The 125,297-nt window shown below is 39.0% G+C and overlaps 1 protein-coding gene across 1 annotated transcript; it reads right to left on the bottom strand.

The window, feature by feature from the left end:
• Positions 1–58,286: 58,286 nt before the first annotated feature.
• DNAJC10 (DnaJ heat shock protein family (Hsp40) member C10) lies at positions 58,287–105,100 on the bottom strand. Its single transcript, XM_056111824.1, has 23 exons — positions 104,941–105,100; positions 103,254–103,602; positions 100,583–100,748; positions 98,793–98,843; positions 95,300–95,382; positions 94,811–94,942; positions 94,234–94,327; positions 92,859–92,936; positions 91,121–91,164; positions 89,876–90,013; positions 86,703–86,792; positions 84,881–84,994; positions 80,967–81,081; positions 77,720–77,847; positions 77,155–77,271; positions 73,672–73,773; positions 71,217–71,372; positions 70,318–70,451; positions 67,550–67,603; positions 67,197–67,344; positions 63,113–63,232; positions 61,594–61,698; positions 58,287–60,276 (listed from the first exon to the last, which is right to left on the bottom strand). Exons 2-23 carry the CDS (start codon positions 103,455–103,457, stop codon positions 60,265–60,267), a joined length of 2,385 nt encoding a protein of 794 aa, XP_055967799.1. The 5' UTR covers positions 103,458–103,602; positions 104,941–105,100; the 3' UTR covers positions 58,287–60,264.
• Positions 105,101–125,297: the final 20,197 nt, after the last annotated feature.

The following is a 125,297-nucleotide window of genomic DNA, read 5'->3' as shown; positions in this document are numbered from 1 at the left end:
AATTGTTCCCAGTGTCCCACCTGCTACCTCCACCCCACCACACTCCCTGCCTCTGTGGCAGTTACAATCTTTCTTACTCTCTCTCTACTTTTGGGCATTATAATTTGCATTACAGATACTAAGAGGTCATCGTGTTTGTTCCTTGATCTACTTTTAGCACTTATCTTCCATCCTGGGCGATCCCTTCAATCATCTTTTACTTGTTCCTTCTCCGTCCCAACTGCCTTTTCCCTCAGCATGTAGGGCCAGCTTCCAAACCATGGTGTGATCCTCCTGGCCCTTATCTCTACTGTCCTTAGGTATTAGTCTCATATTATGCTATTTTATATTCCACAAATGAGTACAGTCACTCTATGTCTATCTTTCTCTTTCTCAATAATTTCACTTAGCATGATACTCTCCATGTCCATCCACTTATATGCAAATTTCAGATTTCATCTCTTCTAATAGCTGCATAGTATTCCATTGTGTAGATGTACCAGAGTTTCTTTAACCAGTCATCTGTTGAAGAAACAATCATCTGTCCTCAGGCACTTGGGTTTTTTCCAGATTCTGGCTATTGTAAACCGTGCCACAATAAACATACAGGTGCAGATATCATTTCTATTGTATTTTTTTTTATTTTCGCATCTCTGGGATATATTCCTAGGAATGGCATTGTTGGGTCATATGGAAGCTTAATTTATAGTTTTTGGAGGAATCTCATTATTGTTTTCCAAAAACATTGGACCAATCAGCATTCCCACCAATAATGAATGAGAGTCCCTTTCTCCCCCAATCCTCACCAGCACTGGTTGTTCTTGTTCTTATTGATGTGTGTCAGTTTCTGTGGTGTAAGATGATACCTCATTGTTGTTTTGATTTGCATCTTCCTGATGATTATTAATGTAGAGCATTTTTTCATGTGCATTTTGGCTATTTGAATTTCTTTTTTATGGAAGTTACTGTTCCTTTCTTCTCCCCTTTTTTTTTCTTTTTTGGTCACACCTGGCGATGCACAGGGGTTACTCCTGGCTCTGCACTCAGGAATCACTCCTGACTGTGCTCAGGGGACCATATGGGATGCTGGGAATCGAACCCGGGTCGGCCGCCTGCAAGGCAAATGCCCTACCCACTGTGCTGTCACTCCAGCCCCTCTTCTCCCCGTTTGTTGATGGGGTTAGAGGGTTTTTTTTGTAAAGTTCTACCAGTGTCTTATATATCCTGGATATTAAGCCCCTCTCTGATGGGTATTGGGTCAATATTTTTTCCCATTTCGTGGGCTCTTTCTATATTTTGTTCACTGTTTCTTTTGAGGTGCAGAAGCTTCTTAGTTTAATGTAGTCCCATTTGTTTATATTTGTTTCCGCTTGCTTGGTCAGTGGTGTTTCATCCTTAAAGATGCCTTTAGCTTCAATGTCATGGAGTGTTCTGCCTTAAATGTGACATTTTACAACTATTTAAGCTTGCTGATTCTTATCTTTTAACTGGTTCTTCTTTCCATAATAGGATATAACCTCTAAACAGAATTGCCCAATTACAAAATTTTCTACACCAGTACAGTATTTTCATTAAAAAGACATTGAGAAGTGTCAGGAGATGAGGGTGCTTGCCAGGCATGCAGCCCTTCTACGTTCAGTTCTCAGCACCACCCTGAACATCATAGGGTGCAGCCTGGGAGGCCTCCAGCTGTCCATGAGTGCGGCCCTGTGGCTGCCCAACACCACGAGAGTGGCCTGCTTAACACTGGCACTGTAGGTCCAAGGGAGATCATATCCTGGTATTGCTGTGCTGATCTGATGGTGTGGCTGGCAAAGAATTGTCAGTGGAATTCCCAGACCACCTGAATACTGCTTGGGAGGGCACCTGTAGACATTGATTGGGCTAGATTAGTGGCTTAACATGCATTCCTTGCATTGGTGGGGTAGACAATTTAATCCCTGTTGGTGGGGTAGACAATCCAATCCCTGGAGTCTACATCCCTCTGGCCTGATCTAAGTAGATTTGCTGTTTGTGATTTTCTGCAGGTACTGAAGATATATGGATGTGAGCACAATAACAAAGCAGGTGCTACCCCTGGCTAGCACTGCATCCCAAAAACCATGTTAGCACCATGACTAGGAAGTGTGACCCTTGTGAGAACATGTTTGAGAACTACAGCAGTCCCCAGTGAGCACTGCAACCAAAAGTGGTGAAGTGAAACCCCAACAACAATCCCAGTGTGCACTTGACATGCAGGCAATCATTGCAACATCACCAACAACTACAAAAGAAAGGGAGGGAGTGTAATGAGGAATAAAATAAATAAAAGGATGTTGGCATTTCAATATAAGTATTGCCTACAATCAAAGGGTTAGAGTAATCTCATGAGAGTTATATCAAAATATCTAGAAAGGCATTTATTCATATCATCATGGACATGATTTCTTCTGTATGCATTTGCCAATGCTGACATCACTTAAAAGTTTCTATAAAAGTAGGATTAGGGAGGTAGATGTGATTTTGCATCATTTAATTCTGCCTGATTATGTAGAAATGAATCAGATATAGGAAATCTGCGTACTGTCTTAATTCATCAGACTTTAACTGTGTGATCAGAGTTAGTTTACATTTTCTAGTGGTCTGGGAAAAACATACGTCTGCCGCACATCATTACAATCAATGAAAAGATCAGGCTCATGAAGCTTGTGTGAAATGTGGGCAACATAGTGTTTGCTTGTGGATGAAGACATTGACCTCAGGAGATTTCGTTTAGGAGATATCCCCAGAATTATGTTCATGTTTTTGCCAATAAGCAAGCATTCTAATCTTTTTTTCATTTTTTATAATTTTATTTATTGAATCACCATGAGAGCAGTTACAAAGCTTTCAGGTTTAAGTCTCGGTCATACAATGAAACACCCGTACCTTCATCAGTGCCCATTCTCCACCACCAAAAGCCCCAGTATACCCCCAGCCCACACCCTCCCCTTACCTGTGGGGCAGATGATTTTTACATTATTCTCTCTACTTTGATTACATTCAATATTTTGACACCAGACCCACCATTATTATTTGGGATTTTACCCCAACACTCAGATTTGCTGAAAAGGCAACAGTAGAAAATTTGTTTTCTATTGCTGGTTATGAATAACATATGATGTCATATGGCTGCAATAGTGGCTGCACGATTTTGAAATTCCGAAATTTTAACACTTAAATCTGGAGGGATTTCTGCCAAAGCCTGCTAGGTTCCGAGATTTGTTCCTGAGTCTCTGGGATCATGGCCATTAAGCAGCTTGGTCAGGAGCCAGAAAGGTCATTCATGGGTGGCGACTCGGGGTCTCGTTGGGATGAGGAGGTAAGGGCTGCCTCCACATCCATCCTATGAAGCCCTACGTGTCTCATCACTGAGGGCCCAAACCTGATTGTCCAATGGCCTCTGGAGGATGGCAGCCACCAAGCTGTCTAGGGGGGAGTAGGTCAGCACCCTTTTCCCCCTGGGGTGGCCTGGCAACAGTAACCTACTGTGGGTCTGGACACATTTCTGCCAAAAGCCACTGGGTTCTGAGATTTATTTCTGAGTCTCTGGGATCATGGCCATTAAGCAGCTTGATCAGGAGCCAGAGAGGCCATTCGTGAGTGGCAACTCAGGGTCTCGTTGGGACAGGGAGGAAAGGGCCAGATCCACCCTCATCCCATGAGGCCCCGTGTGTCTTTTCACTGCGGGTCCAAACCTGATTGTCCAGTGGCTTCTGGAGGATGGCAGCCACTGGTTCGCCAGGGGGAACAGGCCAAGGCACAAAACCTATTGCCACTTCGGTTGGTCCAGGGCTGGTAACCTATTGCAGGGACCGAATGCATTTCTGCCAAAAGCTACTGGGTTTCAAGATTTGTTTCTGAATCGCTGGGATCTTGGCCATTAAACGGCTTGATCAGGAGCCAGAGAGGCTGTTTGTGGGTGGTGACTTGGGGTCTCGTTGTGATGGAGATGGAAGGGCCAGCTCCACCCCCACCCCATGAGGCCCCACATGTCTTGTCACTGCGGGCCCAAACCTGACTGTCCAATGGCCTCTGGCGGATGGCAGCCACCGAGCCATCAAGGGCAAGCAGGTGGAGGGACAACACCCTTTCCCCCCTGGGGTGGTCTGGCAACAGTAGCCTACTGCAGGGACCAGACACATTTCTGCCAAAAGCCACTGGGTTTAGAGATTTGTTTCTGAGTCTCTGGGATCACGGTGATTAAACGGCTTGATCAGGAGCCAGGTAGGTTATTCGTGGGCAGCGACTCGGGGTTTTGTTGGGGTGAGGAGGAAAAACCCTCATCCCGTGAGCCCACATGTATCCCCACTGAGGGCCCAAACCTGACTGTCCAGTGGCCTCTGGAGGATGACTGAGCCACTGAGCCACCTACGGGAGCAAGTGAAGGGAAAACAAAATTGCTGTTTCCCCCCTGAAGTGACCTGGCGACAGTAACCTACTGCATGGTCCGGATGCATTTCTGCCAAAAACTGCTGGGTTTCAAGATTTGTTTCTGAGTCTCTGGGATCATGTTCATTAAGCAGCTTGATCAGGAGCCAGAGAGGCCATTCGTGGGCAGTTACTCGGGGTCTCGTTGGGACGGGGAGGAAAGGGCTGGCTTCACCCCCATCCCATGAGGCCCCACGTGTCTTGTCACTGCAGGCCCAAACCTGACTGTCCAGTGGCATCTGGAGGATGGCAGCCACCGGGCCGCCAGGGGGAACAGGCCAAGGCACGAAACCTATTCCCACTTGGGGTGGCCTGGTGCTGGTAACCTACTGCAGGGTCTGGACGCATTTTTGCCAAAAGCCATTGGGTTTTGAGATTTGTTTCTGAGTCTCTGGGATCACGGCCATTAAGCAGTTCAATCAGGAACCAAAGAGGTCATGCCTCCATTATGTAACTGAGCCTGAGGTGGTTTGTGGGTGTGTCTCCCACATACCTAACTTTTGGCCGTTTACTTTCTTGGTAAGCTTTGCTCCAAGTTTTTGGGGTCTGGCCAAAAGCACAGCAGCAATTTTGGGGTATCTGGAAGTCTGAAGGAGCCATCAGGCTGCTGATGGACTTGCCTCACAGGTACAGATTGACCTGCTGGTGGCACCATACCCCCTATGTTCTAATCTTCTAAGTGTAACTGGCAGTTCAAAAAATATCAATTATAATAATCTGGTGGTTTAAAATTCTGACAAGTTCATATTTCTATGTGATATCTAATCTGTAGCATTAAAGAACTTCAGAGTCATTAAATATTTACTCTCTTCTAAAATAGCAGAACAATTTGTTATGCTGCTCTTCCAACATTTTCTGTTAGTAACATAGATTAATAGACATATTCAATAGCTGCAAATGTAACAAAAATGCCATTCTTAACTCCTTGATTAATTAGGGTTTAAGTAATACATATTTATTGAAATAACGTTACATTCTGCAAGGAGATGGTTGGTTTGAAAAGTGAATTTTCTAAGGAATGACATCTGTAGCTATGAAACACAAAGTATTCCAGAGTCAAATCAGATTCTGCTTCACATGAAATTCCTCATAAACAATTTTGTGTGATTTCATTTCTATTTATTTCTGAAATGATTTCTTGCTTTTTTTGGGGGGGCGGGGGCTTGGGTCTCACCCAGCAGTGCTCAGGGCTTACTTCTGGCTTTGTGCTCAGGACTATGCCTGAAGTTGCTTGGGGGACTATATGCCATGCCAGGGTCAGGCAAATGCAAGTTAAGTCCCTTATCTACACTGCTTCCCTGATTTTTTGAAAAATAGTCATATAGAAATTTTCCTATCTTTAGTGGACTTCTGCTTTCCACTACTCTTGCACACGAATTCCTCAAGTACTTATTCTGAAATTCAGCAATATTTGAGAAGTCTAATCTGGGAATGCAGGTGAAGAGAAAGGTAGCAGAAAATGGTGTGTACCAGTAAGACCTTAGGGTTGAAAAGAAAACATTTAGAGTTTGCTCAACAATAAAGCATTGTCACTGTAGCATTGTCCTCCCATTGTTCACTGATTTGCTTGAGTGGGCACCAGTAACATCTCCCTTGTGATACTTATTGTTACTGTTTTTGGCATATCAGGAGCTTGCCAGGCTCTGCTGTGTGGGTGGGATACTGTGGTAGCTTGCTGTGCTCTCCGAGAGGCAGAGAGGAATCAAACCCGGGTTGGCTGCATGCAAGGCAAACACCCTTCTGGCTGTGTTATCGCTCCAGCCCAATAAAGTGTTAAACCATAAAAAATAGTTCAAAATCCTGGTAAAATAAAAACATTTTACAGAATAGTAGGAAAGGAGGTAACTTTGATGGGAAGATTCTGATGAAATGAGAGGACTCTAATTGTTTTGTAGAATTTAGGGTATGTATGCTCCGCAGGGAGGTAGCAAGGCAACCTCCTGGTGATTATCTTGTGGGGCCTCTGCCTCTATCCCACATTTTCTCTAGCCATTCTATCATAGTGACATCTAAAGTAGAACCTGAGCCATGGGAAATAAGTGATACTACCTGGGAAGTTGGCTCCTCCAGGCATGAATTTTGAATAAGGACCCATGAGAGCCTGACAGTTGTCTGTGCTGGTGTTTCAGTCTTGCAGTCAAACTCTAGAGGGGCAGCGTTTGTTACCTGTGCCTTCCAAAGGGGACCCGCAACTGGCGTGACATGATCCAGGCAGCACGAGAATCTCCCTGCAAAATTTCCCCTTGTGCTTCCAGAGCCAGGCACCACCCCAGAAGTTTCCCCCAGTGTGCCCTGAGAGCATACATACCCATACATACTCTGTTTTGCTGAATTCTCACTGTGTTGTATCCCTCCGTGCTTGGGACCTACCACAGGCAACCAAACACAACAGTGTGCTCGTGGCTGCCTGAAATATCACTGCTGACTGCACTGTCCACAAAATGTCATTACAGGATACTTATTTTGGCTAAGAAGGGGTCACTTTTTATTCAAAGAAAACCTGAATGGTTATGAGGCACTGATGAAAACAGAATGAAAATAGCTCATTTGTGACTTTCCACAAAATAATTTTTAATTTGGAAACACTGGCAAGACTTTCTGATGTTCCTTAGTATATAAACAAACAAGATAAATACATTGTTATTAATTATACCCATTTTGTATTTTAGAAATTTGTGTTGTGTTCTATTTGGGTTAACCCTGCCTAGAGCCTGCAGCTGCTTTGGCATGCTAATTGAATTGTCAACAATAAATTGTACTGGGAAGGAGGCATTTTAAGCTGCCATTGAAGCCACAAAACCCTTGCTTAAAGGCTTGTTGTTTCTCTCAACTATGCATGAAAAGCAATTAAGAAAAGTCTCTGTAACTGTAGTCTGCTAAATCAAGGATAAACTGTACGTTGGAACTAACAAAAGATCCACAAAACACTTGCAAATCTCAAGGCCAAACTGTGTGAAACGGAGCTTGTAAGACTGTGTGGTCCAATTAATGGAAAAACACAAAACTAAAAGTTAAATTGCCCTGTTGCCTTTTGCCCTATAAACTGTAACTTGCCTTAAGCATAAGAACCCCAGCTGAATGCTTATTTTATCAGGGCAGAAACAATACACAAGATATGAACCAGCCTAATAAATTACCCAATCCTGGGCCAACCATAATGCTATGAATATATAGTTAATGAATCCATACCTTTTTGTTGCTTCTAATCATTATAGTTAAATGTTATTAAATTCACATACACGATGGTACAAAAGACCTATACCAACATGAGTTCCATTTGATACCTGTGGAAATTAAGGTGATTATTAAAAAAATGAAATAAATTCAAGATTTTATTTGCTGGCAAGTAGATGAGACATATAGTAAAATAAATCTTAGTAACCAGTTTAAAATGATATGCATTCATTCTTTTGTTACAATTTTGACATATTTTGTCATTTATAATTATTTATAAACAGTTAATCTTCAAACAACATTTTGTCTTTATATATTACTGAAGTAATCTCTGGGATAAAATACCTGAGACTTCTTTTACCCCTAGAGCCATTCTCCAGTAGTAGAGTGTGTTTAAGAATATTATCCACATTAATCAAGAAAATACCCTGGAAAATGGCCCAAAGAATCTGGAGACATTTAAAATTGCCAGTCAACATTAAGAGATTTCAAAATGGCTTGCTTTTTAAGCCCGTGTTCTCTCTTGAACACTTATCTCACAAGCTGTCTTGATGATTCTTTGCTTACCTGTTTCCACTCTGAAGATGCCTGTGTTCTCTCTTCTCACATCTAAGTTTCAATAAAAACTACCTTGCTTCACTAAAATTAAAAAAAAATTTTCAAAAATACTGAAAACCAAAGCATGAAACCTGTTGAAAAGATAATAGTTTAAATTAGAAAACTTTTTTAACATTTTAAACTTACATCTAAAAGTTGAAAATAAATAGAGCTGGATAGATACCTCATTAGGCTCTGCAGGCAGAAGACCCTGTTGAATTCCTAGCTTGTATCCCCAGCTTGAATCCTACCTCAAGACCTCCTGAACATCTCTGGGTGTGACCTCCAAGCACAGAGCCCTGAATGCAGTAACCCCTTAATGCAGCTGGGTGTGGACAAGGAAGGATGGAAGGGAGGGAGGAAGGGGGAAAGGAAGGGGGGGAGGAAGGGGGGAAGGAAGGAAGGAAGGAAGGAAGGAAGGAAGGGAGGGAGGGAGGGAGGGAGAAAAAAGAAAGAAAGGAAGGAAGGAAGGAAGGAAGGAAGGAAGGAAGGAAGGAAGGAAGGAAGGAAGGAAGGAAGGAAAAGAGATTGACAGTCTTCAGAAAACATTTGGAAATTTGGGGAGTTGCATTGGGCTGTGCTCAGGGTTTTACTTCTGGCTGTGATCAGAGGAACCATACATATATGATGACAGGAACTAAACCCAGGTTGGCCACATGCAAGACTAGCTCCTTAACTGCTGTACTGTCTCTCTAGCCCTGGCATTCTTATATTTATATGTTGGTTACATAACCAACACATATAGAAACTTTAAAATGCTGATTGAAGTTTTAAAATGAACTCAACTATCAATAACTTTGTAAGTCGTAGTACTTTAATTAAAAAATAGAAGTATAAGAAAAGAAAGTTAATTCTCTCCCAGCAGACTGTAAATGTTAGGAGAGCAGGTCCTTTAACACATATGCATGGCTCTTGCACATCACGCAAAAACTGAGAGAATGTTTACTAAACCAATAAATTTATGTGTAAATCCCTTTGGTAAAAAAATAAATAAATATTTATAGAAGACTAGAATTTGTGGGAAGTATTTATAAATATACCTATTAGAAGTAAAAATATTTTTATCAGTGTATTTTCAATTCCAATTGGTTTGTTATTTTTTTTTAATTTTTTTTATTTTTAGTGAAACACCATGAGGTACAGTTGTAGATTTACAATTTTTTTGTGCTTGGGTTTCGATTATACAATGATCAAATACCCATCCCTCCACCAGTGCCCATTTTCCACCACCATGGATAATATCCCTCCCACCCCCATCCCTCCCACCTCACCCTGCCTCTGTTATTTTTTAAAGATCATAATACAACATTATAGTAATTTAATTCTTTGTGGATTAACTTGTTATGTCAAATATGGATCAGAACAGCCTTTACTGTGAACAACTGTATTATTTGTCCTGGCAAATAAAAAGCAGCTGTAGGAAGATGAGGTTTTTGTTTGCCTGTTTGTTTTTGGGTCATACCCAGAAGTCCTCAGGGCTTACACCTGGCTCTTGTGCTCAGGGATCACTCTTGGTGACCATACGGGGTAGCAGGGATTGAAACTGATTGGCAGGGTGCAAGGCAAGAACCCTACACACTGTACTATTGTTCCAGCTCTGGCCCTTACTTTTGTGTCTTTATTTTTAGTAAATAAGAATCTGTTCTAGAAAATGTCTCCTATAGCTAATCTTTTTTTTCTATTATTATTTGTGTTTTAGGACACATCTGGCAGTGCCCAGAGCTTACTTCTGTCTCTGTGCTCAGGAATCACTCCTGGCATTGCTCAGGGAACCATAGGGGATGCTGTGGAATAAAACTGAGTTGGCAAGCACCCCACCCACTGTTCTATCTCCCTGGCCGGCTTGTTTTTTTTCTTACAATTCTCATGCAAAAAACTATTTAAGTTAAAGTTTAAATTATACAAAAAGTTATACAACATATTGGTTCCAATTCTGTGAGTTATGTGTATGGATTCCACATTTCTTTCTCATAATAAAACTATTCTAACCCATATTGCCGTTCCCAAAGAATGGGTAAACATGCAGTTAATAAAATTGTATCACACTTACTCACATTCAGAGCACTTTTTTTTGGCTTTTTGGGTCACACCCGGCGATGCTCAGGGGTTACTCCTGGCTCTACATTCAGGAATGACTCCTGACAGTGCTCAGGGGACCATATGGGATGCAAGGGATCGAACCCAGGTTGGCTGCATGCAAGGCAAACGCCCTCTCCACTGGGCTACCTCCACGGCGCCTGCTTTTGTCTCTAAATGATTCCAGTAAAATTTGTTGACTAAAATTGGTCAAATTTGTAAATTTGTAAAATTGGTAAAGTGGTAAAATTCAGAGATAGGAAAAGCCTTTATTTTTTTATTTGCTCTTTTCAGTTCCACTTCATTGTTAGAAAAATCCTCCAGGAAGACTTTCCAGTTTTCAGAACATCTACTCTGAAATTATAGCCCCTGTTGATCAATAAGAAGCAGCTGTAAAGCTCAGGGGGATCAAATGAGTTTCCAAACAATGCCTATAGTAGAATCTAGGGTTGTTTTGTAATCTTGGAATAAAGCTTTTTGGGCATTGTATACATTACGAAACTCCTGTATGTACTCCTAAAATGATTCAGACACCAAATGGAAAGTTAGCAAAAGGAGAGAGTACTAGTCAGCACAGGACGTTGCCCTAACGCTTGCAGTCAATGGAAGCCCTGTTGAAGGCCATGCTGACATTTCTCCAATTTCAGTATTCTGTGTAAATAAAATATTGTCAGCTGGGGTCAATTATTTGATTTCCTCATGTAACTTGAGAAACATGTAATCACTGTTGGTATGGTAAAAATTGATCAAGTGTGACATCCTATATCATTTACTGATTGCTATAGCTTTTTAGATACCAATTCTGAAAGAAATAGCCACTGATTAGTCTAGGACTCTAGATTTAAAGTAAAAGTTAGGCCAATTTTTATATTTCCAATTTTAGTTTTATGTCACATGATGAAGCAATGTCTAAAAAACTCTGTGTTCCTTTACTTAAATACATTAGCTATTTAAATGTTTTGCTTAATAGTGCTTAATGTCTTGCTTAATAGTGCAAGAAATAATTATGATTGCAGTTTGAATCAATAAAGCTGAACTCAGCAGTATATATTGATTGTGGTTACATAAAAGTGTGAAATTAAAATAATGCCAGGACACAAAAACATTTTTTGAGGGGGGGGTTTCCATTCTTATCAAAGCAATGTATTGATTTAAAAAAGCACAATTGGTAAGATAGCACAGCGGGTAGGGCGTTCGCCTTACAAGCGGCCAACATGGCCGACCCGAGTTCGATTCCTCCACCCCTCTCGGAGAGCCCGGCAAGCTACCGAGAGTATTCGATATGCCAGACACAGTAACAACAAAGTCTCCAATGGAGACGTTACTGGACCCACTCGAGCAAATCGACGATCAATGCAATATTGAAAGATGTTGATTTTTAGCAAAACTGCCAGAAACTTTTATAATATTATTATAATGTAATGTTACTTCAACTGAAACCTTAAAAAGACCCAAACCCAAATAAACAGAAAATAGAGTTAGCATTCTGCAGGTAATTGGAGAAAATGCAGAAGAAAAATGATGTATTAGAAGCATCAAAAATTGTAAATAACCAAAACAAAAGAAAAACAGTGCAAAGTAGAGGTTTCTGAGAGCTCAGATATTTACTTTTACAATCTGACTAAGAAATAAATTCCCATGAATACATGTCTTTGGTTGACTTTTCCTGAACTGCAGTTTAGCAATTGATCCTGGAGTAACCAGATAACACTGGATTTGGGGCTGATTTTATGTTTAGGTGAAAAATCAGAGGATTTATACAACCAACACGAAAATATTGAACCTTAAAAGTATTGATCAACCTGTAACTTTCTTAAACCACTTTGAATTGCATAATTCATATTATTACTTACATTGAAAGAAAATCCCTAAATCAACTGTGAAATGTAAATGAAGGTGGTGGATTGAACCAGAAAAGGTAAAGATCTGTGTGATTGTGTTATTTTTCATCTAAATTAAAATTCACTAGTGAATATTCAAAACCTCATCTCATTTCCACTTAGAAAATTGCAATTGGTTCTTTTTCCATTGTCTATTTTGGTCCTTATTTAAAAAGAAAAAAAAGGTGGAAAATCGTCTGATGAGGTGGCATAATGCTTAAATCCACACTCGGTCTCTAACTTTTCTCCCCCCAGGCTTCAGTCTACAAAGCCTCTAACACTTGCTGTTATTTTTAAAAAGCTGAGTAAAAGATTCCTTTGTCAGAAGACATGAGCAGAATTGTAGTTGTGTTCCAAAGGATTGGGAGTGAGAAGAGGCCATAAGGAAGCCAATTTTTGGAAGCATTAACCTAAAGGGTTGCTAAATTTGCTGAGGAGGAAGGCCTCCAGCCAGCCGCGGAGGAACCACAAGCTCTTGTTGCCAGTCTTGGTGTCCATGAGGCTTGGAATAGTCCCTCTTACCTCAGGAAGCTCTACCACATTTGCTCAGAAATTCTAAAGGTACTTTATTACATTATTGAAATGACTTTAAATATATATGTATATGTGTGTGTGTGTGTGTGTGTGTGTGTGTGTGTGTATGGTCCTTCTCTCAAGTTTATGTCTACTTTAGAATTAAAGTCATAAAGACAACGAAAGATTTCAGACTCCAAGCAGGAAACCAGCCCTAACCCCTTCATTCCCTTTGCCATCCATGTCTCACAGAAAAATAAAAACCCCGTTTCCCTGCTGAATTCTTATTTGGTAATGCTACAGGGTCAGCCCCTAGCTGAATGTCTAGGTAAAACTACCTGGACACGCTGAGCCTTATCCTAGTAAAGCTGCAACTCGTTTCGTGCTGGGACCCTGAAGTGGAGACTGGTGAAGGCCCTCAGGTGGTCCTGATAGATGGTGGAGGTACCAGGAGAATCTTGCACAGCGGTTTCTGGTAGAGACCGGGGCTGGAGCGCTTATCAAAAACACCCGGATGGCGTGCGAACCCAGCACGCAGGGCTCTCCACTCGTGGCATCTCTGTTGGCCTGGGCCTGGACAGAGCGCTTGGGAGGAAATCCGGGAAGAATTTTCATTTCCTGTAAGTTCCAGTGCTGTGGTTGCTATTCCCAGGCTGGGCCACACTTCGAGAAGCACTTCTGTGAATCGTTCTGCATAGCCTGAGGTCCTGTCACTGCTGAACACTTAAGTATTGTTCATTGTGGAGTTTTTAAAGGGGGTGGTGGCTGCGGGTTTAGAGTCAGTGTCACAAGGGGAGAAAGAAAAAGTAATTGAAGGGGAAAAAAAAGTTAAGGTGAGGATTTAATGGAAACTGTAAAGGGGACTCATTGATAAGTATAGGCCCCGCCTGGAAACCTTCCCAGCAAACTTTGGGAACACTAGTGGAAGCTGTACTGGAAGAGGATGGACGGGAAACTTCAAAGTTTGATGCTGGGCTTCTCAATCTTTTCCTCTGTGTATCAGGACCTGCGAGGAAAGGGCAATTGTTATGTTGCTTGTCATGGCTCACTCTGCCTGAACAGCCTTTCTTGCGCTTTTGTAAGCCTTACCCCTCCTCCCCCCTTTGTTTTTTCTTCATTATTTCTAGGAGCACGAAAACAGTCTAATTTCAAGACCTCCCTAAAGAAATGAGAATCAGAATCTGTAAAGACTCCAAGGACAAGGTATTGCTTGAGTCTAAGACTGTGTTCAAGCAATGATGGGGAAGGAGGGAAAGCAGAACAATTTCTCCAGTGGTTCCTGTTTCCGATAGGTCAAAAGAAGTTCTGAGGTGTCAGTGTTTCCCTTCAGGTAGAGCTGGGTAAGAGTGAAGAATCAAGGAAGACTCTCATAGGCAGGGGGCCTCAGAATCCCTAGGATGGAGGGGCTCTGACTGGTATCAGATTTGGGTAGAGAGGAGGAGGCATGCATACAGGTGGCTTTCATCACCGTGCCCACCATAAAACTCAATTACCACAAAATTCTAATACCTCATTTATTCCAAAGTTCTTGCTAGATATTGAGAGCTCTACAAATTCAACAGAAGGGGCAAGGAATGTAGTGAGTGAAAGTGCTGAATGAAAGAACGCTGCGTGTATGAGGCTCTGGGTTTGATCTCCACCCTTAAAAAAATGATAAAACAACTTTCCCTATCAATGTTCATCTACATTAATAGATGTGGGTATCATTGAGATGGAATAGAATTCAAATTTTATTTTACACAAAGCACAGGAGATTCATTATTTCCTGGACACAGAATTGATTTTCATACTTACGGTACATGATTTTAATATAATTTCAATTTCATAAATATAAATATAAAAACACTTTGGAAGGGCACCTCAACAAAAACATGGAAACCCAGTTGGTCTGAGAGTCAGAAAACCTGAAATCTAGTTCTCATTATTTTGGTAACTGGTAACATGTGTGAGTTAACTCCAAGCTTTCAAGTTTTACAGTTTTACAAAATCAGTAAGGTCAACACTAACTTATAAATATCCTATGAGACATATAAGAATCTGATGTTAAGTGCTTGTTGACATCTAATCTTCAAAATATAAAATGCAGTTTTTACTTCTTGTCTGTCTTCAACTCAGAGTCAAATTAGGTGAACTAAGGCTTATTTCTTTGGTTGAGGTTTGAGATCATTAGGTTTTAGAAAAGCACAAAGGAATCAGTAGAGCCTTGTGCTCCAGCTCAGAGGAGTGTACAGGACAAAGGTTAGGATGGTTGTTTTGGTAAACAAGAAGTTTGGCAGTATTAGAACAGCAATGCAGAGGAGTTCAGCGACTCTTCTGTTTCTTTCATGGAGGCAGAAATCCTTTTCAACAGCAGGCCTCATTTCTGTTTCTTCTATTCTACTTGAGTCTGATTAGAGACTGGCAAAGTAGGACAACTACAAATAAAATTCTGGCACCAACCTAATGTGAAAATTAAACATGTTCGGGTCTGACAGTTCAGTCCCCACTGCAGTTCCCTAGACCAAATAGTATATAATTCCGTGTGTGTTTATTTGCCACTATTGTTTTGGATTTGATCACAGCTAGCAGTGTGTTACTGGTGGTGCTCAGGGAACCGTGTATGCTGTTCAGTATTTAACTGGGGTCAGCGTCATGTAAGGCAGAGATCTTTATACTATATCTCTCCGGCCTCTTGATTTGCTACCTTTTTTTTTTTTAATGTAGGAGTACTGCTACTTATTCAGCTATTGATTAAGCTGATTTAACTGGGCATGAACTCCATAGTACTTTTTTTAAAAAAATTTTTTAATTGGATATCCATGAGATAGAAGATTACAAAACTGTTCATAATTGGGTTTCAATCATACAATGATCCACCCATCCATCCAGCAGTGTACATTTCCCACCACCAATGTACCCTGTTTCCCCACCACGATCCACCAACCCCCCCCCCCCCATCCCCTATCCCCAGCCTCCCTCTATGGGAGGCACTTTCCTTTTTTGCCCTATCTTTTCTTTTCCTCTTAGGCATTTTGGTATGCATACACAGGTGCTACAAGGTCATGCTGTCTGTTCAGGCATTCAGTATTTTTATCGGGATGGTAAGGCTGGAGTAGCTTTTCAATTGGGTGGCAGCTACGGGGTGTAGATGTGACTGCCAAGCCTTCTGGAAATACAGGGAGGTGGGGGTGGGGTAACACAACCAAATCCGAGAAAGCCTGGAGATTTCAGTCACAAAACCCACATACCAAAATTTTCAGCAGGTTATATCTTGGTGATGTTTGTCCTGAGACGGTGGAGTCGGCGGGGGGGGGGGGGGGGGGGGGTATGGCAACGATTTTGGATTGTGGAAGCAAGCAGTGCTGGGGGGGGCTCTGTTTGGGCGGGCACAGGCCAACTCCCTCCCCCGCCCCCCGATTTACCCTCAGTCTGTTCAGCCATGCGTGGTTCCAAGGTTAACTGGCTTTTTGCTCTTTCAAGATTTACCTATGGGTCTCTGAAGCAAGGCCAATAAATGAGCTCGTATAGCTGAGCTGGTTTGGTTTGTGGTTTGTGGGCATGGCTACCACATACCTAATTTTTGGAGGTGGTTTGTGGGCATGGCTACCACATACCTAATTTTTGGCCATTAATTTCTTGGCAAAGTAGGTCCCAAGTTGTTGGGGTCTAAAGTCACAGGGGCAATTTTGAGGTGTCAGGAAGCATGAAGGCACCATCAGGCTGCTGATGCTCTCGTGGTGGCACCATACCCCCTTGCTATTGTTTTTTGAAGAATTTTATATATTCATGAGTGAGATTTGGTTTTATTTTTTTAAATGTTTTGTTTAATTTTAATATTTTGGTAATATTGGCTAATAGAGCAAATTAGAAATTCTCTTTACTTTTACCTCCTGAAAAATGCTGTAGAGTATTAGTACAATTATTTGTCTTTATATGCTTTGTAGACAGCACCAGTGAACTAATATGGGCCCATGAGTTTTGCTTTTTGAGGTATTTACCACTGATTCAACTTTTAACATAGATATGGACTTACTTAATTTGCTCTTATTCTTGTGTTGAAGTTTTCTTGTTTTGTGGGTGGGTTTGGATCAAAGCATTGTATTAGGGTCTTCGGAGGAAGATTGAAAGCCGATGTCCTTGGCCTGCTGGGATCTTTGCATCAGTGCAGCTACAGAAAAAGCCTTGTGTTGAGTTTTAACAGAATGTGTATTTCAAGGACGATTTACTTCATTCCCATACAAATTTATGGGCATAGTATCATTTATTATCTAAGATTCACTGGATCTGTATTAGTGTTAGATCTGTTATATTAACATATCTTCTATTATTTCTTAGTTAACTTGCCAGAATTTTATCTTTATTTTAAAAATCAGATTACAAAATTTCTAAATATTTGAATTTTTTTGATTTGTACTCTAAGTTTGCTTTAACTTCTCAGATTTAATTATTTCTCTTTCTATCTTAGGAAGGCAGATAATTAGTGATTATTTTAAAATATTTTCTATAAAACATTTTCATTGCTGGAAATTTCCCTGTAAACATTGCTTTTTGGCAGAATCTGACAAATTTTGATAAGTTGTGCTTGCACTTTCATGTAGTTCACAAATATTTGACTTTTAAAGTTTGATACATGAGTTTGAGAGTGTATTTTTAAATTTCCATGTAATGCAGGATTTTACTATTATTTTTCTGTTTCTGATTTCTAGCTAAATTTCATTATATGATATTGTTTTCTGGGTCACACCCCGCAGTTTTCAGGGCTTACTTCTGTGCTCAGGGGTCACTCCTAGCAGAGCTGGGGGACGACATGGGGTGCTGGGGATCTAACCTGGGAAGTTTACTTGAAAGGCAAGTACCCTACTCACTGTACTATTGCGTTGGCTTCAAATTTAGTGGTTTTAACTGAGCATTTAAATATTCTATTTTATCTCAGAATATTCACTGTCACTGTCCTCCTGTTGTTCATCGATTTGCTCAAGCTGGCCCAGTAACGTCTCCATTGTGAGACTTGTTACTGTGTTTGGCATATCAAATATGTCACAGGTAGCTTGCCAGGCTTGCAGTGTGGGCGAGATACTCTCGGTAGCTTGCCGGGCTCTCTGAGAGGGGCAAAGGAATCGAACTCGGGTTGGCAGTGTTGGCCGCATGCAAGGCAAACGCCCTACCCGCTGTGCTATCGCTCCAGCCCTCAGAATATTAGTTATACTTATTTTGATAATTTATCAGAAAAATTGGGGGGTCATACCAGCTGTACTCAGGATTTACTTCAGACTCTCTGCTCAGGGATCACTCCTAGTGCTGCTTGGAGGATTATGTGGGGTGCCTGGGATTGACCCCAGGTTAGTAGTGTGAAAGGCAAGACCTTATTTGCTGCACTATCTCTCTGTACCTCTAAAAAATTTTTACTTACCACATCTATATGTGTATAGGATTCACTGCACCTACTGTCAAAGTTCCAGTGCCATTCTACCTAAAAAATTCATTCTATCCATTATCCACACCCCACACCCCTTTCTCTTATAACTTTCAGAGTTTATAATGAATCTATGGGTTAGTTTTGCTGTTTTTCTTTTTGCTATCATTTTGGATTTGATTCTTCAAATTCCACGTATGACTGTATTCTGTAACTGCCTTTGACTTTCTTACTTTACTTAAGGGAATCACCTCATGTTCCATTCATTCTGTCCCAAACAACACAATTTGATCTTTCTTAAATGGCAGATTGGTAACCCAATATGTGCTATAGCTTCTTTGTCTCTTGAGCATTTAGTTTAATGCTGTATTCTGGTTATTGTGAATGCTGCTGCTATAAACAGGGATGCAAACTTCCTTTCAAATTAGTTTTTTTCATATTCTTCAAATAAATGCCTAGGTATAGTTAGTATTTCTAGATTATATTGTATTTTCATTGTTTACCTTATAGGGACCACCCCCGGGTGATTTTGGGTGGCCCAGGGTCATGTCTTGTGGTGCTTGACCCAGGAGTGCGGGTCTGACCATTTCGGGATCAGGCCTGGTGGGAAGTTGCTCCTGAAGGGACCTTAGGGTTATATACGGGGATCCAGATAGTTCTCCAGAGGGCTGCACTAATTTATAGAATTACTTTCTGCTTGCCATCTATCTCATCCCCAGCTTCCACTTTCTTTCCAGCAGCTGCTTTTTCTGGGTATCATAGTTCTTATTTGCAATTACATAGTAATAAGTGGTGCTAAGCATTTTTTTCATGTATCTCTGTGCCATATGTCTTTATTGGGGGAAATATATAGTTATTTTGTTTATTTTTTATGGGGTTGTTTGCTTTTATTGTTCTCAAGTCATGTGAGCTCTTCATACATTTATTTTTAAAATTTTTTTAAATTTTATTTTATCTTTATAAAGTTGTTCACAATATTTGATTACATTTAATATTCGACAGGGCTGGAGCGATAGCACAGTGGGCAGAGCATTTGCCTCGTAAGTGGCCGATCCGGGTTCGATTCCTCCATCCCTCTCACAGAGCCTGGCAAGCTATCAAGAGTATCCCGCCCCCACAGCAGAGCCTGGCAAGCTCCCCATGGCGTATTTGATATGCCAAAAACAGTAATAACAAGTCTCACAATGGAGAAGTTTCTGATGCCCACTCGAACAAATTGATGAACAACAGGAGGACAGTGCTACAGTGCTAATATTTGAGCACCAATCCTACCACCATAACACCTTGCCACCACCAAATTTCTGATGTTTCCATCTCAAACCCCAAATTCTGCCCTCAAAGCAGAACTGAAATAATTTATTTTGTATTGCTTGTTATGAATAATTGCTAAAAGTTACTCAAAAAAGGTTTCTTGTTCATCGATTTGCTCGAGTGGGCACCAGTACGTCTCTATTGTGAGACTTGCTGTTACTGTGTTTGGCATATTGAATACGTCACGGGTAGCTTGCTAGGCTTTGCCCTGTGGGTGCTAAACTCTTGGTAGCTTGCTGGGCTCTCCAAGAGGGGTGGACAAATTGAACTGAGGTTGGCCCAGGTCTGCTATGTGAAGGAGAATGCCCTACCCGCTGTGTTATTGCTCCAGATATATATATTTATATATGTGTGTGTATGTGTGTATGTATATATATATTATCCACAAGGATTGGTTGTCTTCTTCTATAAACCCCATCAAATGTGGTGTGGTACTCTTGGTATCTTAGTGGTGTAAAGTATGAGATGTTGGCTGTGCCGTTCAGGGGTAGGCTCACTCATGGATGAGGCTCATCCAAGCATGTGAAGAGCAGCTATGAGCATGGCGGTGATTGAGGTCTGGAGGTCTTCAGCTGCTGGAGCTGAGTCTTTTGGAGTGGGGAGGGGCCTTACCTACCTCTCTCCGGGGTGCCCTGAATGAAACAGCCTGGCGCAGGGTCTGGAGGCATGTCTATAGCGAATCATTCTGTTGGTCTCTTCTGAGAAATTTATTGTTGAGTCTTTGGATCATGCCTGTTGATGAGCTTATATGGTGCTGGAGGTGGCTTGTGACTACCAAGTTGATGGAAGTAAGGGGAGAGATGGGGTTAAAATATTTTAGATATTGATTCCTTGCCTGATATATGATCTGCATATAGCAAGTATAATTATCTTTTATTTTCTATAGGAAAGATGTCCTCTTCTCCAGATCATTCTAAATATTTTAATAGTTAATATTCTTTGATGTGAAAACAATATACCTCAGGGTATGTGTGTGTATGTGTGTGTGTGTGTTTTTAACTTGCACCATGTTCTCTGAACTTCCTAGGTCTGTGGTTTGGTGGTTGACATTACTTTAGGAAAAATTATCAGTCATACAAAAAATGTTTTTCTGTTCATTTTTATATTTATTTTTGATCTGGTATTCCCATTACTTGTATGTTACATCTTTGGTATTTATCCAACAGATCTTGAATATTCATTTTTTTCTTCCGCTGATTTTTTTTAGTTTTGGAAGTTTCCATTGCTATATTCTTAAGCTCAGAGGTTTTTCCTTCAGTTATCTACTTATAAACTCATCTTAAATGACTTTAGCTATTTACAAGCCTGTCAAAGACAGGTTGCAAAATTTTTGATTTCTAGCGTTTCACTTTAGTTCTTAGAACTTCCATCTCTCTTCTTACATTCCTGTATTTGTATGCTATCTACTTTATCCATTGGTACCCTTAATAATTTAAGCATAATTATTTTAATTCCCTGGTGTGATCATTTCTCGACCACTACCCATCACTGAATCTGATTCTGAAGCTTTATCTATTCAAACTATGTACTTTGACAATTACTATACTTTAAATTTTTCTTTTTGCTTTTGGGCCACACCTGGCAGTGCTCGGTGGTTCCTACTGGCTTTGAACTCTAGAATCACTCCTGGTTGGTTTGGAGACTGTATGGATGCTGGGGGTTGAATCCGAACAGCCACGTGCAAGGCAATTGCCCAACCTGCTGCTGGACTATCTCTCTGGCCCTAATTTTTCTTGTGAGTCAGATATGATTTCTCTTGATAATTAGATATGTGATGAGCCCTTCAGCAATGTGTTTTAAGGGTTGTATATGTGAATGAGCTATGATCTGTATTTCTCTGCTTAAGTCACAGCACAGCTGTTGCTTAGGACTTTGCTTCACAAGTTTTCCAATTGCCTTGCCTCACTGTCAGGTGTGACAGAATGTCAATAGTGTGTTGGAGTTGGATATTTCCCTTCCCTCAATTACACACTGATAAACCTCAACACTTTAGATTGTAGTTCAATTGTCTTGTGAAGGAGAACACGAGTGTCCTGCCTTGTTTCAAAATGGCTCCTTTCCTTCCCTACCGATAACAGAAACATAAGGTTTTTCTCTGACATTTACAGTGATATTTACATTACTTAGAGCCCCAGGAAGCAAATGTCTTTAAGAGTGTGAGAAGAGCACACAGCCGTACAGAGAGAAGAAGAACCACATAGAGGGCTGGCTCCACAGCTCCCAGAGAAGGCACCAGGTTCCGAAAAGAGCCGAGATCACCAGGAAGTCCCAGATGGGGTAGGTGCCGCATCCCGCCTCCCCCAGATGGAACCCCGGTGACCAGAAGCCTCTACAAGCATAGCTCAAGTATGCAGGAACTAGGACTTTTCCTCCAAACCGCGTGGCCGCATAAGCGGTAAGTGAGATCTCTGTATATACAAAGTGATCAATGGGAAGTAAATCATCCAACGTTTCTTCCTGAAAATCAGAGTTAAGTTTGGAGCACGGCCACAGCCCCAGAAGCACAAGGACTTAATGCAGAACCCAGTAGCTTGGAGCAGAAAAGTGAACGGACTATGCATTAATCCAGGCCATCATGTCTGCCCAGAGGGGAAAGGGTGTTGCTCCCTTCCACCCTCCTCCCTCTGGAAAGAAAGATGGCGGCCGCCTGGGAGCCTTGTGGACAGCAGGTATGAGCCGGGGGGTGTGGGGATGACTAAAACCTCATGGGAAGGGGGGCGTTCCAGTCCGTCCTTCACGCCCCACCAAGGCCACCAGTTGCCCCCCACGAGCGGCTCTCCAGCACGGCCACAGCCCCAGAAGCACAAGGACTTAATGCAGAACCCAGCAGCTTGGAGCAGAAAAGTGAACGGACTATGCATTAATCCAGGCCATCATGTCTGCCCGGAGGGGAAAGGGTGTTGCCCCATTCGCCCTCTCCTCTCTGGAAAGAAGATGGCGGCCACATGGGTGCCTTGTAGAGAGCAGGTGTGAGCCGGGAGTGTGGGGGCGACTAAAACCTCATGGGAAGGGGGGCATTCCGGTCCTTCCTTCACGCCCTACCGAGGCCACCAGTTGCCCCCCACGAGCAGCTCTCCAGCACGGCCACGACTCCAGAGCACAGAAACCAATCTCTTAATTATCTGACTCTCAGTAGAAATACTTCCAGGGTTAATTAGCAAAATAGCGGAAATCCAAAACCAACATTTAATTCTTGAACCCAGTTGTAGAAAGCGAATCACTTCACAATGCTTTCTCAGCATGTCTGATTTGGGGGGAGGGGGTAAACTCTAAATAATAGTGGTGCATCTTTTATTGAAACAATGAATCTAATCAAAGCCGATAGAGTGTCAACTAGAATTCATCTGCCTCGCAGGCATTGGGAGGGGTGGGGGGGTGGGGTTTTATTGGGGTTCTTCGTGGTAAAATATAAGTATTGGTAAAGGGAAAGGTGTTTGATATTTGCATGACTGAGACCTAAACCTGAAAGCTTTGTAACTTTTCCCACAGTGATTCAATAAATAAATAAATTATTTAAAAAAAAAGTGTGAGGAGCCTCCATTTTGGGATTCTCTAGAATTTTTCTCTCAGATTTGTTTTATTTTTTTTAATTAATTAATTTATTTATTGAATCACTGTGGGAAAGGTTACAAAGCTTTCAGGTTTAGGTCTCAGTCATGCAAATATCAAACACATTTCCCTTTACCAATAATTTTTTTACCATGAAGAACCCCAATAAAACCCCACCCCTACCCCTCCCAGTCCCTGTGAGGCAGATGAATTCTAGTTAACACTCTATCTGCTTTGATTAGATTCATTGTTTCAGTAAAAGATTCACCACTATTATTTAGAGTTTACCCCCCCAAATCAGACATGCTGAAAAAGCATTGTGAAGTGATTTGCTTTCTACAGCTGGGTTCAAGAATTAAATGTTGGTTTTGGATTTCTGCTATTTTACTTATTGACCCTGGAAGTATTTCTACTGAAAGTCAGATAGTTAAGAAATTGGTTTCTGTGCTCTGGAGTCGTGGCCGTGCTGGAGAGCCGCTCGCGGGGGGCAACTGGTGACCTCGGTAGGGCATGAAGGACGGACCAGAATGCCCCCTTTCCCATGAGGTTTTAGTCGCCCCCACACCCCCGGCTCATACCTGCTGTCCACAAGGCTCCCATGCGGCCACCATCCTTCTTTGCAGAGAAGAGAGGGCGAATGGGGCAATACCCTTTCCCCTCTGGCAGACTTGATGGCCTGGATTAACGCATAGTTCGTTCACTTTTCTGCTCCAAGCTGCCGGGTTCTGCATTGAGTCCTTGTGCTTCTGGGGCCGTGGCTGTGCTGGAGAGCCGCTCGTGGGGGGCAACTGGTGACCTCGGTATGGTGTGAAGGACGGACCGGAACGCCCCCCTTCCCATGAGGTTTTAGTCGCCCCCACAGCCCCAGCTCATACCTGCTGTCCACAGGGCTCCCATGCAGCCGCCATCTTTCTTTCCAGAGAAGAGAGGGCGAATGGGGCAACACCCTTTCCCCTCTGGGCAGGCATGATGGCCTGGATTAATGCATAGTCCATTCACTTTTCTGCTCCAAGCTGCTGGGTTCTGCATTAAGTCCTTGTGCTTCTGGGGCTGTGGCCGTGCTGGAGAGCCGCTTGTGTGGGGCAACTGGTGACCTCGGTAGGGCGTGAAGGACGGACTGGAATGCCCACCTTCCCATGAGGTTTTAGTCGCCCCCACACCCCCGGCTCATACCTGCTGTCCACAAGGCTCCCATGCGGCTGCCATCCTTCTTTCCAGAGAAGAGAGGGCGACTGGGGCAACACCCTTTCCCCTCCAGACAGACATGATGGCCTGGATTAACGCATAGTCCATTCACTTTTCTGCTCCAAGCTGCCGGGTTCTGCATTAAGTCCTTGTGCTTCTGGGGCCGTGGCTGTGCTGGAGAGCCGCGCGCGGGGGGCAACTGGTGACCTCGGTAGGGTGTGAAGGACGGACCGGAACGCCCCCCTTCCCATGAGGTTTTAGTCGCCCCCACACCCCCGGCTCATACCTGCTGTCCACAAGGCTCCCATGTGGCCACCATCTTTCTTTCCAGAGAGGAGAGGGCGACTGGGGCAACACCCTTTCCCCTCCAGACAGACATGATGGCCTGGATTAATGCATAGTCCATTCACTTTTCTGCTCCAAGCTGCTGGGTTCTGCATTAAGTCCTTGTGTTTCTGGGGCTGTGGCCGTGCTCCAAACTTAACTCTGATTTTCAGGGAGAAATGCTGGGTGGTTTACTTCCCATGGATCACTTTGTATATAGAGAGATGTCGCGTGGCCGCATAAGCGGCCGCATGGTTTGGAGGAAAAGTCCTAGTTCCCGCATACTCGAGCTGTGCTTGTAGAGGCTTCTGGTCACCGGGGTTCCATCTGGGGGAGGCGGGATGCGGTACCTACCCCGATGATCTCGGCTCTTTTTGGAACCTGTTTTTTTTTTTTTCCTTCGGGAGCTGTGGATCCCCGTCCTCCATGTGACCCTTCTCTTTGGCTGTATGCTGTAAAGATGGCGCTGGGGGGCGGGCTGTGGGCATGACTTCCGGAATCAGGTTACCTGGGAGTTGTAGTTCTGGCAGATTTGAGGAAAAGTCCTAGTTCCCGCATACTCGAGCTGTGCTTGTAGAGGCTTCTGGTCACCGGGCTTCCATCTGGGGGAGGCGGGATGCGGCACCTACCCCATCTGGGACTTCCCGATGATCTCGGCTCTTGTTGGAACCTGTTTTTTTTTTTTCTTCGGGAGCTGTGGATCCCCGCCCTCCATGTGGCCCTTCTCTTTGACTGTATCTTCTCTCAGATTTGTACACATTTAACAGGATTTTGTTCTCTACTCAATACTGATTCTCACCAGAGTTTCTACATCAGTAAGTTTTGATTGTCTGTAATTATTTGTCATTCTTTTATTTTGGTGGCAGTCCTGTGACTTCATTTTTCTCATGAGCCTGAAAATCTTTATTTGTAATGATGTTTGTAGAGCACTATTAGGTTCACAGCAAGATTGAGGGAAGATAGAAATTTCCCACATGCTTCCTGCTCCTATACAAGCATAATCTCCCTGTTATCAATATCACAACCAAAGGGATTCAAAGTTATAATTGATAATCCTATATTTACATCACGATCACTATCATTCTGTTGTTTGTTGATTGCCTGGAGTAGGTACCAGTAACGTCTCCTCCTTCCTAGCCCTGAGATTTTTTTTTAAATTTTTATTAGTGAGACACCATGAGGTACAGTTGTAGACTTACAAATTTTTGTGCTTGGGTTTCAATTATACAATGATCAAATATCCATCCCTACACCAGTGCCCATTTCCCACCACCATGGATCCCAGTATCCCTCCCACACCCCATCCCCCCCAGCCCACCCTGCCTCTATGGAAGGGCATTCCCTTTTGTTCTCTCTCTCCTGTTGTGGTTTGCAAAAGAGGCAATGGGTGGCAATCATGTTTGGTCTATAGTCTACTTTCAGCATGCTTCTCCCATCCTGGGAGGATCCTCCCAACACCCTTTATTTGGTGCTCCCTTCTCTATCTGAGCTTCCTTTTCCCCTAGCATATGTGGCTGGCCTTCAAGCCATGGAGTAAAATTCCTGGTACTAATCTTGGCCATTCTTGGGTGTTAGTCTCTATTTTGTTACTTTATGTTCCCCAGATGAATGCAATCTTTCTATGTCTATCCCTTTCTTTCTGAGTCATTTCGCTTAACATGATACTTTCCATGTAGTACCACTTGTATGTAAATTTCATGACTTCCTCTTTTCTAACAGCTACATAGTATTCCATTGTGTAAATGTACCAAAGTTTCTTTAACCAGTCTTCTGTTCTCGGGCACTCAGGTTTATTCCAGATTCTGGCTATTGTAAAGAGGGCTGCAATGAACAAACAAGTGCAGATGTGACTTCGACTATACTTTTTTGCCTCTCTGGGATATATCCTAGCCCTGAGATTTTTAAAGAGCCTTATTCAATGCTCTTTCAAGCAGAGTCTCCTGCCCCTGTGCCTGGCTGTCTTTACCAGGGCCCCTTGGAGGGAGGCGGGTTGAGTTTCCCTCTCCCCCCACTCCCCGCCCCCCAGCAGAGCCCCAGCAGCTGAAGACCTCCAGAACCAGCGACAGCCATGCTGAGACCACTCTCCACACGTCTGGACAAGCCTCATGCATGAAGGCATGCGGGTCCCAGGACTGAGATCTCCAAGCCAGCTCAGATTGGGACTGGGCTTTCTCCACCCAGATACCCCATCTTCCAGTAGGTAGGCGTCATACCCACCAGCTGCCGCCAGTGCCAAGTTGGTCCCATCAACGGCCAGGACGCAGAGACTATAAAACCCAGCTCCCGGAAATGTGCAGCCACATTTGAGGCCGCACCACATCTTATAATCTCATTTTTCCTTCTTGAGAACCCGGCAGGCTACTGAAAGTGTCCTGCCCGCACAGCAGAGTCTGGCAAACTTCCGGTATTGTACTCAATATGCCAAATACCAGTAACAATGATGGGTCTCATATTTACATAACCATAGTTTATGCTTGATTTTACTCTTGGTGATGCATATGCATGAATTTGGATGGATATAAGGCATATATCTACCATTACAATATCATACAGACTACTATCACTGCACAACAAATTGTATGTTCTATTTGTTCACTTCTGACCTTTACTTGTTTGCTTTCTAGTTTCTTCAGATATTTTGTTAGGTAGGCAAGTTCTAAGTTTCTAATATACCTAACTGAAAATTGTTTGGCATAAATTAGCTTTGAAAATTAAGGGTATGCGTAAGAGATTTTTAAAAGCTCTCAGTAGGTTTGGGGCTTAATGAAGGCTTTTCTTAAGTCTACTGAAAGTTTTACTTTTGAAATATATGATATAGCCAAGGATTCAGATAAGAATACGATTCATATTGGTAACACAGTAATCCTGTTTCATTGGTAAATTCTCTATTATTTTAGCTTAGCATTATTCACATCTTAACATGGATTTCCAGACTTAATTATTATTATTATTTTTTTTGCTTTTTGGGTCATACCTGGCGATGCTCAGGGGTTACTCCTGGCTCATGCACTCAGGAATTGCTCCTGGCGGTGCTCAGGGGACCATATGGGGTGCTGGGAATCGAACCTGTGTCGGTCATGTTGGCTGCGTGCAGGGCAAATGCCCTATCTACTGTGCTATCACTCCAGCCCCTCCTGACTTAATTTTAAAGCAATACTTTTGAGTCTAAAATATAGACTAACACTAACATGCTTAAATATAGCAATCCCAAGGTGCAGATTTCCTAGAACTACACTGGAATAATAGACCAATTTACGTTTCCCATTATTTGACAACTAGCTGCTGAGTCCAGCCCTAGGTGAATAGGTCTGAAGCAGGAACACCTCAATGACTAAGAAGAGACAGAAATAAGAGAAAAAAAGCATAGGGCCAGGGGGCTGACCTCATAGATTGAGAGTCCCATTTGAGCCCCAACTTTCCTCCACCTACAATACTTAGTGCTTAGAACCAGTGATCATCTGAAGAATAATAGTATTCCTTGATCAAATGCCGATCTTAATTTATCCAGGCCAGATTTTCACACAACAAAGGGCCTTAGTTTATGGGAATGAGAAAGCCCTCTTTTGTAATGGGCTTTCTCAAGCAGAGATTCTTCCTGAAGAAAGAGCAGAGTGAAGTAATAGGACTCCCGCACTTGTAACACTTGCACCTCAGGCACCAGCACCAGAAGGTCTTAGAAGCCCCATTAACCTCCTATCCTATTCTTTTCCTTTATCTACCTTTAACCCTTCATCCCCAACATCTAGCCTTTTATACACAACCTAAAAATTGTATGTAGAGAGCTTGAGGCATCAGTGTCCTGTGCATGTAAAACATGTAGTCCTAACCCCTGTGCAATTATTGATGTTTTTGTATGCCATTTAAAGTGAATGGCATTACCATAATGTCTGACAAATATTTTTAAATGTTTATTTGTTTTTTTTTGTGGGGAGGGGAGCAAGGCTCAGGTGTTACTTCAGGCTCTGCACTTCTGCTAATGCTCGAGGGACCATATGGGATGCTGGGGATCGAACCCGGGTCAGTTAGTGCAAGGCACTTACCCTCCCCACTATGCACTATGGCTCCAAACCTTAAAAAATATTTATTTTGTTATTAGCACTTCAGTGCTGGGTTTAGTGTGGTGATGTTGTATCCCTAGAACATAAATATTTTAACTCTTGTAAACTAGCTATTTTAATACATTAAAAATATTTTAGAACCTTGTCAGCCAGCAGTTAAAAACATCATTTTTATTGTTAATATTAAGTAAAAAAATGACTATGGTTATTATGAAGAAATCTTTCCATGAGATACACATCAAAATAGTTAATCCCCAGTATTTGTTGATTAGTATTTATAAATTTTTTTATTAAAATGTATTTATAACCCCAAACCAGTACTTATGGTGCTCACCCTGTTTCCCCTGGGAGTAATGGCTCACTATCTGCTAATTCAGTGTCTGTGACTTTATGGAACATAATTATCCAGAAAAAAAAGAGAGTCATCTGTATTTACTGAGAGGTGATGAAATAGCTGGGGTTTGTTCAAAAATAATTGAGGGAGGCACAGGGAATTGGGTCAGGGCATAGATGAATCACACATTGAGAGTGAGTTGAAAATTGGCAAAGCTGCAATATGGAGACCTGGGGCTCATTAAACAGTTTTATCTATTGTTGCATGTTTGGCATTTTCCATCACAAAAAGTTGTTAAAAAAGTTTACTTTAAGTCATTTAGACAGTCTTCCATATATGTTTATGAACTAATTTGAATCAAATTTGGTTTTTTTTTTTCGAAGGGGGTGGAGGTGGGACATACCTGGTGGTGCTTCGGGATAGCATTCCTGGCTCTGTGCTCAGAAATGATCCCTGGCAGTGTTTGGGGGACTATATTCCAGTTCAGTGGATTCAAACCTGCATCTGCTGCATGCAAGGCAAACATCTTAACCCTGTGCTATCTCTCCAGTCCTTTAGATAAAATTTATATCCTCTATTATTGTATTTCCTTCATAAATGCATACCCATTCTACTCCTGACATTAAAATAAAATAGTACAAAGTTAATACATAGTCTTAGGGCTCTGTAATGAGCATAACTGAATCTCAAAACTCAGAAAAAGATCAATAAGTTCCATCTTAGAGGATTCCCCCTACCTCTCTACTACTGTCAACACATCAAACAAGTAGGCTGCTGCCAGGTTGTTTACTTAAACACTTCTCCTTCCTGCCTCACAGACTTTGTGTTCTTCCCTCCTGGTACAAGTTAACCCTTATGCACCAAGTCCAGCAAGGATGAACTGAGACTGTTAGCAAGGAGATATTTTAATTTCCTGTTGACCTTCAAACGAGAGTATAGGGGATCTCAAGATTGATCTTGTTAGATGAAGAATGTAAAGACTCATCAATAAGCTTAGCTCACTGAGAGGGAGGGATGGATTACCACTCTGTTTTTTCTTAATAAAAAAAGAAAAACAGCAAGAACTGAAATAAGCAGGAGAAAAATACCGAGAAAATATAATTGTATCTTGTACTTTTCCTAATGTTTTTTGCCTGTGGAGCTCAAAATATTCTCTAAACTTTAACTCAGAAATCAGTAGCTCCAAGGTACTGACAGGAAAAACATTACCTTCGTCTGAAAGATGAGATTAAGCAGGACAGGGAGTTCTCAGAGCCAAGATTAGGACTCAGACCTCTTCAGCAACCAGTAAAGTTGACTACAGTCACCCATGCTTTGCCTTGTCTGGTGATTTTCCTTCCTCTTGTGATTTATTCCTTCAACACTGGCCTCTTGTGCTTTCCCTTTCTTAGGGAGGCCCTATATGATCCCACTACCTAAATCCTCTCCCTGAATTCCAACCTCTCCAAGTTCAGTTTCTACTCTTTGCATTACAGTTCCTTTATTCTCTTATCAGCTATCACACTGCTTATCCCCAATTTCCCTTCATTAGGATATTGCATGAAGGGACATGGTATTATTGAATGTCCATTGCCTATGAGCCCATAAAGGGTGCTGGGTAAATATTTGTTGACTAATTTCCCGCCTTTGTTAAAATCTTCTTTTTCTTTTCTTTTTCTTTTTGTTTTAGACTTAAGGTGGCTGATAAATCTTATTATAAGACATAGTCTGGGGAAGAAAAACTTGTATTTTAGCCACAGGAGCAAAACTGTAATATATAACAACTAAGTTCAGAGAAACTAATTTTGAACAACAGGAAAACTCCTGATAATCTCTAACCAAGGCCAGCTTTCTGAACAGCTGTCATCAGAGATAGAGAGGGAAGAAAAGTGGGTGAAATGAAGACTTTTCTGTAAAAGGGAGAGAAAAATACATCCACTCTTGTGAAGCTGACTGCCCAGCAGCAGTGCTGTTTAAATCATAAAGAAATAAAACACAGGATTTTGTTACCTGAAATATATTCAGTATCAGGAGTAAAGTCTTCATTGTCTTTAAGACTCTTTTCTTTCTCTTTCTTGGAGGGAGGTATCTGACTTGTATTTTATCAGAATTAATGTTCTCTCATAGCCCCAAGGAAAGTAACCTTGTAGGATTTAGCCAAGCAATCAGGCAGATGCTTCTTTAAAGGTCTAGGGCCTCGTGTAAGCAAAGAGAAAATAGAGAATCCCTTTCCTTCATGATTGGCTATTAAAGTTTCCTACAGTCTCCTGATGGCAATCTTAAGCAGTTGTGTGTAATAAAGAGTGAACCCTTTATCACAGAAAACCATAGTCTAAGCAAACTGCAAAAGGAAGGCCATCAGCTCACGAAGAGACTTCTAGTAGCGTCTGAAAGAAATTGGTGCCAGATTAAAGTATATTTACATAATAACTCATATTGTCACTATTGAGTGTTTATTTTCATAAGAAGCCATATCTATACATACATATATATCTTATAATTTGTTCTCAGTAGCCAAGCAGTACAGTTATTCATTTTTGCAGCCTTTCAACCTGTCTTGTTCCAGGCAGAATTTAAGGTGGCTTACATATACTGGAATGATTGAAAAAAGAACATGTTAACAACTTGTAAAAGAGAATTAATATAAAGAAACTTAAGAGTAGGATAGGTGAGAAAAGAATAGCTAGAGCCATAAACCTGGCATTGAGTGGCCTCAAGCAGTGATAACAGCAAAAGGATGTTGAGACACAGACATTTGTCATGTAATAGCACTGTTCTTTGTTTGTGCAAAACTGGACTTATTCAGTCCTGACGACTATTTCACAGGAGTGGACGTATTTTTCTCTCCCTTTTACAGATGAGGTGACTGAGGCTTGGAGGAATGACCGAGACCAGACAAACAGGAAGTGGCAGAGTTCTGGGACTCAGATCCAGGCACCCAGACTGGACTCTGCTTCGCTGACTCAACAATGAAGCTAGAAATAAGGTTAATGCACAAAGTAGAAATTGTAAGGTCTTGCAGTCCTGCTAGAGACCGACCACAAATTTACCTCTCAGATTTTTGGCAGACAAAATCGTGAAGGAAAAACGATCAGTTACATGATTCACAGTGTTTAGGAGATAAAAACAAGCCAGTTGCTCAAGAGTAGCATAATTATTTCTGGTTGGGAGACCAGAAAGAAAATTCTCTTGTAAATCCTCACAAAGAAGTCTCTATGTAATGAAGGGGACCCTCTGCTCTAGTAGGGCTGACACATTTTTCACAGGACCGTTTCTTATAACATCCTTCACTGTGTCATAATGTATAACCAACAGCAAAGCCAAATTCAGTCAAAGGAGGTTCAGCAGGGCTAGGAATTTCAAAAGATGTGGTCAGGTTTGTGGATCCCTCTGGCCTGGCTTAGTTTAGAAAAAACATTTTAGGCTATTTAGAGTGAAGAATGGGCTGTGGATCCTGAAAGCTACTATCCATAATTATTATTTCAATTGAGCTTCTGTAGGACTGAGTGGGAGCGAGTTTGAGACTATTTCCTGACAGGGCTGACTCCTCTATGCTATTGTTTAAGGATGGCATTTAGCAGTCTGTTGGGAGCAATGGGGAGACAGGTTTTTGGGTGGAAATAGAGGAACTAAATGTCTATTGTTAGAGTAGATGGTTATCCAGTCTGTATAGGACAATATTCAGTGCTGGGAGATGCTGGGGGTCAAAATATATGGTTCCCTGTGATCCATCAGGATTGATCTGAGTGCCACTGGAGGTCATCGCCATTGTGTGTGTGTGTGTGTGTGTGTGTGTGTGCATGTGTGTGTATTATATACAAAATGACTTCATAGTGAACAAAAGATTTCTTTGCAGAGAATTTCATCTGAAAATTTTAAAGTATTTGCAAATTTATAATATCTGGTGATTTTACATCTCCAATGAACTCTTATGATATTTAAACTTAAAAAAACTGAAGTAATCACTATATAAATATGATTTTTAAAATAGCATAAGTGTTTAACCCAAAAGTACTCATTATTTTTACCAGTTATCTATAAAAATAGGATAGAAACATCACTTGTCTTTTTATTTTTATGTATGACCTTCACTCGTTTTTAATATTTCACATTTCTTGCCATTCTTCTTTCTTTCTATGTATGTACATATGCATAGACAGGTTCAATTAAAAATATTCAGAGTAGTTTGCATGCATAATTACATCTTTAGCTTTACAGTTTTCAGTATAGATTTTCTAGGAACAAGTTGTATATTTCTTCATATATCTACAGTGTTACCATAAAGTTCAGGGAAGAACATTGGTTTAAAGGTTTGCCTAATCACTAACTCATAGTACCATTGTCCTAATAATGTCCTTTCGATTATTTGTTCTTTCAGTGCAAGCTCCTGTTCAGATTGAAGTATTGCATTTGCTGTTACTCTTAACAGTTTTTTAAACTGGAAATAATTACCCAGACTTTAGGTATCACAATGTTAATACTACTTTTCAATTTCTTTTTGGTCTCCCAAGCAGCACTCAGTGAACCGAAGGGCCCACTGGCCGGATGGTTCAGTGCATGGAGCTCAGTGATATGGTGCTGCTTAGCAGTGCAGGGGGCCTCCAGGGCTACACCTAGGGGTGTTCACATAGTACTTGGGATCAAACTCAGTTCCCCGTGCATGCAAGGCAAGTACCCTGAACCACTGAGATTTCCCCCCATTCCCAATTGCCATACATAAATTGTATACAGTTCACTTACACTATTTGCTTAATCTTGAACTATGAATACCTACTTCCAAAGGTCCGTTGTAATTGCTTTAGTTACCACTAGCACAGTGGTAGGGCATTTGCCTTGTGCACAGCCAGCCTGGCCGAGCCCGGTTCAATTCCTCCACCCCTCTTGGAGAGTCTGGCAAGTTACCGAGAGTATTCAATATGCCAAACACAGTAACAAGAAGTCTCACAATGGAGACGTTACTGGGCCTGCTCGAGCAAATCGATGAACAACGGGAGGACAGTGTTTTTTTTTTTTTTTTTTTTTTAGCTACCACTATTTTTTCCATTTCCAAACCAGAGATTCAAGGTTAACATATATTATGAGTCTTATATAAGTGGAAATATGTATAAAGCACATACTACATTTATATAAGTGGAAATATGTAGAAAGCACATACTACATTTGGGGTGATTGTTGTTGTTGTTATTTTTGGATTATACCTTGGGTGCTTACACCTGACCCAGTGCTCATCATCAGCAGAGATGACTCCTGGCAGAGCTCGGAGGATCATATGTGGTGATGGGGATCAAATTGGGGTGAGCTGTGTTCAAGGTAAATGCCTTACCCCTTATCTCTTCAGCCCTAATGTTGGATATCTTTCATGTTTATCTCTCACCTATATATCTTCTTTGGTGAGGAGTATTTAAATTTTTTTCTTATTTATACTGAGTTTTGTTTTTAAAAAATAGGTCTCCTTGGGTTTTCAGTGGTTTTCCAAAAATTAGATGTAGATTATGTATGCCCAGTAGGAATACCATACATAATAATCAGTTCTAAGAAGCGTTGTATTTGGATGTACTTTATTCTCTGCTCACTTTAAGCAAAGAATAGCTCAGTCTTTCTATTGCAGAGTTACTCTTTCCTCTCTCTTGCAACTAATAAGCAATTTGTTGAAAGAGATTTTGAGATCATGGAAATGTGTCTGCTTTTCATCAAATTTTCCCTGGACTTAGTTTCTCTTGATGATTACTTCCTTGATCAATTTTTGAGTATTGCTGCAAAGTGTTGGTGCTATGACTTCAGCATTTTTGTATTTATCGGTTTACATTCTCTTATAAGGAAACACCTGCTTGATTACTCTCATCTCTAAGACATTTTCTCTTCCTATTATCAGCAGGAGTTGTGAATTACTCTATTGATAATGGGTCACAATTCATTTCCAACTTTATATTGGCTGATGTAACAATTTATTTTTGTTTGGTTTTTGTGCTAGCTGTGCTCAGGGTCTATTCCTGGCTTTGTGTTCAGGGGTTACTTCTGGCTTAAATTAGTCATTTTCTGCAAGTGGGAATTAACCTTAGAAACTAAGAATTTTTATATTATATGTGCTTTTTCCATTATTGTGTAATTCTTCTAGATTTTTTAATTAGAGCTGGAATACCTCTGTCTCTCTTGATATGTCTCTATTAACATCTTTCTCTGTCTAAATAATTCTTTCTTTATCTTTGTATCTTTGTGTGTGTGTGTGTGTGTGTGTGTGTGTTTGTGTGTCTTCGTCTTCTTTATGTTATCAGTGAACTGGAAATATTTAAGTACTTCTAGTATGAATGGTTTCAAGCTACTGTTATGAACTGGTTAATTGCAAATTTGGAATGAAAGTCACTGTTTGCTCTTCTGAGTCGATGGGAGTTACTCCAGCATGCTCTCCCTACATCCTCTTCATCCTTCCATCTTTATGCCACCTACTCACATCTCTAGTTCCAATTCAAGCTATATAGCACAAGCTATACAATTATTGACTTCACTCATTCTGTATTTTAATCTCTCTTCTTCCATGAGAATCCTGGCTTTCCAAAATATTAACATAAACTCATTTGCAAAGAACATAAAAAGAGTAGTCTGAGAAGTTTTTACATCCATAGCAGCTCTGAAACAAACCTATTAAAAGTGGTTCAAAATTTATTTGCATCACTGTTTATTTTTCATTTATTTAGGATTTTTGGCCACACCCAGCAATCCTCAGTGCTTACTCCTAGCTCTGTGCTCAGGGATCACTCCTAAAAAAATTACGGAACCATATGAGGGCCTGGGGATCAAACCCAGGTTGGCGGTGTGCAAGGCAAACAAACACCCTCCCTGTTGTACTATTGCTTTGGCCACAAGCATTTGTTTTTAGTCTTTTAATTCTCTTTCCCTTTCCTTTTCGTTGTTGTTTTTGTGCTGACTGTTGGTTGTGGTGTTGCACACCTACTTGCTGGGGGTTGCATTCTTTAAGTGTATGCTCACATACACTTGGTCAAGATGAGATCAGATTCTTTTGTTGTGGAATAGGGGCTCCCAAAAGGCGGTACCACTGGGATGGCCTTCAGTGCCAAAGATTAAACTTCCAATTTAACGCCTGCAAAGCAAGTGCTTAGACTACTGAGTTATCCTCAGCTGTCTCTGGAATACAATTTTTAAATCCCATTTTTTCCCTTTTAGTTAAAATTATGCTCTTCTTTTTACATAAAGCAGAGGCAATTGCTTTTTCCCCTCTGCAATTTTTTTTTCTTTTTGGGTCACACCCAGCGGTGCTCAGGGGCCGCTCCTGGCTCATGCACTCAGGAATTACTCCTGGCGGTGCTCAGGGGACCATATGGGATGCTGGGAATCGAACCCAGGTCGTCCATGTTGGCTGTGTGCAAGGCATATACCCTACCCGCTGTGCTATTGCTCAGCCCCTCCCCTCTGCAATTTGAAGATTTCTATTTAAACTTTGTGGGCTTAAAACTTATTTATTTGGGTCTTGAGACATGCCTAACTGTGCTTAAGGCTTACTCCTAGCTCTGTGTTCAGGGATCACTTCTGGAAGTGTTCAGGAGACCACCATACCCTCTCTCCAGCCTCTAATTTATTTCATGAACATTTAAAACATGGTGTAAAAGCAGAAAAAAAGTAAAACTTAGAGAAGTGCTACTCTCATCTCTGTCCCTCCACTTCATTCTGTCACATTTCTATAAGAGGGCTCTAGTTCCATTAATTTTTAAAAATTTATCCTTCCTATATTTCATTTTGCAAAAATAAGCAGACACATGTATATTTTTTCATTCTTTCTTAGACTGAGTACCGTTCTACAGATATGTTTGGTATTGCTCTAGTTAAAAATATATTTTAGATACGACTACATTTCACCTTATATAGATTTCTCTCTTTAAATCCTTTCCACAATTACCTATAACTCTATTGAATACATATGTCATACTTAAAGAAAACCAATTTTCTCTTCTTGTACATTTAGGTTACTTACAGTATTTTGCAGTATTTCCCTCTTGGAGAGCCCGGCAAGCTATCGAGAGTATCCATACGGTAGAGCCTGGCAAGCTACCTGTTATGTACTCAATATGCCAAAAACAGTAACAATGACGATCCTCATTCCCCTGTTCCTGAAAGATCCCCCATATATGCCATCAGGCTACACTAGCATGTGACAGGGACGAATGGAGATGCTACTGGCGCCTGCTCGAGCAAATCGATGAACAACAGGATGACAGTGATACAGTGATACAGAGATAATTTTTTGCAATGATAAAATACTGCACCCATGACACTTTGTGCATATTAATTTTCATATTGTTGTAGTGCCTCCAGTGAAGATTTCCTAGAAGTAGGGTTGCTAGGTAAAAGATAAACGGAGAAGTTGGTTTGTGACAACCAGTTCTTTTTAAATCTTTCTTTTGTTTTAAAAAATACATTTGCTTAGACTTTGGCATGTGATTTTCTATTGCAAAATTGAAAATATAACACACTTATATCTTACTCCTTCTTTCCAGTTTAATTTTATTATTGCTCTCCTGGAGTGACTTTGAGAAAGAAACTTTAGTTCACATGATTTCCCTTAATCTACACCCAAAAGCAGCACAACTAGTCTGCTTGTAAGGTCAGTTTATCTTCAACACAAGGCTATTGATTGACCTTGACTATGAAGAATGACCTTCTGGTGTCCCAGAGTTGCTGTTGATAGTTTATCTTCTGTGCTGGTAAACTCTTCATCTTCAAGCGCCTTCATTTTCTTGTCCATCTGCTGTGGCAAGGTCACACACAGTTCAGACCCCAGGCTGGATCTGAAATTGTCTGATCTCATAGTATTTTAAAATGTTTTAAGTAAGGTTGCAGAACTAGTACAGGAGTTAAGACTCCTGCTTTCCATTTAACTGACTCAGGTCTGATCCTTGGTACTACTAGGAGCGACCCTTGAGCAGAGAGCCAAGAGATTAAACCCTGAGCATTGCTGGTGTTGACCCCTGCATCCAACAATGTTTTAAGTATTATCAAAATTTAATTTTTTTTGTAAAAATCCAAGCTCTGGCTTTTCTTGGTTATCTGAATTTTAACGGGAAGTCAAGTGATCAAGAACTTCAAAGTATTTCAGGCGACCTGCTACTAAATATAAAACATTAAATAACCCATTATATTTTTCTTTTATCCACTATATTTAATACTGCAATCACCCCCCTGCTGCCTCCTCATTCCTAACCCTTGACAACCATCTTTTTATTTATTCTCTAACATTGTATTCACTTACTTTAAGTGTTTATTGTTCATCTCTCCCTGCTATAATAATTACCGAGGTCTTAAAATTTGTATCATTAAACAATCATGAATGCTTAAAACTAAGGTTAGCATGGTTTAAGTGCCCCAAAAATCTTTTTGAGGATCATAGAGATAGTACAATTGTTAGGGCGCATGTCTTGCATGTGGCTGGCCTGGGCTCAATCTCTGACACCACATGGTTACCCGAGGATTGCCAGGTACAGCCCTAAAATCCCTGAGCACCACCAGGGTGACATAGTTAACTCATACACTGTAGGGCCTAAGCAGTGCTGCATCCTCAGGCTTTTATTGAACTGCAAGGGCAGTTGGCTCAATACTGCCGAGGAGGACCTCAGGCCTTCTCACTGCTTGGAGACCTTCCCAAATTGTGGTGTTGTAGTTTTGTTTTGGAACTTACACCTGGCTGTGCTCAGGGCTTATTCCTGGCTCTATACTCAGGGATCACTACTGATGGGATTTTGGGGAACTGACTGTAATGTCCTACCTGCTGTACTATTTCTCCAGCTCCTCTCCACCAGTTTTTTTAAGTTGTTGATTACATGGGTCCATGTAGTACTAATATAGATAGCTCATAAATTATTTGTCTTCAGGCTGGCTAAAGGGAAGATGTCAAAGAGGATCATAGTGCTGTTCCATTAGTGGAACAGCTGTCCCTAAGACTTAGTCACTTTGAGGTTACAGACTTGGAATTTACTAAGAAACTGGCAAGCATTTCAGATGGACTCCTATAAACTGATGGACCTGTAATTTGTGGAATGCAAAGAAGCAGTCCTTAAACTATCTGAATTGGTAGCAGCTCTAATGAAAATATTTGGGGGAAATTGAGATTTCCATATTAAACTTTTATATTAAATTTTGGACTTAAACATTTTGTTCCACAACCCCTAAAACAATCTTACAAAATAACCAACTGTCCTAGTATAATTTTAATTAGGTAAATTCTGATGAAAATAATGAAAGATTATCACATAATTTATTTATACACACTTGCAAGGACTGCTTATAAATGGATTTGTGCACCTGTTGTCTTTTGGTTTTCAAATATTCATTAAATGCTGAGTCCTGAACTAATATGTGAATCAACTGATCTACACTGTTTATGTAATATTATTCAGGAGAATAGACAAGTAGATAGGTCTTAACTTACAAGGTGAGTCTTAGGTTTCAAATATTCTGGTTCTGTAAAATATTGCTTAGAATCTAATTTAAAATTCATTTTTGAAGTATACAGTATCTATTCAGTATATGCTTAAAATTTAATTTAGACCTGAAATGTTGAAATGTAAGATGGGCTTCTGACTTTTAAGCCTTTATTTTCTACTCATGCTGCAATTCATTAAAACATGATACTAAAAAAAAACCAATGTATATTTTGACTGAATTACTACTTTGAAGTATTTTGTCCACATTACATTTGGATGCCTCAAAACATTGCATGCAGTTTGGATGCCTGAGTTATGAATTTGATTAATTGAAAAGAAAAGATAGCTAGCATAAAGAAGTCTATGGGAGACAGATTTCTTTAGTCAGTGAAAATCTGAAATCAGTTTGAAGAGCATTTTTAAAATGAGAACATGGAATTGAGGCAAGTTTTACTATTTTGCCAACAAAACATAACCATCATTTATATCCCCCTAGCTTTATATTGTCACATACCAACTTTTAGTTGAGTTACCCTTTTAAGGTCATATATATTTTAATTTCACCTAACGACTTTATTTGATGTTAATTTGCTAAAAAATAGTAATAAAAATGCTATGTATAAATGATCACCTGAATATTTTTCTCCCCTAAATTATAACTCTTAAAGCAGAGAAGGTTTTATGTTAAGATTTATTCACACCAAGGCATACCAGCTTTTGTTGCCAACTAGTTTTGATGGAGACTGAAAACTAGGCTCTAGAATTTCTTTAATTGGAGAATTACTGCTTGGATCCAAATTTTATGGCTTGATCCCATAATGGATGAATTGGCCTGCTTAGAAGGGAACACATTTCATGGAGGTATTTATTCAGTGAATTAATATAGTGTCTCTTTTTTTGCCAAATGAAGAACTTTAAAATATTTACTTGAAAATAAGTCACAGGGTTTAAATACCAGAACAGAGAACAAGGGAACAGAGAGTAAAAGATAGAATTAAAGAAGAGAATACAGTTACTTGAAAAGAGAATAAAGCAAAGACAAAATTCAAAGGAAAAAAATAATCAACTTTCAGTTGTAACTGATATAGTGAACCATTAAGATTATTTAATTTTGGTGCTGAGAGGCATAATTATTTCTTGTAATTTAAAGAAGGAGGGAAACATACTTTATTGGGTGATGATTTTTTTTTACATTTTATAAGATATATAAACATACATTAGTATTCAATTTTGTAAGACTAAAGTATTTATTTTTCAGATTTCTCAAGTTTTTAAGTAGAACATTATAAAAAAAACTAAACAAATAAGCTTTTTTACTTAGCATCCTATGATATTTCAGCAAACCTATGAAGGCTATACCTATAAAACTAATTTCTTTAGCTTTCAGCGACCGATTTTGTTAGGTCATCAACATCGCATGGAATTATTGGAAAATAAGACTGGGCTCAATAAAATCTTACACTTTTTTTTATAACAAATATTTAACAAATACTAAGTTAAATGATTGTTTTTGAGAGATACTTTTAGAAAATGAGAAACCGATGTGAAGTAAAGAAGTTAGCACAGGGGCTGCGGAGATAGCTCTGATGGCTGGAGCACGTGCCTTGCTTGCCAGAGACCACGGTTTGATCCCCAGCATTCATGGTTCCCCAGCTACTACAAGGAGTGACCCCTAAGCACTGTGCTGGGAGTAGTCATTGAGCATCACCTGAAAACCCCAAAATTTCATTTAAGGTTTCACAAAGAAAGATAAGGTTTGAATTAATGATTTTTGTTTTTTAAATTTAGGAACTATGATTTACAATGTTTGAATAACAGAGTTTCTGTTAAATAGTGCTCTGGCTCCACACCCAGCACAAATGAATGTCCCTCCACTAAAGCTTCCTCCTATCCTCTAGACACTGTAAACTTTAAAAGTAATTTGGCTCATGTAGTTGTAATAAAGGTAATGCTTCTGATTTTAATATTAAAAGTTACCTCACCTCGTAGCAAAGTGCCCAGTCTCTCTTACCGGAGACCTTATATTATTTCTAGTTCACCCAATCATTTCCTGACACCTATCCTCCACCTTACTTGGCATTCTTGGTTCTATAATCCAGGGCCAAGGTTTTGTCATTATCAGAAATCTTCCACTACCTTGTCTTGTAAAAATAAAAATTAAAACATTTCAAAGCACAGATGAGTAAGGTCATCTGGTATTTTCCCTCCTCCCTCTGACTTTCCTTAACACAATACCCCCCAGTTCATCCAACTTGCAGTAAATTGCATTACTTCATATTTTCTTCTAGCTGGAGAGTATTCCACTGTGTATATTATACCACAATACCTTTATCCATTCATCTGTAGTTGGATATTTGAGCTGCTTCCATATCATGGCTATAGAACTAAGTGCTGCAATGGAAAATAGAAGTTGCCTTACACAAACTTGTCTTGGGGGTTAGATGTTTGGGGGTAGTTGCCAAGAAGTAGACTTGTTGGGTCATATGAAAGTTCCATTATTACATTTTTGAGAAATCTCCATACTATTTTCATTGAGGACGAATTAGACAACATTCTCACCAACTGCGAATGAGTCTGTTTTTCACCACAACCCTGCCAACACTGTTTTTTTCCTCATCTATTTTGACACATGCTATTCTCACTGGCCTGAGATGATATCTCATTTGTTTTGATTTGCATTTTCCCTAACAGTAAATGACACTTTTTTCATATGCCTATTTAACATCCATATATCATCTTTATAGAAGTGTCTGTTCATATATTTGACTTATTTCTATCTTTAAATGTTTAAAAAATTTTTTAATGAATCACAGTGAGATAGTTAGACTTACAAACTTTTGTGATTATGTTTCAGTCATACAATGATTGAGTACCCATCCCTCCACCAGTGCCCAGTAACCCTCCACCCCCCATACTTCCCCCCCCCACCTCTGTGGCAGGCACAGTCCCTTTTACTTTCTCTCTCTCTCTCTCTCTCTCTCTCTCTCTCTCTCTCTCTCTCTCTCTCCTTTTGGATGTTATGGTTTGCAATACAGATAGTAGGTGGCCATCATGTTTGGTCTATAGTCTACTTTCAGTACGCATCTCTCATCCAGAGCAAGCCCTCTAAACATCATTCACTTAGTGGTCCCTTCTCCATTCCTGCTGCCTTTCCCCCCAGCATGTGAGGTTGGCTTCCAAGTCATGGAGCAATGCTCCTTGTCCTTATCTCTATTATCCTTAGGTGTTAGTCTCCCATACTGTTACTTTATATTCCACAAATGAGTGCAGTCATTCTATGTCTGTCCCTCTCTCTCTGACTCATTTCACTTAGCATGATACTCTCCATGTAGTATGTATGCAAATTTCATGATTTCATCTTTTCTAATAGTGCATATATACCAAAGTTTCTTTAACCAGTCATCTGTTCTCGGGCACTCGGGTTTTTCCAGATTCTGGCTATTGTAAATAGTGTTGCAATAAACATACAAGTGCAGATGTCATTTCTACTGTAATTTTTGCATCTCCAGGATATATTCCCAGAAGTGGTATTGCAGGGTCAAATGGGAGCTCAATTTCTAGTTTTTTGAGAAACATCCATATTGTTTTCCAAAAAGGCTGAACCAGTTGGCATTCCCACCAGTAGTGAAGTAAAGTCCCCTTCTCCCCACATCCGTGCCAACACTGGTTGCTTTTGTTCTTTTGGATGTGGCCCAGTCTCTGTGGTGTGAGATGATACCTCATTGTTGTTTCGATCTGCATCTCCCTGACCATTAGTGATAAAGACCATTTTTTTCATGTGCCTTTTGGACATTTGGATTTCTTTTTTGAGAAAGTTTCTGTTCATTTCCTCGCCCTATTTTCTGATGAGATTGGATGTTTTCTTTTTGTGGAGTTCAACTAATGCCTTGTATATCCTTGATATTAACCCCTTATCAGAAGGGTTTGGGTGAATATCCTTTCGCATTCTGTAGACTGTCTTTGTATTCTGGTCAGTGTTTCTTTTGAAGTGTAGAAGCTTCGTAGTTTAAGATAGTCCCATTTGTTTATCTCTGTTTCCACTTGCTTGGTATTTGGTGTTTTTTCTTTGAAGATACCTTTAGCTTCAATGTCATGGAGGGTTTTGCCGACCTTTTCTTCAGTGTACCTTATGGATTCTGGTCTGTTGTTGAGGTCTTTAATCCATCTTGACCTGACTTTTGTGCATGGTGTTAGGTAGAGGTCTGAGCCCGTTTTGGGTTTTTTTTTTTTTTTGCATGTAGCTGTCCAGTTTTGCCAGCATCACTTGTTAAAGAGGCTTTCCTTGATCCACTTCACAGTTCTTGCTCCCTTATCGAAGATTAGATGATCTTTGATTTGAGGGTGTAGGGATATTCAACCCAATTCATTGGTCTGTGGATCTGTCTTTGTCCCAATACCATGCTGTTTTAATTATTACCGCTTTATTATAGTACAGTTTGAGGTTGGGAAAGGTGATGACTCCCACCTTTTTCCCCCACAAGAATTGTGTTAGCTATTCATGGGTGCTTGTTGTTTGATATGAATTTCAGGAGTGTTTTAATCAATTTATTTGAAGAATGTCTTGGGTACCCTTATAGGGATCACACTAAATCTGTATAATGCTTTGGGGAGTATTGCCATTTTGACAATGTTAATTCTCCCAATCCATGAGCAGGGGATGCATTTCCATTTCCTTGTGTCCTCTTTTATTTAAGTATTGTTTTATAGTTTTCTTTGTACAGGTCCTTTAGCTCCTTAGTTAAGCTGATTCCGAGGTACTTGATTTTCTGAAGCATGATTGTGAATTAGATTGTTCTTTTCATATCACTCCTCTCATTATTTGCATATAGGAAAGCCATGGACTTCTGGGTATTCATTTTATAGCCTGCGACTTTACTATATAAATGTATTGCTTCTAGGAGATTCTTGGTAGAGGCTTTAGTGTTCTCGAAATATAGTATCATGCTGTCTGCAAATAGTGAGAGCTTGATTTCTTCCTTTCCTATCTGGATGCCATTAATATATTTTTCTTGCCTAACTGCTATTTGTTCCATTTCTTGATGGGCTATTCATTTCATTTTGTTACAGAGCTTTGTGACTGTGTGTGTGTGTGTGTGTGTGTGTGTAAAGCAAGAAAGTTGTTATTGAATGAAACTTAGATGTGAGAAGAAAAAAGAGGAAATACATGTTCAAGAGAGAACAGAGGCTGTTTATCAATACTTGTTTAAAAGACTTTTATTTGTATTTTAAATGACCTGAGCACCTGTGTCAAAATGAGAGTGGGGGAGGGGAAAGGGAGAGGGAGAGGGAGTCAAAAGAGAGGGAGAGGGGGAGAGAGGGAGGAGAGGAGAGGGAGAAAGACAGAGAGAGGCAGAGTGTTCTCGAAAGTAGAAAAATCACAGGCATAGAAACAAGTGCATTACTTGTTCAAGAAAGAACATGGGCCTTAAGAGCTTTATATATGAGTGTTTTATATATATTGGTTATTAACCCTTTATCTGATATATTGTGCCAAATATTTTCTCCCATTTTGTAGGGTATCTCTTAATTTTATTTTTGATGATTATTATTATTTTCTTTTCGGGTCATACCCGGTGTTGTACAGTGGTTACTCCTGGCTCATGCACCCGGGAATTACTCCTGGAAGTGCTCAGGGGACCATATGGGATGCTGGGAATTGAACCCGGGTCAGACACTGCAAGGCAAATGTCCTTCCCACTGTGCTAGCACCCCAGCACCTATTATATTATTATTATTATTATTATTATTATTAATCATTGCCGGGCTCTCCGAGAGGGGCGGAGGAATCGAAATCAGGTCGCCCATGTTGGCTGCGTGCAAGGCAAACGCCCTACCGCTGTGCTATCGTGGCGTTCGCCTTACAAGCGGCCAACATGGCCGACCCGAGTTCGATTCCTCCGCCCCTCTCGGAGAGCCCGGCAAGCTACCGAGAGTATTCGATATGCCAGACACAGTAACAACAAAGTCTCCAATGGAGACGTTACTGGGCCCGCTCGAGCAAATCGACGATCAACGGGAGGGCCTTTACCTTTACCTTTATTATTATTATTATTATATTTTGGGTGTTGATTCTGGTGGTATTCAGCACTTTCTCCTGGCCCTTCGCTCATGCATCACTCCTGGCAGAGATGAAGGGAACAATGTGTGGTGCAGGGGCTCAGATTTGATTTCAGTGAGTGTGAGGCAAGCCCTACCCCCGTACTCTCACTCCAGATGCAATATATTTTTTATTTTAGCCCGAGTTTCTTTTTCCATGTAAAAACTTTGAAGTAGTTATACACACACACACACACACACACACACACACACACACACACACATCTGCTGTTAGTACAATTAAGGGCTGGAACGATAGCACAGCAGGTAGGGAGTTTGCCTTGCATGCAGTCAACATGGCCGACCCGAGTTCGATTCCTCCGTCCCTCTCAGAAAGCCTGGCAAGCTACCGAGAGTATCTCTCAAGCCCGCGACGTATTTGATATGCCAAACACAGTAACAACAAGTCTCACAATGGAGACGTTACTGGGCCCGCTCAAGGAAATCGATGAACAATGGGAGGACAGTGACAGTAGAATTAAATTATTGCAAATACTTCCTGAGGTCCATATCCAGAGAGATCAGCCTGTTTTCCTTGAGGTATTTTATAGATTCTGTTTTGCCTTGTTTTGGGGCCACTTCCAGTGATGTATTTCTGGCTCTGCACTCAGGAGTTACTTCTGACGGTGCTCAAAAAGCCGTATGGGATGCTGGGGGTGGACCAGGGTAAGTAACATGCAAAGTTAGTGCCCGACCTACTAAACTATTTTCCCGCCCCCATTTTGTGGATTCTGGTCTAATCTTGAGGTTTTAGTCTATTTTATATTAAATTTTGTGTATGGTGTGTGATATTGAACAATTTAATTAGAAAAAATTTAATATGTATCCTCCAAATTCCAGTAGGCGGGGCTCACACCCATCAACTGGCCCCCTGGCGCCGTGTAATCCCATCAACGGCCAAGACTCAGAGACTATAAAAACCAGCTCCCGGAAGAGAACAGTGCAGTCTCCTACCGCTGCGCCTGGCTGTTCCTCGCCGGGGTCCCTTGGAGGGGAGCGGGTTGAGCTTTCCTCCCCGCCCCGACCAGGGCTCCGGCAGCCGAAGACCTCCAGGACCAGCCACCACCATGCTGAGACCACTCTCCGCACACATGAAGGTACTGGCAGAGGGACAAAGCCATGCGGGTTCCGGGGCTGAGATCTCCAAGCCTACTCGGATCGGGGCAGAGCATCCTCCACCCAGATCCTTCAAATTCCAGTAGGCGGGGGTCACACCCACCAACTGGCCCCCTGGCGCCATGTAATCCCATCAACGGCCAAGACTCAGAGACTATAAAAACCAGCTCCCGGAACCGCGCAGCCGCTACATCCTATTATGACATCTTATTATCTCATTCCTACTTTGGACAAACTGGCAGGCTACCAAACGTAGCCTACCCACACGCCAGAGTCTGGCAAACTCCCCGTGGCGTACCCAATATGCCAAATACCAGTAACAATGATGGGTCTCATTCTCCTAAAGAGCCTTGAATATAATCTCAGGGCTAGGATGAAGGAGACGTTACTGGGGCCTGCTCGAGGCAATCGACGAATAACAGGATGATATGTGATTTGTGTATTTTAATTAAAGGACTGATTTACTAAGTTGTTCATAATAGTTTCAGGCATATAGTGCTCCAACACGAATTCCAGCATGAATAGGTCTTTCGCCTCTACCCCTAGGCACCCTTAGGTTTGCTCTAATCCCCTAGCCTGCCTCTTTGGCAGGCATATTTTTAAGCTCTTATAGTTTGGGTCTCCTGCTTGTAGTGTCGTTGGCTCAGTGTTCAACATATAAACATGCCTCTTATACCACTTATGATGTACTAGGGGCCCCTGGCAGTCTGTTACTTTCCACTTGTCTCTTCTTTACCCCTTTACTTTTTTCCCTTTCCTTGTCCTTCTCATTTCTATAATCTAGGGTCCAAGTAATCAAAATATTCCACTTTGAGACCTTGTGTTTCCTTGCCCTATAATGCTATATACTTCAGGGAAGGCAGATCATTAGGTATTTGTCCTTCTGACTGCAATTTTCATAATATTCTCTAGTTTTAATTGAATTCCATCATTTCCTTGAAGCTGTATGACATTCCACTGTGTATACAACCAATATTCTTTTCTCCTCCTTCTTCATGTGTGCCTATTCAGCTTTTACATCATTTGTTGACAAGTTTTCCTTGCTCCTCTGTTTCATACTCCCAGCCTTTGTCAAAGACTGACTGTCCATAAATCTGATAATTTCTCTCTGGGCTCTCTAGTCCACTGGTCTAAGAACCTAACTTTATTCTGCTTTTTGGGGTTTTTTTTGGGAGGTGGGTGTGGGGTATACACCAGTTGAGAGATTATTCCTGGCAATACTTAGGGGTTACTCCTGATAGTGTTCAGGAATTACTCCTGTCAGTGCACAGGGGACCATATGTGGTGCTGGGGACAGAACCAGGGTTGGGTGCATGCAATGCAACTTCCCTATCTGCTATACTATCACTCTGACCCCTAATCTAACTCTGTTCTAAAACCACACCATTTCAATTACAAACCGATAAGGTGATGAATGTAAAAGGTAGCCAGATGGAAAATTACTTAGCTAATTTCTCACAAAATATTTTGGTACGGAAAAGTCATAACTAAACTCTAGCTACAAATAGAAATAGTACAGAGATGAAACCACACGTCTTGCATATGACCAACCCAGGTCTGATCGCTGCACTTTATGGTTCTCCAGGCATAAGCCAGGAAAGAACTCTCAATGGGACTGTGAGCAGCCTCCAGACACTGCTGGGTGTGGTCCAAACCTCCCTCAGCCCCTAAGCAAAACCAAACCAAACCCCCAAACTCTGAAAGTTGACCTCACATTAGGATGACTACCGTAAAACATGGGTTGGTGAGGATTTGGGGAACTTAGAACTTTTGTGTACAGATGGAATGGAATATTATAATGGTGTAGCCACTAAGGAAAGTAATACAATTGGTTCCTCCAAATAATTAAACATGTATAATTCAGCAATTTCACTTTTAGTTATATATGCAAAATGCCAAAAGCAAAGGGGGGATGGGGGAATGGGGGTGGGAGGGATATTATCCATGGTGGTGGAAAATGGGCACTGGTGGAGGGATGGGTATCTGATCATTGTATAATTGAAACCAAAGCACAAAAAATTGTAAATCTACAACTTTAAAAAAAATAAAATAAAATAAAGGGAAAAAAAAAACCACACACACACAAAAAAAACAAAAGCAAAGTCTTAGAGAGATTTCTGAAATCCACATTCTCAGAATATATTATTTTGCCATGCTCAGCAGTGCTCAGGGCTATTTCTGGCTTTTGGCTCAGCAGTAACTCCTGGGGGATCAGGGAACATATGTGGGCTATGGATGGAATCAGGGTTGGGGGTGGCTGCATGCAAGGCCAGTGCCTTAACCTCAGTGCTCTTTCTGGCCTCATAGAAGAAAGTGTTAACAATAGCAAAAAATGTAAGCAACTCATGTCCCTTGATAGATGAATAGATAAACAAAATGTGCCATTTATAAGCACATACTTTCAAGAACCTTAGAACTATTTTTTAAGTTCTAAGGAGTTTTAAGGAAGACAAATAAATGACCTTTATTGTTTGGAAATGTTCCACCATCCAAAAATAAAACCTAGACATACTTGATAGTCTTGCTATTGAGCCAATAATTCTTTCCTCTAAGTAGCTGACAGTAATTCTCATCTGTTACCATGAAAAAACTCCCCCCCACTAACTATAAGTGTTCATAAACTCCTTGAGCCTAGAATCCTTTAAGACTATTAAATATTCTCCACCCTTCGATCTTCCCAGAAAGCAATTTAGCTGCCTTTCCCTTCAGAGGAACAGCTATCTTGTAAGCAGCAGAATCAGCGAACTTGCTTTTGTTCTTCTCTGACTAAATATAGCTATGACCACCACTTGCGGGACAATGACTTAAAACTACTCATTACTAATGTTTCTTCTAAGACAAATATTTAAGCTTTCCAATATTTACTTTTTTCAATCTTTTATACTTAAAAAAATCTATTTTTCCTCAGCTTCTGTTTCTGTTTGGGGCAGGGAGCCGTCCAAGGGATGTTCAGCAGGGCTGGAATCCACTCCTGGCTAGACATGACCAAGCCAGCAAGTTCAGTGTTGGTGCCTGAGGATGAGGTGCTGCTGCAAGACGATTATCAAGTATAAAGAGACACACAAAAACTCTGGGTGATGTGTCCCCCCTAGAAACCACTCCTAAGAAAAGCAACAGTGACATCCATGACCAGGTCATCTAAATCAAGGGCTCTGCAGCCGGTTTTTCTATGTAGGACTTGCAGTAGTAGGAAACACTAAGAACAGTTACAACGGAATATGTTCTCTAGCTGGTCTCATATAACTTTCTTTTTTTTTTTTTTTACTGTAAGAGGTTGAAATAATTTTGTTTTGGATTAAAATTGACTATGAAGTCAACTACCATCTCAAATTGCTTGAACGGGCCCAGTAACATTGTAAGACTTGTTACTCTGTTTGGCATATCGAATATGGCACAGGGAGCTTGCCAGTCTCTGCCGTGCGGGCGAGATACTCTCGGTAGCTTGCGGGGCTCTCCGAGAGGGACTGAGGAATCGAACTCGGGTTGGCCATGTTGGCTGCATGCAAGGCAAACGCCCTACCTGCATCTCAAATTTTTTTGTACTGCAAAGGAGACAGATGGTCAAGACAAGTTACCGCTATTGCTAATTCCTCCAAACCAGAAACTTCAAGTCTGTGTTACTGTTCATATTCATCGTCTTTATCTCCACTAGAGCTCCCATGTCCTGACTGAACACTACTTTAGCATTTCTAAACTATTCATATGCTATTGTGAAACTGTAAAACTATATTTTAGCAATGATTTAGGTGTCTCAATCTTACCACTTAAAACTTCACTGAAAGCTACTGCACTTATTAGGACCATATCGATCTCTAACGCATGATATGAACGCTTACCTGATGATGCTTCTGGGCTTGATCTATCTATGTGCATCTATCCTCTTGGTGGAGATATGCCAAGAATTTCTAGAGTTGTTCTTAGGTTCCCTAGAGTCTAAGTTCCTAACCTGTGGATCATGAATGCACGAACGCTGTGAAAATGCTAACTTTACAAGGTTTCTGAATGCACTGACCAAAAATTCCTCTCCCAAAAAGCATATAATGAATTTATTTACAGCAGTGCTCACCTGTGTGGCATTTCTTGAGCAAAGGGTGCTGAAACAGCCTAAACAGCCCTAACAAAGTGAATTCAGGAAACGATGACCAGAATGCTCATAGGGGATTGGCCTTAAAGACTGAACATTCTGGGGCTGGAGAGATAGTACAATCAGAGTGTACAAAAGACCCCGTGTTCAATCCCTGGCATCCCATCCACCCCCGAGTCCATCAGTAGTTAATTCCTGAGTGCAGAGCCAGGAGTAACCCCTGAGCATTGCTGGTCCCTCCCACCAATACCCAAAAAATAAATAATTGTTTAAAAAAGACTGCACAACTCAAGGAATAAAGCAGCACATGTGAAGCTAAGGGAAAGTCTGTGGTCTGCTCTGTGGTTTGAAGAAGGAAGGAGTTAAGAGAATGGAGGTTTGGGACAGAGTCCAGACTAGAATCCATGCGTATCTATTTCATACATTATTTACAAAGTTATACCACACTTACTATTGTATAACTTCTATTTACTATTGAGTCTACAGTTCCTTAGGTATATCATAAATGATTCTTAAATTAAAAATATTTGGATTTCATCTGGGATTTATGTTACTAAGTACACAAATATCTTTAAAGGCCTGTTTATGAAAAAAAAAAGAAAAAGAAAAACACGTGGCTTATACACACAAGCTATTTTATAGAAGCCATAGTAAGAAAATAACTCTGAGCTACAGGGAGGAAGAAATATTCCCATGTATTTATCAGTCTTTAGTTTTGTTAGTCTGATTTTTCTTTTTTGGGTCACATGACTGTGCTCATGGCCATGCTCATGGCTTACTCTTGACTCAGTGCTCAGGGATCACTCCTGATGGTGCTCAAGGATACCACATGGGGTGCTGGGGACTGAACCTGGGTTGATCACTTGGAAGGCAAACACCCAACCCACGGTACTCACTCCAGCCCCTTATCTGATTTGACTAGACAGTTTCTGAGTCAGTTCCCTGGGAATGCAGTCTTATGACCCGAGTGAGAAAACAGCATAATTTTCCAGCATAATGAGAATCTGAGACAATTACAGGGAATCTATGTAATGATCCTATGTAGTGAAAAGACTTTTAAATTCTAAACTTGGAAGGACTAAACTCTTCCAAAATAATACTACTTAATACCAAACAATTCTACCTTTATCCAATTTTTTCCTTCTAATTAAATGATTATCACTTAAGAGTGCTGCACGAAATTTCCTTACTATTATAACATAAAACCTTCCTGGAGTCAGTTAGAGCCCAGCAAGTAGACATTTCCATTGCACACAACTGCCCCAGGATCGACTTCTAACACCCTACATGGTCCCTGAGTTACTACCAGGAGTGATCCCTGAGCACACAGCCAGGAAGAATTAGCCTTGAGCACTGCCATGTGTGGCCCCCAAAAACCAAAGTTAAAAACAAACCCCAAAACCCAAACAAAAAACAAAACCCCCAATTCAATCAGCCTAAGCTATGACTGAATAAATAGCAATACTCCTACATTAAAAAAAAAACCCAGAAACTTTTGTTAAAAAAATTAATTTTTGTGGACACTTTTAAATAGGAAAAAAAATACTATGATCAATCCTTATCAGCTTATTCATCTCCAATCACGACGAATCACGACCATCCTGTTATTCGTTGATTGCTTCAAGCAGGCCCCAGTAACGTCTCCTTCATCCTAGCCCTGAGATTTTTAAGAAAGTGCTATATTCAAGACTCTTTAGGAGAATGAGACCCTAAAGAATTAAAATTAAAAAAATTAAAAAAAATTTAAAAAAATGTTACTGGTATTTGGCATATTGGGTACGCCACGGGGAGTTTGCCAGACTCGGCATGTGGGCAGGTTACATTCGGTAGCCTGCCAGTTTGTCCAAAGTAGGAATGAGATAATAAGATGTCATAATAGGACTGCACTGTTCTTTTTCTGGGAGCTGGTTTTTATAGTCTCTGAGTCTTGGCCGTTGATGGGATTACACGGCGCCAGGGGGCCAGTTGGTGGGTGTGACCCCCGCCTACTGGAATTCAGAGGATCTGCGTGGAGGATGCTCAGCCCCTCATATTTTATTCATCTCCAATACTGAATAAAATATGGCTGATTTTATTTCACTTAACAATCACTTCTACCCCTCTATTTACCTATAATTTATATTCATTCACCATGACTTACAAAGCTGTTGATAGAAGAGTTTAAGGCACTCATTGTCTCAATTCCAGACTACCAGTGTCAGTATCTCTCCACCAATGATCCCAGGTTTCCTCCCTGTCCCCACCCCATCTCTTGAGCAAACTTGAAAAATTTCACCAATTTTGGTTAAGTGAAAAATACAAATAAAGTCCAGATATAGTTTTGGTTGATATGATTCAAAAGCCCTTTTAATTTCTTTAGTAGTACAGGTTACATTTTGCCTTTTGTTCTCACCATTGTTTTAAGAAGTCACATGACTCACGTGACCTATAAAATTTCTCACATTCTTGATTTTGATGTTGCCTGCATATGTATTTTTTTTATAAGATCACCTCATTTTATCCACAAGACAACCAGATGTATTAGAAGACTTTTTTTGTCATTTAGCAAATGAACTGATAATGTCACAAAGAGATGAAATAGTCTGTTCAAATTTTGTAATGAAACAGCTGAACCAGGACTAGAATTCAAGAAACCATTTCTTTTTTAACTTTTTTATTGAATCACTGAGACAGACCCTTACAAAGCTGTTCATGATTGTATGTCAGTCACATGGTATTCCAACACCCATCCCTCCACCAGTCAGCACCAGTATCCCCAAATTCCCCCCCCCCCCATCATCCCCTGCCCCCTCCCTGCCTCTATGGTGGGTACTTCACAGTATCACGGTCCTCCTGTTGTTCATTGATTTGCTCGAGCGGGCCCAGTAACGTCTCCATTGGAGACTTTGTTACTGTGTTTGGCATATCGAATACATCACGGGTAGCTTGTCAGGCTCTGCCATGTGGGCGAGATACTCTTGGTAGCTTGGTAGCTCTCCGAGAGGGGTGGAGGAATCGAACTCGGGTCGGCCATGTTGGCCGCTTGTAAGGTGAACACCCTACCGCTGTGCTATTGCTCCAGCCCCATGGTAGGTACTTAAGAAACCCATTTCTTAGACCAGAATGCTTTCTGTACACCCCCACCCCACCATGATCCTTATTTCATAAAAAATATTAAAACTACCAAACAGCCTGCTGAATTAAAAAAAAAAAAAAGGTCAAGTCTGTAGCTCAAAAGGCTTAGCATATGCTTCAACTCCTGGTACTGTATGGTTCCCTGAGCACGTGGCTAGCAGCACCCCACAAGTACCACTAGGTGTGGCCCTAAATCTAAGACTGAGTTTTTAAGGGCTGGAGTGATACCACAGCGGTTTGCCTTGCACACAGCTGGCCGGCCAACCTGGGTTCAATTCCTCCGCCCCTCTTCGAGAGCCCAGCAAGCTACTGAGAGTATCTCGCCTGCACGGCAAAGCCTGGCAAACTACCCGTGACATATTCGATATGCCAAACACAGTAACAACAAGTCTCACAATGGAGACATTCATTACTGGGCCCACTCGACAGTGCTACAGTGCTGAGTTGATTAAAAAAAAAAGGCATTATCAGTAGTATGATTTTATACAGGCTTTATTTTTGTCTTTTTAGGTCAGACCTGACTGTGCTCAGGGCTTACACTTATCTCTGCTCAGTTATCACTCCTGACAGGGCTTGAGGTGACTTACGTGTGCATCTGTTTATTTGGGGTTAGTCATACCCAGGGATACTAAGGGGTTACTCCTGGCTTTCCTGGGATTAGGGGTTATTTATATCAGTATAGGTGCCTTTATAACTTTCTTGAATATTTTATATCATTTATACATTTGAATGTTTGTCTTGCTATGCAGATGATAAATATTCATATAGAAAAGTTTCTTTTTGGGGGAGGAGTGCACACCGGCAGTAGGCCTTGTGCTCAGGGATCACTCTTGGCAGTGCTTGGGGGAACATATCTTAGGTGCTAAGAATCGCCTTACCTGTTGTACTACTGCTCTGGCCCCAGAAAAGTTTAGAATTTATTGCAGTTAAATGTATGTGACTGATATTCGGGGTCTTAGTAGTGAAAAACAAAGTTAAATTAGACTGTGAATTTCCATTAAAACTGAGGTAGAAACAACATTTTGTAAAAGTAGTAAAGTTATCTTGTCTCAGGTTATTTTTTACTGCCATCTACTGGTAACTAATGTTTCAGAATAAAATCTAAGAAAAGTGTATCAAAAGAACTTAAAAGGGCTGTTCTGCAAACCACAGCACCCAAAAGGAGAGAACAAAGGGAGTGCCCTGCCACAGAGGCAGGGTGGGATGGGTGGTGGGGGAGTGGGAGGGATACTGGGATTGGTGGGGGTGGGGAATGGGCTCTGGTGGTGGGATGGATACTCGATCATTGTAGAACTGAAACCCAAGCACAAAAACTTGTAAGTCTATACAGCTGTATCTCATGGTGTTTCACTTTAAAAAAAAAAAGGGCTGTTAAAGGAGGCACGTTGGAGACAGGCGCGAATCTGTGGGCACTGGTGAAAGAACCATTAGCAGTAGCTCTTATATTGGAAAGTTGTATGCCCAAAACTTTATTATGAACAACTTTATAAATTGTGGTATTTATTTTATTTATTTTTGGCTTTCTGGGTCACACCTGGTGATGCACAGGGATTATTCCTGGCTCTACACTCAGGAATTACCCCTGGTGGTGCTCAGGGGACCATATGGGATGCTGGAAATCGAACCCGGATTGGCTGCGTGCAAGGCAAACGCCCTACCCACTGTGCTATTGCTCCAGCCCCTAAATCGTGGTATTTAAAAATAAAAGTAGGTACTTTTTTATAGGTAGATTTACATTAAATTTCTTAAAGTTCCCTTAATATTGAGTACTATAAAGATGACTAAATTTTAAATTTATAAGCTACTAATTTTTTGCATACAACTCTCTTAGCTAACAATTTCTTGGGGGTATATGGGAGACATACGCTCTGCTTCTTACATAAGTAATTGCTGGTCTAGCTAACAATCCTTACCCAACTGAGCTACTAGATTAATTTTAAACGAATTTATCAATGTGATAAAAAACTTTGTATTTAATTAGAATATACACTGTCAATGTGCTAGGTTCTTACATTTGAGGAAAATGTACGTTGTGGTCTCTCCTGATAGGTGATAATAAATAGTGGGGGCAGGAGGTGGAAGAATCATCTTATTATTTGGGTCTTTTTAAAGTTTATATCAAACCACAAAATTAATTCTAAAACTAAATTTCTAATAAAACAAATGTTTGTATAGGCAATGTAGGTTAAACGACCTTTCCAAAGGAATGGTAATTTAGACTTAGGTCTAATATACCATATAAAATCTTGTGTTCTTTCATCTTTCATGACTGTTTTTAAAGAGAGAATGATTTGCTGATGTATTAAAAAAAATCACAACAGGGGGCAGAGAGATAGCATAGCTGCTAAAGCACTTTCCTTGCACATGACAACCCAGGTTTGAACCTGAACTAGGTTTGAACCTAGCACCAGTTGGCCTCGAGTCCTGCCAGGAGTGATTCCTGAGTGTATTCAGGAGTAAGCCCTGAGCACTGCCAGGTATAGCTCCAACCACCTCGTGCACCCCCCTCCCCCCATCACAATAGTTTATCTAGTAATATTCTCAGTTTAAAAAATAATAAACCATTTCAAGTCTGAAAATTCATCACATGAATGTATCATTTTTATAATGGGCAATTTGAAAGATGCCTATTATGATAAACTTACTATGGCAATCATTTCATATGTTATTATGTATCATTATACTGAAACACCTAAAGAAAATACAATGTTACATGTGTCAATTACAATTCAATTTGTTTATATTTTTTGTTTGGAGCCATACCAGTGGTGCTCAAGGCTTACACCTACACTAACTAGCATACCACAAGCAATAATATTTTTCTATTTGTGATGAAACTTTAAAAGATTTAGTCTGGTAGCATCTTTCAAATTTCACTAGTCATCATTCCGCTTGTCATATTTACAGATCTGATTTATAACCAAGAGTTTGTACATTTTGACAAGCTTCACCTTTTTTTTTTTTTGCTTTTTGTGTCACACCCAGCGATGCTCAGGGGTTCCTTCTGGCTTTGCACTCAGGAATTACTCCTTGCAGTGCTCGGAGGACCATAGGGGATGCAGAGAAATAGAACCCAAGTTGGCAGCATGCAAGGCAAATGCCCTACCCTTTGTGCTATCAGTTCAGCCCTGACCTTCACCTATTTCATCTACCCCACACTGGCAACTGGCAATCTGTTTTCTGTAACTGAGGTAGTTCTTATGTTTGAAACTTTACATATGGGATTACATGGTATTTGATCATTTTGCTTAGTTTAAATGTCCACAGTTCACTCCGAAAGGAACAGCAGAATTTAATTTTTATGGTAACTTTTAACTGCATGTATACTTTACTTTTTCATTCATTTATTAATAGAACTTAGGTAGTTTTCATGCTTTGACTATAGTAAATAAGTTTGCCATGACTATAGGGGTATGGTTCTTTCTAAGTATTTATATCAGTAAAATCAACATATATTTATACATCAAGTTTATTATGGAAGATCCAATTCAATCTTTTACCAAATACAGTTGATGCTATTTGATACTGCTTTGCTCATCTTGTTTCCAGATCAGAAACCACTTACTGGTCTTTCAATCTAAAAAGTTCACTTTATTTATCTGGTTTCTTTATATACTATATGAATGAAGTGATATAGGTCTTCTTTCTTCATATAATTCACTAAGCTCCAGGTTTAACCACATTTCTGCAAATGAGTTTCATCCTTTTTCCTTTAAAATGCTGAGTACAAATATTCCATTGTATGTAGACATCATCTTCTTTAAAATACTGGTTTTATGTACCATCATTCCCCTGGCCTTGGTGGACATCTTTCTATGCCCTTAAGCTTCATATAAATATCATACATAAATGAAATTATTATCTACAATTTGCTTTCTTTGCTCACCATCCTCTTTAAATAATTGGTTTGCATTATGGAATTTCAGGGGCTTATCTTCACTGCTCTTAATGCAGTTCTTAACACTCCCTCCCCAAAGTTCCAGTGCCATCCCATCACCTGATAGGTCCATATCATCACCTCATACCTGCTCCCCTGGTAAGCACCATAATGTTCACGGTTTCTATTTTTTGTTTACTGGTTCCACTGCTTTAGAATTCATGTTCCACATGAGGGAAATTATTCAATGCATCTTTTATTACCTTTTTTCCCTCCACTTAGCACAAACACCTCAAGAGCTTCACATTTTTTAACCCAAGGGCACAAAACAGGATCTTAAACAGCAGAATAGTATTCCATTGATATATGTATACACATACATTTACATATGTGTATATATGTCAATGGAATACTACTGTGCTGTTTATGTGTGTGTATATACATACATACATACACCAGGGCGGTTTGTTTGTTTTTTTAACTTAGCTGTCTTTTATGGGCATTTAGATTGGTTCCCAGTTTGGACTACTGCGAATAATGCTGCTAGGGAAGAGGGGTGCAATTTTATTTTTGAATTAGTGTTTTCATATTTATCCAATAAAATACGGAAAAGTGATACTGCTGGATTTTATAGAATTTTCATTCTTCTTACTCTTTTCTTCTTTTTCAGGGGGAAGGGTTCACACCCAACTGTATAGAGATGAAGCCCAGGTTGGTTGCATGCAAAACAAATAATGCCACCCATGGTATTATTTTTCACCACCCTATTCGTAATTTTCTAAAGAATCTCCCATGCCATTTTCCAGAGAGATTGCATCAGTATTCCCACCTGACAAAGCAATTGCATGTGCATTACTTAAAACTCTGTATCAGGTAAATCACTTATCTGTTTCATTAAGGTCTTTTTCTGGGATCTTATTTTGTTTGACTCTGTTGTTTTCATGGGTTAGGTAACAGGCACATATTAAAGCCAATTTCCAGGATGTATAATACTTGCTTATTTTATTAAGTTTTTCCTCACTTAATACATTCAACATTGTAAAGGTAGTAGTATAGACACTTGTAAACCTGTTTGTGTTCAGTGTCAGAACTGGGAATTACAAATACCTGGGTGACAGACACCATGCCTTTAGAGTTGTCCTATTACAGATGTGGAGAAATAAAAAATGAAAGGCACTTCTATTGCTGATCATAACCCAAAAATAAATTAGTGATTAGAGTGGTAACTGTCCCATAGGTGCTCACACAAATCCAGTATAAGGAGATAAAAGGATATTCTAGAAACATTACGGAAAGAATATGAATATAGTGAGAATTGAAAAAAAATCTATTATTGTATAAATTACAGCTATATTTGTATAAGAAAGTATTAGAGAAGAGGGAAAACATCCTTAAAGTGTAATAACATAATAAAAAAAAACCCAACAGTTTTGAAACGGAAGTGTTTTCAAGGAAAAATTCAATTACATCTTTTAATGAATTAGAATCTAAAAGTCACTTAAAAAAAAATGTGCCAGGGATCAAACCACATTTCAAGGTAAAAGCTCTACCACTAAGCTTTTTCTCCAGCCCCTGGTTTTATTAAAATTTGAGAAAAGCTTGGATTATTTCAAGTCATTACAACTGAAAAATGCAAATGTCAAATTCTTAGATTTATATATTTGATTTTCTTACAAAAATAACTTCAGTTGATATGGCAGTTCTTCCATAAAAAAGTGGTTTTTGAATAAACTAAAGTATCATTTGGAATATTTATAGTATGGAATAACTATAGTATCATTTGAACTATTGTGATACAAATTTGCAGTTATTTTGCCTACATGAATTATACAGAGATTAGACACGAGTGAAAAATCACAACCATGAAGATAAAAGACAAAGATATATAAAGGATATACATTAAAACAGAATGTCTAGAGGGCAAAAATATGAATATCATAAAGATGATTCAGAAATCAATCATTATCCCAGGAAAACTTTTATGAAAGCAATTCAGGAAATATATGAATGCATAAACCTTTAAAATACAGAATGCTAAATTCTCAATGTATTTGGTATACAATGCCCAATTAATTGGTATAAACATCTTTTTTCCCTTAGTTATTTCTGGAAGCTGTAGAAATCTGTAAAATTTATTTATTGTTGCACACTTTTTAATTGTAAAAAAATTAAAAATAAATTTTCAACCTTTGAAAAGAAAAATGGGATCTTTTCACAATGATTAATATGAAAACAAGATTATCTGTTAATTTTGCCACATTATATGTTTAAAAAAATGAAATGAATGGCAAGAGAATTATAGACATTTCTTTTCTGAAACAGGTGACTTAAAACTAAGCTAGCTTTTCTCACGCCAGCTACAAAATGTAAAAACACTGAAGATCTTTTTGTACTTCCTAGACATGCATGCCAGCCAGTCTAATCATTTCCAGGGGTCAGCAATCAATGGTCCATGGACTAAATTTGGCTTATAGCCATTCTCTGTATAGCCCTGAGCTAAGAAGGGCTGTAAACAAAACAGAATTAAGACTATGCCAGAAACAAAATAAAATATTTATGATCTCACCTTTTACAGAAAAGTATACAGACCCTTCATTATAGCAACGGTGTACAGAACTCAAACAGTGCAAGTAAAGTCCAAGATAATGTTCATTTATTCTTATCAAGAATGAAGAAACACTCTAAAGATATCTTCTGATGTAATTTGTGAGGATTTCTTTTTAATTTTCTCTTCATCCTTAACATCATTAAAGTTCATCCTATAATAATGTAAGTTATTGAAAGAGACATGAGTTTATAATATTAAAAGAAAAGTAATAAAAATACAAATTTTACCTTCGAATATAATTATAGAATTGCAAATTATATGTGTGTTGCCTAACTATGATAATGGAAAAAAAACCCTTCCAGTTCTTTTTTTTTTTTGCTTTTTGGGTCACACCTGGCAATGCACAGGGGTTACTCCTGGCTCACGCACTCAGGAATTACTCCTGGCAGTGCTTGGGGGACCATGGGAATCGAACGTGGATCGGCTGCGTGCAAGGCAAACGCCCAACCTGCTGTGCTATTGCTCCAGCCCCCAAATACCTTACAGTTCTTATATTTCCATCCACGGTAGATACTAATCAATTTTACAAACTGTCAAAGTCTGTCTTTAGTAAAACAATTTTACTTCAGAAATCTTTATGACTAATAATTTTGTTTCAGAGATAAGATTAATTTTTGAAGTAAACATCTTGATAATACTAATACCGTCAAAATACAGGAAAGCACTGTGTTCACTTAAACCAAGACCTGTAATTATTTCTTTCCATTTTATACTGGGGTAGGCAGTTCTATTATGGCTCTGTAAAGTCAGATCTTTAGCCCACACCAGAGACTAGGCTCTTCATTTGTCTCTTATCTTTAAAGAAAGAGAATCCAAGAAACCTTGTATGTAAGCATATTAATTTTCCACTCAGAAAACATTCCAGCATTTAAAATCTATTTCTAAGGATGACCTAGAAGCATACTGATTTATAAGAAGGAAAAAAATAAATGGCCTCCTGAAGTCTATCAGGAGAGAGGTGTATATTTCTCTATAGATGGCAAGTTCAAAGAAGGGCCAAGATGAATATGGATTCTAACACACTCTATTAAGAACAGAAGTCAGTAGGCTATCCAAAATGTGGTATGATTTTCCAGTGCATTTATTTCTAAGGAGTTAATGCTTCTTAATATAACTGAGAAGAATTTAATTTATGGCCATAGTCACTTTGAAAAAAATTGGGTGGGCTATACACTTGGCTCTATGTTCAAAGGTCATAGCTGATTGTGCTTGGGGTCCACACTGGATTTGAACCACTGTTGCAGCTGTAACTGTGTCTTAACCTCTGCACTACTTCAGGTCCATGGTCATTTGCTTTCTGTTGAATGTTTTACTTGTCTGAATTTTGCTGTCTACTGGATATACTCGCTGTCACCTTTGTCTAAAGGGAAAATTTCCAACCACTTTACCTATTTTTTTATGTTTTATATTAATTGATACAAGTAAAAATTCAAGTGTTTACCAAAATCAGCTCAGATTTAGTCCTTACCTTATTTCTCTGTTCATGATTTTGAAGATTTTCCAATTTTTCATTTATTAAGGCAGCAATTTCTTTTGCATCTCTGTTATCTATATGCTCTCCCCAAATATTTCTCTAAAACAAAAAACTCTTATTAAAGTATTAGTTTAGTTTTGCTTTGGAGCCATACCCAGCACTGCTCAGAGCACACTCCTGGCTCTGTGCTCAGGGATCACTCTTGGTAGACTCTGGAGACCATTTGGGGTGCTAGGGATCAATCCCAGATCAGCCAGGTGCAAGGCAAATGCCCTACCCACTGTACTGTCACTTGGCTCCAAGTCTTAGTATGTATGTATATGTGTATTTATTTGCTTTTGCTTGTTGGGTTACACCTGGTGATGCTCAAAGTTTACTCCTGGCTTTGCGCTCAGGAATCACTCCTGGTGGTGCTCGGGGGTCCATATGGGTGCTGGGAATCAAACCTGGGTCAGCCGCGTGCAGAGCAAACGCCCTACCCACTGCTATCACTGCAGCCCCCAAGTCTTAAAGTGTTTAAAACTCATATTTCTTCAAGGGAGTGAGACTGCAAAAGCAAAGCTATCTCATAGTTTACCCATAATTAATACTGATGATGTTGATATGGGAACACGTAAATCAAAATAATCCCTTTAAAGAAATGCATGGCTAACTTCAATGCCATCTAAACTGTAAAAGACAAATATGCCTTTGAAACAATCATTGGTTTAGAACAAATTAAATCTTAGAATAAGTCAATGATGGAGCCAACGAACCCTAATTTTTGTTATGTAGACAGATGGTCTATAAGCCAGTGCAATCTATAAAAATGCTGAATCCCATATCTACCACCGTGATTGGACGAAAGACTGGCGCACTGACATTGCCTACGCTCAGTTGCCAAATGGTATGAACTAATACTCAAATATATACTAAGGACAAAGACCATCTGAAAAGGTTTAAGACAGTGTTTTTCATTTTTTCCCTTTCCTGGAAAAAAGTTATAAACACATACTAATTCTATAAAAGTAAATACACAACTTCACAGAAAATAAATGACCTTGAATTCTATTAGTCCATAGAAAATCACTACTAGTACTTTTGTCAGTGTCTCTAGTTTTTTCTATTTAAATGTATAGAAATTTTAAGGCAATTCAACTATTCATCAGAAAACCCTTTTCTTTTTTTTTTTTTTTTTTGCTTTTTGGGTCACACCCGGCGATGCACATGGGTTACTCCTGGCTCTGCACTCAGGAGTTACTCCTGGCGGTGCTCAGGGAACCATATGGGATGCTAGGAATCGAACCCGGGTTGGCCACGTGCAAGGCAAACGCCCTACCCGCTGTGCTATCTCTCCAGCCCCAGAAAATCCTTTTAAGAGGACTTTGGTATATTTTTAAAAAACCTGTTATATTAGGCAATTAAAAAAATCAAGATAAATGGAGAAAAAAAAACTAGAAACTGAACACATTCCTTACTTAAAATTAATGTTGGCAGTCTAAGGAAGGGCCCTGCGAGGACAGCCTGGACTTACCTTTGTGCGTTCATAGGGATAAAATCTAACAGTTGGATAGGCTCTAATACCAGCATTCTGGCATGTCTGAGAATGAGCCTGACAGTCTACTTTTCCAGCTTTTACTTTTCCTTTAATCATCTGAAACGAGAAACAAACAGTCTGGGTTCAGCTTGGCATAAATTAGTTTGGCAACCACAAAACAACATACTTTTGAATCCTTTTACATTTAAAGATATGTTGCCTAAAAATTTTGAACATTCACATAAGACTGCTTCTGAATTTTTTTCAATGTAAATTTTAATTGGTTAAGCTTTTTTATAGGGGCTTACAGGTGGAGGTGTTGAATTCTCGACACTGATCCGTGATTTGGTGACTGAGGGTCACCTGAGTTATATCCAGCAGTGCTGTACTGGAGAAGTATGTAGTTTCAGGAATCAAACTCGGGACCACACATGCCGGGCGTGTATATTTAACTTTTTGTCATTTCCCTCCCTTTTACTATATATGTGCTCCATACTTGCTTCCAAATTCATATTACTTTTTAATCTTTTTCTGTCAAGGAAATAAATTAATTCCTTTTCACTAGCAAATGAATTCTGTCTTGTCAAGAAAATTGACAATTTTCAGCCCCAACTACCCAACTTGTTCCTGCTACCATATCACGACTTTACTGCAAAACCATCTCAGTTCTGCCGTAACCCTTCCCATCCCTGGTCTGATATGATGAAGTGTTACTCTCTTGTAGGCTGACTACCTACCTATGTTCCCTAGTCCCTCCCTGTGAGATCCATTTTTCTTCAGAGTATGTGCCCATGATCAAAAAGGACTCTTTCTCTGTGACTACACTATTCTTCTACTACCATGCTTCTGTTTTTTTGTCAAATCTGGCAGTCCTTAGGGTTCAGTGATCACTAATGGCAGCGCAAGCGGACCATATGTGGCACAGGAGATCAAACCCAGGTTGGCTGTGTGCAAGGAAAGTGCCTTCCTCACTCTTCTCTCTCTGGCCCAGAATTTTGTTTTGGGGACACATTCGGCTGTGTTAGGAATTAGTGCTGGCAGGGCTCAGGGGAACCGAATGTGATGCTGGAGATCAAAACTCGATTGGCTGTATGCAAGGCAAGTGCCTTACCCTCTGAACTAACTCCCTGGCTCTTTTAAAAGAAAGGTATTAGTGATTCTTTTACACTTTCACCCTCATCATTTACATACCATTACTACTTATACACTTAATAATGACATTTCTTCAAAATGAGAGATTTCTCTTTTCTTAATGATTACCTGACATTCTATTTGTCACTTTTCTTTCTTCCCTGACCTTGTAACTTTTTTGTCATTTCCCTCCCCATCCTCCCCAGGTTTTACTGAGGCACGGTGATTTATACTACTATTAGTCTTGCGCACAGTATTCTAACAGCACACCCACCTGAGTGCCCACTTTCCTCCACCAGTGTCCCAAAGGCCCCTAACAGCCCCCCCCCCCCCCCCCCCAGCTCAGTTCTGTGGACCAACTCCATTTTTGCTGCCTCTGGTCATTTGTTATTCCCTGACCATGCTTCTTTACATCCCATGAGATCCTTCCGTATCTGCCCCTCTCCTCTCAGCATGATACCCTCTAGTTCCATCGATACAGTGGGAAATGGCATGATTCCATCTTTTCCTATAGCTGAGTTCTTCCTCATTTCTCTTAGGATAAGAATCAATTAAAAGATCACTGCTGCCTCTAGTGGATGACTCCAGCAAAGTTCTATGTACAAGTCTTGACTCCACATTCCCTGACATAAACATGCACGGAAAGTCAGAAAAATCTAAAACTGTTATTTTAATTATGTTGACATATTTTCAATTACCTAGAGGAAGGCTTCAAATTGATTTTGGGGCTCTAAATTTCTTTGGCTTTGTGACCTACTGATCCAGTGTAATCCTTATACAATATAAAAAGGATCCTGCGTAACCAACAGTTTGTGTCTAGTGCTTAGAGCATATTCGATATTATGAAAGTACTCAGGAAGAGTCTACAATGAACAGCATGGGAGAAAAGGGTCAAACCTCCTTATCTACCGAGATTCCACTTTTCCCACTGCCCATTGTCTTTATCTTCTGGAATACTGGATACAGTGATCCCTGAACATCCCCCCCCCACCCCACGTCCTTGCATCTTGACAAATTATCATCTTCTATACTTAAGCATGATCTTTATCCAACCTTTTAAAGTATGAAACTCTTAGTTATACTGTAATTATCTAGTGTCTCACTAATAAAAACAAAACAAAAAACCCAACTTTTAAGTGGAGCCTCTTTAATCCTGACATTAACATTCTTCTTTCCACATCTTTGATTCTAACTTCACCAACAAGGTGATTTGCTGTTTTGTAATACGTTATCTACTTGCATTTAATCACTTGATTGAATCCTAAAGAAATGGAACTTTTTTTGTAGCCCCAGTATTTAGCATACTTTCCACCTAGTTCTCTTAACAGTTAAATTATCTTTTTCTTATAAAATGTATAACTAAATCAAATTTTCATAAGCATGAGAATAAGTAAAACAAATTTTTAAAGTTTAAGGGGAGGAACAGGAGAACAAGCTGTATTTTATTATATTTTAGTTTTTAGGCCACATCTGGCAGTACTCAGGGGTTACTCCTGGCTCTGCACTCAGAAATTATTCTTGGTGGTGTTCGATGGACCAGCCTTACGGGATGCCAGGGGCTGATCCCAGGTCGCCGACATGCAAAGCAAATACCCTATCCACTTTGATCCTGAAGTAAAAATATTTTTAAAGGATTAGGTAAATAATTTAAGGAACAAAAATCTAACCAGTAAGTGTAAAAATGTGTAACTTCTTAATTGAAGGACCAGTCAATACCAAATAATTTCCCAGGCTCATAGGAGCTTTGACATCTATCTGCCACAAAATTCCCACGGTTTAGGGTTAAGGATGCTCAGCTTTTGTTGCAACGCGACTCTGGTACTGATATTCTCATTCCAAGGTAAGACAGCAGCTCAGACATTAACAACACAGATTGCAGAAACACTAAAAATACAAGAGTGCATTCAGTTTTTATGTCCAATTAAATTTTACTAGATATAATGAAGACACCGTAGATGTAATGATATATTAGAAATGTTATTTCGCCCTCATAATGTTTTTTTTTTGTTTGTTTTGGGCTACACCAGACAGTGCTCAAGGCTACTCTGGTTATTTGCTCAGGGGGTTTGAGGTGTGTTCGAGGGACCATCTGAGTGCTGGACCCAGGTCAGCGGCATGCAAGGCAAGCACCCTACCTGCTCCAGCTCAATGTTTGTGTTCTTATAAAGGAGATATGATTTCTAAAAAAGCAGCATGGTGTATAACTACATTCATGGAGTACAGGACATTAAGGTGACACCTCACCTGCAAGAGATTACCTGAGGAGGGCAGAATACCACCAAGGGAACTAGCTGGATAAGAAGCAGAAAAACAAATGAAAAAAATGAAGAAAAGATACTTCAGAAGAAGAAACAGGATGCATAGAGGCGTACTTGTGCAGAGAATTAATAGAATATTTTGTTGTGCCTGAGCTATCAAGAGTGGAGTAGGGGATAAATGATGAAGGTAAAAAAGGACCGATGGTCAAGGATGTGTGTCCAGAAATTCAGTTAACAAGAGTTAAGAGGAGGGAATATTTTAGAGCAATAGATAGAGCAAAATGAAAGAAGGCAAATTCTAACAATATAAGGCTATTTAAAAAGGCAAATATGGTACATGAGAGTGTGACACTGAGGGCCTGAGCAAATAGACTAGCAAAGGAGACAGAACACATTTAAAGGCATTAACTAATAGGATCTATTTAGTGACTGTCTGTGGCATCAGGATAATGGTAGTTTGGGAATGAAAGAAGTAGAAGAAATAAAGTTTCTACCTCTATGGTTAGACAGATGATGTTATCAAATCAGAGAATATGTTACCTAAAAAACTTTAATAAAGGAGCAGACTATAGATATAGAAATGTAGTTTGTTTTTAAAAGTCAGGAAAAACTTAAAAGATATAGGCATTAAAATGAGTTGTTTTAACATAACATGCACGTGACCACAATTTAAGTAGATAGACAATACTTACCCTAGCTAGTAGCTCAAATTCTGGAGCAAAATTCTGGCAAGGTCCACACCACGGAGCATAAAAATCAATCACCCAGTGGTTTTTCCCTTGTAAAACTTTTTCATTGAAAGTCTGAGGTGTTAAATCTACTGATGCTTGAGGTAAAAATCTGTAGTGAGAACAAATTTATTACACAAAGTCAAATTAAACACTAAGATGTAATACTGCAATACTTTCTAAGAAACAATAACTTCAAAGAAAAACAATCTAGTATATCCAGGCCCGATCTAAGTATTTGACCCTTAATTCATAACAAATTTAACTATAAACACAAAATTAAGGTAAATAGCATTACAATGACACATATTACTCACCCGAGACCCCAGACTCTTAGGGAGTAAGCGTCTCTATTCCAACCATTGTAGCTACTAAAAGAAAAAAAATATATATATGAATTGAAAAACAGCATTTTCTATTATGTTCAAAGACTATGTAGCAATTTTAATGATTTTAGTCACTGACTTCAAATAACATCATCTGTAGCTGCAATTATTGCTTGATCCTCAAACTTTTTTTTTTTTAATTAGTGAAACACCATGAGGTACAGTTGTAGACTTACAAACTTTTGTGCTTGGGTTTCAGTTGTACAATGATCAAGTACCCATCCCTCTACCAGTGCCCTTTCTTCACCACCAATGATCCCAGTACCCTTCCAAACCCCATTCCATCCCCCCACCGACCCCACCTCTGTGGCAAGGCATTCCATTTTGCTCACTCTTTCCTTTAGGGTATTGTAGTTCGCAATAGAGGTATTGAGTGCTATCGTGTTTGGTCTATAATCTACTTGCAGCGTGCATCTCAAACAAACTTTTTTTAAATTCTTAATAATTTCTGTATTCTAGACCAGAAGTATCCCAACTCTGTCTTATCAATTTTTAGGAAAACATTTTTTTTCACTTGTGCTAATCCCCAGAAATCTACTTTCTTTATGCAAACCAACAGAAAGCACCACCCAGTTTTATTCCAGCACACAATGACAATCCCAGTGAGCATGAGGGGAGTATCACCACATTGGAAAACATTGCATTATCAGACCTGAATATACAATTTACATTCAACAGACTCATAGGGACAGCAAAACTCATGTCCAGTGCTTTAGTTTTTAGATCTTTGTTGAAGTTAATTTGTTTTGTTTTATCTTACACATAGCAGTGCTCATGATTAACTACTGGCTCTGTGCTCAGTGATCACCCTGATAGGGCTCCAAGGACTATATGGATGCTAAGATCAAACACAGGTTGGCTGTGTGCCTTCTGTACTATCTCTCTGGCTTCTTCAAGTTATTAATGTCAATTTATTAGACATTTTTAAAATCCAAGCCAAAATCCACTTCATAAATGCAGCCTTTCATGATTTCCTCACAGAATCCAAGGTTTCTGTTTGGAGTATCTGCATAATGCTTTACTGTTTGCTTTTTTAAAATTCTTGTTCAACTGCAAGTATATACACTGTACTCTGAAGTTATGGCATACTAGCATTCCCTTTATAGGTTTTTGTGTAATTATCTCCATTAATTTGATCTTAACAGTAACCTTTTTCTGTTCCAATTTTTACTGAGTCCCTGTGAAACTCTTACTGTTAATGACAGTTTCATGCATACACTGTTAATAACAACATACCAAATAACACCAAAGTATAAACTTTCTTCTCAACCAATGACCCCAGGTTCCTCTCACACATCCATTGGTCCCTCCCTTATAAGCTTTGTTCTGTAACCATTAGCCATCTGTTATTCTCTTACACTTTATGAAGATAATTGTATTAAATGTGTCAGAACCTATTTAGAACCCTGACATTGCTTATGGTACCCTGAATACTGCTAGGGGTCACTCTTAAGCTCAGAGTCAAAAATAGCCCCCAAACACTTCCATGTATGGCCCAATGTCTCCTTCCCTAAAGTTTGTATTTTTATATTTTTAATAACACATTACATTGTCTTGCATTTGAGTTTTCTACATAACCTACTATGTGGTTCAGTGGGATATCATAGAAACTGAGAAACATGAGCTCAAATCCCTATTTTAAATGTCCACACCTGAGAGATCTGGAAAAATTATTTAAGGTCTGTGAGTCAGTTTCCCAGGCTGGAGTGATACCACAGCGGGTAGGGTGTTTGCCTTTTGCGCAGCCAACCTGGCCGAGCCGGGTTCGATTCCTCCACCCCTTTTGGAGAGCCCGGCAAGCTACGAGAGTATCTCGCCCGCACGGCAAAGCCTGGCAAGCTACCCGTGGCATATTCAATATGCCAAACACAGTAACAAGTCTCACAATGGAGACATTACTGGGTCTGTTCAAGAAAATGGATGAACAACGGGAGGACAGTGACAGTGAGTCAGTTTCCTAACCTGTAATAGGAAAGAAAGGTATTAACTTTTACTTTTTGGGGTATGGGGTGAGGCCTACTGGAGATACTGTGAACAAAAAAAAAAAAATCTAGTATGTTATCTGAAGTCAAATCAGGGCATAATGTTGTCAATTCTCATCTTTTAAAACTTTTTTTCCCCTTTTTTGTATTTGTGCTTAGTGATTACTCCTGGTGGTGCTCGGGATAACATGGGATTCTGGGGATCAAACTCAGGTCAACCACAGTATGGTTTGGTCTCAGGTAAGGCAAACAACTTACCTGCTATACTATCTCTCCAACCCCTCATGTTCTTTAGTTTTGTGAAAATTAACACTATTAATTTACTTTCCATATACTGAAGTATTCATTTGCATGCTATCTTGCACATAGTAGAGTTGACATATATTTCTGGGGTTAATATTAGGAAAAAACATGGGGCTAGAGAGATAGTACACCAGGTAGGGCATTTGCCTTGGATGCGGCTGACCGGGTTTGATTCCTCTGTCCATCTCGAAGAGCATGGCAAGCTACCGAGAGTATCCTGCCCGCAGGGCAGAGCTTGGCAAGCTCCCCGTGGCGTATTCGATATGCCAAAAACAGTAACAACAAGTCTCACAATGGAGACGTTACTGGTGCCTGCTCGAGCAAATCGATGAACAACAGGAGGACAGTGCTACAGTGGACAGTGCAGAAAAAACAAGTATCAAAAAACATTCTCTAAGTAGAGAAAATACTTACTGATACTGAGAATTCTTATTTGATTTTTTGGGATAAAATCTTATCTCAGGGTATCTCCGAACTTCTTCTTGGGAACAAAAAGAATGATACTTTTGACAGTCTATACTGCCCACATTGATCAGTCCATTTAAAGTCTACAAAATAAATAAATAGATCAAAAGTGGCTAGAATAAAATTAGCTTCATTCCTATTTTACATATTTTCAGTAGAGAAACTGTGAGCCGCTTGGATTATCTGCTCACAATTTCCGCCAAATAATAGGATAAACCACAGAAACTTAATGAACTGCATATTCAATTTTAGAGTCAGGAACTTAATACAATTAAGTTTGCAAAGTAAAATATTACATTGAAAAATGATTTATTCTATCAAAATCCAGATCAATGTATTTTAAAGAATCTCTGCAATATTTCAAATGAAGACAAAGCTTGCCAGCAAGCTGATTTATACCCAAATTAAAATAAAGATAAAATAAGAATTGTATTTTTTCATTCTGGTACTTGAACTATTTCCAAGTTTTAATGTTATGTATACAGTATCTATTTGTAAGAAACCTTATTTCTCTTATTAACACTAGGTCAGTTCTTCTTTGAAGGATCAGAATACTGTTAAGAATAATACTTTTAAGCTCCTAAAAAGAAATGTTCAAAAATTTTTGTTGCCAAGAACTTACTGAGTTTGCAAAATCAGTAAATTAAGGGGATCTTTCTAATCTAGTGGAAATTTGATAAAACATGTAGGTGACACGAGAAAAATGGTAAATTTTCTAAATTACTTACATCCAGAGAAAAACAAAGTGATATGATCTAAATTAAATTAAGTGGTAATCTACTGAGTTGATCTCAGTTTCAAAATAACTGTTCAACAACCTTAGTAAATATTAAAATACACAGTTATACCCGGGCCATTCTTTTCCATTCTGGCATTAAGAGCTGACATGGATGACACCATGGTGAATAAAAATCAACCATCCAGACTTCGTGTTGTTTTCTTTCTTTAACTAGTTCATTGAAAGTGGTTGGTGTCAGGGAGATCACTGAAGGATTCATAAGATCCTAAAGAGAATATAACATCCATTAAACTTTAAAAAACTTTTAAAGTAATTCTTTGAAAACTACCAGCATGAATCTATTTAGTCAAGTTCCTGTTAGTGAATAACCAAAACTATTTTTTGGAAGGAAATCATTTTAAAAATATATAATCCCTAATTTTTAAAAAGTATGGAATTACAACTACTGGTTTTCTTAAATCAAGTTGTATTTTATTTCTATGTATCACTATCATCAACTTGGGCAAGGAAAAGAGGCAATTTTCAGGTTATGACACAAATAAGTAGATGAGACAAGAATTCTATAAACTGCCCAAATATCAACATAGGTCATGTAATTCTTTGTGGAATCTAGAAAGGCTGGAAAGGAAACAGCTTTTTGATAACTAATGAATTATTTTTCAGACACTGACAGTCCACAAATTAGTGTCAAATACTGTTTTAACAAAGTTTCAATCTAACAGGAAGCAATACTAACAAAGATGTCCACTTCACTGGGGACACAACAGAAAGCAGTATGAAACAAAAAAACTGTTACTATGGAGTAGGAAGAGAAGACTAGGACATAGAAAATGGTCATATGTGGATAAGCTACTTTTTCTTTCTTAGTAGTCCTCCGTCAATCAACTTCGACTACTAGAAAAAAGGAGATACTAATTTTTGCTGCAATATGGATGGAACTAGAGGAGAATCAGAGGGAGAAGCACAAATGCAGAACGATCTCTCTCCTAAGTGGAAATACAAAGAAGCATAGTAAAGGGATACCTGCCGAGTAATAGCACAAGACCTTGAGAATGCAACTACAGACCAGAACCTGTTAATGGGTAGGACTGGGGTGGGGGTGGGGTAGGCGGTCTTGAAACTGATGAAAAGATGCTGACACTCTGGTGCTTGTTGTGGAACTAGAAGACTGGATGCTTGGAAACTTACCTTGAATATTCAAAATTCAAAATTTAAAAAATTTAGGCACCATGATTTTATAAAGGTGTCCATAACAGTTTCAGAAATACAATGGTCCAACACCGTTCCTACCACCAGTGTCAACTTCCTGCCAGTAGTGTTCGTTCCCAGGTTCCCTCCCACCTCTCTAGCCTGTCTCCTTAATATGAACATTTTTAAGTTTAAATACTGTAGGTTTGGGTCAAATGTGCATATAGTACTGTTAACTCAGTAGTTTAGACATATATAAACATACTTTTACACCACACCAAGGTGTATCTAGAGCCCCTGACACTTCCATCAGCTCTTCTTACCTCCTCCGTTTTTCTCTTTCCCTGGCATTTTTCATTTCTAAAATCTACAGCCAAAGGTTTGCCCACTTTTGAGAGGTTGCATTCTCTTGTCATGTTGTTATATATACCACAGGTAACTGAAATCATCTGGTATTTGTCCTTCTAACTTAACACGATACCCTCCAGTTCCATCCAAGTTGCAGCACATTTCATGATTTCATCAATCCTTCTAGTGGTTTAGTATTTCATTTATATACCATAATTATTCACTCATCTCTCACTGGACATCTGGGTTGATTCCTCGCTGTTACTAAGTGCTGCAATGGATAATGGTGTGCCTATGTCCTTCTGAATGATTTTGTGTCCTGAGGGTGTAGATATCAAGAAGTGGAATTGTTGGGTCAAATGGAAGCTCTGCTTTTTTTTTTTTTTAGTAATCTCCATAGTATTTTCCACAGGGAGTGACTGAATCTGTACTATTAACAGTGTGTTAAATCACGGTGCTTCACTGTGTAAAAGAAAGAAGGTAGGTATAGAGCACTACTGTGCCAGTAACAGCAGGATCAGCACAGCTCCAGGCTTGAAGAAACCACGGTGGAGAAGGGCCTCTCTTAGTTCCTAGCCAACACTGGGTTCCCTCCAGCCTCAACCATAAGGAACCGACACTACGACAGTGGTGGACATCTTCGATACTTGATGGAGCAGCAGAAATTTTGTACACATAAGCATGAGTATAAACACTGTTGTTAAAGAAAAACGACTGTAAAAATCCCAGAATCAAAACCAAAAGCATCTGTAGTGATTTTTATTAAATAAGAAAAGAAGGTCACAAAGCTTCTTGTGAAAGCCTAACTTCATGTTCTCACTAAATAAAAATATCCACTTAGTTGGAGTAAGAAAACAGACCAACTTTGATTTAATTCTGAGAAAATAATTGATATCAAAAATTTTAAAAATTTCATTTCTAGTCAGAAAATAGTATTTTGGCATGAATACACTTTACTAGTGAACAGTAAATACTCATACAAAGTATAATATAAACAGACTTATAGTTTCAGCTTTAATTCAAAGTACCTCTATGAACTCTAAGATCTGTTCAGCAGAGTGATGTCCCTCATATTCATGAATGCTGGACTGGTTGAAAACCACTGTTGTTGGATAAGCTTGAATGTTATACTGTTAGGAATGAGAATACAAATCAGGATCAATACATTTCACCTGTATAAATATTTTAACCAGCTTTGCCCTTATTTTAAATAATAAAAAATAATTACTAATGACAGTAAAATTTTAGGCTGGCAAAATTTAGCAAAGGAAATAGATTCATAGTTGTGATGAGTAACTGAGTCTTACATAGTTATTTACATCAGCCATAAAATTAAAAGACCCTGAAACACTGAGAAGTAAACAAATGATGATGTTGGTCCCTTTTCACTTTCTTGAACTAGGGTGGGAAAGCTTTAAGAGTGAACTAATGGGACCACTCTGATAGCACAGCAGGTAGGACGTGTGCCTGCCTTGCATGTGACTAACCTGGGTTCAATCCCGGGCATCCCATATGGTCCACCTGTGCACCACCAGGAGCAATACCTGAGCATCACCGGGTGTGATGCCCCCGCAAAAAGTATAAAAAAGAGTGGACTAATTTCTCGTTTGATTTCTTTAAAAAACCTTAATACTTGGATTTCTCTAAAAGTGGAAAAACATTAAATTAACACTATAAACATGTTTTTGGTTAAGGATCGTAATATTCTTATGAACATAGTTGCTTTTTGTTCAAGATGGCTTTCATTATGATAGAAATGCTGTAATTTCCTCAGAACTAACATGAACACTAGTCAGGAAGTTCAAGTGCATATATATATTAAAGCTATAGATCTGCTATAGCTAAACTTGGCATAATTAAAGCAGACAAGCACTTGTTAGTAAACTAGGAATTCTGACTAAAAATAAAATTCTGAAAACAAAAATGTAAGACTGATCTAACCTTCATAAAATATGCAGATTCAACTAAGTCATTCGATTAACAAAATATTTATATACAACGTTTACCATATGTCAAGCATCTCCTCAGCAATTACACATGTAGTTTCTCATCTTTTCCTCACAATTCTAAATCAGAAGCTAAAACTAACAAGTCAATGTTACAGATGAAAAAAATCTGAGGTACTGAGGGGTAATGTGGCTTGGACAAGGTTAACTAGTTAGTAAGTAGTGAACCCAAGTGAATCTGATACCATACCTTAGTTTTTTTATTTTTGCTTTTTAAATCACACCCAGCGATGCACAGCGGTTACTCCTGGTGGTGCTCAGGGGACCATATGAGAGGCTGGGAACTGAACCCGGGTCGGCCGCGTGCAGGGCAAACACCTACCCACTGTGCTATGGCTCCAGCTCCTGATACCATACCTTTGAATCTTACTGTTTTACTGAGTTACTACTTATAGCAGTGTTTCTCAGTGGGGCTATAGAATGCCCCCAAATATTCCAAGGGATCACAGTAAAAATTATGTAAATGAGGGGCCATTGGGGGCCTAGGAAGTAACAAAGTCAGAAGGGGTCACAGTTGAAAAAAGGTCGAGAAATACTAACAGGATACAAAATGCATTAAATAAAATGCATAGAAACTAGAGGACTTAATATTAATTACTGCTTATCAAGCTATTTTTGCTTAGCATCCTTTCAAAGACACATAGCCACTCAAAATGAAAGGCCGGTTTTCATTCTTAACATGTTGACAATGGTGCTGCAATATGTGACAATTAAGACATTAAGTTGAGTCTCCTGTGGTATACACTGGCATCTTCAATTTTATTTTTAATAAAAATTTCAAACACAGGGGACTAGAGAGAGTGCAGAGGTAAGACACTTGCCTTGCATAAGACTAACTGGTTTGAGCCCCAGAGCAGCATACAGTACCCCAAGTACTGCCAGAAATGATCTTGAGCATCACCAGGTATGGTCCCAGACCGCAGCCCCACAATTATTTTCCAAACATAACAGAAAGATGACATAATACAACAAACATCCACATCCCTCCCTTTTATAATTAACTTTTTTTCCCTCACTGACTTTGTAAGTTTTATCTCATTTCCCTTGCTTCCTGCTAATAGGAACAACGATACTGAAAATAATTGTGTCCCATCCTGCCCTCTAAAATTCTTTCTCACGTGTATGCACATGTATTGCTAACAGTATACTGTAATGTTTGAGCTTTAATTTTTTTCTGAGTTTCAGCACATTCTATGTTATTCTGCAACTTGCTTTTCCCATTTTCCACTGTAAGGTTTATTCATGTTTAAGGGCAGATCAAGGTTTAAATGTTCTAATGTATTCTACTGTGTAACTGGGTAATTTATCCTTAAACAATGCAGGGGCTTGCCTGTGTAGTCAAAATTTAAATATAACTTACAGTCAAGTCTTCTATTGGGTTGGGGGTCTATGTCCACGGAATCAACCAAGAGACATTTGTGCTTGTTAGATTCATTATAATGTAGAACCCACCAAGGTGAAAAAGAAAAGGGCTTATTAACAAACTTGAGCAGTTCAAGCCCACTGCTATTCAACAGGCAAATGTACTGGCTCTTGTCAAATTTCTATGCTTGCTCTTGGCATTTATAAGTATTGTACTTTGATGGGTGGGGTACAGTAGGACTAATGCGATATAGTTTCTTGATTAAGTGAAGTTGAATATTTCACATATATTAGATTTTCACTTTTATGAGATGTTTGTCAACATTATTTCTGTGGAGATGGACAGATAGTTCTGCAGGAAAGGCACTTGCCTTGCTAGCAGTGGACCTGGTTTCAATCCCTGGCACCACCAATGGTCTCACGGAGCCCTCCTGGAATAATCGCTGAGCACAGAGCCAGGGCGAGGATTAAGCCCTGAAGTCCACTAGGTATGGCCCAAAAGTCAACCCCCCCACCCCCGATGATTTGTAGGCTTCATGAACATGGAACTACTCTAAGTGCAGATGTATAGTTATTGATTGTAACAAGATCTCTGTTTTACAAAAACATCATGAACATGGAACTGTCAATTATATGGGCTACAAATCGTTGTTTAACTTTTAGTGCCTCTCTCTTTGGCAATTAAAATTTAACAATACCATAAAGTTCCATCCTACAATAATAAAATGTCTTAGTTATGCTTAATCCATCCTCCCCCACACTGTTCAAATGTGAGGGTCCAAGGTTTTGGTGCTACTCAAACTGAAGACACGCCAGGGCCGTACCTGGCAGTACTTGGGGGCCTCCAGGATTAATTCTTGGGGTGATAAAGGGACAGAGGCATGATCATGGGGTTCCAGGCATAGAACTGGGCTTGACCTCATGTCAGCCATGTATTTTATCACCTATTTTCCTGAGACATATTTATATTCAACCACAAATACTGTCTATTCATGTTTTAATACAATCATAATTGCCTAACATTTTGATGAAAAGATTTAAATATTTTGTTACTACTCTAAGTGTAGATGTGTAGTTATTGTTAACAAGATCTCTATTTTACAAAAACGTTAAACGAAAATGACATTTTATATTTTGTCTTACCATATTACAGAGTCCTTCATGAATTGTACAATCCAAGGTGCCAAACTTAAGCTGACCGTAAAGATGTTTTGATGCTTTTCGTAACTCAGGTAATAGAGCTCGACATGGTGGACACCACTATCAAAGAGAAAACAATGACACAAAATTAAAAAAAAAAATCTTGCAGCAAGGAATAGACTAAGTGAAAGAAACCATACCCAGTTGCAAATTATAAACTTACTTCTTGGAGGGAAGACTATATTAGCATACTCTTAGAAGTAGTGAGTCACAGTAGCTAAAAATTCTAGAAACTCATGATTCATGGTTATCTAGATGGTGTCTTTTAGCTTGGACAAGAGAACATTTAATTATACTGAAATATTTTTGTTTTTCTTTTTGGGTCACACCCAGCGATTCACCGGGGTTACTCCTGGCTCTGCACTCAGGAATTACTCCTGGCAGTGCTTGGGGGACCATATGGGATGCTGGGAATCGAATCTGGGTCGGCCGCGTGCAAGGCAAGCGCCCTACCAAGCGCTGTGCTATCACTCCAGCCCCTGAAATTTGAGAGAGAAAAATAACTTACAGGAGCAAAAAAATCAACAAGCCATGGTTCTTTTTCATTGGCAGGAAAATTTTGAGGTCCAAGTGTAGTAACATGAGAATTAACACTTTCTTTGGCAAAGGCAAGTATATCATACAGAATCTTCTTTCCTGTGCAATTAAGGAAGAAAATTAGAATTTAGGAGCATTTCCAAGTTTTTATGCTTAACATAGTAAAAAAGCTGAACTTCTAAATAAACTTGTTCAGTGAAGTTTCAGTGTTCTGTATGCCACTCACACACATTGGTTGATTCTGCCTTCCAATCTTCCTGCCCTTTAGCTTCTTGTTAAAATGAAGAAAATGAGAAGACCTCTTTGAAATTACTTTCAATGTACCCACATAAGATTTCCCAGAGTGGTTCTTGCCTTCTATCTATCTATGATAAATAACAGTATCATAAAGCGATTTCTTACCATTTCTAGTCCCAATTTGGGATATTGCCTTAAATTTAGTTTTACTCTTAAATGTACTCCACTAGCCAATAAATTTTGGCGTTTCTGCCCAATTTTCCTTAAACAGTGAATGCAGCATCGACTGCCATAGATAGGTTACTCATAAAAACACAAACCTAATCCCACTGTCCCCTTATTTTAAGGTCTCTGGTGATTTGCTGCTGCCTAAATAATTCTCAATCAGCAACCCAAGGGATTTTTCCATTGGCTTTAACTTACTATAACAAGAACTTATTTTGTGCCAGACATTGTTTTACATGCCATATGGCATTCAAAAAAAAGACAGAATCCTATTTAAGGAGCTCAGTCTCGTAGGAAAGACTCTATCTATAAGGATTTAAATACAGTAAGACATGCTACACATTCCTTTTTTGCTTACTCTTCAGCCACTGCTTGAATCCTTCATCCATCCCTTGCAAATGGGCCCTAATTCTGATTCCCTCTGTTTTATTTTCTAGATCTCGATTTTTCTCTATATCCATTCTAACCTAATTCTCACCCAAAGTTTCATTTATCATTACTATATAACTATATGTAGTTTATTTCTAGCACTTCTCCTGAGATGCAGGCACACACACACACACACACACACACTAAAAAAGTATATATGTGTGTGTGCATATATATCTATAGATCTATATAGATGTATGTAGATAGATCTATATGTATATATATAAAACTGAACTGGGTTGTTTTATTTTTTAAATGTAGGGGTACTGCTGACTGTAGTGGGCATGAACTACACATTACATTTTTTAAAAGAAATTTTAAACTGAATATCCATGAGACAGACCATCACAAAGCCGTTCATAATTGGGTTTGTCACACAATGATTCATTACCCATCCCTCCACCAGTGTATATTTTCCACCACCAATGTCACCTGTTTCTCTACCACAATCCCACAATCCCCCACCAGTCCACTCCAGTCTACCTCTACGAGGGGCACTTTCCTTCTTTCTCCTTTTCCTTTTGTGCATTATGGTTTGTAATACAGGTACTAAGATGTGATCGTGTTTGTTCAGGGCATTCGGTATTTTTATTGGGACAGTATCGCCGGAGTAGCTTTTTAACTAGGCGGCACTTTTGGGGTGTTGATGTGACTGCCGAGTCTTCCGGAAGTACACGGAAGTAGTGACGATTTTGAATTGTGGAAACAAGCGGCCGCTGGGGGCTTGGCTTGGCACAGGCACCAGGCTGACCTGCCCCAACTCCTATCTACCCTGGTCTGTTCAGCTTTGCATGGGTCCGAGATTAACTTCAGCTTTTGATCTCTTTCAAGATTTATTTATGGGTCGCTGAAGCAAGGTCCACAGCAAAGCTTACATGGTGGTACTGGAGTTGGTTCATGGGGGAGACTGCCAGTGCTTCCAGGAGTATTGGGAAGTGGGGGGAGGTAGCCCATCCCAACTCCAAGAAACCCTGGAGATTTCAGTCACAAAACTCGCATACCAGAATTTTCAGCAGATTATATCTTGGTAAGATCTGTCCTGAGACGGCAGAATCAAGCTGGGGGTATGGCGGCAAGTTTGGATTGTGGAACCAAGTGGCTGCCAGGGACTTGACCCGCCGAACTGGGGTTGTTTTCTCCTCTCTTAAGTTCTCTTCCACTGACTAGTGATATAATGATCAGCAATGCTAGTCAATTCACCAAGTGAAAAAAACCTGAGCTATCCTCTTACTCTCCTACATCGTAAGTATACAGGTATGATTTTCTATTATTGCTGCCACACACAGTATGCTAAGGGTTTACTCCCGGCTCTGTGCTCAGGCACCGTAAGTGGTGCCAGGGACTGAACCCAGGTTGGGAGTATGCAAGCAAGGCAAACACCTAAACCACTGTACTCTTCTCTGGCCCCTATTCTTGATATTCTAAATAATATGTTCACTACTCTTCATCCACATTATTATTTAACTAAGACAATCATCACCTCTCATATGAATAATTGCCTTCTATTAGTTCTTGCTCCCATCCATTTTAGGCAATCACCTTCATAAAATGTCAATCTAGTTAATTCTCTGCTTTTAGTAAATGCCTCTGATTTTTCTTCAGAGGATAAACTTCAAGACCCTTTAATAAAAGATAAGAAACGTAATTTGAGGGAAATTAGAAAAACAGCACAACAGACTGGAGCATCTGGTTGCACACAGGAGGCCAGGGTTTGACCATAAGCACCAAGTAAGTGCCTCACCTCTATACTACCTCTCTGCCTTGGCTTAAACTTACCGAAAAAAGAGTTCATGCCTTGCTACTTTACTAATATTTGTGAACTAAGTGAGTGACTGTTACTCACTTAACTCCACCGTAATAGGTAAGTTGTGTTTTATTACATTTCTTTTAGGATAGGGTGTATCATGTAGCCCAAACACTAGGAACTGAAAATGTACTCTTTTGAATGTAAACTTAATGTCACAAGATAACTAAACTGTAGAAATGTAGTTATAATTTGAGGAAATAATGAAGTACTTAAGATATTAGTCTCCTGGTCTACTAGAGAAAAATCCAAAAGTATGTCTAGAAATTAAGATGCTCTATTTGCATAATATTACAGAAACTCTAGGGCTTCCTTAATTTTGCTAACTGACCAAGACCCTTAAATTACTCACTAGCCTGATATGTTAGAACTCCTACTGAAGTAAACATTGATCAAAATATTGAGTAAAAAAAATCTTAAAGAGTAAAAAAATGTGAGAAAATTAAAATAAGCATGTCTGAAGTAATATTTAAAAATCAATCTTTGAAAGTAATTTTTAAAATAATTTCCCCCCATTTCTTACCATGATGAATTTCATATTCTTTGGTTCCTTGTCCCTTGAATACTGCTAAACATGGCTGAAAAATGTAGAACTTACTACAGAAGTCTGGCGCAGATGAACAGTCAAACCTGCCAATCTGAAGAAAAAGTGCAATTTGGTGAAACAATTTCAACCATTCAATTTTTAAGTATTCATAAAAATTATCAATTCAGAAATAACAACGGTCTAAATAATAGTTCTTAAGCAGAAGGTATTGAGTTATGAAAACAAGACAAGTTTTAAATATAAAACCAAAATTCAAGTTAATTTTGAAAAGGGAAGCTGAAACCACATGAGCGAAAATTTTCAAGAAAATTGTTTTTTCAGTATAGATTTTTCAAAAAAAGATACCTCAGACTCACACAAATTAATTTGAAAAGATTTATATATGACTTTGCTCATTGTAGCACTTAATAGCCACGATATAAAACCAACCCAAATATACAACCAAAAAAGATATATGAATTATCTCCAGTGGTTAATCTTCAGATAACTTCATACTGAAATATGAAAATGTTTGATACTGTGAACAGAAAACGTGAAAGATAACACAGTGAATACATTTTGATTAAAAACTCTACATACTGCGCTGGAATCATAGTACAGTGGGTAGGGCGCGTGCCTTCCATGTGGCCAACCCAGGTTCAATCCCTGGCAACTCATATTGTTGCCCATAAAACGCCAGGAGTTAATTTCTGAGTGTAGATCGAGGAGTAACTCCTGAGTACAGATATTCATGACTACTTTTCTGATTCAAATAAATGTTCACAAATACTTGAATAGCAAAGCAGTTAGAAGAAACATTGATACATGGAATCACAGCTTAACTCCATGTCTCAATCTCCATGTATCAAGGCACAGAGTCGCCAGATGTACTAAAAGCAAAATGGAACTCTCTGCGCTAGAGAAAATTCAGTTAGCTCTAAAGAACAGAGACTTAAAGGGATAGAAAACACAAAACACAAAAGGCCTATTTCAGATTAAATAGGTTTTTAGCTAACAGAGTTAGCAAGAGACAATGGGATATTATATAAAGAAAAAGGGATCAGTGCCATAAGATATAACCAACTGAAGCTGGTGTTGATAGACCTTAAGAAAGTCTCATCAACACAAACATAGTAACTACAGAGGGCTTTAATGGCCCACTCATAGCAATGGACCAACATTTAGAAAGAAAATCTACAAAAAAAAAAAAAAAGACCTGAAATCAGATATTATGCCACTTCAAAATACCAAAACACATTCTTTGCAAGAACTCACAAAACTCTTAAATTAAGCCTAGTTTCAGGATACAAAATTAGTGTATTTAAAAAATCTGTTAGGTTTCTGCATAAAAATAATATAAAATAAACCAGAAATGCAATCCCATTTGCAATGCTATTAAAAAGGTTCAAATGCCTTGGAGCAAATTTAACCAAAGAAGTATAATATATGTTTGCTGAAGACTAGAAGACACTATTTTAAGAAACAGAAAGCACAAAGAGATGTTAACATATTCCATGCTTATAGACTGGAAGAATTAACATTGTAAAAATACCTTGGTTACCTAAAGCAACATACATATAACTTAATTAAAGCAATAATATAAAAATTTCAGAGGTATTTTCCAAAGAACTAGAATTTTGAAAAATAATAATTTGGAACTACAAAATACCGCAGATAAAAAAATTGAGAAAAAAATTTAAACTATAAATTATACTACGAAGTGATAGTAATTGAAATAGCATAGTGGTGACAAAAACAGACACACAAGTTTATGGAATAGACCTGAAAGCCTAGAAAAAGACTCATATGCCAAAGGAGTCAAAAGAGTCTCCTTAATAAATAGTGTACTGAAAACACTTAATAGTCATGTGCAAAAGAATAAAATTAGACCACTAACATCGTAACACAAAAGTCAATTCAAAATGGCTTAAATGCTTGGATGCAAGAACTGAAGTCATAAAATATACAGAAAATTCTAACAATGGGTGATAATTTGACATTGTTCTGAGAGAAATACTCAGGAACCCAACTCTAAAACAAAAAGCAAACGAAAGCAAAATTTAATGTAACTATATCAAACAAGTTCTACACACTGATAGTTATCATCAAAACACAAAGGTAACTGTAAATCCAACATTCAACAAGAGTTAAAAAAAGTTAATAATACTTACTATATAACCCTTAAGCATTGCCAGGTGTGACCCCAAAAGCCAAAAAAAAAAAAAAAACCCCACCCCAAAATCAACCAAATAAACAACCCCAAACCAAAATATTTACCTGTGATGATAGCTATTCTCCAAAAGACAAGAAACAAGAGGTACTGGAGAGAATGAAGAGAAGGCAAACCTTGTCCACTGTGGAAATCTTTATTAGTACAACCATATGGAAAGTGGTATAGAGATTCCTCCTCAAAAAATTGAAAATAGAAATTTTCTAAAATCCAGTGTCTCCCTTCAGGAAACTTAAGCAAAAACAAAATAGAAACACTAATTCCAAGAGATAAATGAATTCCTGCTATTTATAATGGCCAAGAGCTGGAAACTATTTAAGTGTCCACTGACAGATGATCAAATAAAGACGTGGTATTTATAAACAAATGAATACCACTCAGCTATAAAAAATAAAATTCTGTCATTTGCAAGAAGATGAAGGGTAATGAACTTAGTGAAATAAGTCAGAAAGACAACAGTGTAAATCATAAGCAGCATAAAGAGAAAACAAATGAATTAAAACTAAAGAAATATTCATAGGGATTTTAAGGCCAAATCTGGGACTACCAAAATAGAGGAAGAATTAGTAAACTGGGGAAAGAGTTAATTGAATGGTGTAAGATCCCTTTAGTGCTTCACGCCCTACCAAGGTCACGAGTTGCCCCCCACGAGTGTCTCTCCGGCACAGCCATGGCTCCAAAGGCAGAAGGACTTAATCCAGAGCCCGGCAGCTTGTGGCAGAAAAATGAATGGACTATGCGTTAAACTACAGTGCCAATGTCTCCCCGGGACGGAAAGGGTTTCTGTCGCCCCTCTCTCCTCCAGCAAAGTGGCAGCTGCCTCAGAGCTTACTGGAAAGCCAGGTATGAGCTGGTGTTGATGGGGCAACTACAGCCTCATAGGATGGGGGGGGGGGGGGGGGGCAGTTCACGCCCTACCGACGTCACAAGTTGCCCCCCAAGAGCGGCTCTCCGGTATGGCCATAGCACCAGACGCACAGAAACCAATCTTGTATTTATCTGGCTCTTGGCAGAAATCCCTCCAGACTTAATTAGTAAAATATCAGAAATCCAAAATGGACATCATATGGTTCTCATAACCAGCTATAGAAAACAAATTATTTTACAATGTCTTTTCAGCTGTTCTGATTGTTGGGGGGGAAGTTCTAAGCAATAATGGTGCATCTTTTGTCGAAATTATGAATGTAATCAAAGTAGAGAGAGAGTTAAGTAGAAATAATCTGCCTCACAGACATCGGGAGGGGCGGGAGGGGGGTATATTGGGGTTCTTGGTGGTGAAAAATAAGTACTGGTGAAGGGAAGGGTGTTTGATCATTGCATGACTGAGACTTAAACCTGAAAGCTTTGTAACTTTTCCCACAATGATTCAATAAATAGATATAACAACAACAACAGAAAGATCCCTTTAGTGATGAACTTATTTTGTCATGTAAAGTTCTGATTTCTAACAAAGATTTTCTGAAACTTACACACTATAATTTCAAAACACAAAAAATCCATTAAAAGGCAAATATAAGGAAAAATTTTCAGTAAAATTAAATTTTTTTGCTAAACACACAGAATGAAAGTACTTACATTTCTTTTTTTAACCTAGACTTTCAAGTAAACTTTTTTTGTTATTGAAAACATAATTGCATTAATAAGAAAACAGTAGTAAGTAAGCAGTACGTATTTTCCTTACTTGAATATGTTCATTTTTAAGTAGAGTTTTTAGTTTCTTCAACTCAGGATCATTTGAATTTTCATTTTTTCCAAAATGAAAAAATAAGAGCCACCGATGATGAGCTAAACGATCCTTAAAAGTGAGAGGAAAAAAATGTCAGCTGGTAAATTCTACAAAGGTTTTCATCTTTATTTCCTGGGTTTAAAGTTAATTTGAATTATCGTACCCATTATTATCCATTACCCATTATTATCCAGTCTTAAGTTTTGATGTTGGAGATAAGCAAATCTCTGCATTTTTTTTAATTATGATCTTATTTTGTCTCTCAAAATCTTTAACAGCAGTCAGCATCACAGCAAAGACTTCAGTCTTTATACCAGTATTTTCAAATGACATATGTTGAAGAAATTTCCCATTATTCCTTGGTAATGGTCATGCCTTATATATCTAGAATAGTAGAGATCTTTTGTAACTTCCTACATGTGACCAGTATGTATCTTGAATTGTGATTCTTGACTATCACCATCACCTAGTCCTTGATCTTTGCATATGTTGGAATTAGCTTGCAGTTTTTCCTTTGAAACTGGTCCTAAGAGACCTCAGCATGAATTTATAGATTCTTATTGATCATAGAGATATCAAGATTAATCAATATTTGAGTTCAATAAGTAACTTTAATTGCACTTCTGTCAGTTTTAAGTATTTATGTTTTATCAGGAGGAAACTTATTTCTCCTATGGTCCAATAGGATTTGGAGATATCTTGCATAGTATTGGAAGATTCAACTCATTTAACGCCATCAGGATTTTTCCTGTGAAATTGTAGGGTATTTATTCTTAGATTATGATGTCACGGGCTGGAGCGATAGCACAGCGGGTAGGGCCTTACACGTGGCTGACCCAGGTTCGATTCTTCTGCCCCTCGCTGAGAGTCCGGCAAGCTAGAGAGAGTATCTCGCCTGCACGGCAGAGCCTGGCAAGCTCCCCGTGGCATATTTGATATACCAAAAAACAGTAACAAGTCTCACAATGGAGACATTACTGGTGCATGCTCGAGCAAATCGATGAACAACAGTGCTATTATTATCCAAAACCATTAATTCTCTGTAATTACTCAGGATAATGCTATGCAAATAGTACTTACAAAGAATAATAGTATTACAAAGAATGTCACCAAGTTACAAAGTCTATGACGTAGAGCACTGTGCAAAATAAAATGTTTTGCCACATGAAACGTAAAGGAACAGCTTTTCAGTTTGTTGTTGCTTTTCTAGGACCACAAACAGCAAGCAACGCTTTGCGATCACTGCTGGCAGGGCTCAGGGCTCAGGAACCCAAAATCACGGGAGCCTAGGATTGAATCTGCATGGACCACCTGGTAGGCCTGCCCACTTAATGTTATTGTTTTGGCCCAGCTTTCCAGTTTTAACAAAATGTTTGACACAGAACACGTTAAAGTAGAATGCTTTAGGATGAACAGAAAAAAAAGATCAATTCGTAAAATGAATATTTCTAAAGCTGCTCCTTTATTTTCAGTGAACAAAATACTTGTATCAGCACAAATATGAAACACAAAATCAGATCTAAAGTTGCTCCGTGAACTAAGTGATCCAAATATTGTCACTTCTGATGCTTTTCCTGATGTCCACACCTTTAGGACTGGCTACTTTTCCAAACTGCAAATTCACCCTAAAATTTCAATATCAGCAATTCCAGCGATTAGTTTAGTTTAAACTATCATCTATTATCCTTTGAAACCGGTACTTTCTCATGATGAATGAAACAGTAATTTTAAAATTTTATATGTCAGCAACATTTTTTAGTATTAACAAAAATATTACCTCTAGTGTGTTTGTTGAAAGTAGTTCAAAATCTGGAAGATTATGCATTATTTCCAAATATATTTCTTTAGCATCCAATGAATTAAGAAACTAGAAGAGAGAATCAATTTAATCAACTTGTTTTTTAAATTTATTGTCTATAGTTTATTTCAGATTCTATAGAACTTTTAAGAAAAAAACAAGTACAGAGGTTAAACATTTTTGAAGCTATTTTCTAAACCTGTGACATAACTGATATGCCAAAAACAGTAACAAATCTCACAATAGGAGACATTACTGGAGCCCGCTAGAGCAAATTGATGAACAACGGGAGGACAGTGCTACAGTCTTTCCCTAAACTGAAAAAACAAAAACCCAAAAATACAAGACACTGCTTAGAAGAATAGCATAGTAGCTACAGGCCAGAAACTTTCATAAACATTTAGGATAAATCTGTGAAAAAGAAAAAAAATCAAAACCAAATGACTGTGGAAGAAAAATGATGAAAAAATAATAAGGTTGTAGGTGAAAAGTGCTCTGGGAGAAGAAAATAATTTTGGAAACATCTAAGAGACAGTTATAGATTTTCATGATGAATTAGTTATGGAGTACAAAAAAATAGTGACTCTTTTGTCCTGAATTAATAAAAACAAAACTTTAATCAACTGAGATGGGTAAAAGTTTGGGGGAACTGAATTATAGAGGAATATCAAGAGAGTATAGCTATAGATGTCTAAGTTTGAGACATTGATTAATTTTCCAGGGAAGACTTTGAATGGGGCAGTAGGATATATACTGCCTGGAATAGAGAGCATAGAATTGTACTACTTATAAAACTGGGAAATCTTGAGAATTGATCTACAGAACTGAGATTAGAAGTGTGGGAGTAGGATAGGGGAAGGGAACTCGAATCACTCTGGTTTAGAGCGTGGCGTAGGAACACTGTACTCATAAAACCCAGGAAGTAATTGTATTTTCAAAAACATGGAAAAGTTAAAACTGGAAAGTCATCAACATTAAGTCATTAATATATGTACAATCTATGGGAAGTTTCGTTTTAGTGAAATTTTCCTTCCTTACATATTTCTATAATGTGTTATCTTTGCTAAAAAGGTACAATTAAAATACAGAGAACTAAAGGATGTTCGAATTGTATTTGAGTATTTTGGAATCTCCTAGGGTTCTAGTCCTAGGTGGGTTTTTTTGGTTTTTGTTTTTAAATCTTAACTCTTTGATAATGAACCTGACTTAAGTATCCTCCATAATAAAACAAACATAAACACATGGGACTATATTAAACTAAGAAGCTTCTCCATCTCAAATGAAACAATGACCAAAATAGAGAGAGAGCCCATGGAATGGGAAAGAATATTTACCCAATACCCATCAAATAAGGGATTAATATCCAGGATATACATTAGCAGAACCGTAAGACAAAAATACTTCCAATCCCATCAAAAAATGGGGAGAAGCAATTAACAGAAGCTTCCTCAAAAAGGAAATACAAATGGTAAAAAGGCACATGAAAAAAATGTTCTACACTGCTAATCATCAGAGAGATGAAAATCAAAACAACAATGAGATAACATCTCACACCATAGAGACTGGCACACAGCAAAAACAATAAGAACCAGTGCTGGTCCTGATGTAGGGAGAAAGGGACGCTCTTTCATTGTTGGTGGGAATGCCAGCTGGTCTAGCCTTTTTGGAAAACAATATGAGCATTCCTTAAACTAGAAATTGAACTTCCATATGACCCAGCAATGCCACTTCTGGGAATATATCCTGAGTATGTGAAAAAGCACAGGAGCAATGACGTCTGCACCTGTATGTTCATTGCAGCACTGTTCACAATTAGCCAGAATTTGGAAACAACCACAGTGCCCGAGAACAGATGACTGGTTAAAGAAACTTTGGTACATCTACACAATGGAATACTACATGGCTGTTAGGAAAGATGAAATAATGAAATTTGCTTATAAATGGATGTACATGGAGAGTGTCATGCTAAGTGAAATGTGTCAGTAAAAAGGGGACGGACAGAGAATGACTGCAATCAGTTGTGGAATATAAAATACCATAATATGAGACTAACAACCATGGACAGTAGAGACAGGGCCGGGAAGATTACTTCACAGTTGGAAGCCTGCCTTATGAGCAGGGAGAGAAGGCAACTGGGATAGAGGAGGGAACCACTAAGTCAATGATGGTTGGAGGGATGGCTCAGGATGGGAGATGTATGTTGAAAGTAGATAAAGAAGCAAGCATGATGGTCTCTCGGTATCTGTATATTTAAAAGTCAACCCCCAGTTAAACTTAACAAGTTTTGGCCATCTTCCAGAGGCCAATGGACAGCCAGGTAGGGGCCCACAGTGACGAGAAATGTGGTGCCTCAGAGTATGGGGGTGGAGCCGGCCCTTTCCTCTCCCACCCCAAGGAGACCCCAAGTTGCCACCCACAAACAGGCCCTCTGGCTACTCAACAAGCTGCTTAAGCCATGATTCCAGAGACTCAGAAACTAATCTTGGAACCCAGCAGCTTTTGGTAGAAATCCCTCCAGATTTAATTATGAAGATTTTAGAATTCCAAAATCGTGCAACCACCACTGTGGTCGTGCAACATCATATCCTATTCATAATCAGCAATAGAAAACAAACTAATGTTACCTTTTCAGAAAATCTGAGTGTTGGGGTAAAATACCAAATAATAATGGTGGGTCTGATGTAAAAATATTGAATGTAATCAAAGTAGAGAGAGAGTACTGTGGAAATCATGTGCCACAATGGTAGGGGGAGGGTGTGGGATAGGGGGGATATACTGGGGTTTTTGGTGGTGGAAAATGTGCACTGGTAAAGGGATGGGTGTTTCATCATTGTATGACTGACACTTAAACCCGAAAGCTTTGTAACTGCTTTCACGGTGAGTCAATAAATTTAGAAAAAATATAAATAAATAAAAAGTCAATGCCCCAGTTAACAATAAGCTTGAGGTTTAAAAATATAATGATTTATGACAGTTTATTAATAATCATTAAGGCAGACTAATACTATAGTGTGTATTACACAGAATCACAAAATTACTCATTATACATATTCTAGAATTAGATGATATGAATTTATTCTTTAAACTTCTTGTTTACAAAATTACGTATTTGAATGCGTACACATTGGCAAAGAGATTTAAGTAATCCATACCAAAACATTGCTTTTCTCTTTGTCATTTAAAGTGGCTCCAGGGGGAAAATAGGCAGTTGTACTTGCTGTGATATCTAAACTTTCACAAAGGTTATCTTGGGTGGCACAATCCATCCATCCTACATTAACAAGACCATCCTAAAATAAAAAGGACCAGTAGATGGTGATAAGTAGAAGTAACAGGAAATTTAGCCTATTTGGCTAAATACGAAACTAACTTTAAGTTAAAAATTATAAAAGTAAAAAACACTGGGGCCAAAGATATAGTACAGAGCAATGGGAGCTTGCCCTGCATGTAGCTGACCTGGGTTCCATTCCCAACACCACATATGGTCCCCTGACCACCTCCAGGGTGTGACCCCAAAACTGAAATAGAAAAAACAGCAACCAAAATAACCGCCCCCACCCCAACAAAAACCACTCCCATCTGAAATAATGCAGATCTGAATGTCATGAGTAACAAACATGATCATATAAAAATTATATGACACATACAGAAAGAATATTACTTTCTTTTCTTCTTTTTTGGTTTTCGGGTCACCCAGCGATGTTCAGGGGTTACTTCTGGGTCTACACTCAGGAAATACTCCTGGTGGTGCTCGGGGGACCATATGGGATGCCGGTGATTGAACCCAGGTTGACTGCATGCAAGGCAAATGCCCTACCCGCTGTGCTATCGCTCCAGCCCCAAGAATATTACTTTCAAGTACACATAGAACTTTTGTCAGGGAGTAAGGGCACAGCTGGTAGTGCTCAGGGCATACTGCTGACTCTGCGCTCATAAATCACTTGTGGCAAGCTTGGGGGCCCATATGGGATGCCAGGAATTAAACCTGGGTCGACCAAGAGCTAGATACACATTGTACTATCTCTCTTGCCAGAACTTTCAGCTTTTACACTATATGAACTTCCAGACCACAAAGGGAGCTTCAAAAGTGTTCAAGTAAACTACATATCCCAACACTGAAAGCTAAATAACAGAGTAATAAAATTAAGAGTAGAAATGATAAACACAAGCATGGAACTCTTTGTTTAGAGGAATTAATTATCAAATATTTAGAAGTGAATGGTGATAGAAACACAACAAATCAAAATTCTAAACAAAGAAGCCTGTAAATTTAAATACATTTATCAGATATCAAGAGTTAGGTATTTAAGAAACTATCAAAGAAAAATACCTAGGTTCAAATTTGAAGTGTATTTTTTGACATGGCATTATAGTTTCATAAAGTAACTGCTACTTACCAACATGCCACTAAGTCTGAGACGCGTCTGTGAAGTCAAACAATCTACAGAGGAGGGGGGGGAAACTAATGAGGCAATTTTAGCTTTATTTATACTTTCTTTTGCCTATCTCCTCCACACTTTCACTCTTCTCTCACTCATGCACACACAGCCTCTCACTCATTTTTTAATTCTCTTCCCTATGCGTCCCAAAATTCCTTGCTAAGGAGTAATGTGTTCTCAAATACTTCTTAAGGATCTTACTCTCAGAATCTCCATAAAAAGTTCCCTTTACTTAAGAGAACTCCTGATTTGAAGGTACAAAAATATATGAATATATAATATATAAACTTCCAGACCACAAAGGGAGCTTTAAAAGTGTAAAGAGGTCCCTTTGACAATAGGTAGGCATACTTAAACAAAACATTAAAATTAAAAAAAATGAATGCTCTATAGAACGTCCTGGAGTGAGAAGTTGCACGACCTCTTATATTCTAGCCCACCGACGTACCAAAAGCAGCACACATTTGTGTGGGCTTAACATACACGACTGTAATCTCTTACACAAGGGTTTAAATGGCTCCAGGATGAAATACAACAGTCTTCACACACTTTCCTTTTATGGTGGTGGAAAGGTGCATGGTGGTGGGATTGGTATTTGAATATTAACTGTAATGAACTATTGTGAACAGCTTTTTAAAAATAGAATAAAACAATATGAATACTAGGATACAAGATGTCCTCAGAAGGTAGCTGTAGTATCACAAAGCCTAGAAAACTATTCAAAAGCTGTTTATCTTGGGTAAAAAGTGAAAGAATGACAGTAAATTTTATTCTCTAGGAGTGGAATGTACAGCAATCTGTACATTAGGTCAAAACGAGACAGAACTATTTGTTAATAGACTGAAGTTAAGGGCGAGTTTTGCTGCAAGGTAGTAAAAAAAGAGTAGCAAAAAATGTGGGCAAAAGAAAAAGACTATTTGGGATCAAACATATAGAAATTTATCTTACAATGCCTTCACCAATTTTTAACTAATCTCATAGAAAATAAATCTTCAATTTTCACCACACCAAAGTGTGGTTTGGCACATAGGGTGGTGAATCTTCAACTTAATTTATTCAGGTAGGGGTTTCTAGAAATGGGGACAAATATACATTTTCATATGCATATCTGTGAGGCAAAGTTCATAATCAAGAGGGATATATTTATCAACAACTACTTTTGCTGTCAAATACACCCAAGACTTGTCCAAAGATACAATTTTCAGAAGTATAATTAAGCAAGAAAAAAAAAGCAAACTAAAAGATCAAACATGAACCCATAAAATATTAACTGTGTAAAGTATTAAAAATATAAATGTTTATTAATTATAATGTCGAATAGTTCAAAACAATTATAGTAGCATATATAATTACCATATATAATAAACGTTCAGTTATAAATTGATAATTTCTAGTTTCTAGTATATAGCTATAACATTGGTTATAGCTAACACTAAGTCATACATTTGAAAACTGCTGTAAATGTTCTCACTTTACGAAAGAAAGAACTGATTATGCCACAAAATGGAAGTGGAGGTGATATTTGGTCGCAATCATATTGTAACATTAACTATCAAACCAATACACTGTTAAAGTTTTAAAAAGTTTTATGTCCATTATATCACACATATAATGGTTAAAACTCATATCTCAATAGAAAAAAATTAAGATCACCAACAAAACACTACATGCCTTTATTAGAACAATAACAAATTACCTCCTTCTTTGGAACAAAAAGTGATCAGCCAGCCAATACCAGCAGCAAAAGCAGTTTGTATGGCATTAACAAAATTTCCTTGAAAGAAAATAAAACAAATGTCTGATAAGCTATTACTGGAAAACAGAAATAGTATCACAAATGTCTTTTTCCTTCTAATCTCACCTACTTAATCTGCTCTAAGTATTATCAGAATTTTCCCCAAACCCCCTTGTCTATGTTAGATTCCCTCACGAGCTCTACCTTTTCTTAATCATATAAAATCTAAATTCACTATTTTATTAGAAGGAAAAAAATTGGTAAGGTCCTTTAGATCGGAACTCTGCATGCATTCAATTTTTTTTTTCCAACACCACCCTGCCATAACTCATGCTTTTATGGATTCATGGTGAAACTTTGCAGGTCTCCGAAATACATCTTGGATGGCCTTCTCTTCAGTTTGGTGACTGGGTCTGACCTCATTCTAGAAGTAATTTCTAACCCTAACTATTCCTCAGCATAAGTTCTTTTACATCTTTCCTGCTTTCCTAAATCCACATCCATCTTTATAGTTACTACATTACATTTTAATGGCTTACTAGTAACGTCTCCATTGGAGACTTTGTTGTTACTGTGTCTGGCATATCGAATACTCTCGGTAGCTGGCCGGGCTCTCCGAGAGGGACGGAGGAATCGAACTCGGGTCAGCCATGTTGGCTGCGTGCAAGGCAGACGCCCTACCCGCTGTGCTATCGCTCCAGCCCTACTAGGCTTACTAGAATGGTCTTCCTTAAGAAAAGAATGATGTACTCTACATAGCTCAAGTGTTTAGAGCCATTACAACTGGTGTTCATGCGATGACATGAACATCCCTTTTAATGTAAACACTATCATCTGTATAGTACAGATTTATTCAAATACAGTCTTAAATCGGAAGAGTTTTAAGCTTTTAAAATTATGCTGGAGAGGCATAAATTTATTGCCTGATAGAGTATACATATGAGCAATTGAAAACTCACTTCATTCAACACTGTTTGCACTTTCAATATTGCCTTTTATCTAGCTCCATTTCTTATCTCTTTTCGTTTTGTTTGGTTTGGGGGCCACACCCAGTGGTGTTAAGGGCTACTCCCCACTCTCACAATTCACAACTATTGAGTTGTTCCTGGTCAGCTGGATCTAACCCTAGTCTACCCCATGCAAAGCAGCTCCTTGAGCTATCTCTCTGTTCCTCATTTCCAACATCTTAATTGTTTTAGCTTCTGCAAATATAATTCATTTGTTAAATGCTATGTTTCACAGAGTTCAGAACAAATGACACAATTACTTCTAAGATGCATGAAAGAGATTTTTGAAAATTTTTGAAAATCAAGCAAATGAAGAAAATAAAAATTACCTGTCCACAATTCTGTCACTGTGCTTTTAACGTGTTGCATGGCGAAACTCACTAAACTTTCCTTTGATCTGTCACCATGATATTTAACTGCAGCCTATTTTTTAGATACAAATAAATTTTTTACTCTTTAAAATTCACTAAAAGCATCAAGTACATTTGATTCCACATTATTAGTGCATATTTTTTAAACTGTAATAGTCTTAGTAATACAATATTTTCAAATAATATACTAAGTATCTTAATTGTACAAAGTCTGTGAAAGACATTTTAATTATTTTTGCTAGTTTTATCAATTGAAAATGAAAAAGATATATACGTTTGTTCATAGGATGATACCTGAAGAATATTTTATAAAACTTAATATATGATATACAATTTACATTATGTTGGACAAAAACTAAAATTAGCAAACATTTAATTCAGAAAAAGAGTAAAATCAAAGTAATGGATCAAAAATTATTCGCAATACAACGCAAACTGTTTATCATTAATGAGCCTAATTAGACTTAAAAATATTTTAAAAATTCATATATTTTGTGTAGTATTAAAAAAAATCAGTATTAACTTTAATCCTTACCATTCCAGACCTAAAAATGAAGAGGCTGGGATAACTGTTGACTCCTTTCATTCGGCAAAGCATTCTATCATCACCACAGTTAACAGCCCCAATTCGAAGTAATCCATCAACTTCTTTAGCAAAATCTCTCCACTGTGAGAAAAAACATGAAATGCAAGTGTTTTCTTTAATTGAATAAAACTATATATATATTATGAAAGTATTTGCTAATTATTTCTGATGGTTATAGTGAGCATCATGAAAAAAAAATCCTAGCATCTTAAAAATCAATACAATTGGGACTGAGTAATAGTACAGCCAGTAGGGCATTTGCCTTGCATGCGGCCAACCTGGGTTCAATTCCTAGCATCCTATATGGTCCCCTGATTACCGCCAGGAGTAACCCCTGTGCATTGCCAGATGTGACCCAAAAAGAAAAAAAAAAATCAATACAATTAACATATTAGGAATAATGAAACCTGAATAATCATGATATAAAAAAATACATACCGTGGGAGCTAAATCATGACAATGTGAACATCCTGGAGAATAAAAGTTCACAAACCACAGTTCTCCAGAATTAACAGCAGCATCTAAAAACATTTAAAAAAGAATTATTAGTTACTAAAGGCTGGTATTTTATCTAAAAATTATTTTCTTTAGAATGAAAATGTATTACCCATATAGCATTAATCATTTTTCTATAAAACATCATAAAACTATAAAAGAGATGGAACAGGAAGCAAAGTCAAAGCTCACAAAGGGCCACAGAGATAGCAGAATGGAAAAGATGCTTCCCTTGCAACCAGATCCCTGGTATCACATCTGGTCCCTCAGCCCTCCCAAGAGTAGCCCCCAAAACAAAACAATAAAAGATGATGCAAAATGTTTGTGTGGATGAGACAAATGAAGTGTTAAACATTTCAACTCTTATTACTATCTCCAGGACAAATTTAAATATGTGATTATTCAATTCTGATAGAAATTCAAGTTCTGAAATGAAGAGATTGTGAAGTAGCACCGTAGCACTGCCCTCCCGCTGTTCATCAATTTGCTTGAGTGGGCACCAGTAACGTCTCCATTGTGAGACTTGTTACTGTTTTTGGCCTATCAAACACGTCACAGGGAGCTTGTCAGGCTTTGCCGTGCAGGTAGGATACTCTCAGTAGCTTGCCAGGCTCTCTGAGAGGGGCGATGGAATCAAATCCGGATCGGCCGCTTTCAAGGCAAATGCCCTACCTGTTGTGCTATCGCTCCAGCCTGGTGTGATGTAGCAGATGTACATTAAATTTAATCTTTGTCTTTAAGACATTTACCTTAGAAAACTGTTATTTGAAACACATTAATACTGCTTCTTTTTAACAATTCAAAACATGAAAACAGATCCTCAAATAACAGACGTTAACAGTACATAATGTCTAAAAATACGTTCTAAGATGACCTGAGGGAAAGTAAATAAAAAAAATTTCAACCCTTTATGAAAGTAACATTAAGGACTCAAAACAAAAAGGTGAAGACAATTTCGTTTTGGCTGAAACGTTTTCAGGAAATTCTTTATCAAAATCAGTTATGAGTAACTGTAACAAAAATGTCACAAATTACATTGATATTAAAGCACACATAGCATTCTACATATGTGTAACCACCTCAGGTTGATTAGAAACATGTAGCACTCAATACTCACATATATTTCAATAAAGACAGGTACATAGTAGGAAGTTAACCTATATATTACAGGTAAAGTACATAATTTAGGACTTGATCAACTATTCTTTGACACCTTTAGAAAGTCTGATAAGTCAGTCACTCTGTATAGGGAGGAGAAATACTTATGCTATGTAGTCTATCAGTACTAATTTTGTTATGATCTTAGTAAACTTGTAAATTGTAATAGAAATGTAAATGTAAAATGTAAATTGTAATAGAAATGTGTTTTGCTGCGCTATAAAAATAAGGTGATTACTTATATAATAAGACAGCAAGAATTACATAAAGTATTATATTTAAGTATTAAATAAAAAAATGGACACCAAATCTGGTGGCATGTGAGAAAAAAATCTTATTCGCTATGAAACCTCTCTTGATACTTTGTTTCCATTGAAAGCAAACAAAGCAGTGTGCAATAATCTCCTAGTACAACAGAGAAACTTAAGAGGAAAGTCATCAGTTATCAAATACAATGAAGAATTTGGGGACCAAAAATCGAGGAAGAGTTAGAATGCAAGTCAATGTTCAGCACCTTCTAAAATAAGAATCTGATAGGTAAACTGAGCAGACCCTTTAAGAGACTCATTAAGTACAGGGCAAAACTGGAGTTTGAGGCATATCTATCAGTAAAGAATTAGAAAGTAACTAGTTATCTCAAATTATTGAATTATTTTATCTCTGGTTGGAAAAATGCTAATCTGAGATTGTGAATGATCCTAGAAAACAACTCTTCTCGAAGATGGACACACATAAATATGAAATAATTCTGTAATTTGTATTAGCTATAAAAGAACAAAACTAACCCAAATTAAGAGAAATGACTGGCAATCAAGATCTACAACTAAGAAGGCTAATGGAATCGGTACTATCGTACACGCATGGCATTTTCCTTCTGTTTCTTCAAGTGAAATTTCAGAATTAGTTTGTCTTAGCTTACTAAAATCACAAGCACCTTTGAGATCAGATGAAAAGGTCGCATTTATGGAAATACGGGAGTTCACAAGCATTGCTTCATGGGGCGAGACCAATCTGGTGACACTCAACCCATGTTCAATGCTCTTTCCTACAACTGGGCCACCAGGCCACTTAGGGCACCAAGTGATGTTGCTGATCAAACTCAGGTACTGTTAATGCCAGGCACATACATTCTCTAGCTTTCTGGACCGTATCCCCAGCGCCTGTACTTGACTCTCAATTACTTTTGGGGCTCAACAGGAACAAGTGAGAGTTTTCAACCTTTTCTTCATTGTGACTCACTTATTAGAACCTCTGTACATCAGGAAAGGCTCTCACAAAGAGCTTGTGGATTAACTCTCTTGCATATTTTGTCCACTATATTTAATTCCATCTCTAACTACAAAATTTTCTGTCCCACTGATACAAAACACTAGTAGAACAGTACGTAAGAAACAATAAAAACCACACAGAAAAATGCTGCAATTTTTATCAGAGTTACCTATCTAAAAAAATTCAATTCTTTCCTATTTCCTCTTTAGCAAAGATATGCTTATTCACTAAGTATTCAACTTATCAAGTGTACAATTTGTAATGTGATCATGGGCAAGATGTACTGAATACTTTAGAAGTCTGAACTCATCAACAAATGATGTTAAAAAAAGAATAAAACATAATTTTGGCTTAGAAGGGAACTGCACAAAATTAGTGACTATAATTTACCTCTTTTAGAACACAATTTTAGGTAGTTCTTTATAGTTAATATTCTATTTTAAAATTCCAAAGGAAATAAAATGGAATTGGGGCTGGAGTGATAGTACAGCGGGCAGGGTATTTGCCTTGCACGCAGCCAAACCGGTTTCAATTCCCAGTATGCCGTATGGTCCCCCGAGCACCGCCAGGAGTGACTGCTGAGTGCAGATCCAGAAATAACCCCTGAGCATCGCCGGGTATGACCGAAAAAGAAAAAAAAAAAGGAATTGAAACTTAATGAACTAAAACCTCATATAACGTAGGAAAAAAAATCCTAAATTCCCAAATATGAAAGTTTTAAACCTGAAAGTGTTTTGCAAATTTCCAGCACACTAACCTGGCACCTAAAATAGTCCTACACCAATATCTCGCAACATATTTTTACTTTTTTTTAGAACATAAACATTTGCTAATAAATATTAACATTATTATAGGACTTGTATCTGCTAAGATGATGCTAATATACTATATGACATGTTATTATGTTAAAATCCAAAATAATTCTAATTCTTAAATATATTAGTACGCAGGGGATTGAGCTTCATCGGTCATCAACCAGCAAAAGAAAATCCTCTGCCCACAAACTTACCAAATTCTCTTCTGTCCAATGTTATGATTTCAGGATCATCATCATAAATACCTAGTTTTAAAAGTACATTGAAATTACAAAATTAAATTTGTCATAAAAGTAAATTACCAAATAGATTACTTATATGGTTCTAATCATCAAAAATTAGATGCGTATACTAAATCTCAAAGTTAATAATACACAACAAACTGAGAAACCAGCAATAACACCTTAGCTGGTATATTGAAGAATTACTAAAAAATATTAATTTTTACAAATTGTAATAGGTCTATTGATTTCTACTGTTGACATGATGAACTTCCTCACAGAAGTTTCTCCTGGAGAGTTTGGCAAGCTACCGAGAGTATCCCACCCGCACGGGCAGAGCCTGGCAAGCTACCCGTGGCGTATTCGATATGCCAAAGCTAGTAACTGTAACAGGTCTCATTCCCGACCCTGGAAGAGCCTCCAATACAGCAGCGTTGGGAAAGATGAGTAACGAGAGGCTGCTAAAATCTCAGGGCTGGGACGAACAGAGATGTTACTGGCACCCACTCGAGTAAACCGACAATGGGATGACAGTGATACAGTGATATATAAATAATGAAGATTCTTATTTTAAAGAATACTCAGGAAATTGTGGTATATTCACCCAATTTGCTTTAATGGTTACGTAATATGTAGTTTTAGTAAATATCAAAATCTGGAAACTAGTGATGGTACAATTAGATGATAGACCTCATTAATTCCTCAAATTATATGGCTTTTGATAACTGGCGGTTTCTGAAATATTTCCCATTAGAAGTTTTTACAATTAGAATATTTGCAGAGGTGGAGATAAACCTACTTAGAAAATACCAATCTAATCTACCACAGAAAGGAAAACAAGTGTAAGAAAAATGTATCTTTTTACTTATAAATATCCAAATAATTATCAGTGCTATATAAACCAGGGCATCAAAAAACCTTCTATACAAAAGGAGAACAAAAGGGAATGCCCTGCCACAGAGGCAGGGTGGGATGGGATGGATGGGGGTCGGAGGGATACTGGGACCCATGGTGATGGAAAATGGGCACTGGTGGAGGGATGGGTATTTGATCATTGTATAATCGAAACCCAAGCACAAAAATTTGTAAATCTACAACTGTACCTCATACTGTTTCACTAATAAAAATAATTTAAAAAATCCTTCTATAGAGATTACAGTTATTGTCACAACTATTCAATTCTGTCCAGGAAATGGTATAAGAAGCCACAAACAATATATCAACAAATGAGCTCAACTGTATTGTAATTTATTGGGGCAGATCAAACTTAAATTATGGAATACAAATATAGACTTTTAAGCTGTAGAAAATATACTTGAAATTTTTTTTTTTACTTTTGTACTTTTTTCCTTTCTTTGGCCATGCTTCCTTTCTAACTTGTGTCAATACCTAAACCTTTATGGAAAAAAATTTCTACATATGAATAAAGGGATTTATACAGAAATTAACTGAACTAAAGGAAACTTAAACCATTTGTTGGAAGCATGATGCTTTGATATTTAAGATGTGAATATTTAACCACTTTTAATGCACGCCCTTTATAGCAATCCATACTTTAAAAAATTTAGCAGGATTATGACAACACCTCCCTATCTGTGCAGATATCTACAAACCACCTGACATTCCTTTCTGAATTTCACTTACATGTTACATGTTTAAAAAAGAACCAGTGTAACAAATATAAATCAGTGAAGTGGTCAGATAAAATTTTATATAGTCAGAGGAAAATCTACAATTTCATAAGAAGTATCTTATTATCTTACCAAAATCATATCGATAATAATTCCAGCTTTCATACTGCCCTCCTCCTTGGTTATCTGCAAGTCCCTTTTCTCCATATTTGTCATACTTTTTCCGCAGATCTTCATCTTTGAGTACTTCATATGCTCTATTTATTTTTAAAAAATCACTATGTGCATTTGGATTATTCTATTCAAAAATATTAAGATACAAAGTTGTTTCAGATATGCAATCAAATTTGTTCAGAACCTAAATGTACATTTAACTTAATCCTGAGGCTTCTGGGAGAACAGATAACAAAATAAGGAGGAAATGTACAAATATGTAACAGGTTATCATGAGATGAAATGAGTATTATGAAAGTACTACAATCTTAAAATATGAAAGCACACCAATGAGAATTAATGCGTCAAATGACTGACAGATGTGATTAGACAACTTAAGAAATTCCTTCTAAGAAAAGCAACTGATTAAAAGTTGACTAATAAACTCTTTAAACCCTTAATTTTGTAACTATGATTAGTTACAGTTGGAACAACTACAAAGCATTCTGTATGCTCCTTTTCTGCTATAAAATAACATAATTAATTTATATAACTAGGTATCCCAATCAGTAAAATAGTAATTATTATCAGAGTGAAAATGCAAAAGAAGATTGGAAATTTCATTTGCTATTGTTTAAGAGAACTAGATTTTGAAGAACACTTTTTTGGAGTGTTTGTTTCTGGGCCATATCCAGCTGTACATGGGATCGAAGCTAGCTGCATACAAGGCAAGCACCTTACCCAATGTGCTACTTTTCTGGCCAACATAAAACACTTTTATTGAAATATTGAGTTGTAGATGAGATAATCTTTTATTTGGAAAGTTAAAAACTCATTTTGAAAACTCAAAAAACCAACAACGACAAAAAATCCCTAAACATAATGTGAATCACAGGGAAAGATTATGAATTAAGATTTATTTTTAAAATGCAGTAACATTCATTTTTAAAAAGGGAAAAATACATTATAACATCAAGGACTTTTAAATTTTTTTCTTTATCTAGACCCAGTATTTTGAATATGTATGTAAGGTTACTTGTGATTAAATGATATATTTTGAATATAAAATGACTACAACATTAAAATTAAGACTGACAGGGAACTGGAGTGAGAGTACAGTGGGTAGGGCGTTTGCCTTGCATGTGGCCGACCTGGGTTCGATTCCCAGCATCCCATATGGTCCCCTGAGCACCGCCAGGAGTGATTCCTCAGTGCAGAGCCAGGAGTCACCCCTGTGCATCGCCGGGTGTGACCCCAAAAAGCAAAATAAATAAATAAAATTAAATTAAGACTGACAGACCTTAAAGTACAACATATTTCCAAATTATACTGCCATTGAAACTGTTCTCTGAAGACTAGGAGAACTTATTTGGAAAAATCAATAGTTAGGTCTTTATATAAACTGAGAACGATTCCTCCCAAAAACTCCTTTACTAGTTTCACCAAAGAAAAAAGATGCTCATTTGCACCTTCTGGCTCAAGGTTCCTAATGTAATTTGCAAGCTCAAAAATGTATTCTGTATTTCTTCTACTAGGACCAGCTGCTTTAAATATCAATCTAGCAGTGTTTTCTAGAGCTATAGAACCAAGAAAATTAGGATTATTACATGTTCTAATATATAACAAACCCATTGGTTTTGCTGTTGGAACTCTGGGATAAATTATGACTGTGGCAGTTTCTCTTCACCCTAATATTACAGAATACTTTGGCTTCTTTCCTCATTACTGGATGTTTGTAAGCAACACCCCTTACACAATCCCAGAATCTTCAATAAAAATCATTAATTCTTCCAGGCTGAAAATACTAAAAAACTGTCACAATTGTGTATTTCTTTGTAAGTGTTAAGTATCATTACGAAAAATTAAAGTGTAAAACTGAAAGTTAAAATTATGAAAGGGGAGGCTATAGCAATAGCACAGTGGGTAGGGCATTTGCCTTGTAGGCAACTGACCCAGGTTCGAGACCCAGCATCCCATATGGTCCTCTGAGCACCACCAGGAGTAATTCCTGAGTGCAGAGCCAGGAAGTAACCCCTGTGCATCGCCGGGTGTGACCCAAAAAGAAAAAAAAATTATGAAAGGGTTTATCACTGGCGATATAATCCAAGTTATTATTATGGGCATAAAATTAATTTATCTTCTTTCAAGTTCATTTTTTGGACCACATTGGCTGTGCTCAGGGCTTATTCCTAGCTTAGTGCTCAGGGATTACTCTTGGTGATACTAGGGATTGAACCCAGGTTCGATACGTGCAAGGCAAATGCCTTACCCCCAATACTATCTCTTTGACCAATTCTCTCAAGGTTTAACTTACAATAAATGCCATTTGACTCTGGTTTTTAAGTTATTCACTAGAAAAAAAAAGACCCCAGAAAACCTATGGTAACCATTAAAGTTCTAAGAAAACGCTTTTCTGGGAACTATTTTCAAAATAGTTACTTGGTATCCTAACAAAACTACTTCAATCACCACATTACCATCAGCTTTGGGGTTAATAACTGCAAGATAACTGCAATTCTGGTACAAAAATCTCATGAAACTAGTCTAAATTACAACATAAAAACTGAGTATTTTTGACGTGAATTTTAGAGATCTATAAAATGTAACTGGAATACATGAAACACAGAATGAAAAGAAAATGTTTACCTACCGGGTTTTTATCAGGATGAAGTTTCAGTGCCAACTTTTTGAAAGCTTGTCTTATTTCTCTACTGCTTGCAGTTTTGGATACTTCAAGTAAACTGTAAAAATCCTGATCTGTGCCCACCAAAACAGTCATATACAAAATTAGAAAACAGAGGATGACCCTTTTCAAGTCTCTGACATAGTCGTCTTTATTTAACCAGACTCTCATTCTTGTCTTATACAAGTTCTGACTTAAGTGAACATGAAAATACGCAGCTGGTTCCAGTTGATCTAATATGCCACTTTGAGAACTTCTATCCGTATCACTTCAAGGGCGAATCAAGGGGTATGAAAATGTGTCATCAAATGTTAATCTAAAGAGAGGAAACAATGTGGTTAAATACAAAACCCAACCCAACCCAGTAACTGCATAGTAAAATAAAACTGGCAGTACCATCACCAGTGACAAAAAGATCTGTGTCCCAGTTTCTGTTCTTTAGAGAGTCCCTGCTACCTTTACAGGTCTGATAGCCAGATTCGTGAAATCATCCAAATCGGCAGATAAAGGGCAAAATGCAATGTTTGTAGGTATCTTCAGCACTTAAAAAAACCACCGAGCTATCTGCTCTGATCAGCATCAGTGCATAAGGAGTTACTAGGGCCTTCCTTTTTCCACCAAGTTTAATTAAGGGCTGCCCTTCTGTAACACTTTCTTTTGAGCAACTTCTCGGGTCTTTGCTCTCCACTTTCCTTTATCGTTTTCACTTGCAGGAAACATGCTTGGAGGGAATTCGAAGGAAGTACCAGGACTGCTCCAAAGACGTCTCTTCCAAGGATCAATTTACATATTAGCTCATTTTCTCTCTCCAAGTTTCAAAGGCCCTTACATCTTAAACTACTGTATAAGAGTAACGAACCAGTTACCTACGTTTTTGTTTGTTAGTTTGTTTCACTTCACAATGGAGAGGAGAAATTGAGAAGGAAAGAAATCACGTAGACACCATCACTTGCGTTGCCCAGAAATAAAACTCTCCCAGATCACACCGACTTTTGGCGATCGCTTTCAAGGATCTCAAAATGCGTAAGGAGTATAAAAAAAAGTGTATCTATCTCACCCTACCCTCGCCTCTTTTCTTCCTGACTTCGGGTCACTCTGCCGAGTTTCTCCGTACCTGGAAACGGTTCATTTCCAAGCACTCCTTGCCACTCTCCCTGTGTTCGCAGGTACTGATGCAAGGATCAGTAAACCTGTCTAGAAAGCACTGGAGAGAGAAGACGGCGGGCACCACCCGGGAGCTGGACACGCGGCCCTCGGGGCAGTGCGCTGCCCGTGGGCGTGTCCGCAGGGGAAGGCCCGGCCCACGCCGTCCCGCGGCCGGCGCTCCCTCCGCCAGAGGATGCGGGGACCCGGCGGCCCGGGGGACAACGGGGGTCCCTGGGCCGTCCAGCGGCTTACAGGGAGACCGGGAGGGAGGAAAGGAACGGAGGACCCCAGAGCAAGGCACGGGGGGGGGAGCCGGGGGGCGAGCGAGGGCGGTGCCGTGCAGGGGGTCCGGGAGCGAGCCGGCGCGGGGCGAGCACACGTGCCGGGGCCGAGAGCCGTGCAGGGTCGGGCCTGCGGGCCAAGCGTTGGCGCCTGCTCCCCCCTGGCCAACCCGGGCGGGCCCGGCGGTCCGAAAGCCCCGCTCCCCGGCCTCGCGCCCCGCGCCCACCTTGGTTCGACGGCGGGGTCGCTTCCGGCGGCGCCTCCCCCATCCGCGACCCCGGCGGCGGCGCCCGCCGACTGCAAGCTGAGCGGTGCGCGCGGGGACGGGAGCTCGCAAGCTCCCACCGCCGGGCCGTCGCGCTCGGGATGGGGGAGGACCGGTCGCAGCGGCGGCGTGCGCGCGGCTCGCTCCGCGGGACGCTCCGGGGCGGCCGGTCTCCGAGGCGAGCGGGGCGGGGCCTGGCGCGGGGCATTGTGGGAACGGCGCGGAGGACCCGGCCGGGGCGGCCGCGGGAGGGGAGGGCGCAGGCGGGCTAGGCTGACGTGGCGGTTAACGCGGGATCCGGCTCCGGCTCCGACTCCGGCTCCGGTTCAGAGTCAGGGCAGAGGCGAGCTGCAGCCGCCCTGCCGGCGCCCACGCTCCAGCAGAGCGACTGGCAGCCCGTCGGGAGCCGGATGCGGACGAGGAAGCCCGCCCCTGCGCTTCCGGTCCCGGCCGGTTGCCACGGTGACGGGGCGGTACCCTCCCCCTCCTTTCCTCCTCACCTTCTCTCCTCCTCCCTCCCTCCCTCCCCCGATTCCGAGGGCGGGTTTGGGGCTCGCAGGCTTTCCTGTCGCGCTGTTCTTAAAGGGAATGCATGCTGGGGGAATCGGTTGGTGGGTGATCGGGGTGACCTGAGGACAGAGGAGCTTGATTGCAGTGACATGCATAGCCGTGGCGGGGTAGCCTGGCTTCCTGCACATCATCAGGCCAGGAGCCGGGGCGTCCTCTCGGCTCTTCCTTCTGCTTCTGGACCGCACAGGGCAGAAACGGCTTTGGGAGAACAACCGAGGACGTAACAGACGGGGACACGTGACGAAGGGGAAGCCTGCTTTTGACATCGATTCCCATTGTTGAATCAGTTGGTCCGGGAGATGCTCCAGGCTCAGGGGCGCCTGTTTTTCACCAAGGGTCACTTGGTTTCCTTCCAGCCGCTGCCGGCCCATCCCCTAGCGGTGCAGGCTGTGGACCCCCGCGCCCGGGCTGGCTGGGGGCCCCTGGTGGTCCTGCACAGCAAGTGCAGAGTGGCGGACTGTTCCGTCCTCTTGGCAGAGTAAGGTCAAGGAGCGGCTCGTGGACTCGCTTGAACACTGCTTGGCCGGGCCTCTTTGCCCCCCCCAGAGTTTTAATACGTTGCAGTTTTGTGGATAATAAATGGGATGTGAACATATAAAAAGTTGACAACTGTAGGAAAACCAAAGCTAAGTTACTGATGTGCTGGAAAGAGGAAGTAGCACCAAAGAGAGGCAGAAATGTGAGAAGCAGCCTGTTGGCGCAGTTCATTTGTGCCAAGAACTGATGTGAGCAAACACATTAATCTCGTTTTCCTGATAATATTATCCGGCCCTGATTGATTATACCCGTTTCACTGTGCACTCCGAGGTCATCCGGATAGAGCAGATTCACCCAGGAGTCACATTGACGCAGTCTGGCTCCGGAGACAACCGTTAAGCATTTATGCCATACAAAAATAAGGAATGTTTTGGGCAGAAGAAACAAGAACATAGACAATGTATTTTAAAAGACCACGTGTTTGAGGAGCAAAAGGAGTATCAGAATGTCAGGGGCCTGGAAAGGTAGACAGGGACACAATGTTGCAGCTTCATAGTTCATCTTAAGAATTTTTATTTTTTATTTTTTTTAAATCTAACCAATAACAATCCGAAGAGTTTTAAGCTGCGAAATATTACCGTTTTATGTAAGATTTGGAAATAGCCCCAAAGTTTAAAAAAAAAAGGAAGTAGATAACTACTATCCGAAAATAACTCTTCCTAAACTGTTAGAGATTAGCTAAATCTTTTCCCGTTTTGATCCCTAAAGGAAGTGCACTTTTTTTTAACAAACAAGAACATTCGTCTACATAACAAACAATATTCCAAATCTGAAAAATTTACACGAATGCATTATCAGATACCGTTCAGATTTGTAAATACCAGCAATGTGTTTGTAGCATCCAATGTGTTTGTAAGATCCAATGTGTTGAACTATCTGCTTCCTTTTTTTTTTTTTTAATTAGTGAGACACCATGAGGTATAGTTGTAGACTTACAAATTTTTGTGCTTGGGTTTCAATTATACAATAATCAATTACCCATCCCTCCACCAGTGCCCGTTTCCCACCACTGCGAATCCCAGTATACCTCCCACCCCCACCGCACCCCCATCCCACCCTGCCTCTGTGGCAGGGCATTCCCCTCTGTTCTCTCTCTCCTTTTGGGTGTTGTGGTTTGCAAAAGAGGCAATGAGTGGCAATCGTGTTTAGTCTATAGTCTACTTTCAGCATGCTTCTCCCATCCTGGGAGGATCCTCCCAACACCCTTTATTTGGTGCTCCCTTCTCTATCTGAGCTCCCTTTTCCCCTAGCATGTGTGGCTGGCCTCCAAGCCATGAAGCAAAATTCCTGGCACTAATTTCGGCCATTCTTGGGTGTTAGTCTCCTATTTTGTTACTTTATGTTCCCCAGATGAATGCAATCTTCCTATGTCTATCCCTCTGCTTCCTTTGGTTGACATAGTTTGAGATATAATCAGAAATAGTTCTTCAGTTTCATTTTTTTTTTATTTCTTCACTGAAGATTTTGAGATGTGTAAAGAATTCTGTTCACTTATATTCTTTTTTTTTTGATTATCTGTTTGTCCTGATAATTAGACTTAGGTTTATTATGGCAGAAATATAAATGTCATTATTTTCATTGGCTGGCCACAAATTTTGATTAATTTCATTATTAGGGTGTTACTTTTGATTGCTTGATGAAAGATGCCTCTGTGAAACCTTTCCACTATATAATCACATTCTTTTTGTAATTAAGAAGTACATTTTTGTAACTCCCAGTGCTTTAATGAAATAAAATTGGGAGGGAGGGGGAAAGAAACTGCTTTGTTGGGGAGGTTCTACTTTAACACTTGAATATCTGACTCAAACTTTTAATTTATATTATTATAAATTCCTATTTTATTCAAAGGGGATAAATTCCAGAGAAACCCACCACTCTCAGACATTACTGCAATATTCAGTCACTCTCCTCTCCACAGGCTCTGACTCTATGCCTTACCTAAGGGCTATTATCTAACTTGTTCTTGATAAGAAAATGCCACAATTATTTTTCACTGTGTATAGCTTGAAGACTATATTGAGAATGGTAGGAATAAATATAGGAAAGCTAGGTAGGAGAGTGTATGGCAATATTTCTGGTGATAGATGATGATGGCTTGGATAGGTGGAATTAGTGCAGATGTAGAAAATGAGCAGATGGAGAAAAAGTAAGACATAAAATATAAGATTGATGATGAATTGTTCATGGTGGGAAATGTGAAGACATCTCTAAATCAGTAACTGATATCAAGAATGTTCACTCGCTTCAGGAAAATAAAAGCCTTGACATCCTCAATATAGTAAATTAAAATTTGATGTAACAACTCTATTATGTATGAAATAGAAGAGAGTTGTTTTGTTCAATTTTTAATTCCACCTGGGAGATTGATATTCCACTTACAGGACCCAGTTTGTGTTACTTCTGAAAAGTTTTCTGTGTGCCATTCAAATATACTGAATTTTCCTTTGCTTATTATTGCATTTATTATTTTTTATTTATTTTTGCTTGCTTGGGCGCCAAACCCAGCAGTGCTCAGGGGTTACTCCTGGCTTTGTATTCAGGAATTACTCCTAGTGGTGCTGGTGGGACCATATGGGGTGCTAGGCTTTGAACTGTGGTCAGCTATGTGCAAGGCAAACACCTTAACCATTGCACTATTTCTCTGATTACCATATTATTGCAGTTATTATATTATATTGTAATTATATTTTATCAATTGTTCTGCTATAATGAATTCTTTGATCATCTTCAGTGCCTAGCTGGAGCAGGGTTTGGCACCTGTTCAATATACGTATTGCTATGTAATGAAAAAAATCAATATTATGTGAGAAGAGGAAAGAATAACATTTTATTTCCACCATTCTAATCTGACCTAGGAGAGAAGCATGCCAAGTCAGATGTAGCAATATAATAAATGTATGGGTGATACAATTTTGGACTTAACTTTGTGCTGATATTCTAAGATTAGAAACAGAAGAAAGAATAGGTGTTTTAAATTAAAGAATTTTTTGAATAGATTTGGGGTATTAAACATTTTATTTCTAAATAATGGCCAATAATAATATATCCTGAGAGTCTGCCTACTGTTTGCTAAATGGTGGTGGATTTGGGGTGTTGGTTATGGAGTATCTGAGAAGGTACCTAGAGAAGGCCATGGGATGCTGGTACTCTGGTGGCAGGTGTCATGTGACAGCCAAATTTCTTTGTCTTTTTTTCATTTTTTGGTTTTGGGGTCCCACCTGGCTCTGAACTCAGGGTTCACTCCTCATGGGGATCAGAGGACCATGTGTGGCGCTGAGGATCAAATCCACATTAGCAGAGTGCAAGGCAAGCACCCTACCTGCTGGCTATATTTCCACTTCCAATATTATATTCTTGGAACATTAATATTAACAGTATTGTAAGTCATTGTGCCTAACTTAAAACTCAATTAAGAAGATACTTTGACTTATGGAGCAGGAAACCGGCTACGAAGGCTGATGAGCGACTTGTTTAAAGACAAATGTTAATGGATGAAATGAGGATATGACTTATGTTTCTTGCTTTTCTTCTCCAATGTCTAATGATAATCATAATAACTCAAATTTAAATATGCCTCATATGCTGTGGACACGATTTCATTTTAGTTACCCTAAAACATTTGCCAAACAACTCTTGGAGGTATGGGTGATTATTGTATTAGTTTCCCATTATGAGGAAACTAGGGCAAAAGAAGGTTAAACTTTTTGCCCAACATTGCAAGTTAGTAGGTAGTAGAATTTGGATAGTCTAGAATAGTTTAGATATGGAGTCCATAAGAAGCATACAATAATTTAATAGAAATATTTTTGAAGCATTTGTTTAAATTAATGTATTATTTCGGTAGGGACTTTCATAGTCTATCAAGAATTGTCGAAGGAGTTAATTAATCAAGAATTAATAAAGTATTAATCATGATACTTCATTAGATAAGCTACCTGTGGCGTATTTGATATGCCAAACACAATAACAACAAGTCTCACAATGGAGACGTTAATGGGCCCGCTTGAGCAAGTTGATGAACAACAGGAGGACAGTGCTACAGTGATACTTTACTAGATCAGGCCTAATTTTTAAAGGTGTATTAGTTGATGTTTAAAATCACCACAGCATCTAACAATAGAGTTGGCATTCAATATGTGTTAAATTCCGTTGAATTTGCGGAGATGCTTTATTTCTAAATCAATTAAAGGTAAACAGGGCTATTTTTAGCTGTAAGTGACCTTTCTTTTACTTTTATTTTTCTACATCCCAATTATTTTGACATTTAATTTTGCTGTTGCTGTGCAACCTTGGTTTTTACCATATAAGTAGAAGGCATACATCATTATTTTTAGTATGTAAATATGTGGCATTATGGCTCCGATCAAAAGTTTAGTTTACATCTACCACTACATGGCTGACCTAAGTTCTTACCAGTTTCATGTCTCCTCTAGCCCCTTCATGTACTAACAATACATTCTGTGCTTCTGGAAATTACTTTTTGATTTGTTTCTTTACACTCCACAAATTAAAATCATCTGTTTGTCTTTTACCACCTGACATTTCCCATAGCAAGCGCCGTACTCGCTGGACTGTCTCTCCTGTTCTACCTCTTTGCTTCTATGTCACTCTTTGTACTAAATAAGGATATGTCCTAGTAAATGTCTCCTATGGTTATTCTTTTTCTTTTGTTATTACTATTGGGTTTTGGGGCCACTCCTGGTGGTGCTCAGGGCACACTCCTGGCTCAGGGATCATTCCTAGTGATATTTGAAGGACCATATATAGTACATGGGATCAACTGTGTGTAAGGCCAGTGCCTTAACCTCTGTATTATCTCTTTGCTTAATATTTACTTTTTTACTGAACAAAATATTTCTGAGATTCATCTAAGATGGTACTAATTGTTTGTTCTATTTGTTTTATTTCTTAACATTATTTCCTTTATATAGATGTACTATGGTTTACTTAACTGTTAATCTATTACAGAAAAATTTCCCATTTTGGACTTTACAAATAAAACTACTCTGAAGATATTCTCACAGCATATGTGTGTGTGTGTTGTGTGTGTTGTAAGTTTTAACCTCTGTAATAAATGCTCAGGAGTATGGTTGCTAGATTTCATGGTTAATGTATATTTTCTTTTTGAATAAATTGGCAGTGGGTCTTTTGAGAATATTTGTAATGTTTTGCATTTCTACCAGTGATGTATGGGTTTTTTTTTTTTTTGTGGGTTGGTGTAACTGTGCTCTCATTACAAAATGAAAAGATGGTACTGCTTATTGCCTGCTCATTAACAAATGGATTTGCATTTCTGTCTTGGATTTTTGGTGGTAAATTATTTTCCCAATTTCTGATGTCAGTGCTAGAGGAGTTAGCTGCATGAGAGCTAAACAAGCTTGGGAAAAGGAATAAGCCTCTTTAAAGTATCTTGCTCAGCACCTTGCCATCTATATAGAATAAGAAACCTGGAAAGTGCTGATGTACTAGTCAAGGACAGTTTCGAGTGTACACACAAATATACAATAGAACTAGAAGAAGGATGAACAAAGGGAAAACTTCCAAGATGAGCTTTGGTCAGTTGTAAAGCAGGTTCCTGTTCAATAAGATTTCAGGAATAAGAGATATAGGTTTATTTCTTTTTAAAAGAACCCTACAGTAACAAGAACTGAGTAAGTAAGTAAAGGGTTATACATGATACGCATGAAAGTAAGTAAAGGGATATACATGATAACATTTCATTGCCTGTATTGCAAACCATAATGCCTCAAAGGAAATAGAGAGAAAAAGAAAGATAGATCCTGCTATAGAGGTAGCACTGTAGCACTGTCCCCCTGTTGTTGATCCATTTGCTTGAGTGGGCACCAGTAACCTCTTCATTGTGAGACTTGTTGTTACTGTTTTTGGCATATCAAATATGCCATGGGCAGCTTGCCAGGCTCTGCTCTGCGGGCGGGATACTGTCAGTAGCTTGCCAGGCTCTCCGAGAGGGGCGGAGGAATCGAACTCGGGTCAGCCGTGTGCAAGGCAAACGCCCTACCTGCTGTGTTATCGCTCCAGCCACAAATATTAGGGAGTATATGGAGAAAAAGAAACTCTGGAAAATTGCTAATGGGAATGTAAACTGATGTAATTATTTTAGAAAGTGCTATGGAGCTTCCTTAAGACACTGAAGTCAGAGATATCATCTAATCCAGCAGTTCCACTTCTGGCTATCTAAAGAATACAAATAACTAACACAAAGTCACAACCACTTCAGTATTTATTACTGAGATATTTACAATAGATAAAATCTGGAAGCAACTTATGGACCAGTTGATAGATGTTTTGATAAAGTTGTAGTGCATTTATGGAGAATGGAGAACTATTCTGCTGTATTTTTAAAAAAAAATTTTTGTTAGTGAAACACCATGAGGTACAGTTGTAGATTTACAAATTATTGTGCTTGGGTTTCAGTTATACAATGATCAAGTACCCGTCCCTCCACCAGTGCCCATTTTCCACCACCATGGATAATATCCCTCCCGCCCCCATCCCCCCCATCCCAACCTGCCTCTGTGGCAGGGCATTCCCTTTTGTTCTCTCTCTCCTGTTGGGTGTTGTGGTTTGCAAAAGAGGCATTGAGTGCAATCATGTTTTTATTTTTTTTAGGGTAAAGGGTAAAGGCCCTCCCGTTGATCGTCGATTTGCTCGAGCGGGCCCAGTAACGTCTCCATTGGAGACTTTGTTGTTACTGTGTCTGGCATATCGAATACTCTCGGTAGCTTGCCGGGCTCTCCGAGAGGGGCGGAGGAATCGAACTCGGGTCGGCCATGTTGGCCGCGTGTAAGGCAAATGCCCTACCCGCTGTGCTATCGCTCCAGGCCTTTTACTTATTTCTTTTAAGATAAAAAATTTTGACACATTCAAAGTAAAATGGAAGAAGCTTAAGAAAATTGTTTGAAATGAAATGAATCAGAAGGAAAAGGCAAACACAGAATATTTTTATTCACATATGTAATGTAAGGGAAAAACTTGAGAAGCATAATAAAAAGAAACTAGGACACTAATAATAAAATAGAACTAAGTTACCTGAAAAGAGAGATTCAATGAGGGTGAGGAGTTGTGGAAAAATACAACACAAGACACACAAAGAAATAAAAGGTATCTAATTAATCCATATACCTAGAGCGTAATATAGTATATGTAACTTTTAATAAATTACTTGTCATTCAAATAAAGATAAGCACCCTAACCTGGGCTTAAATTCACATTTCTGCACTGTTAAGCTATAGAGGTATGTTGTTTAACTGAAACCCAATCGCGAACAGCTTTGTAATGGTATATCTCACAGTGATTCAGTTTTTAAAAAGATATTAAAAATATGAAAAAAATTTAAATATGTATGTTAAGATATGCAATGGGGGGGATGGGGCAGAGACATAGTACAGGGCATGTGAAGCTTTATTTGCACATGGCCAACCTTGGTTCACCATCCTGCATGGCATATGGTCTCCTGAGTATCTGCAGGAGTGATCTATTGAGTGTAGGTCCCAAACAGAAGCAGTAATGTAATAAGGAAAAGTAAAAGTTTAAAAACTTGTCTGAGGCATATTCCCTGTAGATCTATTCTGAGAGTGGAAAAAGGCCAATTGTTCATTAAAGTAGGATTTGGCCTTTTACTGTGCTCCATAGAATCAGCAATAACTGAGTGCTTAAATATGTCTCTTTGCAGGTAGACTCTGAAAGGATAAATCAAGCTGTTTTCAATCATAAGACTTAGAGCCAGATCTCTTAATAATGGCAAAAAACCCACTAATTCTTTCTTCTGTCATATTTCCCATAGCAATGAGACTAAAAAAATTATTTTTTTCCTATTTCTAATTTCTGGCCTTTGAAATGCTTGGGTCTTAGCCCAGGGTGTGATATGTAATAGAAACCTGCATGCACGCTACCTCTTTTTTAGGGTTTATTACAGATGGCATGATTAATGACTGGTCATTTGAACTTTCTTGCTCAACATTGGCACAATGAGCAGGGCATGTAGCCCAACATGCCATGGTAACACAGATCAAAGACCTACTCTGAGAGTGGACAGAAGCCAAATGAGCAAGCACAACTGGTTCTGAGGTTAGGGGTAGGTACCTAAGAACTGGTTACGGCTACTTTTGAAACTTAAATTTCTTAAGCAATAAATTTTCTGAGATTACTAATTATCAATATTTTATACTGAGTTAAGGCACTAGAGGGAGTTGCATAGAGAGTGAAGCAGAAGACGGTGAATTGGTACTGAAGAAAATATTAGATAAGTGTTTTAATGGGCAAAATGCACTTTTTAAAAAAATTTTATTAAATCACCGTGAGATAGTTACAAGCTTTCATATTTAGGTTACAATAACACAATGATCAAACACCTATCCCTCCACCAGTGCATATTTCCCACCACCAATATTCCTAGTATACCCCCCCTTTTCCACCCTCCCTCTGCCTCCATAGCAGACATGATTCCCCATAATCTCTCTCTCCTTTTGGGCATTATGGTTTGCAATACAGACCCTGAGAGGTTATCATGTTTGGTCCTTTATCCACTTTCTGCACACATCTCCCATCCCGACCCATTCCTCCAGCCATCCTTTTCTTAGCGATCCCTTCTCTATTTCAGCTATCTTCTCCCCTTTGCTCATGAGGCAGGCTTCCAGCTATGGAGCAAGCTATCTGTCCCATGTATCTGCTATTCTTAGGTGTCAACCTCATGTTATGTTGTTTTATACTCCACAAATGAGCGCAGTCCTTGTATGTCTGTGCCTCTCTTTCTAATTTCACTTAGCATGATATTCTCCATGTCTATCCATTTATAAGCCAAGTTCATGACTTCATCTCTCCTGACAGCTGCATAGTATTCCATTGTGTAGATGTGCCAAAGTTTCTTTAACCAGTCATCTGTTCTAGGGCACTTAGGCTGTTTCCAGATTTTGGGTATTGTGAACAGTGCTGCAATGAACATATAGGTACAGATGTCATTTCTATTGTGCTTTTTTGCATCCTCGGGATATATTCCCAGAAGTGGTATTGCGGGGTCATATGGAAGCTCGAGTTCTAGTTTTTGATGAACTGTCCATATTGTTTTTCAGAAAGAGAATGTACATTTTACGGATTAAGAATTTGGAGGAAAGTAAGATTTTAAAAGTGGGGCATTTCCCAATTTTTTCCCTATAACCAGAACAGCACAACTTGTCACATAACTATGTTATATATTATTTTTCCAGCATTTGTATAAACAAAATAATATTATTGGGGTATAAGAAGAGAGTGATGGATAAAAGTATGCTCCTTTATTTAATTTTTTTTCTTTCTACTCCCAGGAAGTTTATTCCGATCAATGAATGAACAGAACAGTTATATGGTATCTGTACAATAAAATATTTCCTTAGAGGACTGTGGTTATGATTTAAATAAAGGAGCAAGCAAAATATGAAAACAGCCAAAATATCCATGAACAGATTAGATGAAGAAACTATGTTTCATATACACAATGGAATACTATGCAGCCTTAGGTAAAAAAAAAAGTCATGCTATTTGGTGCATTGTGGATGGAATGGATAGAATGTTGAGTAAAATCAGCTAGAGGAACAGGAACAGACTCAGGATGATCTCTCTACTATGTAGGATATAAAGAAAATTTATAGGGGGGAATATCTAGTGCCCAATGGCACTAGAAATGAAGAGTAGAAGAACTAGGGTTGGGGTGATAGGGATAAGTTAGGGAAGGGAAAACTAGGAAAATGGGGAAGGGGGAAAGTCCCTGCCAAAGAGGCAGGCTGAGGGGTGGAAGGGAAACTGGGGACAATGGTGGAGATAGTCGACCCTGGTGAAGGGATTGGTGTTGAAACAATATAAGCCTGAAACTCAACCATAAATATCATTGTAACTTTGTAATTAATGGTGATTCCGTAAAATAAATAAAGGGCAAGATAAAATAACCTTAAATATATATTCATCTATGCACTATCACAAAAAACGTTGGTTGTATAGGTCTCTTTCTGGAATGATCAGACTGTATACTTTGTTGTTCAACTTGTTGGCATATGATTATTCATAGTTTTTTTTTTTTTACCATTTTTTTTTTTTATTAGTGAAACACCATGAGGTACAGTTGTAGATTTACAAACTTTTGTGCTTGGATCTCGGTCATACCACGATCAAATACCCATCCCTCCACCAGTGTCCACTTTCCACCACCAGGACAACATCCCTCCCCCCATCCCCCCATCCCCCCCTGCCACTGTGGCAGGGCACTCCTCCTTGTTCTCTCTCTCCTTTTGGGTGTTGTGATCAGCAAAAGAGGCATTGAGTGGTGAACATGTTCAGTCCAGTCTACTTTCAACCTGCATCTCCCCTCCTGGGAGGATCCTCCAAACACCCTCCACTTGGTGTTGCCCTTTCTATCTGAATTGTCCTTTCCCCTAGAATACCCGGCTGGCCTCTAAGTTATGGAGTAATTCTCCTGGTGCTGATCTCAGCTATTCTTGGGTATTAATCTCATATTTTGTTACTTTATATCCCCCAGATGAATGCAATCTTTCTATGTCTATCCCTCTCTTTCTGACTCATTTCACTTAGCATGATACTTTCCATATTGTACCACTTGTATGTAAAGTTCATGACTTCATCTTTTCTAAGAGCTACATAGTACTCCATTGTGTAGATGTACCAAAGTTTCTTTAACCAGTCATCTGTTCTTGGGCACTCAGGTCTCTTCCAGTTTCTGGCTACTGTAAAGAGTGCTGCAATGAACAAACAAGTGCAGATGTCACTTCGGCTACACATTTTTGCCTCTCTGGGATAAATTCCCAGGAGTGGTATCGCTGGGTCAAATGGGAGCTCAATTTCTAATTTTTTGAGGAACGTCCATACTGTATTCATAGTTGTTTAATACGATTCTTTGTTCCATCAGTTATAATATGACCTCTTTCAACATTACATTTATTTGAGAATGTTTTCAGTCTATTGGTAATTGTTTGGGTATCTTTCATCCACCCCCCCCAATCCCAAATCTTGGTGTAACTTTTTATTGGGAAGTGCCACACCCAGCCGTGCTCAGGGCATACACCTGAGTATACATCCAGGAATTACTCCTGGCAGGGCTAAGGGGAACATATGGAGTACCAGAGTTGAACCAGAATTAGCATGTGCAAGATAACTGTCCTGCTCACTATGCTATCTCTCCAGCCCTCTAGCTCCTCTTATTTTTGTGGTTCTTTGATGTCTTCTTTTCACTTAGATGTTTGTGCGTTCCTCCCTTCCGTTAAATTTGAGCTTGGTTGTTCATCTAATAGTTCTTCGAGGTGTAAAATTAGTTTGCTTGTGATCTTTATAATTATAATTATAATTATAATTATTTTATTGGGGCTGGAGCAATAGCATAGCAGTAGGGCAGCCAACATGGCCGACCCGAGTTCGATTCCTCTACCCCTCTCGGAGAGCCCGGCAAGCTACCGAGAGTGTCTCGCCCGCACGGCAGAGCCTGGCAAGCTCCCCGTGACGTATTCGATATGCCAGACACAGTAACAACAAAGTCTCCAATGGAGACGTTACTGGACCCGCTCGAGCAAATCGATGAACAACGGGAGGACGTGACGGTGATTATTTTATTGAATCACATAGGATACATAGTAACAAAGCTGTTCATGACTGGGTTTTAATCATATAATGTTCCAACACCCACCCCTCCCTCCACCAGTGCACATTTCCCACCACCAACACCCCCAGTTTACTCCTTGTCACCCTCCTTTTTACTTTTTTTAATGTAGGCATTTATCGCTATAAATTTATTTTTAGAACTGCTTTCAATGCATTAAAGCCTTGGCATATTGTGTTTATGTTGTCATTTGTCTCAAGATACTGTTTGATTTTTCTTTTCTTTATTTAAAATGGAATCGTTATGAGATATGCCATCACAAAGCTACTTATTATTGGGTTTCAGTCATGCAACATTCCCATACCCATCCCTCCACCTGTATATTTTCTCCACTAATTTCCTCAGTTTCCCTCCCACTGCCACTCTAACATTTCACACCTTACCCCTCCTGCCTCTATGATAGGCATCTTTCTTCTCTTTTTTTCTTTGTCTCTCTCTGTCTCCCTCTTTGTCTTTCTGTGTCTCTATGTTTCTGTCTCTGTCTCTCTCTCCCTTTCTCACTCTCTTTCTCTATTTCTCTCTCCTTTTGTGCATTATGGGTTGCAATACAGGTACTAAGAGGTCTTCGTGTTTGCTCAGGGCATTTAGTATGTTATTGGGAAGGTACAGTTGTTGTTTTTTTCCCTTTGGCATATATTCAGGGGTATGTTGATGCCTGCATATTTGTGAATTTTCTGGGGATTTTTTTTGTAATTGATTTCAAATTTAATATGTTGTGATTGAAAAAAATGTTTGATAGGGATTAAATCTTTTCAAACTTATTAAGAATTTTCGGAAATTGCTATAGCTACCTATCCACAGCACAGACTCAGCAACATTGAAAACAAGAGATCTAAACTACAACCACCAAACTTTGAAATGTGCCTGTTAAGTTGGGGATGGAGGGGTGTGTGCAGGAGTGAGATGGGAACACTGGTGGAGGGAAGTAGAGATACTCATGTAAAAATATTGTATACCTAAACCCAGTTATCTTTGTAAATTATGATTAAAACCCAGTTGACTTTGTAAATTATGGTTCTTGAATGAAATAAAAAAAATTGTATAAAGGAATTGCTTGTCACCAAACACATGATTTCTCCCAGAGTAAAATCTGTGTAGATTTATTAGAAGAATTTGTATTCTGCTTCTGTTGACCAGAATGTTTTATGTTCTGTTCTCCAGCTGTGAAAATTGCTTCTACACCTTTTAAAGATACCACATGGTCTTCCAAGCACTGCCTGGAGTGATCCCTGAGCATAGAGTTAGTAGTAAGCCCTGAACACCACAGGGTGTGGTCCCCCAACAAAAAACAAATATGGACTGGAGTGATAGCACAGTGGGTAGGGCATTTGCCTTGTATGCAGCCGACCAGGTTTGATTCCCCCTTCTCTCTCTGAGAGCCCGGCAAACTAGCAAGAGTATACCGCCTGCAGCCTGCACGGCAAAGCCTGGCAAGCTACCCGTGACATATTCAATATGCCAAAAACAATAACAACAAGTCACACAATGGAGATGTTACTGGTGCCCGCTGGAGCAAATCGATGAATAGGAGAACTGCTACAGTGCTTCAGTGCTACAAAGCTACAGATTAAATGAAAATAACTTCTCCCGTTTCTTTCTCTTCACTCTCTTCACCCTGCACCTCCTCCCCCTTATTTTCTTGCTACAGTTCTTTAGGACTTGAGAATTTAAGCTCTACTGACTGTCATAGGTAGGTGATTTAAGGATGTAACTAAAAGCTGGGGTGCTAGTTGTGTGGTCCTTGAAGGAGAGCCTGGTGCCATGGAACTTTAAAAGCATTCATTGCAGCACTATCTGTAATAGCTAGAAGCTGGAAACAAACTCGAGTGCCTGAGAACAGATGACTGGTTAAAGATACTTTGGTTCATCTACCCAATGGGATACTACACAGCTGATAGGAAAAACGAGGCCATGAAATGGATGAAATGCCTATAAATGGATAGACTTAGAGAGTATTATGCTGAGTTAAATGAGTCAGGAGGAGAGATGGAGATATAGAATGACAGCATTCGTTTGTGGGATTAAAAAAAAGTATGAAACTAAAATGCAAGGCCAGGGAAAACAGGTCAGGAGGACTGGTCAATGGTTGGTCAATGGTGGGGAGGTGGCAGGTAGTTAAGATAAAGGAAGGTTCATTATGACAATCCTGGTTGGAAATGACCACTCTGGACAAGAACTGTGTTGAAAGCAGGTAAAAGGTTATACATGATAACCTTTCAGCATCAGTATTTGCAAATCATAATGCTTAAAATCAGAGAGAAAGAGGAAAGAGAGAGAAGAAAGGTGCCTGCCACTGAGGTGGGTGGCTTAAAGAGGTGGGGAGGAAAATGGGGACACTGGTGCTGGGAAATTACACTGGTGGAGATGGATGGGTGTTGGACCATTGTATGACTGAAATGCAATCATGAACAATTTTGTAATTCTCTATCTCATGGTGATGCAACAAAAAAATAACATCCTAATAAAATCAGCCATCATGCCATGCTCTTTCAAAACAAAAAAAGTGGGGGAACTAAATTTTTGATTCAAGCCTCTTATTTCCCAGGACAAAAAACTTGAAGCTGCTGATTTCCTTCTGGTTGTATAGTGCTGTGCTGTGGTGAGGTCTTTGGCAAGAAGGTGTCTTAGCTTTTCCTATACATATTGATGTGAGTTCACTATTATCTGTCTAAAATTCTGAAGCCATTCAGCTACTTTTTGAGTTACATTCAGAAATATTGTTTCATGTGGAACTGTACATTTGGTGTTTATGGGAAGCCGAAGTTTGGGAATCACTGCCTATCCCTTTTAATTTCTAGGAACAATTTTAGTAGCATACCATAAAACTTGATATCAGTGTTTTCCTTTTTATTCAGTTTGAGACATTTTCTAATTTTACTTGTTCTTTTTGGGTTCAGATATTATTTAGAAGTAAAAAGGGAATAAGCTAGAGAGGAAGAATTATTTAGAGGGAGTAAAAGGACCATTGTGCAGTGAAATAACTGGAATGGAACTGTGTCTGACAGATACTAATTGCTATAGATAAACTATTATTTTCATAGACAAACTTACCTTTGAATTTTCCCATTTTGCTTTTAGGAGAAGGCAGAATTTTCTCTGACCTCTGCTGCTATAAACCAAAGTACTCCTTTAAAAAACTGCTTACTTGTTAAACACTCTTTAACTACTAGCGTGAAAGCAATGCTCTGAAGATTTGGGCTTGGTTTTCTAACCTGGAAGAGATCTTAGTTAAGAAAGCTCTTTGTAGGTTGGAAAGCACCATTGTTTGTCTTCTTACAACTTGTGCTTGCTCTAGCTGCCACGTGTCTTTTAAAACATTCTGGTTTGAAAAGAAACTGGGTGTGGTGGCTTTTAACTTGCTGCTCCTTTGACTATCTTTTTCAATCAGAAAAGTTTACTTTGGCTACTTGGAAATATATTATTCACTGTCATCAGGTTCAGGTATGACTCTCTCCTTGTTGAAAGTTTTTCAAACCTAATTTCTTTACCAAATTATGTTTCTTGTGGCCTTTGCTTTCCTTACACCCCAACAGTAAAATAAAAATCGAGCAGAATTTCATGAGCTTCTGTCCAAGTTATATATTTTAAAACTCAGATTTAATAAAAATGCTAAAATTTCAGTTGTACGTTAACATGCCGAGATTCCCTGCTCAATGTTAAATGGACATGCTCAATAAATAGCTTTCTCTAAACCAAATGAAGGAATAGAATTTCGGGAAAGGGACTGGACGCTAAAAGGGACTTTGAGCTTTTCAAACACTGAGCCATTGTTCCCATCTGTCTTGATACAAATGCCTGACCTGGTGATGGCAGCTTTTGTACCTGTCATTCCCAGTCCTCAGCCTTTCTATTGAGAGGTTTGAATTTTTGTATTAGCCAGACTTTTCAACAAGAGCTTAGTGTCAAATTTGCAATTCCATCAGCATAATTGACCACAAAATCTGGTATTTTCCCCTTCAAACCTGTAGATTTTTTAAAAAAATTAAGTTATAAGAAACCTTTAAGGCATAATGTAATAAGCATATTCTGCAATCAAATATAAATTAAATCTGGTTATTATTTTTTTCCGTATCGTTCCAATTTTAGTATATGTGCTGCCGAAGGAGCGATAGCACAGCGGTAGGGCGTTTGCCTGGCACGCAGCCAACAAGGCCGACCTGAGTTCGATTCCTCTGCCCCTCTAGGAGAGCCTGGCAAGCTACTGAGAGTATTTTGCCCGCACGGCAGAGCCTGGCAAGCTCCCCGTGATGTATTCGATATGCCAAACACAGTAACAACAAAATCTCCAATGGAGATGTTACTGGGCCCGCTCAAGCAAATCGATGAACAATGGGAGGGCCTTTACCTTTACCTTATTATTTTTTTCATTTGAGGACTTTGTCCTGATTAACACTGATTTAGACCCTAAAGACCTAATCTACTCCTTTTAAAAATGTTAAGATGTTCTCCTTCAAATCTTTCCTTTATAAACTTGTAAAACTTTTCCCCTTAAGCTTATATCGTTAAGGGTAAGACCAAGTTAGTGGCAGCAAACATACCGGTGTCTGTCTCTTTCACCATAATTTTTAAATTAATAAAGATGCCACTTACATGGCCAAAGTTACCATTCACACTAACTAAGGAAGCAAAACTGCCAAGCTACACTGGAAAGGAAAAGGAACTGTCAATGGAGAGAGGCTTTACTTCATGTGGAATTCTTGTCCAGGAAATTATCATACATAATTTTGGATCCTTTCATAAAGTTTTCAAGTCTTTTTAATATTCTTTGTTTTTCAATATTTATGAAGCTGAGTATTGGAATTCTTAGGATTTTGTTTCTACATTATGAATTTGGCAGTTCCAAATGCAGGAAAGTTATAGATTACAGACTGTCGTACTTCAGGATATAGCTGAGAGATTTCTTTTTTTTGTGGGGGGTCACACCTGGCCATGCACAGGGGTAACTCCTGGCTCATGCGCTCAGGAATTACTCCTGGCCGTGATTGGGGGACCATATGGAATTCTGGGAATCAAAACCAGGTTGACCGCGTGCAAGGCAAAGGCCCTACCCGCTGTGCTATCACTCCAGCCCAATAGCTGAGAGATTTTTTTTAAATTATTAAATATTTCAATGAACAATTAGGACATGAAGAACATTTAGGGATTCCTGAGTACATAAATACTTTTCAGGTGTCTGTGAAATTAAAACTATTTTTATCATAATAATGAGATATCTTGTTCACTTTTCTCTCACAAGCATATGGCAAACTGATAATATTAAGCATTTCTATTTAATTTCTAATATTATAAATATCAAGAGATACAATGTTACATAAACAAAAGCTTTTTGAAATCTAATACCTTTTTTTATTAAAAAACATTTTTTTTTATTGAAACACCGTGAGAGAAGTTACAAAGTTTTCGGTTTAAGTCTTGGTCATACAATGATGAAACACCTGATCCTTCACAAGTGCACATTTTCCACCACCAAAAACCTCAGTATCACCCCTATCCCACACCTTCCCCCTACCTGTGTGGCAGACGATTTCCACGTTACTCTCTCTACTTTGATTACATTCAATATTTTGACACCAAACCCACCATTAATATTTGGGATTTTACCCCAACACTCAGATCTGCTGAAAAGGCAACATTAGACAATTTGTTTTCTATTACTGATTATGAATTGCATATCATAACTTTGGAATTCTGAAGTTTTAATAACTAAATCTGGAGGGATTTCTGCCAAAAGCTTCTGTGTTCCGAGCTTTGTTTCTGAGTCTCTGGGATCATGGCCGATAAGCAGCTTGATCAACAGCCAGAGGGCTTGTTCATGGGCAGCAATTCAGGGTCTCTTAGGGTCGAGGGTTTGGGGGCAGTGGTGGTGGTGGTGCTGGAGGACCGACTCCACCCCCAACCGATGAGGTCCCACGTTCCTCGTCACTATGGGCCCCTCCCTGGCTGTCCCTAGGCCTCTGGAAGATGGCAGTGACTGAGCCGCCAGGGGAAACAGGTCAAAGCACGAAACCCATTCCCACCTGGGGTGATCCAGCACTGGAAGTCTAATGAGTAGTCTGGATGCATTTCTGCCAAAAGCCACTGGGTTCTGAACCCTGACCCTGAGTATCTGGGATCATGGCTTGATCAGTACCCAGAGGGCTCATTCATCTGAAGTCTAATAACTTTTAAGAGAGGGAGGCCAGACAAAAGAAGAGGTAAAGTGCTTGCCTTGAATGCAGCTTCAGTGGTTGCAAACCTGGTTTGAATCCTGAGCACTGCGCATAAAATCTTCAGCACTGCCAGGATGAATACCTGAACAAAGAGCCAGGAATAACCTCTACCACCTCTCTGTGGCCCCAAACAAACAAACTAAATAGTGTAAAAGGATCCTGAGACAGGAGTTTGTGAACCACTGATTAATCTGATTGCCAGTTAATGTCTAGTTACTCAAGAGATTTTTAATCTAGCATCTTACTCATTTTCATAGCCGCAACTCTATTTTGAATTCACGTAGCTTATACCTTCTTCACACTCTGATAACTATCTCCATACTACCCCGTCATTGATCAAGATCAGTCATCCTGGATCCTGAATTTTATAGTCCTGATCAACGGTGGAAACTTGGTGACTGGAGAGGCAAAAATCTTAAAGAAGTATGGAGAGGTGAGAATAATGAACTTCAAGAGCTGATATTTTGAAACAGATAATATTTCTCATATTACCTTTATATTCATGTAATCAAACTCACAAGAACTGACCAGAGATAGAGCCTGAAGAGTATATGATATCAAACATTGTATTATCCATTTCATGTTTTTTTTTAAAACTTTGATCATCACAGCTTCTTTGAAAGTAAGCATAATTGACTTATCTCATGGATGAAGAAATATAGGTTTGTAAAAGTGAAATGATTTAGTCAAGTCAACACAATGAGTTGGTAGGGTTTGAGATTCTCAGCGTCGCCTGATTAGTCCCACATCATGTTACATCAGAGTAAGTGATGCCTTTTAATTCCTATCATTTCTTATTAAGATTTTAAATTAGGGAAAATTGGACCAGAATAGATATTTTGGGCATACAGTTTGGACCCAGTACAAGACTTCAGTTCTGCTTAGGTGTTTGGGGTTTCTTTTTCTTCTTATCTTAGATCATTTTCACTTTCTGACCAGAATTTCTGTTCCCTACATTCACAAAAGACAGTGTAACCACAGATCTTTTTAGCATGGAGAGTCAAAGACTTTTCTAGGACTATGGAAATTAATGTGTAAAAATAGGACTGTTTCTTCTAGCATGTAAATGGGAATTAATCTAAGAGAAACTTAAAATAAACTACCAGTGGGAACTGAAGAGTTATTGAAGTAAAGGTCAAACACCTAGCAGGATTTTTTTTAACATAGTATTAAATATACGTTTTAAAATACTTTACAGTAAGAAAAGACACTCTATTTTTATTTCAGTGTTCTATTTAGAACATTTTTCTTGCTTTCTCATTAATATTTTACATTAGGGGAGATTGGATCAAAATAGATATTTTGGGCATTCAGTTTGGACCCAATACAAGAAAATACACCTGCTT

Source organism: Sorex fumeus, unplaced genomic scaffold (assembly GCF_029834395.1).
Source record: "Sorex fumeus unplaced genomic scaffold, SorFum_2.1 ptg000014l, whole genome shotgun sequence".
NCBI lineage: Eukaryota > Metazoa > Chordata > Mammalia > Eulipotyphla > Soricidae > Sorex > Sorex fumeus.
Note: the sequence above shows the minus strand (reverse complement) of the source record. Positions and strands in the feature narration are given on the sequence as shown.

Excerpts from the sequence above, each read along its gene's own strand:
- DNAJC10 (XM_056111824.1), bottom strand. The coding sequence starts at position 103,457 with ATGAGAGTCTGGTTAAATAAAGACGACTATGTCAGAGACTTGAAAAGG. Across the intron at positions 100,749-103,253 it reads TTCATCCTGATAAAAACCCG|AATAATCCAAATGCACATAG; the intron begins GTAGGTAAACAT and ends ATTTTTGAATAG. Across the intron at positions 77,848-80,966 it reads AGAATATGAAATTCATCATG|GAAAGAAGATTCTGTATGAT; the intron begins GTAAGAAATGGG and ends TTAATTGCACAG.